The sequence below is a fragment of the Cucurbita moschata genome, unplaced genomic scaffold (assembly GCF_002738365.1).
Source record: "Cucurbita moschata cultivar Rifu unplaced genomic scaffold, Cmos_1.0 Cmo_Scf00005, whole genome shotgun sequence".
NCBI lineage: Eukaryota > Viridiplantae > Streptophyta > Magnoliopsida > Cucurbitales > Cucurbitaceae > Cucurbita > Cucurbita moschata.
The window spans coordinates 2,832,036-2,954,568 of NW_019268521.1; the positions used below are offsets into that span (position 1 = coordinate 2,832,036).

At 35.7% G+C, this 122,533-nt stretch overlaps 16 protein-coding genes and 3 long non-coding RNA genes across 31 annotated transcripts in view; 6 read left to right on the forward strand and 13 right to left on the reverse strand.

The window, feature by feature from the left end:
• The window catches only part of LOC111443191 (phosphoenolpyruvate carboxylase, housekeeping isozyme), a 5,055-nt gene extending 3,228 nt beyond the window's left edge, over nt 1-1,827 (reverse strand). Inside the window, exons 1-4 of the mRNA XM_023080896.1 lie at nt 1,734-1,827; nt 1,251-1,438; nt 425-816; nt 217-301 (exon numbers count right to left, since the gene is read on the reverse strand). Coding sequence (XP_022936664.1) covers nt 217-301; nt 425-816; nt 1,251-1,418 — 645 coding nt within the window. The 5' untranslated portion in view covers nt 1,419-1,438; nt 1,734-1,827. The remainder of the gene's footprint in view (nt 1-216; nt 302-424; nt 817-1,250; nt 1,439-1,733) is intronic.
• A 3,629-nt stretch (nt 1,828-5,456) lies between these two features.
• LOC111443675 lies at nt 5,457-12,371 on the reverse strand. Its single transcript, XR_002710548.1, has 3 exons — nt 12,355-12,371; nt 6,322-6,481; nt 5,457-5,468 (listed from the first exon to the last, which is right to left on the reverse strand). It is a non-coding gene; the product is annotated as an uncharacterized LOC111443675 (long non-coding RNA).
• LOC111443673 (EP1-like glycoprotein 2) lies at nt 7,770-9,274 on the forward strand. Its single transcript, XM_023081598.1, has one exon. The coding sequence runs from the start codon at nt 7,808-7,810 to the stop codon at nt 9,164-9,166; it is 1,359 nt and encodes a 452-aa protein (XP_022937366.1). The 5' UTR covers nt 7,770-7,807; the 3' UTR covers nt 9,167-9,274.
• LOC111443674 (protein LIGHT-DEPENDENT SHORT HYPOCOTYLS 10-like) lies at nt 10,544-12,008 on the reverse strand. The gene is made up of 2 exons (XM_023081599.1): nt 11,298-12,008; nt 10,544-10,601 (listed from the first exon to the last, which is right to left on the reverse strand). The coding sequence occupies exons 1-2, from the start codon at nt 11,935-11,937 to the stop codon at nt 10,594-10,596; spliced, it is 648 nt and encodes a 215-aa protein (XP_022937367.1). The 5' UTR covers nt 11,938-12,008; the 3' UTR covers nt 10,544-10,593.
• Nucleotides 12,372-15,937: 3,566 nt separating the features above from the next.
• LOC111443373 (TPR repeat-containing thioredoxin TTL1) lies at nt 15,938-19,923 on the reverse strand. The gene is made up of 7 exons (XM_023081164.1): nt 18,571-19,923; nt 18,159-18,354; nt 17,894-18,078; nt 17,476-17,809; nt 17,185-17,389; nt 16,990-17,096; nt 15,938-16,899 (listed from the first exon to the last, which is right to left on the reverse strand). The coding sequence occupies exons 1-7, from the start codon at nt 19,485-19,487 to the stop codon at nt 16,747-16,749; spliced, it is 2,097 nt and encodes a 698-aa protein (XP_022936932.1). The 5' UTR covers nt 19,488-19,923; the 3' UTR covers nt 15,938-16,746.
• Nucleotides 19,924-20,467: 544 nt separating this feature from the next.
• On the reverse strand, nt 20,468-30,414 carry LOC111442747. Its single transcript, XR_002710370.1, has 3 exons — nt 30,403-30,414; nt 23,227-23,230; nt 20,468-20,562 (listed from the first exon to the last, which is right to left on the reverse strand). It is a non-coding gene; the product is annotated as an uncharacterized LOC111442747 (long non-coding RNA).
• A 2,840-nt stretch (nt 30,415-33,254) lies between these two features.
• On the reverse strand, nt 33,255-37,539 carry LOC111442746 (probable beta-1,3-galactosyltransferase 13). Its single transcript, XM_023080257.1, has 7 exons — nt 37,018-37,539; nt 36,448-36,600; nt 36,294-36,376; nt 36,109-36,208; nt 34,862-34,975; nt 34,111-34,253; nt 33,255-33,653 (listed from the first exon to the last, which is right to left on the reverse strand). The coding sequence occupies exons 1-7, from the start codon at nt 37,380-37,382 to the stop codon at nt 33,562-33,564; spliced, it is 1,050 nt and encodes a 349-aa protein (XP_022936025.1). The 5' UTR covers nt 37,383-37,539; the 3' UTR covers nt 33,255-33,561.
• Nucleotides 37,540-38,404: 865 nt separating this feature from the next.
• LOC111442744 (increased DNA methylation 1-like) lies at nt 38,405-47,791 on the reverse strand. The gene is given in 10 exon segments (XM_023080255.1): nt 38,405-38,768; nt 38,771-39,087; nt 39,163-39,367; nt 39,543-39,642; nt 40,431-40,517; nt 41,870-42,111; nt 42,208-42,290; nt 43,463-43,586; nt 43,743-46,698; nt 47,249-47,791. Coding segments are annotated over 9 exon segments (4,125 nt in total). The 5' UTR covers nt 46,620-46,698; nt 47,249-47,791; the 3' UTR covers nt 38,405-38,678.
• A 7,074-nt stretch (nt 47,792-54,865) lies between these two features.
• LOC111442745 (phosphatidylinositol 4-phosphate 5-kinase 1-like) lies at nt 54,866-59,518 on the reverse strand. Of its 2 annotated transcripts, XR_002710369.1 has the most exons (9): nt 58,254-59,518; nt 58,012-58,176; nt 57,771-57,936; nt 57,584-57,694; nt 57,298-57,491; nt 57,092-57,222; nt 56,906-56,999; nt 55,325-55,781; nt 54,866-55,294 (listed from the first exon to the last, which is right to left on the reverse strand). XR_002710369.1 is itself a non-coding variant. In XM_023080256.1 (8 exons), exons 1-8 carry the CDS (start codon nt 59,213-59,215, stop codon nt 55,472-55,474), a joined length of 2,133 nt encoding a protein of 710 aa, XP_022936024.1. In that variant the 5' UTR covers nt 59,216-59,518; the 3' UTR covers nt 54,866-55,471. The 2 variants fall into 2 exon arrangements, 1 of the variants encoding a protein (XP_022936024.1); XM_023080256.1 differs by having other exon boundaries at nt 54,866-55,781.
• Nucleotides 59,519-60,853: 1,335 nt separating this feature from the next.
• LOC111442639 (O-fucosyltransferase 10-like) lies at nt 60,854-66,149 on the reverse strand. Its single transcript, XM_023080090.1, has 9 exons — nt 65,538-66,149; nt 65,216-65,383; nt 64,990-65,078; nt 63,630-63,827; nt 63,322-63,526; nt 63,066-63,233; nt 62,799-62,966; nt 61,434-61,627; nt 60,854-61,354 (listed from the first exon to the last, which is right to left on the reverse strand). The coding sequence occupies exons 1-9, from the start codon at nt 65,892-65,894 to the stop codon at nt 61,147-61,149; spliced, it is 1,755 nt and encodes a 584-aa protein (XP_022935858.1). The 5' UTR covers nt 65,895-66,149; the 3' UTR covers nt 60,854-61,146.
• Nucleotides 66,150-73,129: 6,980 nt separating this feature from the next.
• On the reverse strand, nt 73,130-76,462 carry LOC111443644 (G-type lectin S-receptor-like serine/threonine-protein kinase At5g35370). The gene has a single exon (XM_023081550.1). It carries the CDS (start codon nt 75,998-76,000, stop codon nt 73,397-73,399), a length of 2,604 nt encoding a protein of 867 aa, XP_022937318.1. The 5' UTR covers nt 76,001-76,462; the 3' UTR covers nt 73,130-73,396.
• A 1,470-nt stretch (nt 76,463-77,932) lies between these two features.
• On the forward strand, nt 77,933-81,970 carry LOC111443521. 4 transcript variants are annotated; one of them, XM_023081364.1, is made up of 8 exons: nt 77,933-78,116; nt 78,202-78,352; nt 78,472-78,573; nt 79,070-79,194; nt 80,090-80,370; nt 80,462-80,552; nt 80,673-80,752; nt 81,211-81,539. In XM_023081364.1, exons 1-8 carry the CDS (start codon nt 78,006-78,008, stop codon nt 81,452-81,454), a joined length of 1,185 nt encoding a protein of 394 aa, XP_022937132.1. In that variant the 5' UTR covers nt 77,933-78,005; the 3' UTR covers nt 81,455-81,539. The 4 variants fall into 4 exon arrangements, with proteins under 4 accessions (XP_022937132.1, XP_022937130.1, XP_022937131.1 ...); XM_023081362.1 differs by lacking the exon at nt 80,673-80,752 and having other exon boundaries at nt 81,211-81,970; XM_023081363.1 differs by lacking the exon at nt 80,673-80,752 and having other exon boundaries at nt 78,202-78,340; nt 81,211-81,970.
• A 422-nt stretch (nt 81,971-82,392) lies between these two features.
• On the reverse strand, nt 82,393-85,019 carry LOC111443534. Of its 2 annotated transcripts, XR_002710516.1 has the most exons (4): nt 84,918-85,019; nt 83,427-83,492; nt 82,553-82,896; nt 82,393-82,520 (listed from the first exon to the last, which is right to left on the reverse strand). XR_002710516.1 is itself a non-coding variant. In XM_023081382.1 (3 exons), the coding sequence occupies exons 2-3, from the start codon at nt 83,474-83,476 to the stop codon at nt 82,662-82,664; spliced, it is 285 nt and encodes a 94-aa protein (XP_022937150.1). In that variant the 5' UTR covers nt 83,477-83,492; nt 84,918-85,019; the 3' UTR covers nt 82,393-82,661. The 2 variants fall into 2 exon arrangements, 1 of the variants encoding a protein (XP_022937150.1); XM_023081382.1 differs by having other exon boundaries at nt 82,393-82,896.
• A 1,675-nt stretch (nt 85,020-86,694) lies between these two features.
• LOC111443519 (methionine aminotransferase) lies at nt 86,695-90,781 on the forward strand. Of its 2 annotated transcripts, none has more exons than XM_023081358.1 (3): nt 86,695-86,774; nt 86,909-87,111; nt 89,458-90,781. In XM_023081358.1, the coding sequence occupies exons 1-3, from the start codon at nt 86,699-86,701 to the stop codon at nt 90,607-90,609; spliced, it is 1,431 nt and encodes a 476-aa protein (XP_022937126.1). In that variant the 5' UTR covers nt 86,695-86,698; the 3' UTR covers nt 90,610-90,781. The 2 variants fall into 2 exon arrangements, with proteins under 2 accessions (XP_022937126.1, XP_022937127.1); XM_023081359.1 differs by having other exon boundaries at nt 86,724-86,800.
• Nucleotides 90,782-91,979: 1,198 nt separating this feature from the next.
• LOC111443520 lies at nt 91,980-94,508 on the forward strand. The gene is made up of 3 exons (XM_023081360.1): nt 91,980-93,182; nt 93,792-94,020; nt 94,115-94,508. Exons 1-3 carry the CDS (start codon nt 92,287-92,289, stop codon nt 94,277-94,279), a joined length of 1,290 nt encoding a protein of 429 aa, XP_022937128.1. The 5' UTR covers nt 91,980-92,286; the 3' UTR covers nt 94,280-94,508.
• Nucleotides 94,509-98,718: 4,210 nt separating this feature from the next.
• Nucleotides 98,719-99,605, reverse strand: LOC111443536. Its single transcript, XR_002710518.1, has 3 exons — nt 99,507-99,605; nt 99,161-99,289; nt 98,719-99,090 (listed from the first exon to the last, which is right to left on the reverse strand). It is a non-coding gene; the product is annotated as an uncharacterized LOC111443536 (long non-coding RNA).
• Nucleotides 99,559-101,314, forward strand: LOC111443524 (E3 ubiquitin-protein ligase RZF1-like). 2 transcript variants are annotated; one of them, XM_023081369.1, is made up of 2 exons: nt 99,559-100,652; nt 101,209-101,314. In XM_023081369.1, the coding sequence occupies exon 1, from the start codon at nt 99,662-99,664 to the stop codon at nt 100,637-100,639; it is 978 nt and encodes a 325-aa protein (XP_022937137.1). In that variant the 5' UTR covers nt 99,559-99,661; the 3' UTR covers nt 100,640-100,652; nt 101,209-101,314. The 2 variants fall into 2 exon arrangements, with proteins under 2 accessions (XP_022937137.1, XP_022937138.1); XM_023081370.1 differs by having other exon boundaries at nt 101,241-101,307.
• Nucleotides 101,315-105,846: 4,532 nt separating this feature from the next.
• On the reverse strand, nt 105,847-106,726 carry LOC111443526 (ethylene-responsive transcription factor ERF014-like). Its single transcript, XM_023081371.1, has one exon. The coding sequence runs from the start codon at nt 106,718-106,720 to the stop codon at nt 106,079-106,081; it is 642 nt and encodes a 213-aa protein (XP_022937139.1). The 5' UTR covers nt 106,721-106,726; the 3' UTR covers nt 105,847-106,078.
• Nucleotides 106,727-111,594: 4,868 nt separating this feature from the next.
• LOC111443532 lies at nt 111,595-118,584 on the forward strand. 6 transcript variants are annotated; one of them, XR_002710513.1, is made up of 7 exons: nt 111,596-111,732; nt 112,004-112,301; nt 112,398-112,680; nt 112,785-112,874; nt 117,202-117,361; nt 117,443-117,800; nt 117,864-117,927. XR_002710513.1 is itself a non-coding variant. In XM_023081379.1 (5 exons), exons 2-5 carry the CDS (start codon nt 112,831-112,833, stop codon nt 118,446-118,448), a joined length of 351 nt encoding a protein of 116 aa, XP_022937147.1. In that variant the 5' UTR covers nt 112,308-112,692; nt 112,785-112,830; the 3' UTR covers nt 118,449-118,584. The 6 variants fall into 6 exon arrangements, 1 of the variants encoding a protein (XP_022937147.1); XR_002710512.1 differs by lacking the exon at nt 117,864-117,927 and having other exon boundaries at nt 111,595-111,732; nt 117,170-117,361; nt 117,443-117,671; XR_002710514.1 differs by lacking the exon at nt 117,864-117,927 and having other exon boundaries at nt 111,610-111,829; nt 111,915-112,301; nt 117,443-117,671.
• The last annotated feature ends 3,949 nt before the right edge of the window (nt 118,585-122,533 follow it).

Sequence of the window (122,533 nt, forward strand, 5' to 3'; positions counted from 1 at the left end):
AAAAAGTTTCGAATGTGTCGTGTTCAGTTAATTATACCAAGTCACGTTGCAACATCTATCAATTATTGTTTCCAGTGGCATGCATCTATCAAGTATGATTTCCAATAATAATAAATAGATAGCAGTTTGCAAATTCAGACACTCGAGCGTTCTTTATCAGGTTAGAGGAAGAAAATACAAAACAGCAGCGACAGATAATAGGAGTGCGATTTTCACCTCTCTCTGAAGTGCCTCATCAAGTTCTTGCTTGTCATCGGGAGTAATGTCTTTGGCGTACAACTGAACTAAACAGTCCCGTATCCTGCATAGTGAACGAACGAGTTAGTTGGCTTTTCCCAATTAGCTGGAACTGACAATCCGACTAGCTCATAAGTCAACTATAAAAATAAACATAAAAACAATCCAGAGTAGCTCATAAGTCAACCTTGCATGCTTCTGAAGCAAAGATCTACGAACTGATTGAGTCGGATGAGCAGTTAAGACCAAATCTATAGTCTGGTTCTTCAAGGCATCGAAAACTTCTTGAGGGGACTTGTTCAGTTTCCCCACAAGCTTCTTCAGAGTTTCTTCGATGTCAGATTCCGTGGTTGCAGAGTTCTCATCAGCAAAAACTCCCTTCTTCAGTTTGATCCTTCGACGATAAGCAATCTGAACCTCCTCGGCCAAGTTAGCCAAATTAAGCATATGGGAAAAAGATTTGGCAATGACAATAGAGTCCCCTGGATCTAAACTAGTCAGCACATTTCCGAGCTCCTCGAGTTTCTTCGGATCGTGTTTCCCTTCATATTCAGCAGAAAGTTCATAACATTCTTGCACCTATTATGCAAAACATAAGAAGTCAAACAGCTGATCACAATCAATTTCAAACAAGAGTACTCGATGAGCAAGCAATTCGAAACATGTTTCTTTTTTCCTTTCTGATAATGTGCTTGATTCAGGTCAATATCAAACATAAAGAAAAGAAGCTTTAATTGGTAAAAACATCGATACTAAACCGAAATTGCGACATTCGAAATCATTGATCTTCGACGGAGCTCTATCAATATAACAGCAATCAAAATGACATAAAAGTTCTAAGTCATGACAATCATTTGTTATATTAATACACAGATCCATTTCTTTTCTTTTACTTTTCTATTCACATCAAAAGTTCCATAGTGATAGATTCACAATGAGAGTGAAATGAATCAAAACAATTGTTCATCCATCCTTCCATACAAATCAAAGTCAAATTCCCAGTTCTAACTTACAGTTTCCTTCAGATCCTCCCCGTGCAAATCCTGAAGAATATCAAGGAACCGATCCAGCAACAACGCATCATACTCCACCAATTTATCATCATCACTCACTCTAGCTGGTGCTAAAAGCCGAAGCTGCGCATCAATCGATGCCATCTTCTCGACATTCCGGTTCGGCATCTTTCACACCAAATTCCCCTCTGAAATCACCACCCAAAAAACAAAAACCATCATCCACCGGTAAATCCAGAAAACAGGGGAAGGGAACGGGGGAAAAGCCATAAGAATCCATCAATTTCAAGGACAATCCACACAAAAATAGATCCTAAACAAACACGAATTCTGAAACCAAACGCAAAACCCAGTACGAGAAATGAGTAAATACGATTAACCCAACAGTTTCTACATCAAAACAGACACAAATTTCGCCAGAAATCAGAAATGCAATAACCAAAATGTGTAATGGCAGAATGTGATGCGTGGAGAATGGCGTACCTGAAGAACAGAGACGAGAGTAGGAGGAAATGAAATCGGAAGAAAAGGGAGTGAGTGTGTGGGATTCTGAGATCCAAAGTCAGTGGTTCGAGATCATTATATAGAGCTATGAGCCTCGCACTCGATGCCCAATAATGATGAACCCAAATACAAAAAGGAAAAATTAAATTAATTAAATTCATTTTAGTCTACTTTTAATTCTTTTAATTTAATTTACTACTGATAATAAATCTAAATTGTAATTATTTGAATAATAATTATTATTATTATGTAAATATATATATATATATAAATAAATAATAATAATAATAATTTATCATATAAAAAAATAATATGTGAATGTATATTTAGGATTTTAATATATACTATATTAAAATGATAGTTATACTAATCTTTATAAAAAGCTACAAATATTAAATTTAAATATTTAAAGTATAGTACAAAACAAACTCTACCATAACACATTATTATTTTATATTCTTAACTTTTGGGTTCCCTGCTAAATTAAGAATTAGATTCTCCTATTAAATTTGTGATTTTATATATATACACGGTGAGATATCACATTGGTTGGGGAGGAGAACAAAACATTTATAAGGGTGTGGAAACATCCCCTTAGCAGACGCGTTTTAAACCTTGAGGGGAAGCCCGAAAGGGAAAGTCCAAAGAGGACAATATCTGCTAGCGGTGGGCTTGGGTCGTTACAAATGGTATCAAAGCGAGACATCGAACGATGTGTCAGTCTTCTCGTTGTTCCCCAAAGGAGGGTAGACACGAGGTGAGCTTGGGTCGTTACAAATGGTATCAAAGCCAAACATCGGACGATGTGCAACCTTCTCGTTGTTCCCCAAAGGAGGGTAGACACGAGATAATGTGCTAGTAAGAACGCTGGGCTCTGAAATGGGGTGGATTGTGATGTCCCACATTGGTTGGGGAGGAGAACAAAACACCCTTTATGAGGGTGTGAAAACCTTCCACTAGCAGCGTTTTAAACTTTAAGGGGAACTCGAAAAAGAAAGCTCACCCAAATAACCACATTGGATGGGGAGGAAAACAAAACACACTTTATAAGGGTGTGGAAACCTTCTCTAGCAGACATGTTTTAAACCTTGAGGGGAAGCCCACTCAAAGAGGACAATATCTGCTGGCAGTGAATCTGGACTCACTCAAAGAGGACAATACGGTGGCTCTGGGCCGTTACATATATATATAAAAGAATAAAATAAAGTAGTTGATTTTATTTTATTTTTAATTATTTAGAATTTTCTTAATTATAATAATTAATTTATTTTCACAAGGATTGGATATGCTTGAGAAGATGGTGTTAAGAGTCCAAGAATAATGAAATTCTCTTAATTTCATAATATTTATTTATTCTAATTTCAGCATCAAATGGAAAGCTATATGTTCTTATTTGAATTAAGGAATTCCATCAACTTTTTTTATTTATTAAGAAAATAAAATAAATTTGGAAACTTTTCCTTTTTTCTCCTTTTCAAAATTTTTCACTTTATAATTTGAAAAGGACACTTCTGAGTATTGGGTAATAAATAATAATAAATTTAGTTACGAAAATTATTGCCTTTTTAATAAATAAATATTCCAATGCATGGAAATAATAATAATTTAAATTAATTTCTTAAAAATTATATTTAAAAAAATAATAGATTTAAATACTGTCGGTTTATTTTAGTCTATATACTTTTAAAAGCTTTATTTTAATTTATATAATTTTTAAAAAAGTAACTATTTGTTCGGTTATTTCATTACGATTATAGCATCATTAGGGGACGGTTAAAAATATAAGAACTAAAATAAATATTTTAAAATTAAAAAATAAATAAAAAGACAAAAATAATAACATTATTGTTTTATAATTATAAAATAGGTTGAAAAGTCATGGTAGCCCATAATAATTATATTAAAGTCAACTTGAATAATTAAAAAAAAAAAGTATGGATGGTACATGATTGAGGCACTAATTTCGCCTATTTTCCTATGTCAAAATAATAATAATAATAAATAAATAAAACCATTTAGGCATTATAAATAATTTCCATAATATAATTTATGTCTCATTTATTTACTAAAACAGGACGTAAATTCAAGTCTTGTGCTACTATTACATTTCAGTAAATGCAAGATACCCATGTACGTTTGATGCCGACATCGCGCTTTAAAGACCATAAAACCTACATCAACGTAGTTGCATTTTATTTCGTATATCTTAACTTAGTTTAGGACATTATTTTTATTTTTATTTTTATTGTTATTTTATTTTGCATCGTTACATCAAACATATGGTAGTAGCTCTATTTTAGTCGAAATTCAGGAACGTTACACACCTGATATCTTTATTTGGGTTGGAATATTTCATCTCGAGTTTGGTATCAGTCAATCTTTTTTTGTCGGTTTCTTAAAGGTAAATCGAGGAAAAAGGAGTTGGAATCAGATTTTGTAGACCATGTTCAATTAATCCCATTACTTTCCTTTATTTCTTTGCCCCCACATGCTTTTATTTAAAGTTCATTAAACTTTTTTGACCAATAACAACCCTACAAAATTAAATACTTCATCTTTTTTATTATAATTTAATTCAAAAAGATTCGTTTATAGAAAACACCATTTTATTAGGGTGTAAAAACCTTTTCCTAGCAAAAGCGTTTTAAAGCAAGCCCGAAATGGAAACCAAAAAATGATAATATCTATCGGCTGTGGATCTAGGCTGCATTTTTTTTTTAAATTGGTTAATAAATAATAATAATATCGTGAAAAACAACACGGGAATATAATTATTAGATTTATAAACATTGAATATTTATAAATAAAATTAAAAAAAAAAAAAAAAAAAGCATGAAATGGGAGTTGTTGAATTTTATTTAGAAGTAAATAAGAGAGAGTGCTTATAAAAAGCATTTACACGAAACAGAACTTATCATAATTTCGTGGACAATAACGTTAACTTAGGATTAAAGGTTTCTAGAAGAAATGGAATGGAGCCAAAAAGTCAAGGGTTTGTTTTGTCCTATGCAATTAAAAGCGGGGGTAAAACTGTCAATTTCACTTCCAGTCAAACTTCCAGCTGGAGAAAACAAAAGACACGTGGCTTGTACGACATGTTGACTTGACAGCCCATTATTTATGAAAATTATTTAAAAAAACAAAGAAAAGTGTATTGCCAAATTTTCTCACTTAAAAGAATATTCGAATCTCAAATGAAAGATTCCAATCCGCACCGTACTGAGATTCTCGTTTATAGGGGAAATAGAGAGATCCAAAAACATTTTTTTATCGTTAAATAAGTGAGGTCCGAACAAGATTATATTTCTGTAAATGCCCAACTTAATATAAATATATTTTCAATATATATATATACTCGTTTAATTTTATTAAAAAAATAATTAATTAATTTTGAAACTTTAATTATAATATTTGTATTTTTTTAATTGTTGGAAAAACGACGCGTATAATATTAAAATTATATATATATACTTGTTATAGCTTTATTAAGAAAATAATTAATTAGATTTTTTTCACATATAATATTAAAATTATATATATATATATATATATATATACTCGTTTTAGTTTTATTAAGAAAATAATTAATTAATTTTGAAACTTTAATTATAATATTTAGATTTTTTTTAATGGTGGGAAACTACACCTATAATATTAAAATTATATATATACTCGTTTTAGCTTTATTAAGAAAATAATTAGTTAATTTTGTGACTCTAATTATAATATTTAAATTTTTTTAATGGTCGGAAACTACGCCTATAATATTAAAATTATATATATATATATATATATATATTTGTTTATCAAATATTTTTTTAAAATAATAAATGGATAAAATTATTTGCAAAGAATCTCTGCCCCGATTTTCACGAAAATAAATTGAGAATTTCACGAGAATAAGGAATGAAACAGGTGGCAGGGATCCCTATCCCTGCCCCACCCTCGGGACATATGTATCTTAAGACTAATTTTCCGTTCTTTCTCTTTTTTAAATTAAAATTTCAAAATATTGACTTTCAGTTAAATAAAAAAAAAATCTTAATTGTTATTTAAATGTTAATGGACAAACAATTATAGTAATGAATGATTTTGTGGACTTTCAAGTGAAACTAAATGCATACCTAACTCATTATTTAATTGGGTGAAGTTTAAATTAAGTCAAATTATTTTGTGAGAGTGATTTTGTAATAATATTATTAAGTTGACTTTAATATATATAAAAAAAAACATTATTGTAACTAAAAAATTAATATTATTGGTTTGATGATACGTATCATAATATATATTATAAGCTATAGTTCTAGAGGCGTGATAGAGCAGTCAATTTATGTGGACGGTGGCTTTATTAATTCAATTATCACAAGAAAAATACAAATTTGCTTTATCACTAAAATATATATATATATATATATATATATATATATATATTTTATTATAGTTGTATACTTTTTTAATTTTTAATATAAAATTACATGTTGCATGTTGTCAATTGAGTTTTATAATATTTAAATACTATTTTACTATAATTTGGAATAACGATGACACGTGGTGTAATAGACGAGACTATCAAGTTTATGCAAAACTGTGCCTCACACTATTGAGGACATATTCTATTTATATTGGCAAAAGATTAACTAATAGATCCGATTTCATAGGAAACTAACGAAGTAAGCCTATTCTTATGGCATGACTAACTTCAAGCTATTCTAATAGATTGACCAATTCTAACAGAGACAAATATTGATTTTCTCGAGGTTTGAACTATACCCATGTTAAAAATTTTATATTGGGATCGAGAAAGTTTAGAGATGGGAACGACATCTTTCCCTAGTAGACGTGTTTTAAAACCTTAAGAAGAATATATGCTAGTAGTGGATTTAGACGGTTACAAATGGTATCATATCCAAATACAGGGCGGTGTGCTGGTGAAAACGCTAGAGCCTTGAAGGGTGTGGACACTGGTGGTGTGCCAATGAGGACGCTGATTCCGTATAGGGTGAATTGTGAGATCCCACATCGATTGGAGTGGGAAACGAGTGCCAACGAAAACATTATGCCTCAAAGGAGGATAGAGTGTGAAAACCTCTCAGTGTTGTGTTGCTAGGCGAAGCGGTGGAGTGCTACACCCTAGATGGCAAGAGTCCTGTAGCCGAAAACATCACTAGCTTACACTCTGACCCGAGTAGCATGGGGCACGTGAAATCCCGTGTGAACGAAACATTATTTATAAAAGTGTGAAAACCGGTTTAAGAAATGAACGTCGGTCCGTCTTAGGGAACCGTTTGCTATCGTGGGCCTGACTCCTATTTCAGGCCCATGAAATTTCTAAGAACAAGGCCGAATTTTGTCGTTTTCTAGCTATAGATTTCAAAATATTACTCATATTTTTTAAAATTTTATATATAGTTTCAATTTGGTCTATAATTTTACATTTTTACTCGAGTTTCCATCACACCGCCGTTTTAATTTTATATTATTTAAATTAAATTAGTTCCGAATAATTAAATGTATATTTTAGAGGTAAAAAATTAGATTAATTTGACTAGAAATTTTATATTAATGTGTATTTATTATCCTGATAACAAATAAAACCCTAATTAACCCTCAAATAAAAAAAGATTTATTTTTTCATTTTTAGAAAAAAAATCCAACATTTTGAAGACATAGTTTAAATAAGAAAAAAAATTAAATATGTTAGATGAACACGACTCTCCACAATAGTACGATATTATCCACTTAGAACCCAAGTTCTCGTAACTTTGCTTTGTGCTTCACAAAAATACCAATGGAGAGAGTATTATTTAATTATAAATAATGCAAGCGGAGCAGAGCGAATATGATTGAGGGTAATAAAAGAGATTTAAATCCTCGTTGACTAAGACAGTACTGGTCAACCATGATGGCTAAATGGATAAGATGCCAGCTGACTGCACTAGCCTGCCACTGTCAGAAAAAATCTACCTGGCCACAAGATATTTGTTCACCACCATAAATAACGCACGTTGTTGTGCTTACATTATTCAAAAACAAGAGCACGGGTTCGATCCCAAATGGCGACAAGTTTTCATCTTCTTCTTCCCCCTCTCTGTTTCCTGCTCTGCACTGTTCTTCTCGCCGCCATAGCCACAGAAGCTCAAGTTCCTGCAAATGCCACCTTCCATTTCGTAAACCAAGGCGAATTCGGCGACCGAATCATTGAATACGACGCCAGCTACCGCGTAATTCGAAACCACGTGTACACCTTCTACACATTCCCCTTCCGCCTCTGTTTTTACAACACCACCCCTGATTCCTTCATTTTCGCCATTAGAGCTGGAATCCCCAACGACGAGAGCTTAATGCGATGGGTTTGGGACGCCAATCGCAACGACCCAGTTCGTGAAAACGCCACCCTCACCTTTGGCCGCGACGGAAACTTCGTCCTAGCCGACGTCGACGGCCGTGTCGTCTGGCAAACCAACACCAAAAACAGAGGAGTCACCGGCATCAAAATGCTCCCTAATGGAAACTTAATCCTCCATGACAAGAACGGGAAATTCATCTGGCAGAGCTTTGATTACCCTACTGATACTCTGTTAGTCGGTCAATCGATTCGAATCGGCGGCCGGAATAAATTAATTAGCCGGAAATCCGAAATCGACGGCTCTGATGGCCCTTACAGCCTTGTTCTAGATCGAACAGGGCTCACAATGTTTCTTTCCCACGACGGTCAGCTTTTAACCTACGGCGGTTGGCCGGGGACGGATCATGGAAGCAGAGTAACATTCGCCGCCGAACCAGAGAATGACAACGCCACCGCGTACGAGCTTCTTCTTTTAGTAAATCAGGACACCCCACGGCGGCGATTGTTACAAGTCCGACCAATTGGAAGCGGCGGAGCGTTGAATTTGAACAAATTGAACTACAATGCGACGTACTCGTTTCTCCGGCTAAGTCACGACGGGAATTTGAAGGCATTCACGTACTACGATAAAGTGAGTTACTTGAAATGGGAAGAGAGCTTTGCGTTTTTTTCGAGCTATTTCATAAGGGAATGTGCTCTGCCGAGCAAATGTGGAGCTTATGGGTACTGCAACAGGGGAATGTGTGTGGCGTGTCCGAGCCCAAAAGGGCTTTTGGGGTGGAGCGAGAGCTGTGCGCCGCCGAAGACGCCGCCGTGCAGCGGCGGAAAAGGGAAATTTGGGTACTATAAGATAGTGGGGGTGGAGCATTTTTTGAACCCGTACAAGGAGGACGGGGAAGGGCCGATTAAGGTGGGGGATTGCAGAGCCAAATGTGATAGAGATTGTAAGTGTTCAGGGTTTATCTATAAGGAGTATAGCTCAAAATGCTTGAGGGTTCCATTGTTGGGAACTTTGATTAAGGATGTTAATTCGTCCTCGGTGGGTTATATTAAGTATTCGATTTAGGGGACAGACATGGAGCTCGAGTCCCGTTGAACTATGTTTAAGTTTCAATATTGTAAGAATAAAAGAGTTCTTTTTTAATAAAGAATTGCTTGTCTTGTTCAAATTTAATGTTCTTAATGTTATGTTCTACTCCTGAGTCATCGATAACTCATTAATATATGTTCATATATCAAAGTTGAGCGAGTTTGTGAATGAAATTCATTTAGGGAAAAGGGGCTTTTTGGAATAGTCAAGAAAGGAGGCTCAAATTAAATTGAGACGAAAAGAGAGACTAAAAAATAAAAGTGGGAGTGATGTTTGACTTCGGAGTTCATTACATAATTCACAAGAAATCTTCCCATGGTTTTCATTTCCTTGTGCCGACGTTCGGACACGAGCCCTTGCCTTTATTCATAGTGACCTTCTTGTTGGGACTGAGAATTGCAATCACATGCAACATGGTTTTTTATGAGACTTACTTTTCGTGTTATTCCCCGAATTCTAATTTCTTTTCTGGGTAAAGTTGAATGTTTAGTATTTCTCTATACATGGTTCACGCATACATGCATGAACCCACTAAGCAGACTCGTATACGTACCATTAGGCCTGACTATGAGCTAGTGCAAGCTTGCGCTATCGAAAACCAATGAAAAGAAAGGTCCCATATGATATTATGGTGTACGCATTCTCATATAACATATTGAGGAAATAACACGTACTCGTGACACACAATATGCATGAAGTCCCAATATGAGACATACATACATGGACATGACACATCACTCATACTTATAATTCATAGTTCATCTAATGTTTCACCGGGCATAACATGATCATGGTATCATAGCATTCATGAATCATATCTTAAAAGTACATGCAACACAACAACTAAAGTAATACGTCGAGATTCTTGAAATACAACACTCGAAAATTTCAAATAAAAAACACGAGATTTACTTTATATTTTCAATATATTCGAATAAATATTTGATATAATATGAAATGAAAAGCTTTAAAAATGGAATCCTAAGGTGAATGTTATGATGAAAAATCATATCAAATTGCATCATTTTATTTATTTATTTTATTTATTTATTTCATAATTATTGTGGGGGCATTATAGTCTTTTCATTAATTGCTTTTTTGGTGGCACACACCATAGTTTTCTCTTTAATAATACAAATAAATAATATATAATAAAACCTAATTCAAAATTATTATTTCTTCTATTAATTTCTTTAATTGAATATTTATTTTAAATGAAAATTATTATTAAATAAAAGAGGGAAGGACAATATAATATAATAAAATTGACACAAAATCTCTATTAATTAAAAAAAAAAACAATAATAAGAGAGTAATTAATTTAAATGTGCTTAATTTGAGAAGAATATTTCATTTGCAATTCAGTCCTTCCAAAACCACATTCGTTGCTAACTGGTCCTTCTTTAGGCCCCTGAAAATAAATTAATTATTTTTAATACCAACCAAAGTTTATATTCATAGTAATGACCATTTTTGCATTATTCTTATTCTTATTCTTATTATTATTATTATTATTATTATTATTATTATTATTATTATTATTATTATTATTACAAATGGTTTTAGGTTTCTTGAAAAAGAAAAAGGTAAAGTTAAATAATAATAATTGTTATAGGGGTCTAATTATAAATATTCTATAACCCTAGCCCAAATATTATGAAATTTAGGGCTTTCATTTTAGGGTCGTGCTCTAGGGTTTTCTCGAAACATCTCTCGAGAACTTCATTTTAACTGTCTTGAATATGATCGAGGTGATTTTTATCTAAAACGAAAAGCATTTGATACGGACGCGAGAATAGTTTTACAGTTAAAGGCACAGCTCGTTCCTTCTCTAGAGGTGATTTTTAGGGTTTAGGGTTTAGGGTTTTTTTCGGAACATCTCCGGAGAACTTTATTTTAACTGTCTTGAATATGATTGAGGTGATTTTTACCTAAAACGAAAAGTATTTGATACCGACGGGAGAATAGTTTTAGGGTTAAAAGGCACAACTTGTTCCTTTCCTAAAGGTTGAAGGTTTGAATTTTCCTCGAGATTTGTTGATATTCGTTTTATGGACTAATAATAAGAAAAGAAAGGGATTTGGGTACTGCTAATTCAGTGGATTACCTGGTTGATGAGTGTGAGTTGGAATCTTCTTTTTCTTCTTCTTCTTATATGGGATTCCTCTTGCCTTGGACTGAGAGTCTTTGACTTCTCGCAAATAAACCCTAATAGCACCACTAGCAAATGGGTTAGTGTCTGACGAGCCTCCATTTTCTTCGTAAGCAGCTCTAAGGCGACCAATAAGCGCATCGAGGCTGCCCCAAGCTTGTTTAAGAGGGCAAGTACAAGGTCCAGGTGGCTCGGGTTGACCAAAAAAACCACACCCATTTAAGTGCACTTTTGTCTTCCCAAATTGGTCAAGATATCGAAGGAAATCCAAAACATGACTTGAATTGCATTGGGAGATAGCCAATGGAGGTCTTTGGTTCCTCAAATATTGCCCAAACGTGTACCAATCTCTCCTCTTTTGAGACTCGTACCGACTCACAGGAGCTACTGCTGTTGCTGCTGGTTGATTACGATCGTTGATAACAGCAACAAGAGACGAAGACGAAGAGGAATTTGACGACGATCCTTCACCAACATCGTTGCCTTTACTAGTCGACATATTATACGATCTTACACACAAAACAAAGGCCAAGAGAGAAAGAACACAATTTTGGGAAGTGGAGGAGTAATAGGAGGGGGGGAAACTCAAGAACATGAAGGTGGGGGAGACATGATATGGTCCATTCTCAAAATGCTTTATTAAAATTTCTCGTCCCCACACGACTTTGTACGATAAGATAGCATTAACCCATTTATCATTGTGTACCATAACATGATTTCGAGATTTTTTATCGTCCAAACTCGACCATTATCGTGTCTGATGTAATTAATCGTAATATGACGTAAAATTACATCATAAAGTAATTTTGTTCGTTCCAGACAAAATCTATCAATGAAAACCCGACACATGGTACCATGAATAGAAATCGACAATGTCGATTCGTTTACCCTAGTTTCAATATCAATGAAGACTCGACACGTTGCAAAAAAAATGTTGGTAAAACATGATTTTTACGAGAATTCTCTTACACTACTAAACATATGCTTCTAATGATGAACGATTTTCAAGTACCTAACAAATCTCATCTTTATCTACGAAAACTTGAATCACAAGAATTTAAAAAGTAAAATTGTTAATCTACCGAATATTAATTCAAAATTTTCAAATAAACAATATTTTTCGGTATCAAACCTGAACCCGCACGTGAGAAAATCATAATTAAAAAAAAAAAATAATAATTGGTTATTAATTCAAACACAATTTAATAATAAAACTTTTTAATTTTATAAATAATTTAATACAATTTTTTAATAAATAAAATGGTTGAATATTAGCCCTTTTTGTTAGGGCTGCAATGATAGAACAATAGACCAAATCACAACAATTAAGATAATAAATTATAATTAATGGCCGACTAAGCATCTTGATGCGGACACGTGGCACTTTACTATTGGATCCTAGTATTTTTTTTTATTCCTTTAATGGCACTATCGGTAATATCTGCCATAATCTTAATTAGCACTGCTAATAATGCTTTTGGAATAGCTAATTAATTATATCTTTTTGAGTGTTTGCTTTTGTTGTTATCTTAAATATGATTTTTAGAATATTTTCTTTTTCATCTTTATTTCATTTTCCATAACTTTTATTAAATTAAATTAAAATTCGAGAGGAATATTAAAAAATATTATTTTTATTTAATTATCAGAATTCGAACATTTGAATATTTGAATTTTAAGATCGGATAAATTTATATGTTAATTAATTAATTTTTGCGCATTATATTGCTAATTTTTTTTTATAAAGAAAAGGAGAAAAAAAAATATTTAAAAGTATTGACCCATTTAATTTTAATGTTTTTTTTTTTTTTAAATTCAATTTGATTTGATCTATACAACGTTAAAGGCCACAAAAGTTGGATGTTCATGATGGTTTGTCACAATGTGACATGTTCCGTCGAACCTTTGGTCCTCCATCTACTTTAGTCTATCGATTTTTGAATTTATCGAACCACTTTTGAATCATAAATTTCAAAATTTTGAACTACGAACAAAGTTAATCATTTCGGTTATTATTTTTAACTTTTTATCTTTGTTATTAAGCTACGTCGTGTATCAGAAGTATCATACATCGTATGTACGAACTTGTGTAACATATTCGAAAATTAGTAACCGATTTACATTATATGTAACAACTCAAGTTTATCATTAGCTATTATGTATCACCGTCAGTCTCGTGACTTAAAACACATATGTTAGGAAGAAGTTTTCACACATTTATAAGAAATCATTTGTTCCCCTCTCGAACCAATGTGAAATCTTATCACAATTGGTTGGAGTGTGGAAACCTCTCCCTAGTAGACACGTTTTAAAATCGTGAGGCTGATGGTAATACGTAACGGGCCAAAACAGACAATATCTATCAACAGTGAGCTTGAGTTGTTACATATAGCACGACGGTCAAGTTACAAATTTAGTGTTTTTAGTGTTTAAAATGGTATTAAAGGTTGGATTTGAATGAATGGAATTAGAATCTCGAGGAGTCAAAGTTTGTCCAAGATTTTAAAGACAACAATTCCATTTGCACATCAAAATCATACATTTACACATCAAACACATCACATTTTGTCAATCTTTCCATATTTACTTTTAATGTGTCTATACGAATGAATAAATAATCCCATCGACTTATCATTGTAACGTTGAAAATAAGTGTCCTTATGACTAGATGGTATTGGAAAATCCACGTCTTGGCCTTATCCTTCCTGCTTTTTGCTCGATCCTGTCCAATAGTTTTGTACGAGCCAACATCAGCTACATTACTACAATTCAATGATCACGACATCTACTCGTTTGTATGAAGTCAGAGGTTCAAATCTTCATCTCGTACTAAAAATAATTACGGGTCAACTTTATAATTATCTTAAAGTTTAAGTTCTAAAATGAAGGGATGATTCGAAGCGATCACCAGCCTTCCTTTGACATGCCCTGAAAATTGGTTAGACCCATTTTCATTAGCTCCACGTACTTTTAAGTAGTGTTGTAAACGTCCATTCAAACTTATATTAGAACATAAAGTTCATATTCCTTGGCTTAACTAATCTAGGTGTGCAACAAGCTGACTCTTTACCTAACCAACTAAGATACCTATGTAGGTCAACCATAATAGACTCGAGATTAATTTGTGACCCTCTAGTAATCTCTATCATAGTTAGCTGATAACACTTATACATGACAGGAGCGATCTCGTGCCTAAACCAACTAAGATAAATACGTGAGCTAGCCATAATAAACTCCTCGCTATTAAAATAGCTGATAACCCTCTAAAGTCTCGTCATAATACCCTAATTACGTGACGAGACACGTGCATAATCATAAATATTAGAGGTTAACTAAAATACAAAAAAATAAAAATAAAAAAACTAAAACTAAGTCGAAATAAAATTTTAAAAAATAAAAAGGTGATGTGGCATGGGAGTATCCGCACTATTTTCACCACGATCAGGGCGCGGCGCGTAGATATCACATCACTATTTCTTTAACACTTCTGACTCTTTTTAAGCATCCTCCTATCACGCACCCTTCTCCCGCGTACGACTAATTGTTTGTCTCATTATTTAAAAGTTTTTGCCACATCACTATTTATTTTTTTTTTTTTTTTACGTAACTTAATATATATTTTATGATTATAGGTAAGACGAACGAAACATTCTTTATAAGATCGTAAAAACATATCTTTGGCATATACATTTAAAAATTATAAGGCTTAGTAAATTTTATAAATTTAAAAATATAATTACCAAATTATTGTTTATTTATAATTTTTTTTTATTAGGAATTAAAAAAATAAAAAATAAAAAAATAATATATAGATCAATCAAATCAACCAATTCAGAGCCGGCAAGGCAATGAGCCATTGAAAGGCTTTAGATTCATCAAAAGGCAAGGGCTCCACTTTTCCCCCACATTTTTAATAAGTTAGGTGAATGGTCACCCCACATGTGACCCCCTTCCCTCCAATTCCCTAACCTTAATGTTACTAGTTTTAATCATCCTTACCGATCGGGACGTTAGAGGGGCCTACCCTTGCTAATCGTCGTGCCTGTCCCAACCCTACTGTTTGTAGGCATCGAGAGTCATTCTACCCCTACTAATCGTCATGCCTATCTCAACCCTATCACTAGTAGGCATCGACAGTCATTCTACTCCTACTCATCATCATGCCCATCTCAACCTAATTGCTAATATGCATCGAGAGTCGTTCTACCCCTCCTACTCATCGTCATGCCCATCTTAACCCAACTGCTAGTAGGCATCGAGAGTCGTTCTACCCCTACTAATCGTCATGTCTATCTCAACCCCACCGCTAGTAGGCATTGGCAATCATTCTACCCCTACTTACATCATATGCCTATCTCAACCCCACCACTGTAAGCATCGAGACTCATTCTACCCCTACTAATCGTCATGTCTATCTCAACCCTAGCACTAGTAGACATCGAGAGTTCAAACGACCGACCCTTTTGTAGAAGCCATATGTATAGTCAATATTGTCAACAAAATTAACATATACAAAGTGAGAACACTAAGTGAGATTAAGCCTTCAAATAATGGCAGGTTGACATAAAGTGTTAAGAACAAAACAAAACTAATAATAAATCAATAAAGTTTTTGGTTGGGAAAGTGGCCCCAACACCTTTATAAACCAGTAGTAGTTAGCTTTGAAGGACAATCTACTTTTAAAACAGCAATGAATAGAACCAACTACCCCCAACCCACTCCACTCCTTATCAGCTCAAAATCACAATCTTTGGCATACCCATTTCCAACAAAAGCATTCAATGAGATACCCATCACCCCAAGAACAGATACCCATCTATCAACATGAAATATCAGGTTTTGATGAGGTAAATGAAGAACAGCAGCAGTGGAAAATCATGATTTGTTGTTGTTATTATTAAATGAGAAAATGTTTCAAAGAACAGATGAAGAACTAACAATGTACTCCCCCTCCCCTCCCCTCCCCTCTCTTCCTGTTTTCTTTGTATATATCATATATACATGTACACATCCTTGTTTACCTACACCCATTGCTGAGTTCGAGTCCGTTCTAATGAGTTTCGATGCAACGGGGAGTAGACCGATATCGCTACCGAGCCTTATGGGAAAATGGATATGGAGGGAAAAGAGATGGAACAACCAGAGAGCAATGAATGAATATAATGACAACTCCAAAAATGAACTACTATACTATCTCTCTCTGGATTCCATTCGCGTTTTTCGGTTGGCTGCTAATGGGGATTATTTCGACCCGTTTAGTTGTCATGGTTATCGGGTAATTCCTACGCAGGAAGGAGGTTTGAGCAGGTATTTCTTTCGAATGGTCGGGATTCAGGTTCCGTGTAGGATGAGGAGGAGGATTGCTAAAGGAGACGAGCATGGACAGCAGCAGTAGATTTGAATTCTATAAGCTATAATACCTTACCGAATGCTCCAACACGTCTCGAGTTGGAGATATGATCTCTTTAACTCGATTCCCGCTTTTGTAAATCTTGAATGTTGGTACGATCCTTACGTTTTCGGTATCTGCAATTGCTGGACTTTCTTCCAGATTCACCTGTTATGACAAATACGAAGAGATTAACTCGTTAAGAACGTAAAACCGACGTCGTTGAGGTGATGTGAAGCGAAGAAGACAAACGTCTACCTTGAGGAAATTAATGGAAGGGTGTCGACGACAAAGGACGTCGACGAATGGTGATATTTGCTTGCATTGTAGATCAGATGCTGCTTTGAAATGAACCACGGTGACCCCTGCAATTTGAAGTTTAATGGAACGTTTACGTCTGTTTGAAGAGTCTATGAGATCTATAGCTCGACGTTTAATCGTGTTTAACCAGACCTGGGAACGATATGGCAGCTCTGAACTGATCTAGGCTCGATACTTCCTCGACTTCGCCACCGAATTTCAGATTATGAACTTCTTCCCCACGAGATTTCTTTAACGCAACTTGAGCATGAAATAGAGATTCAGCAACTTCATTGTCATCTGGAAGCTCCCTTCTCAAAACTTCATAATCTCGAACAGCCTCCTCCCACCTTTCGAGCTGCAGTCAATCAAAAACCGAGTTAGCAAGACGAAACCTGCAAATAGGACGATAGCAGCAGAGCATTGTAAGTCGAGGCAATTCACCTTACTATTCGAGGCAGCCCTTCGAAGGAGAGCTTTCATGTAAGTTGGTTGAATAAGTAACGCATGATTACAGTCTTCAATAGACCGTTCCCACATCCCGAGTTTAAACCAACAGGCTGCTCGGTTGCAGTAAAGAATCGAGTTTGAAGGATCGAGCTTAAGACCGTCCCCATATGCTGAGCAAGCTTCAGTATACCTTTCTGATTTAAACAGATCATTGCCTCGAGTACGAGCTCTTGCAACCAAACGCACGTTATTAAGCAGCATCGCCACTTCGACATTCCGTGGATCGATCTGCCCAGCTTTCTCAGCAGCTGTAACTGCATTCTCAAACCTGCAACATATCCATTATCCAATTCCCACGCTCTCAAAACCGTGTCGACATGGTACTTAAGAAGCTAAAATTCTAAGAACACACCTTCCTAACGCCATCGAAATTTGGGCATGAATGAAATGCGAGTACGCTTCCGAAAGCATTCCGAAGAACTTCATTTGTAAACACGAGTTGTTCGATGGATGTAACTTCGGAACGTTAAGTAGGCTAGATTCAGCATCTTCAATCTGATGAAGCTTTAAAAGAGCTTCTACTCTACACATGAACAGCTGCAGATTGATAAACAACCAAACAAATTCAGTTCTTTCAATTCAAAATCACAAGAACATTAAAAATTTGTCACTCTGACCTGAGGTGAAGAATCAGCTCCACCAGAAATTGCAGCATCTGCCTCCTTCAATACACTTCTCCAGTCTCGAACTCGACGGGCATCCCCACATCGACTTATATGCCTCTCGACTACCTGCAATCTCTGCAGCTCACTGGGATCGGGCTGAACGCCCGGAAAACAAAGGTGTTTCCTAGAATTCTCTACCTGTCCTAACCTGAAAGATCACGTCGAGATATAACAAATAAGCCGAAAGTTACAACGATCGAGCAGTCGATAGATCCATCAGACATCAGCAAGAACAAAACAAGAACATTAAAACAACACAGACAGGACAGGTCAACCAACTCTATAGAGCTATATAGTTTCAAATCGAAAAAAGTCCGCTCAATGCAGATCACAAACAGATGAGTTTCAAGCAACACTGACCCACCTACGATACAGAGATGCCAAACGTTGATGAGCTCGAGTATAATTGGGATCCAATCTCACTGCCTCCTCACACTCCGATACCGCCTCGCCGAGCCGCTGGAGACTGGTTAAGGCAGCGGCTCGGTTGCTCCGGTAAGCTGGATTGGCCGGAGATATTGCAATGGCTCGATCATAAAGACTCAAAGCCTCAGCAAAATGACCCTTTTTGTATTGCTCATTTCCAGCTCTTTTCAACTCCTCCGGATCCCCACTCTGTTTCGCCCTCTTCAACGAGTCTCCACCACCAACACCGCCGCCTCTCGAACTGACATTACTAACCGATTCAACGGCGACGGGTTTAGCACCGCCGAGGCCCCGCATTATGCTTCCATGGCCGTAATTTCCCGACCCAGAACCCAAAACGTCGGTTCTCGAGCTCCGATTTGTCGTCGGCATACTCGGCTTCAAGATCCTTCCAGAAGGGCAAATATTGCCAGTGGGTAGAACATTGGAGGGCGAAGTAACAGAGCTTTGAGACTGACCCGAATAGATTAAAGGATGATTCGAAGCGGAATCGGATCTATTATGACCCGACTTGAAATTTCTAGGGGTTCCAATAGATCGGAGACTCTCCGCGGCGGTCGGACTGCTCTCGCTAGACCCAGAGAGTTCACCGGAGTGATTGTTAGGACCCGAATCGGATCTTTTCGCAACTGGGTTCTGTCCATTCCGACCAGAAACCGATCCCGACGAACTGGAACTGCTACTCACGGCAGGACCGCCGCCAATCTGGTGACGAGTACGCAATGGCGAAACAGGGGAACCCAGATCTAGCTCACGAAAATCCGGTTTGTTTACTTCACAAGTAACCGAATCTCGAAACCGATCGGAAAGATCATGAAACCGAACATCCGAAATGGGATTCCCAGAATGCGACATTTTGAGCCTCGGAAAATCGAAATCCACTTTTCCCGTTGACCAAACAATGAGATTAAGAGAAAACCCCTAAAAAACAGAGCACAATCCCCAATGGGTATGGCCCAAAAGTTGAACAAAATCCGTCAAGAACTAGACGAAGAACACATTAAGAGAGAGATGAAGAAAGGGATCCCGTGAAATTAAAGAAGGAATGTGAGTGATGAAAAACCCCAAATCTTGAAAAAACATCAGAACCCCATAAAAATGAAGGAAAAATGAAAGGATTTTACAGAGTTTTTGAGGGATTGAAGAAGAAAGAAAGAAGAAAAAGAAAGAACTTTTACATTTATTTTGCTCTTTTATACACACACACACACACACCACCTCCACCTGCTGCTTCACGAGACAAGTTTTCAGTTTTTTTTTCACACACACACTTTTTTTTTTTTTTTTTAAATAAAAATCTCTTTTTTTTCTTTTTTTTTTTTGAATAAAAATCTCTCTTTTTTTAATCTTATCTTTCTTTCAACTCTCTCCTTCTTCTTCCTGCAAACTTCGCTTTATAATTTGTTTCTTTACAGATTTGAGCTTCCTCCACTCTCTTCCGGTAGCGCGTGTTTCTCACGCTCTCTATATTTTGATTTTCCCTTTAATTTTTTCGGATAAATATTATGAATTGTTTTTTTTTTTCGTTCCAATAATTTAAAAAAAACGACATAATATTGAATTGATGTGAAATCGACCTAACAATGGGACACCAAATGTATAAGATTAAATAATAAAACCCCTAAAAAATAATTATCATTTTTTTTCGAGACTAGTCAAGATTAATATTATTCGTGATATATTCTTATTTTTAATTTAAAAAATTCTTATTTCTTAAAATTAGCGGTTACAAATCACATACCTCTACAATGGTATGATATTGTTTCCACAAAATGTCTCGTACCAACGAATATGTATTTCTTATTTATAAACCCATAATCATTCCCTAATGAGATCTATGGAGCCCTCGAACAGCCTCCCATTAATCGAGTCTCGACTCATTCTCTAGAGTATTCGAACAAAGTACACCATTTATACAACACTTGAGTCGCTTTTAATTCAACCTTCAAGGTTGTTCGACATTCGAAAAAAAAAGTTATTGATAATTTCATGTTTTTTTTAAGAAATGAAATTATTAATTACTTAAAGATAATAATTAATATTTATAAACCAAACAAATTTGGACATTCTTGTCCTTCTTTTTTTAACCCATTCTGACAATTATTTTTATCTACCTTTATTCCTTATTCTCAAAAATATTTTTATCATAAATTCCATTGAAAATAATTTATTTGGTTTAAAAATAAAAAATTTACAAAAAAAAATTCCAATTTTTTAATTTTCAATTATGATATAATGTCTTTAATATCAAATTAAAAAATAAATTCATAATTAAGAAAAATAAAATAAAAATAAAATATTAAAATCCACGTGGATTATTCCGGAAGAATCCGACCCCACATTTCTGGTTGATTCTGGCCGTCTGTTAAAGCAATAAATCAATATAAAATGGAATTTTTATTTTGTGAAACAAAGAATTGGATTCTCTCCTTCTTACCCTAATTTTTTAAAATTATTTTTAAATAAATTGAATTTTGTATGTGAAAATTAGTATAAATAAATCAAATTGCCTTAAACTATAAATAAAATAAAATAATGCATAGTTAAATTTATTTATTGCCACTAATATTTGACTTTTTTATAATAATAATAAATAAAATAATTGATTTAAATTTGTTGGGTTAAATTTTTTTTTTTTACTTCAAATATTTTTGTTTTAGTTTTTCTAAGTCGTTATCATTATTATTTTTCTATTAATTACTTAATCTAATTAATTGATTAAATAATTTCTTTAAACTCAACCATTCTATAAAGTATGTAATAGTTTAATTATAATTAATTTTTTTCTTCCGTTCATAATTTGAATAGTTAATTTTATTTTGTTTTATTTTATTTTATTTTTATGTCTATATATATATATATACTAAAAATAAAACTTCTAAAATAAAAAAAGAATAAAGTAATTTACAATACAACATGAATATATAAAAACAAACTTAATTTGATTTTTTATAATATCATATTCATTTTTTTATTAAAAAAAAAATCCTTTCCTTTCTACCATCCAAAATTAGATTCTTTTTGTTTATGTATATAAAAATTTGTAAAATTATTAATATATATATATATATATATATATTCAATTATTAGGTAAAAAAATATAATGTTTCATTTGATAATAATTTAATTTTTTTTTTTTTTACTTTCCTTTGAAAATTTAATATTCATATAAAATTTTTAACTTTTAAAAATATTAAATTCTTTTTTTTTACTTTTATATTTATCTCTATTTAGATATGACAACTAAAATTATAAAAAATAAGCTAGCTGGAGAAGGTGTTTATTGCTCGGCTCATCGTATTGTCATTTCTCTTCTTGTGTTACATCGCTAGTAAGTCCAAGCTTTTTGACCATTCTCCCTCGCTCACCTTTCTCTCCACACATCTTGTCTCACAATTACGAGATGACTCATTTGTTGCTTGTTTCTTGTTTCTTGTTATGGACGTTGATCAGAGAACCAACACACTCAGTGGCTGAACATTGTCGTCATCACCATGAATCGAAAATCATGTGTCGTGCCAAGGAGTGTACCACGATTGACGAGGTGAGACAAGTCAGCCGGTTCAATCGGTTCGTGGTAGGCAGCGGTCGATGTTCATTAAAATAATAATTTGGAGGGAAAGCCTAAAGTTTGAAACGGGATAATTTAAATTAAGTACGTAACCACAAAACGCCGTAATTAAATTTCATTAAAATAAATAAATAAATAAATAATTTTAAAATTTTACTCCCTTACTCCTCGTTGCTACCTATTTATCCTAGATTCCTGTACTTTCCAGATTTTCACTTTCTTACGCAAGCCAGAAACTGACACAAAAATTTAATGATTTCCCCCAAATTACAACAATGCCATCCGCCATAAATACCCCTCAAACTCCATTTAATTACACAAAATAGCCTCCCCGACACGTGGCGGATATTCGAGGAGCTCATTTGCACTGTTGAAGGGAGTGGTAGTTTCGTAAATTGAGATAGAAAAAAGGAGCATTTTGGAGAGATGAGAGGACAGAAGTAGCTGGCCATGTGCTGGAGAAAGTGGCGTGCCAGCTGGCCCATTCAGGTTGGAGGCTGAGGGATGAGAGTGGCGTCCAGCTAAGCACTTGACGGCGTCTACGGAATTTTGGTAACGGACGTTAGATGGTGACAGAAGAGAAGGGGCGGAGGAATGATGAGGAGGCCATCCAAGTCATTGCCAGGTAGATAAATGCCCCCATAACTTCTCACATCCACAAAGAAAATCATGTGCTTTATTTATTTATTTATATAAAGTATATACCTTCACGATTCCTATTTATGATCCCATAATCGAACGTTACGTAATCCATATACAGTATTAATATAAATTGTTAAGAAGTTTTTATGATTGAACTATCGAAAACAAAAGTGTACTTAGTTGGTGTAATAATCCAAGCTCATCGCTAATAGATATAATTCGTTTTAACCCGTTACATATCGTTGTCAGCCTCGCAGTTTTAAAACGAGTCTATCAGGGAGAGGTTTCCATACCCTTACAAGTAATGCTTTGTTCCCCTTTTCTAACCAATGTGAGATCTCACAATCCACCCCCTTGGTGGTCCAGCGTCATTGCTGGCACATCTCTCGGTGTCTGACTCTAATACCATTTCTAACATCCCAAACTCACTATTAGCACTCTCTAACCAATGTGGGATCTCACAATCCACCTCTCTTAGGAGTCCAAGCTCTAATACCATTTGTAACAATCGAAATTCATGCAGATGGTCCGTTTTGGCCCGTTACATATCACTGTTAGCCTTGCGATTAAAAAAAACGTATACTATGGAGAGGGTCTAGCCCTATTCCCACCAGTGCCTCGCACCGTCTGTGACTGGTTCTCATACCAATTGTAACAACCAAGCCTACCGCTAGCTGATATAGTCTGTTTTGGCTCGTTATGTATCGACATCAGTCTCGCAATTTTAAAACGCGTCTACTAAAAAGAAGTTTTCACATCCTTATAAAAAAGGCTCGTTGCAACGTAAAGAAAGACCAAATGGAAAAGGCAAAAGAGTAATTAAATAGGAGTGGAGGAGGCTTTGATTTTTTGACATCCAATTCTGACACCACAATAAATAGGAGAACCAAATTGTTTATATATATATATATTTATATATAATATAATGTATATAATTTAATTTTCCATTTTAGTATATAGTTTTGTAATTCACAACGGTAACGTGAATGGAATAATGTGGAAAAAATTAAATTAAATTAAATTAAATAATCAAATTTGGCATCCAACAGTGCACCCTATGCATGAAGGAGAGGGACATTCAACATTTATGGCCCTTGTTCCCTTCTCCCCATACTCCAATATTCTATTTTTCTTATATTTTATATTAAAATCGTAGGATTGATAGCGATACATAACGAGTCGAAGTAGACAATATCTACTAACGGTGGACTTAGATTGTTAGTTTAAGTTGTACTGAGATTAATATTGTCTTAAAATAACTAATAGAATGTTGCTTGTCAGTAATGTTCAAACTAAACCATAAAATTAAAACATGCTTGAACTCGAGAACAAAATGTCAATCTTTATTACCATAAAATGATGCCGTTCATGAAAAATATTAGAAGTGATGATCGGCGTAGTCATTTGTTATGATTTGGCTATGAATTATTCACAAATAATTAGGGTTTTGTATCATATTTTCATGATGTCTATCATGTATATCATTTTGCCCCACTTTTTAATAGACTCGATCAAGAACTTTAGGGCTACTCAAAATAAAAGTATAATAGACACGATCGGTATAATATCATTTTGCCCCACTTTTTAATAGTTTGTTACGTGTCGTTGCCAATCTCACGATTTTAAGACGTGTCTATTGTGGAGAGGCTTCCACTTGTTCCCCTCTTTAACAAATGTGAGATCTCACAATCCACCCTCATTGAAAGCCAATGTACTCGCTGACGCACCATCAAGTGTTTGACTCTGATACCATTTGTAATAGTCAAAACCCACCGTTAACAGATATTATCAACTTTGACCCATTACGTATCGCTGTCAGCCTCACAATTTTAAAACACGTTTGCTAGAGAGAGGTTCCTACTCGTTTCCCTCTCCAACTGATGTGAAATCTCAAAATCCACCCCATTTGGGAGCCCAACGTTCTCGCTAGCGCACCACCCAGTGTTTGACTCTAATACCATTTGTAATAATCAAAACCCACCGCTAACAAATATGATCCACTTTGACCCATTACGTATCGCTGCAGCCTCACAATTTTAAAACACGTTTGCTAGAGAGAGGTTCCTACTCGTTTCCCTCTCCAACTGATGTGAAATCTCAAAATCCACCCCATTTGGGAGCCCAACGTTCTCGCTAGCGCACCACCCAGTGTTTGACTCTAATACCATTTGTAATAATCAAAACCCACCGCTAACAAATATGATCCACTTTGACCCATTACGTATCGCTGCAGCCTCACAATTTTAAAACCCCACCGCTAACAAATATGATCCACTTTGACCCATTACGTATCGCTGCAGCCTCACAATTTTAAAACACGTTTGCTAGAGAGAGGTTCCTACTCGTTTCCCTCTCCAACTGATGTGAAATCTCAAAATCCACCCCATTTGGGAGCCCAACGTTCTCGCTAGCGCACCACCCAGTGTTTGACTCTAATACCATTTGTAATAATCAAAACCCACCGCTAACAAATATGATCCACTTTGACCCATTACGTATCGCTGCAGCCTCACAATTTTAAAACTCGTCTACTATAGAGAGGTTTCTACTCGTTCCCTCTCCAACAGATTAAATTATTAAATTTTACTTATCAATTTAATTCAACACTAACATATTCAAAACATTTATATTTGTTTTGGAATATTGAAAGAAAAAATAAAAATTAGGATATTGATGGAGTTCCTAGAACATAGCAAAAGGACAGTTTTTGGCTTTCGATTTTGTCTTCAATTAATGTCTGGTCTTAACGCTTCTACTTTACGCTAATCTTAATTAACCACTTTAATTTACTTAATTAAACAATTCGGTTTCCCTGATTTTCATGAACAAATCCAATAAATTTAACTTTTTCTTTCACCAAAAAAGTGATTACCCCACTAATTATGCTATTCTTTACCTTTCTCAATTAAATTATTAACTTTAAAAAAAAAAAAAAAAAATTAACCATCTTTTGATCGCAATTTTAAAATTCAAGATTAAACTTACAATTTAATCAGATTTATAATTAGGGTACGGTTTATATATTTACAATATTTAAGAATTTACCTACTAATAATTGATGACGTCATGAGCACGTCGTTTATCGTCGAGGGCATTTTTGTAATTTTTTTCCCTTTGACATAACCCAATGACTTGTAATCAATCATATTATTGTTTTATAAGTGATCTAAGTCAAAGTTTGATTGAATAATGTTCAAAATACTTAGGATAATCTGTCCAATTTTCAATCATTTTTATAAGCTTTGACCTCAATTTTCATTAAAGCTCTCAACTTTATTTCCTTTCGTTAGCTTCAACAAAATTTTAAAAACATCGTCCTTTTTTGAAGAGATCAACAACATGTGAAGGTGATAACGACCCAAACCCAGGATTTAAAATCTAGATTCAACATTTGATAATCTCGACATTCTCCTATATCTCTTGTGAAATGACAATGTTACCTAGTTGTCTTGAACTGTTTTCTAAGAGTGAAGATGTGAGATCCTACATCGGTTGGAGAGGGGAACGAAACATTCCTTATAAGGGTGTAAAAATCTCTCCCGAGTAGACATGTTTTAAAAACCATGAAGTTGACAATAATACGTAACGGGTCAAAGCGGACAATATCTATTAGCGGTGGAATTGAATTATTACAAATGGTATCAGAGCTAGGTACCGGGCTGTAGGCCAGCGTGGACACTAGGTCCCACAGGGGTGGATTCTGAGAACTCACATTCAATTGGGGAGAGGAACAAAACATTCATTACAAGGGTGTGGACACGTTTTAAAAATCATGAATCTGACAGCGATACGCAATGGGATAAAGTAGACAATATCTATTATCGGTGGGTGCTAGAAGACTACTATTTACTGTATATCGCAACCAGTTGACTTATATGCTCAGTTTAAATGAAAAATAGTTAATTTTAAAAAGATTAAAATATTAATATGATGAAATAATAATAAGCATGTTGAAAATAACATTTCATTTATATTGATTGACTTATCTTTTCATACTTTCTTAAATATATGCGAATAAAATATTCCAAAATTAAAAGTCAAAGTCAAAGTCAAACAAATTAATTTCTTTTGACAAATCAAAAAATAAATTACATGAACCTTCAACATGCCTATAAGTCAATTGTTCTACACAATACGAAACTCTTCACACGCTCAATCTTATGATAATTATCTATGATCTATTACTATCCACAAAAGAATTCAACCTCGACTCTCCTCTACCAGAGAATCCATGAACTCCGGGCACCTTTAGTAGCAGCAGGAATGGGAAAGACAAACAACCAGCCAAAGGAAAAATTCTTTCCCTTAACTGGGCTTGGGGCATCGACGAAAAAGGAGGACTCGATGGAAAGCACAGTCAAACTAGTGTCACGCACAAAGTTTACACAGACGTACACGTCAATGATGACTATAATGATGGATGTAAAAAGTAACCTACTCGAACATATCGAACGGTCGAATACACTAAACTTAGGGTTTTAGATTTTGGGTTACAATAATGGAAGGCCACATGTAGTTGACAAGGTTTGTTATGAGTAGTGATAGGCCACAAGGGGGGTTAGGGAACACATTGCATGTGGTTTATGACATGAATTTAGGAACCAAGGACCCTCCTTAGATAAAAGCTCTTTTGGCATATGTTATGAATTAACAACCACTTATATATTTGCTAAAAAACCCTTCAATTCTCTCATAATTATAGAGAGAGACATTAAGAACATGTTTATCGAGTGTCACAAAAAAAGAACAACTTTTTACAACACTTGCATGTGGGTGACAAACCCCTCAAATTGTTTAAGGTTTTGAATGGTGAGCCTTCAATCATGAGATGATGTTATTATTAATCTCACCCATCGGTGATTTTATCATAGAAAAAGCTAACAATTTGAAAATGAAAGAACGAGAACAATTGGAGCTGAAAGGGAAGAGTGTGACCCCATTATCTTATTTGATGGGTTTCTATGAACATCATGCAATTTTTTTTAGTTTTTCTTTGATCTTCTTATCCATTTTTGGGTCATGAAGGTAAGGATTGTGTTGTTGTTCTATGTTTTTATGCCAATATTCATGCAAGTCGAGCCAATTTCATACTTCTAGATTGATAAGACATATCTCTAATCATATCTATTTATTTTTATTATTCTCTTTTCGGGTTTTTCTTTTTTGTTAAACCCTAATGTGAGATCCCGCAATGGTTGGAGAGGAGAACGTGGAAACATTTCCCTAGTAGATGTATTTTAAAATCTTGAGGGGAGATCGGCTAGCAGTGGGCTTGGACTGTTACAAATGGTATAAGAGCTAGACACTGGGTGGTGTGCTAACGAGGACATCGGGCCCTCAAAAGAGGTGAATTGTGAGATCTCACGTTGGTTGGAGAAGAGAACGAATAAAAAATCAGGATAAGATTGTAAGTTTAGTTTTAGAACCCGTGTCGAAAAGATCTCAAACTTCAACATGTCTAATAAATTTATGGACTTTTGATTTTGAGTTTAACATAATTATGATGTTTTGAAAGTGTTGACACGTTCGTAATTCTATTTGATCTAATTAATCCTTGAAAAGTGTAGGATCATATCAACATAAAATTCAATTTTATGTCTAAAACTTTTGATTGAATATACATATTTAAATCAGTTAAACTATGCTCAGATTGGTACGAACATAAAAAGTAAATAACTTCCCCTCAACGTTTTAAAACGTGTCTACTAGACAGAGGTTTCTACTATCTTATAAGAATGTTTCATTTCCTGCTCCAGATCGATTTGGAATCTCACACTTTTATCTCTCAATCTTTTGAAATAAGAAAAATTTTATTTTGAATTCTCCTAAGCATTTGCATGTGAGTGACATCAAACATGGTGCAATTTAGAATGTTTTCCATGTGAGGATTCCCAACTAATAATAATAATAATTAAAAGAAACAACAAAGTTGAATGGATTGCTATGCTTCATTAAAAAGGCAACATTACAAGACCACCAATGTTACAACTTTGGATGTCCATGTCAATGCACATGTATTAAAGATAACCCCTATCCTTTTTGTTTCTAATTTAAACTTGAGGACCCTATACAACACAACCGAAAAATGTAACAATTCATACCCAGAATTTAGATTTGACATTTGATGGTCCCGACATCCCCTGCAACATGTACACGTTACTTGCTCGACCATCCTTATAAACCAACACAAGTCCTTCCAGCATATTTTGTCCTCACTCACGTGCATCCTTAGAAAAATTTACGGTCACTCAACATAAAATTGCTCCAAGTAAACCACGTTTTAACTATGAGTTTCTATGACTAAGCCACCAAAAAGGAAAGTGCACCTGATATGGGTAACGACTTTCAAGTATTTTAAGTTTTTCTTAGTCATCCAATCTTCAAGATCACTTACCTAGGATTCGATTTGAAAATGGACCCATTTTCAAGTGAAAAAAAGTGGTCTTTTAGGCTGAGAAATGAGATCCATTCATTCAACCACCAATTACACTAAAGTTTTTCAATATCTAAAGCATAATGTCAGAAGAATTCAGTCATTAAAACAAAACCCACATCGAAAAATTTTTAATTTACAGACCCCACTTTCTCTCTCTCTCTCTCTCTCTAATTATTGTAATTATTGAGAAAACTGAGCTGCAAAGGCATGTGATGCCCACTTAGGTGGGAGAAGCTATGGCATTGGTCATTTTATTGAGTAAAGATTTAGTTTTGATCATAATTTACTTACAATTATCATTCTAATTCGGTCTTTTTTTTGAAATTTTTCTTTTGAGCTTCTCAAAGTTTTTAAAATGTATTTGTTGGGGAGAAATTTTCATGTCTCCTAAAAAATAAGTCTATCCAATCGATGTGGGATCTCACAATCCACCCCCTTTTAGGTCCAGTGTCCTCGATTGACACTCGTTTCTCTTTTCAATCGATGTGGAATCTCATAGAAAAAGTTTGTGTCTACTTATACGTTGTTCGTATGAATAAATCTAAATACACTTGAAAAGTAAATTTTGATGTTAAGGTTAGAAAAAACGTAAACGATTGGGTGTGAAGTTAAAAGAAGGAAGACTGGATCATAAATGGTTGTCATGTGTTTTACGCAGGAATATGTTGAAATTTATTTACGTGAACGGTATAAATTTTTCGAGAATTATTAATGTTCAATCGAAAACTTTTCAAAGTTTAGAAACATAATTAAAAGCATTTGGAGAGTTATATTTCTTTTATTTTCTTTTTTGGTAATATTGGGAAACCAACCACCGACCATGTCTTGTTTGATTAATTTAAGGTATTCATGAAAATGTCGGTTTTTTTCCTTCTTTTCACACTATCTTTGACCCTTTCCACTATTAGGTTTTTCCTTCCCTTTATGTTTAACGTTATAAATAATTTATGATAAAAATCTACACATATTTAATACATATTTAACATTATTATTAACTATGGTTAACTTTTGAATTTGGTTTGGTGGTGTATTGCTTTCAAAGATTATCGCTTTTGCTTTCTTTTCCTTTCGGTATTAAGATGTTTAAGTAAGTCGAATTGTCTCTTGCCTGTCCCTACCACTGACTTTTGACTTTGTTCGATTCAAAAGGTCATGACGAACCGAGATTACATCGTATTAGATACAACAATTGGAAGCAAACCTCTCAGTAAGCTTTAAATAGCGAATTGTCTTAGCCTGACCGTTTATCAAATATCAAAAAGTTCTGTAGATATGAAACCCTACATCAGTTGGAGAGGGGAACAAATCATTTCTTATAAGGATATGGAAACCTCTCCCGAGTAAATCCTACATTGGTTGGAGAGAAGAACAAAACATTCCTTATAAGGGTGTGAAAATCTCTCCCGAACAGACGAGAGAAGTTTTAAAAACTTTGAGAGGAAACCCAAAAGGAAAAGTCGACAATATCTACTATTGGTGGGCTTAGGCTATTACAGACGGTATCACTTCCCTTCCTTAGCGTGCCCCGCCAATTCATCCTTTGCCTTCACTCACATGCATCCCACGAAAAGTTTTGGAGGTCACCTAATATAGAATTGCTTCAAGTGAAACACGCTTAACCATGAAGTTTTTATGATTGAACTACATAAAAGGAAGATGTGCCCTATTAGGACGGACAGTCACTTTCATTTCTTTTAAACTTTTTTGAAAATAACTTTGCGTTCCAACAAACAAAACATAACTTGGGTTGATAGGCAAGAAAGCTTTGACAAATAAGAATCATAAACATCTCAAATCTTATCCAATTATATACCTAATTATCCATAAAATAATTGCTAATAATTGAACAACAAACAATGGGATCATTTCATTTCATCTCATTAGGTACATAATCAAGATAATGGTGGGATTAGATGATAATTAATTCTCTTAATTTTATATAATTTTTGGAAGTGGGCATTGCTTGTAAGGTGTAGTCATCATGCCTTAGTTGTAGCTAACATTGACATGATTCAACTTCAAACTCTTGTTTTCAATCATGTGTCATTACTTGATTAATTAGGAACATATTACATAAGGTTAACCATATAATAGCTCAAAAAATGCACGTTTATAAGATTAATCTTCTGGGTTCTCTCGAGCTCAGTTGATTGAACCTATTTTGTAACGTCCCAAGTTCACCGCTAGGAAATATTGTTCTCTTTGGGCTTTTCCTTTCAGGTTTTCCCTCAAAGTTTTTAAAATGCGTATGTTAGGGAGAGGTTTTCACACCCTCATAAAGAATGTTTCGTTCTCCAACTGACGTGGGATCTCACAATCTATTCCTCTTTGGGGCCAGCGTTCTCGCGAGCACTCGTTCCTCTCTCCAATTGATGGGGGATCTCACAATCTACCCCATTTCGAGCCCAATATCCTCTCTAGCATACTGCCCGGTGTTTGGCTCTATACCATTTGTAACAGCCCTAACCCACCACTAATAAATATTGTCTGCTTTAACCTATTACGTATTGTTGTCAGTCTCACGATTTTAAAACGCATATACTAGGGAGAGGTTTTCACACCCTTATAAGGATTGTTTCGTTCCCCTATTCAACCGACGTGGAATCTCACATATTTACTTTCAACTAAGAGATCAGATATTCGAATCTCTCATTAACGTTGCGTTGAATTAAACTAATAGGCAACAAAATTTGAAAAAGTTGTAGACAATTCCTTTAAATGTAGCCTTTTTCTTGAAGGAAAAGAAATGAAAAGATTGAATGAAATGTTGTTGATCTTGTAGAGTAGATGTTCCCCTAGCTAGCTACTTCCTAACTCTTTTGACCAATCTTTGATGGGTCCAATTCACTTGATTTTCCAAAATTATTGCCAAAATCTTCCTTCAATGAGTTTGATGTTTTCATAAATGCCACGAGCAAACCTGTGCCTCATTAAACACACATAACAATCTCCACTTTACATTATTACAATTATATTTCGGAATTGAGTTAAAAGATTTATTTACTCCATTATTACCGTCGATAAAGTGCGGCTTTCTTGTTGTCGCTTTATCTATTCTACTCACCAAGTCGCTAGCTTCAAGCAAACAAGAAAGATTGATCACTAAGATAAGATTCGAGTATACAAAGATCTATATATGAGTACAATAAGTCAAGTATGAGAATTTGAGTAAGATAGGATTCGTGGGATGTCGTAGCTTCAAGCAAACAAGAAGTATGAAAAATCAAGTTGCTAGCTTTTACTTTGTCGTATTGTCCATTCGACTTCTACAAGTAGTACATGGCAATTACCGCTAAGTTATGCTTACTTTGACGAGATTAAAAAAAAAATGAAAATTTTCAACTCGAGATTAAAAAAAAAAAACCTTTTTTTTTTTTTTTTGTTTTCAAAAACTTAAAAGAGCAAAATGATGGTTACAACTGAACCACTTTTCATATCATAGGAATTAAAGTATTGAATATTTAAATTTAAAAATCAAATACAATTCCTACTCCAATTTAATATAAATGACCCTAAAAAAGGGGCAATGGGGGCATAATTTGTATATAGAATGAGCAAATGATTGATCTCATCATTAAGCAGACCTCTTATTTCCACTTGGTTGCCTTGAGTTGCACTCTCCATTCAACTTCGACATTAATGATTTCCAAATCCATTAAGATATTGGTTGCTTTCTACATTTTCTAATAATTCACAAATAATAACAATAATCAGAAAAGATTACCCTTTGGTTGCCCTATTGTATCCACCGCTAACAGATATTATCTTCTCTTTGAGCTTTCCCTTTTGGGCTTCCTCTCAAGGTTCTTAAAACGTGTCTGCTAGGAAGAGGTTTACACACCCTTGTAAAGAATGTTTCGTTCCCTTCCCCAATCGATGTGAGATCCCACAGTAGCCTTGTTCCTAAGCCACAAGTCATCACCTAGACCTGAACCTCGAACAATTTTGTTCATTCTCTTTGTAACTCTATAAAGAAATGCAATGGTAAAGTTCCATCTACTTCACAGAAAGTAAGTTACAAAATGGGTTTCAGAAGGTGGGCAAAGTGAATGAAAGAATGAAATGATGCCTAAAGAACTAATCTGTTCATATACTATAGCTTTCTTTCTAAACCCACCCCCTGGAACCAGGAAGAATATGCAATCAAATCAGATAGATATCTTTTCTAAAAATACATGTTCAGAAGATTAAAGGGGGTGAAACTGACGTTATATGGTCGGGAGACTAAACAGAAAGCTCCCAGGCGGGCGCTGCTCGACGCCCCTGAGAAACGGGGATTCTCATGAATCATCATCAGACGCTAAGGTAGGGCTCTTTGTACAGCTTTCTTGATTGTGAAGTTCCAACAATTTCTTTTCTGGATTACAAAGTCCTGAAGAATAAAACATTGATTTTACAGGACAATCTTTTCAGAAACCAGCTCAAACTTCTCATCCAATGGTGTAATGATTGATATTCCATTGCAAATAAGCCAATGTTAAATGTCACAGTATAAATTATCTTTCAAGTTTCACTTGAAAAGTTAGCATTTGATTTGAAAATGTAAAGATCTATCGAATCGATATCCAAGATACTGTTCAAGTTAGCGTACAAGCACCTCAATTATTCTCACCAGACAACTTTTGTATTCCTACTGTATTTGGTTGCTAGAAAAACTTGTAGGATATATCCTAGGTAGGTCATCACCGAGGCTTATACTCATTTCCTCTAAGCCATTAATTATTACGTTAGTTCTTATCGACAACTAAAACGACTTATAGTGGTTAGCACAAGTTGCTAGATGATGACAGTAAGGTGTTTGATATAGTGGTTAGCACTACAATACCAACCTGAACACTTGGGAATATCCCATACTGCAATAGATGTTGGCGTACAGTCCGGTTCACAGAGTGCTTTTTCGTTCTCGTGATTAACATTCATAGCGAGCATCCAAGCGCCTATTGTTACATCCTCATTGCTGAACATCCGGAAACTACAATTTTCATGAAATTGGACACATTATATGCAACACAGAGATTGAAACAGACAACAACAAACCAAAATATCAAACTACTCTCTTTTCAATATCATGACTTGCTTTCTCGGCGACAACGACACAAATGAGAAATTCCATGCTCGGAGAAATGTAGAAATCTTAAGTTACCATTGCACGTTTTACTCAAAAATTGCAGACGAATGGGAAAAGAAGAGACCAATGCAAGAAGATCAATATCGACACTAGTATGGTTGATAAAACTTGGAAAGCAATCAACTCATGTGACAAGTACAGGCTCCACAAATACTACAAATACTACAGACTAGTCAACTTTGTATTTAGATGTTAGGAATCACGACTCTCCACAATGGTATGATATTGTCCACTTTGAGAATAAGCTCTCGTGGTTATGCTTTGGGCTTCCCCAAAATGCCTCATACCAATGGAGATAATATTCCTCACTTATTAACCCATGATTTTCCACTAAATTAACCAACGTGAGACTCACTTTCAATAACCTCAACAGACGCTGGAGATAGGTTTAAAGAACGAAATGAACACTTGAAGTCCACAAAAGGTTGGAAGCTTTAGAGAAAAAAACTTGCCTATTATTTTTAAGAGCAACCAAGCTTGCAACAACATCCGCAGAAAGGATATATATTGGACCATATGCATGAAAAAAATACTCATTCCCAAGCAAAGGAGACAGTGGCTCGTACCTGCAAAAATTAATCAGTATGGACATGTTACTAATCAAACAAAATGGAAGTAATCAATAGGAATCATCAAAACTCAAATGAAATCTGGAATCCATAGGATAAAAGATGATACGATACCTCTTGCAGTGTTATAAACTATATTAATTTTGGTACATATGCACCATTTTCTCTTGGCTATTGAATGTTATATGTTACTATTACCAACTTACCATTAACACTAGCATACACATCAAGAAATTTAATCAGTAAATTTTTAGTCTACAGCAAAAAGATTCTGATCTATTGTTCTCAAATGGAAGTTATGATCAATCGGAATATTGTTTCCCTCCTATTTTAGCACTTCAGTCCTAGTTTACAGAACAAGTTCCTCCGAATCAAATGGCTTAGGGGCTTCCTTCCTGTTGAACAAGATAAATTGTGGCATCACATTCTTGCTAGTACAATTGCTCAGACGTGGTTGAAGTACGGTAATTATAGTTAAAAAGGTTGGCAAGTGCTTGGGGTCTTCCACAGTTCCACTTCCTCTATCAAAACCAAAAATCCATACTGGTGTTGTACTAGTCTTTAAGCTGAAAAATCGAAGAAGGATCAGATTTTGGATCTCCACACAGTCTCTGTGTGAACCTTCTCCAGCATTATTAAGTTTTAGCACAAAAACATGCTTGATTTCAAATTCCTGAGGCAGTGCTCTTATGGGATGGTCCCTTTCATTTAGATATCAGGATAAAATTTAGGCTCTTGCTAGTTCATAATTTTTTGTTTGCCTCCCCTCTCCCACCTACCTATTCCATTAGGAGTTTTGTGACCCCAACACCAGTGAATTCCATCCCGAGGTTGAAGGCTCGAAACTTGAACCTCAGCTATAATCACACCGAAAGTCTTGAATCTAACCAACAACACTATGGTGCATGCTTCCCTCTCTTAAACCTTAAGATTTTTAAGTTAACCTAAAATCAAACCAAAGAGTATATTTGAACTTCCATTATTAGCTTCATACTCATTTCATTGGATGCAGCAGCAATATGTTAACAAATAACACATGGGAAAGAAGAGCTGATCCGTTCAGACAAAGAAGTATAGAACACAACAAAATTAGTAAGGTTACATAGAAAAGACCAACGAAAAGAACAGACCATTTCAACTTAGGATCTGTGAAAACTGGGCCTTTTTTCATGCAGCCAATGTAAGTTTGAGGGTGCGAGCGTTCTTTAGCCAGTAGAAGTGAAAGGCGATCTAGCAAGATGAACCAACTGTATCAAATTCTAAAGATATCATGGAGATCTGCAAATAAAGAATCCATTTCAAAAAATGAAGTTACCTGGCCTTAAATATATATCATCATCAGCTTTGACGTAAAACTCAGAATCATATAGTGCATATGCAGCTTTAAAGAATGCTAACCTATAATTTAAGAATAAAAGATCAGTCATGCCAAGGTAAAGGGAATCAAATTTTCGTTCGTTCATACTAACGTTTTGTAAGGTAGCTTACTATACTCTTCTTCAATATCCAATAGCACAAAATCGTCGTACTCTGCTACCTCCTTTTTGAGTTCCAACATTTTCGCCTTGTCACTTGTCTTTCCAATTATAAACCTGAAAGCTAAGCCAGTGGCTTCTTCCAAACTGGGAGCCACCACTGATGTCAGTGCATAAATTACTACTAGCACAACTATGAATCCAATGAAATACCATATCATTCCCAGAAAGTTGCATCCTGCTAAGTGCATGAATATCCAGAGTTACAAGAAAATCTTGAGCACAAAAGCAAATAGGATCGTTTCTCATCAATAGAACACGGAAAATTTCGATAATGCTGAACTGAGTTTGAAACAGCGTGTGGTGTGTATCAACTTAATGCTATTGCCCAAATCAAGCAAATACAAATACAAGCATAAAGAATTATACAACAACATTCATCTAGATTCAATTCCCAGGATCCAGATCAGCGCAAGCCTACGAATTCTAGTTCAAAATGCCAACCAAGATTCACAAAACATCCATACTTAACAATTTGAATCACGAACAAGATAGAAACGATACCGTTGAAGCCCTTCCCGATCAGAAGGCAACCATGTCTTCCTCAAAGATCGCCGCCGACCAGCAGATGCAAACCCAGTTTGGATCCCCACAAACCCCATCACTTTATAGCGCTTCACATCGCTACCAGTTCCTCCAGCACCACCACCAGAACCGGCCGCTCTGTCCCAAACAACTTTGACAGTCGTTGGCACACGGTTGGAACAGCTATATCCGAGGTGAGGAGTGAAAAAAGAGGTCAGTCCGAAGATGAAACCGGAAATGCCGAAAAGGAGACAAGAGCAGAGAAGGAGCACCGATGATCTGCAAGAGTAGAATGGAGAAGAGGACGAGTGGCGCGCGTGAAAGAGCTTAGGCGAGGAAGGCATGGCGTGAAGCTAAGCGTTGAAGAAAGCCCGAATTGAGCTTCGGATTACATCGAATCGAAAGAAAAACGAAGAAGATGAATCATTTTTCTGTGACAGGTTCAGTTTCAGAGACAGACTCCGACTCGGTGAAACTCGAAAGGGGTCCCTCTGGATTTTGGTTGCGGGCGGGGGAAGTGACCTCAGATGAAGTGACCTCAGATTTTCCTTAAAAAAAAAAAAAGATAATTGATGTAATACTAATTAACCAATATTTTTTTTATTTATTTCATAAATTTTATTCCATAAAATTAATGAGTTAAATGAATGGTGCATTTATTAAATATAAAAATTAAATTTGGTTCTTAATAAATTTAAACTTACCCTAAACTAAATTTTAATTTTTATAATAGGATTATAAATAAGTTTGTTAACTCGAATTAATCTTTTTTATTTCATTTTATTATTTCACATTTTATAATTTCTTAAAGTAAATCACTTCATCGAGCATCAAGCATATGTTATGTCTTGACATGAAGAAAAGAGCAACATGTAACAGCCAAAGTCTATCGCTAGCAAAGGGTCGGGTAGGGCCCCAAGCCTTAACCTCAAAAGTCGGGGTTTCGAAAGAAATTTGGGAGGACGATCTTGCTACAAGCAAAGAGGCAGCCAAGTTCGAGTGGGGGAGAGCCGAATCAATAGGTCTCTCACCCCATAAAGGTGCTCCAACATGTGAGCACTCGTGTATTCCTTGAGTCATCACTTTGTGCCCCTCCTCTCCAACTGATGTAGGATCTCACAATCCCCCTCCAACGTCCGTTAGGGAGAGGTTCCACGCCCTCGTAAGGAATGTTTGCTAGGGAGAGGTTCCACACCCTCATAAGGAATGTTTCATTCCCTCTCCAATCGATATGAGATCTCACAACCCACCTTCTTGAGGGTCCAACTTCTCATTGGCACACCGCCCAGTGTCTGGCTTTGATTCCATTTGTAACGGTCCAATCCCAGCACCGCTAGCAGATATTGTCCGTCCGTACTCAAAAAAGAAAGGAAAACAGTTTTGTTTATATAGGATGATCAGATTTGATCTCTCTTAATGATGATGCTGTTTTCAAGCTACAAAAAGATATGCTTCATCATACATACATACATACATACATAACCTGATGATCCTATCCTACATTCAAAAGAACCAAACTTGGTCATTCACTCCCTATATCCTAGAAAATTCATGTTCACTGGACAGCTTTCAAAAATGGTCCTGCAAACTCCCTTCCTCTTTTAACTCTACTCCTCTCTCTCTCTCTCTAAACCTTGTTTTTACCTAAAAGTTAGAACACCAGCTTCTACAAATCCCGTCATACCGACTGCACGAACCCCATCCCAGCTCTTTCCTTCTGTAAGCTGAACGTGTCACGTTCCGTGCCAACGACTTCTACTTCTAACGACTCGTTCCCCTCGTGGATGTGTGTTTCACTTGCAGCACCAACTTCGTCAGTGCAACACTTTCCATCAGGTTCTTGTTCTTGTACAGACTGAATAGCTTTCTGTCCTGAACAAGTATCCATTCCATTTGTTGTTGTCGCTGGACTCATCGGAGCTGGATTCCCTTCGCGATCGTCCATCGTCTTTTCACCATCATGTTCTTGCAATTCTTCAAACGTTAAACGTTTCATTTCCGTTCTGGAACATGCTTTTTCAGAATCACATTCTTGTTTCGAACGAATTCCTGGTTTAGTTGATTCGTTCGAGTTAAATTAATATAGCAGATGAGAGTCTAATATGGGGAACAAATGACACTTGCCTTGTGTTGTCTCTGTATTTTGGCCACTTACATATAAGGCCTTTTTTAGTAGTAATGTTCCAGGGAACACCATCAAATTGAACCTGTGAAGACTTTGTTTCTCATCATCTTCCACAGGTATGAACCCAAAACCTTCAGTCCATGTCTCTACTAGACTAGGAATTGCAGCTATCACAAGCTTTTTCACCTTAAAAGACAATAGCATCTGGAACGCCCACGAAAACAATGACGTAAGGAGACTTCGACAGAAAAAGCTACATTTGTTACCATATAGCAAACAAAAATCGAAGTGTTACAACTAGCATGAATATGAACTTTCAAACAACTAAGTGACCAGAGAAGACCCGAGAAGCATCGCAATAGCGGACCAGGAAAAATACCTCTTCTATAGCATTCAGTAGGCGCCTACACATTCCCTGGCGACGATATTTACTACACGTTGCAATCAGGGGCATCTCGGCCAGTTCTGATCCATGTACCCTGCAACAAGAAAGTCCAAATAAAAGTGGAGAATATCACCGTGTATAATTGTAATAGATCACAAACAGTTAGAACCGTCTAATCCAATACCGAAAATACTCTTCGGAAAGCAATAACAAGTACAAGCTCAAAAGTTACTAGTTACTACTAAGCCAACAAGAATCACACAACAAAATCGACCCCATTTTGTCTTTTTTTTAATATCCCCGAATGTTCGGAAAGCTTGAAAAGCTTGAGCACACCTCAAATATTCTCATAGGGCTGTTTGTAGTTCCTACTAGTATCTATTAATAAGCTATTCAAGGCAGACAATCCATTCAAGCTAATTATAGCCCATCTAATAGGGCTGTTTGTAGTTCCTACTAGTATCTATTAGTAAGCTATTCAAGGCAGACAATCCATTCAAGCTAATTATAGCCCATCTAATATGCCAACAATCGTAGGCTAATGGTACAAGTAATAACCTCTTCAAGCCCGTATAAGCTAAGGCAAGGAACGGATTAGATGGTTGCTCTCTTCTCTTTGTCAGTCAGATATATGGGAAGAAAGGTCTCTAAAGTCTCTCGGCTTTCCAAGTCTTTTTGCTTTTTCTCCCCCTTTTTTAAGATGTAGTAAGAACAAAATAGCTCTAAGAGATCGTAGCCTTTTATAATCTTAGGCAGGTGACCACCATGACTTGAAATCATTCTCACAAAACCGTTCATTATTGACATGGACGCTTGCTTATTGAACCATTAGACTAATGCATGGTGGTTAATATTGTTATAGAAAGGAATAATTTAGGGTACCTGATAGAAGCTACACATAGCAGCACATCATCTTTCTCTAGTATTACGGTGTAAAATCCATGAAAGTTGAGTCGAGGAAAACTAGACCTGCACATCACATCAGACAACAGAACGAATTTGAGTATAGATATTTCAGTGAATGATTTAGCAGATGATGAAGCAGAAAACTGCCAACCAAAACAGGTACTTGGCTAGGCAATAGCAACTTAAATGAAAGTATTGAATTATAAAAACATTCATTGTCTTAAACACTTGCCACAAAATTTAACAAATTAAATAATAAAGAAAGAAAGGGTGCTCAAGGCTTCGCCCACTTTCTGGCCAAGAGTGCACCCGTGAAAGGTTTATTAGGTTGAGCTCGCCATTGAGGGTTGGCCTTACAGGAGATCGAGCAGTCTTTCTTTCCCAGCCTGGTATGCTTTCCCACTTAAATCCGAGAGGCCTCGAAAGCGATTCTTGTAAATTATGGCCAATACTAGGTACATAAGCAGTAATTTCAAATCTCGAGGTTAAGCGTACTCTACTAACTTTACGTAAGGTAACCACTTGGAGAACGTGGAGACTTTCTTTCTTGGTCGAAAATGAACGAATACACAAGGATCCAAAAAGTCAAGCCTTCAAAAGGGAGCCAAGTAAAGAAAGGGGCTCCAATTGTGCAAGATCCTAACAAACCAACTAAGGAAGGCAACTTTCTCTAAAGCCGATCAATAGTGTTAACTCGTCCCGTGTAAAGCCTATCAGATAAAGAACTTAACCTTTGTTGGAACCTTAATCTTCTACAGAGCGGAAAGACAAAACTCCTAACAGGAGAAGGGACCATCAAACGACGAAAGAATGAACTGCAGAGAAGCCCCATAAGGGTTAAGGCACATACCTTCTCCAAAGCCTAAACTCGAGGCCAAAATGGCAAAATAAAGAAACATATTCCCATTTCTAAAGGAGACAGGCTCACTTTGGGTCAATTAGTTCTTCCTTACTGTTTCTCTCTTTTCAAAGTCCCTACAAAATTCCTTGGACCCATGGATTGTATTTGTGAGATCCCACATCGGTTAGAGAGGAGGACGAAGCATTCTTTATAAGGGTGTGAAAACCTCTCCCTAGCAGACGCGTTTTAGAAAACCTTGAGGGGAGGTCCAAAAGAAAAACCCTAAACAAGACAATATCTGCTAGCGGTGGGCTTGGGCTGTTACAGTATTAGAACTCCATTTGGAATGGTGCTTGAGCTGTTAAAGGTGGGCCTTGTTGGTTTCCTATAGTTTCAGGCAGTCTTTTAGTAGAATCTTTGAAAGAGGGGAATAATCCGTGGCGTTGGGAGGTTTACTCACAATGAAAATGTTCTTTGTACAAAGGTAACCATAAATAAAAATGGTGTTTCCCACGGTGCTCCATTCAATATAAAAAGTAAGTTTCTTATCAAGAAAGAAAAAGAAGGTACTGACTTCCAGCTGTACACCAGATGTGGTATCATATCAATTCCTGTTCTTGGATCTACCATGGATAAAAAGCATTCCTCCATGATGGTAAGAGCCACTACTAATCTGGAGTTGCACTCTGCCATCATAGCTAAGCGTGAGGTAGACAGAATTTTCTGTTCATTATGAATGCATCTAAGAAGCATCCATGAAAACCCGTTTGCACACTGATTAATCAATCCAAGTCGTGATTGAAGACCAGCGTAAATCTGCGCACATCAGTGAACGACATTATGTACATATCGACAATAGATGCTCACAACCAGGAAAAACTATGTAAATAAAGAAGAGTAATGCAAAAATACCGTCTGGCAACTCGCGCTACAGAACCAAATATGAGATCCTACTCCCGGATTGATGTCTTTTTGTTTCAGGCATTGCCCATGATCTGTTTAAACAATTATTTGTTAGAAGGATGAGATACCCCATGTTTAGGAGTTCCCTCATAAGAAGAACTCAAAGCTCAAACAGCCAACGATTAGATACTAAGATTATCATTAAATGAAGTGTTTAGCCTATAAGAAAGATAGGATTTCACTGCTCTAAAAAATAACCTTAATAAAATTTATATGAAACAAGGAACATAGGGACCCCTATACAAAATAAATGAACTACAGGGTGAATTCATGCAGCAATTAAATACTTCTTGCAGTTCTTTTGAGATATATGATTAACTACAGATATGAGGATTTTGAAGACAGGGCTCTATAATGGAGAGTCTATGATTCTTCTGCCAAGTTATGGTCTTAGGAGCAGACGCAACGAGAAGTTCTCAAAGCATCTGTTCACCACTTGCATGCACCCTGCTAGACGTTGTTAGGAACAAGAGAACTCCACAATGATATGATATGATCCACTTTGAGCATAAGCTCTCTTGGGTTTGCTTTTGATTTCTCCAAAGGCCTCGGAGATAGTGTTCCTTATATACCCATTATTTTTCCCTTAACCAATGTGGGACTTCAACAATCCTCCCCTCGAACAAAGTATGATTGACTCCCCCCTTAAATAGTCATCTATCCATCTGGCACTATCCATACGTCCTTTTCTCTGGAGCACATTGCTAGTTCAATAGAGTTCTACCATGGATCTTAACAATGACTACACCTTCGAGGTTCACAACTTCTTTGTTTAACAAATGAGGATTCTATTGACATGGCTAAGGGCATAGACCTCCACAATAGTATGATATTGTCCACTTTAAAACACTTTGTGCAAGAAACATGACAGTTTTCTGATAGGATAAAGGCCGTAAACTTCGAGATCCAAAAAGAGTAATTTATGTAATTAGGACCTAACTATGGTACTTGCAGCTCCTCTGCTTTTTGTTTGCCTCCTTTTAGCAGAAGATAATATGTATACTGCCCTACAATAAACAAATTACATCTCTAAAAAATTCAACAATCTACCGTCTTAGGAACGTTTTGTCGATTTCTCAAGGAAATCCAGTAACGGATTATCCCTGCAGAAATCGGCATGCAAGATCAAAAAATATAAAGAAAAAAAATTAATCAAATGCAATAAAAATAAACACAAACAATTCTAGGTAGGCATAGGAATTACACTTTTGCTCGCACTGGGAACATTTTAGTGCATCAGAAGAACTTGAAGTCTCTTCATAATTCACCAGACCACCACATGTCCGGCAAGTACAGTTTAAACAATACCAGTTGCCTTCAGGGAGTTCCTAAAGTTCAAGAGTTATAGACTTTTTATTGATTATAGAAACTATAGAAAACTGAAAATTAACCGATAACAAAAACCAGCAATCTCGAACTCGGTCGCTTAAGAAGAAAAAAGTTACAATGAGATTCTTACACGTCGAAGGAATGTAGAGACAAACCTGAATTGACAAACAAGAATGATGGAATGTAGAGGGGCAATTATCACAGCATATTAGCTCTCCACCATCGCCACAAATCCCACATGAGTCATCATTTCGATCATCTTCATCGACTTGAACTGTTCGGGTCTTACTTGTCCTTGTCTTATACTCAGTTGACCAGGCCTGAAGCTGGCACAACATGAAAGGCCTCCCAGAGTCCAAGAAAAGATTCAAACACGGGCGATTAAATTTGAAACCAGCGTGATGTTTAAATTCAGATATTGTGAGTAGCTCACTGCAGCAATTGCAGACGATGCCGTCTCCGGTGATTCTACCATATTTAACCACACTGTCATCCTTGGGGCTTTGGTATTGGATTATATCATTTGAGGATATAACCCCAGCATCTAGCAACCATGACAATACTGTTCTAGCCCCGATTGCATACCACTTGCCATCTTTATAATTCTTTTCCCCATTACCCAAGCTTCTTAGGAGTAACTTACAACTCCTCTTTTGACTTTTGCAGTTCATGTTTGCTCTAGATTTTAAGTATTTTCTTATATGGGAAAATCCGATAGCGCTTGAGTTGACATCTTTGTTTCTAATTATGGCCGAAACTAATAGGTCGTCATCTTCAATTTGACATTCATTCAATTTCTTCTTTCTGGTTTTTGAACCTCTAAGACTGTCAAATTTCTTTTTGAACTTTGAACCTTTCCTCTCAGAATGGCATGAAATAGGACTGAGAAACGAGCTCTTCTCGTGACTGTCCACGTTTTTAGTATCAGCTATATGGCACTTTTGGTCTTCTATCATGTCCAACTGAGAGCAATCAGTTTTCTTTCCTGGAGTCGCACTCACAATATCGATCTGCGATGGCAAGGTAGGGTTAATTTCAGATATCTTTTTACACTTTCGACGCCCTTTCTTCTTCGAAGTAGAATGTATGGCAGAAACTTTATTCTCGGTTTTGAACTTTGAAGCTGAAAAGTGCAGCCCACCTTCTTCATTTTGTGTCGACTTCTCTACAACCCCCGAGGCACAAGAATGGGATAGGTCATCACTTGTATAGTTCGAATAGTCATTCAGAGATTCTTCCAAACTATTTTCCGCCTTATCATCGAGTGGGACTTCGACTTTTTTTTCTTCTCCTAGGGAACATGTTAGTACATTTTTCACCAATTCATTAGGCTTTTCAACTTGATTTTCAGAGCTGTGTTCATCCAAACAATGCAATGTACTATCCTCATCAGGAGATGTAGTGCCAGAAATTCTGACAACGTTGTCTGAATTTCCAGATGGAACAGGACAGTCCGCCAGACATCTAGGTTTGCAAGTTATATCCTCACTGTCTATCTTGCATCCAGGTTCATTGCAATGACTGCCCGTGCAATTCGGACCATTCACCAACCTAGGGACATAATTAGACACCCTTGTCGAAAGCTTCATTGTTGCATCTTCTGTTTGCGCATAGTAATTGGAGAAAATTGTATCACAGGCTTGTTCATCAAAAGCACAATTGCCTCCATCGAAATCTTTTAACACGACTTCTGTCAATGCACTCTTGGCAGATGGTGATTGTTCACGTAGCGGGGATGCATTTTTGTCAGCAGATAGACTACAAATACTACTATCTTCATTTGTTAATGTCACAAAAGTATCGGTCTTATTGTTCCCATTAACCCCAATACTACAGGTAGCTCTAACTAAATCTCCCTTCCTAAGTGTACCGATCTTTCGGTAAATGAACACAACTACCACATAGGGATCGAGAATAACCCAGCAATGAGCCAATGAAGTTGTGCCTCCTAATTGATTCATTTCCTTCCTGACCTGTAACAACGTGTCAGAAAGATCAAACAAGAATTGATGAATGCCAGTCCATTCCTTGCTGCCAACTTCCTTCACGAAACTACATCTATCAGCAAAGAGGAGTTCACCACAAACCCTCCAAGCCTTGGAAAATTCACGAATCGTCTTTCCCTGGGGTGATCTATAAACTGTTTCCATATAACGCCTGCAAGGTCTTTTGACCCTTTCGATAGACCATCCAGCTGCAATAAATAGGTGAACGACATGATAGTGGAGAAGAGGACGGGGATCTCTTTTCAAATCTGTCATCAACGAAGTGTCCAGTTCTGGACATTGAAGTTTCATTTGTCCTACCACCAGTTGTAGTGGAGATCCGAACTGCTCGTTGAGTGTATCAGAAGGACTTGCAACCAACAGCCTGGTCATGGAGCTCTCTTGGGAAACAGGCGAAGCACCAACTTTATCCACCATACTCGGTTCATCATTACCTTCTAAATTTAACGATGTTCGTTTGGAGGCATCAGGTTCACCCCGGTTACTATCTCTTTCTACAAAGTGCTTTAGCAGATAGCAACTTGAAATAATACCCCGTCTAGACGATTCTACAATGTGAAACGTAAATGATTCAGAATCACAAACCTCAGCTGGACAGCAACTAGTGGAAACAGGTTCTCCGATAATATCTGATGATTTCATAACCATAACTAGATCAGGTACAGAATCAGAACGTTCATCAGTTGAACGTTTCATTCGTTTGGCACAAGCATTCTCATCATTTCCTTCCACTGGAGTCAATTTGCATGGAAAGCTATTCGCAGCAGAACTGGTCCTAACATTCTCAGTAGCATTGTAACATTCATCAAGCTTTATATTCCTCGAGTATAAATGACTGGACACCGTCGAGAGTTCACTACTTGAACATAAAGATGCATCATTAATCTTACAAAGCCCATGTTCATAACCAAATGCCTCACGAGGACACCTCTCATTGGAACGACTAGCACCGTTCCCAAAGAAAATTTCCTTAAAGATAATGTCTTCGTTCGGCGATCCCTCAAAGCCATCATCCTGGAAATCCATAAGGATGGATCAGAAGCCTTCTTAAGCTACCAACCCTCACTTATCCACTTTATGTAAACACTACTTCAAAAGACACGACCTGTAACATAAGAAATCAAAAAGAGCATTTAGATAAACAAGAATTGCTGCTTAAATCAGCTCGAAAAGAAAGAATGAAAGTCACGTAACATCAAACATTGAATGTGGATACTGTTAGACGAACACGACTCTCTACAATGGTATGATATTGTCCACTTTGAGCATAAGCTCTCATGGCTTTGCTTTGGGCTTCCCCAAAAGGCCTCACACCAATGGAGAGAGTATTCTTTGTTTATAAATCCATGATCATTCCCTAAATTAGCCGACGTGGGACTTTCATCATCCAACAGATACAAGATAGTGAAAGCAATTGGAATGATATCAGTTTCTGTGTATAGGCCTACGTTCTTTGACACTCGGCGTTTCAAATAGAATAGAATATAGAACGAAACGAACATGCATGAGCTACCCATTTCCAACAGGTACTAATGTCAAATTCTCTATTCTAAATCAAAGCAATTAACTCATAAATCATTCAACTACGTTACCAGATTCCAGAAATCCGACAAACGAGAAGAACAGAACAAAAAATTTAAAAAACCCGTTCATACCCATTTGCAGAAATCTCATACGGCCAATTGTCAAGAACCGCATGAATCTCATCTCTCCCCACATTCATCCATTTCTAGCTAAATCGAAAATGCATACAGCATCAACACAAATGGAATCAAGAATCGAATTAGGGTTAAGAGATTTCAAAATGGAAATGGGTATGGCACCGATTTGAGGGAAGTCGAAGGGAGAATCGGAGCAGCGATTTCCCTGCACATCATCATCATCATCATCATCTGAAGTAGCTTCTTCAGGGTTGGTCACCGAGCCATGAAAGCAAGAAAGGTTTGAGAAAGGCAACAGTTCCCCCAAGCACAACAAATGGCAAATCGCATCCCTTTTCTCTCACCAAGACCGTTTCTCCTCGCCCCTTTTTCTCTCTCTTCCGCCACTCGGGTTTTCCCCCATTTTTGGGGATTATTTTATAAACCCCAAAGCTTTTGATTTCATTTTCATTCGCACTGAAACTCATTGGAATGAAATGGAGGGAGAATCCATTATCAAAACCCACCTCCTTATATTGTGAAATTGTAATGATTTTGGGTTTGATCGAATGATTTTGGGTTTCCTTTTTGGGTTTTTGATTATGATTATTATATCCAATCGGGAGTTCATCAAAATTATTGGAGATAATTGGATTCAATTATTTCATTTCCACCAAAATGCTTGACTTTCAAGGTTGAATATTTCTTCTTCAAAATTGTCTCTAATTATTGGAAAAGGAAGAGAAAAAAAGCTGATTCTTTTCGAGAGATAGTAAAAGTTCTTGGTCGTTGATGTTAAAATAATATCACTGCACTTTATATTATTCAAACTTTGAAGCTTTTTCACAACTCCTAAAGTACGAGTGACCGATCGAAAATCAGTTATTTGTTTAGTTAAAAAACCCATAAGAGGCGATAAATTTGAAATTCTAATTTTTTTCATAGTCTTTGAACTATAATCATGTCGTGTTGATATTTTGAATCGGCTTGAAACGTAACATTAATATATAAATTGGTAACATTTTTAGCCGTTAAATATTCAAATATTCAAATATTCAAATCGCTTCATGTTGATATTTTGTACCTATTTTTTAATTATTGGATGCTTATAAAAGCAATTAAGGACAAAACTAAGTAAATTTGTTAATCAACGGTCAATTTAAGAATAATTCCGACAAATAAGATATTTATTATCATTTAAGTCAGCTAGGTACTTTACTTCCTATATTTGAATAAAAAATAAATAATTAATTTTTTTTTGGAAAGTCAAATATTTCAATCCTAATTATTTAAATTGTAATATTCTAAAAATATATATATTGAGAATTGCACTTAGTACTTATGAACGGAATAACATTAATAAATTGGAATTTTTTCGATGTTTAAAAGAATATTTATTGCTCTTTTCATTTTCTCTGTAATTTATTTAATTACTAAAATGATTATAAATGAATAATTTTTACCACCATGTGCGGTGGTTTTAGCAAATATTTTCATCGTATCAGAGCAAAATATCGGGTGGTGTGGGAGCAAGAATGTTGGGCTCCCATGAGAGTCGATTGTGAGATTTCACACCGGTTATAGATGGAAATGAAACATTTATAAGTGTGTGGAAACCTGTCCCTAAAAGACGCATTTTAAAAGTCTGTGTAACGACCTAGGCCCACCACTAGCAAATATTGTTCTCGAGGGCCGAAGGTTTTCACACCTTTATAAAGGGTGTTTTTTTCTCCTCCCAACTAACGTGGGACATCACAATCCACCCCCTTTTCGGGCCCAGCGTCCTCGCTGGCACTTGTTCCTTTCTCCAATCGATGTGGGATTGCCACCAAATCCACTCTCTTTGGGGCCAGCATCCTTACTGGCACACCGCCTCGTGTCTACCCCTTTCAGGGAACAACGAGAAGGCTAGCACATCATCCAGTGTTTGGTTTTGATACCATTTGTAACGACCCAGGTCCGCCACTACCAGATATTGTCCTCTTTGGGCTTTCGCTTTCGAGCTTCCCCTCAACACTTTAAAACGCTTCTGCTAGGAGAAAGTTTCCACACTTTATCAAAGGTGTTTTGTTCTCCTCCCCAACCAATGTGGGACATCACAGCCTGCCACTGAAAACACAAATTGTGAGATCCCACATTGGTTAGAGAGGAGAACAAATCAGTAAACGTTTTTTAAAATCGTAAGGCTGACTACGATACGTATGGAGCTAAGTTTTAGCTTCGACGGTGATATGAACGGCACCGTATAGAGAAAAGGATCGGCATCGGGGTTTAGCTCATGGCTGGTTCACTCAGAAGAGAAGGAGCGTGGGCCGAAGCCTTGCACAGTTCAGATGGCACGAACGTCATCCTCGTACCCTCTATTGGATATTGGGCCCAAGACCTATTGGGCCTGCTGCAACTAATTCAAGTCCGGCCCAATTTGTAAAGTTTGTTGGGCTAACGGTTTGAATGTCTTTACTAATTTAATATTAATATTTTATTGTTATGAATTTATATTAATTTGATAGAACTAAACTTATTTTAAAAGGAGATAATTATATAGTTAATAATATTTATTTTAGAAGATTATATTTATAAATTATTACAATATAAAAAAATAAATTATTTTATTTATATTTATATTTAAAAAAATGAACAATTATTAAAAAAAAATCCAATCCCATTAATCATTCATTTGGATAAGTTAAAAAAAAAACAATAATGTATTGAAAAATATTAGTCCACAAGCAAATGAAAGCCTCTCACTTTCATTACATTATAACCATACATAGTGATGAAACAAAAATTAAGAGTAATTCTCCATCTCTCTATTTCTTCTATTCATTTGCACGTTTTCGACACAAATTCCTCGACCACAAATGTTTTCAAAAAAGTCGTCGTGTTGTGGGGCTCCCTCGTCTTCTCTCGTCAATTGGGCTTGGGCCTACAACAATTGGGTCGAGAATGATATAGGCCCAAATAAAGCTCGTTGTCGTTAGTTGCTTGTATTGGATAAAATTTCTAGTACTACAGTACTATCAGAACTCTTCTATACTACCTACTCTTTGCCGTAAGAGAAGATTTTAAGAACGAAATGATATGTACTACTTAGGGTTGGGATGAACTTTTGGAATCCCGACCAACCCAGATCATCTAACCTAACTATAAAAACTGGGTTGGGTTGAATTTTTGAAAAAATATAAAATTTGAATTGGTTTGGACCGTCGACATTTTTTTTGTTGGGTCAACTCAAAAATAGAGTTGCAACCCAATCCAACTCTACCCTATTTTTAAGATTATTAGGAAGATTACGAATATTTGACATTTGTCACTGATGTTAGTAATGAGTTATGACTTTATGTGATTTAAGTATTAATGTAACATGTACGGTGAAGAAATATGATTTTTTTTTTAAGTAATTAAAAAAAAAAAAACAACCCGACAATCCAACCCGAAAAATAGAAGGGCAAGTAGGGTTGGAGTGTGAACTCTGTTCGGATTGCTCGAGTCACCAATCTAACCAACTCGAAATCTGGGTTAGTCTAAAAGATTTATATAATCGAACTGTGTACACCCACGACTAACTTTCTCTCCTTTCTATGAACGATATCCACACATGTCCCATCTTTTTTTACCCATAATCTCACAAAACATGATTTGAGTACAAATGTCAACCAATGGTTATGATGTTCTCAAACCAACACAATGAACCCTAAAAAGGAAGTATCAAATGGATTCATTTTGGGTGTCTCAAGAAAACAATAATAACAGCAAATTAAAGCAATTTATAATAATGCAACTTTGAGGCCAACCCTTTTGGGTAAATGTGTTGTAGCTAAATAAATAAGCTTATTGGATATCAATTGTAGCTGAAATCAGACAAAATCATTAATGCTATGTTCATTAGTCCAACATAGTTGTCGGGTGGCTGTAATGCCCTTGAGTTTCAGAATTAATTAAAAGTTTCAAATTTAGACGTCCTAGCTAACAAGGCATTGTAGTATGGTCAAGTCGACTTCGAAATTCCGGACTGAAAGTGATAAGAAACTACTGTAACAGGAGTAAGATTCAAATTACCTTGTTGATCGAACATTTCAAGATAAGAACATTTATTTGAAATTCAAATACCTCCACAACTAAGATCAATCATGTCTAACTTGAATGATTTTAAACTACATAGAATTGTAAGGAAAAGCACACATGCTCATTTTACTATATTTTTTAGGTCTTCTTGCATGCAAAGACAACGTACATGATTTTATATAGCTTCAAAATAGAAATCCTTAACCTTACTCGAGGCATTCCAAAAGTTGTAATTTTTATATTTTACGATCATAGTTAGTCACTATGTAGATGTAATCTTAAAGTACGTATAGAATTTTATGGGTAAAATCCTTAAACAATAATAACAATAACAACGATAAGAGAGAAAGAAATGGTCGTTAACTGAACTGTGAAAAAACGTCAACTAACGAGAAACTTATTGTAACCCACTGCTAGCAGATATTGTCCTCTTTGGGTTTTCCCTCTACTTTCGTTCTCCTCCCCATCCAATGTGAGATTGTGGGATCTCACAATCTAGCCCCTTCGGAGTCCAGCGTTCTCGCTGACACTCATTTCTTTCTCCAATCAATGTGAGACCACCACCAAATCCATCATCTTTTGAGGCCCAACGTCCTTGCTGGCACACCACCTCGTGTCTACCCCTGTTCGAGGCTTAACGTCCTAGCTGGCACACCGCCTCATGTCTACCCCCTTCGGGGCTCAGTCTCCTCGCTAGCACATCACTCGGTATCTGACTCTGATACTATTTGTAACGGCCTAAGCCCTCTTTGGGCCTTCCCTTTCAAGCTTCCCCTCAATGCTTTGAAACATGTCCCTAGGGAAAGATTTCCACACCGGAGTTTCGTTCGCCTCCCTAACGAATGTGAGATCGTGGTATCTCACACTTATTAAACTACGTGCTTAAATATATATTAGAAAGATTTAATTAATTATTAGTATGAATAATAATAATGGAAAAAATGGGTAATTAATAAATACGAAAGAAAATGTCCCCAAAACAGGCAACCCTCGTGTAGGGCATGAAAGCACCTTCTCCCCCGACATATGTCCGCCGCAATTAATCCCTTTTGCTCCACAAATTAATTTTTTTAATTATTATTTTTAAATAAAAAATACATTATTGAAATTTAATAATATTTCTTATATATTGATTATGGACGGCGAATGATCTCAACATACACGGGGTGTGGGCATGCGGGCGAGCCGACATAGTGATGTGTGCAGAGGTAGTTTCTGGACGACATGTCGGTTCAAATTAATTCAAATAAAAATAATTATAATTAAAAATCTTTAGATTTACGTTAACTTAAGACATATATATTTTATTTTAATCTGTTTTTTTTTCATAATTTAATTAATTTTAAAATTTTTGGAAGTTTTTATATAAATTCAAAATGAATAATATTAGAAATTGGTTATTATTATAATTTAAAAATAAATGTATTAATTTGAGTAAAAAACAAAGACATGATGGCGCTGAGTTGGGCAGAGCATTGAGTGTGGCAAACGGCATTATCAGGCTGCTTCCCTTTGGTCGCTTCATTGCTTCTCAAAAATATATTTTTTCTTATAAATAAATTATGAAAATTGACGTCATAATTATATAAATTTATAATTTTTTTCTTTAATTAATGAATGTGGGACTAATTCTCGAAAAAAAAAATTCATGTTTTAAAACACTGGAAGTGTACATAAACATTTATTTGATAAGAAAGTATTGTATTTGTGAGATCCCACGTTGGTTGGAGAGGGAAACAATGCATTTTGTAAATTTATAAGGGTGTGGAAACTTGACATTGAACAGTGTGCCAGTGAGAACGTTGGGTCCGAAAGAGGGGTGGATTATGAGATCTCACGTTAATTGGAGAGGGGAACAAGTATCAACCAGGATGTTGGGCCCTAAACGGGGGTAGATTGTGAGATTACACATCGATTGGAGAGGGGAACAAATATTAGCGAGGACGTTGGGCTCCGGATGGTGGTGGATTGTTTGATCCCGCATCAGTGGAAACCTCTCCCTAACATACACGTTTTAAATTTTTTTAGGGAAAGCAAGCTGGGCTCCAGATATTGTGGATTATGAGATCCCACATCAGTGCCTCTCCCTAGCATACCCACATTCGTGTCTCTCCTTAGCATATATGTTTTAAAAACTCTAAGGGAAAAGTACTCTGGGTTCTAGACAGGGTGGATTATGAGATTCCACATAAGTGGAAATCTCTCCCTAGCAGACGTGTTTTAAAAACCTTTAGGGAAAGCACGTTGGGCTCCAGACGGGGTGGATTATGAGATCCCACATCAGTAGAAATCTCTCCCTAGTAGACACGTTTTACAAACTTTGAGAGAAAGCACGCTGGGCTCCAGACGAGGGTGGATTATGAGACCCCACATAAGTGGAAACCTCTCCCGAGCAGACGTGTTTTAAAAACTCCGAGGGAAAGCTCACTAGGCTCCACACGGGGGTGGATTATAAGATCCCACGTCAGTGGAAACCTCTCCCTAACAAACCCGTTTTAAAAACTTTGAGAGAAAACCTGAAAGAGGATGAATAAAGTAAATAAATATTAAAGAATTATTTGAAATATTAGGCATGAAAACATGGAAACTTGAAAGGGAAGACACATTTTTTTGTCATCATCTCATTAATTGTAATAATGCTTGCTAACCAAGCTAACCCAAACAATTACTTTTTTTTTCCTTTTTTCTTTAAATAAAAATATGCCTATATTATTCTAATATTATTTTTAATTTTATTATTAATTTGTCCATCCCATCATAAAGAAAACCAAATATAGAAATCCTAAGGGCCACAGATTTTCCTTTTTAATTAAGATGGGATATCATTTTCTTTTATTTTTTTCAATAATAATAATAATAATTATTATTATTTAATATTTATGCCAACGGAAATATGGTAATAAGACAAACAAAAATTGGAAGGCATTCAAATAAATTAAATAATTTAGCAATTATAGAGGAAGGTGTAAATCAATAAATCAATAAACAAATAATAAATAAAACTATTAATTGAAAATAATGTAAAATACCCTTCTCATCATTAATTATTGAAACCCTTGCATTAATTTATCATACTTTTCGATTAATGCCACGTGGCCCCACCAAGCACAACCCAAAAATGAAACTCTGTGAGCGGCCGCACCCTAGACTACCTCTTTCATCTCCGTACTAGCTCGACTCCTAATTTTTTCTGAAATGACATAATTACCCTTCCAATTTCCCCGGAATAACGTAACTACCCTTTCGTCAATCTTATCTAATCCCTGTTCTTTTTCCTTCCTTTTTTTTCTTTATCTCATTATTTATTATTTCTTAAAATAATAATAATATTATTATTATTTCTGGATCAGAGAGAATTATGAAATTTAATTTAAAATATAAAGATTTTTATTTCGTTCTATCTCTCCAACTAAAGTGAAATTTCACAATCCACTCCTTTCGAGTCCGTGTCCTCGTTGCCACATCAACTAGTGTCTGGCTATGATACATTTTGTAAGATCCCGAATTAGTTGGTAGCTGTTTGTGACATCCTAAGTTAGTTGGTAGCTTATATTCGAAGATTTGCACTTTCCATACCACCACGTTTCTCATTCATGGCTTAAACCAATGCTCAAAAAGCAGCTTAGTTCTTTCTTCTCTCTCCTCAGTTCTCATTTAAAATTTAATTTAAAGGAGGAGAGAGAGAGAGAGGGAGAAGAAAGAATTTGATTAAAAATTTACAGTCCATACAGTACAAGAACAGTGAGAGAAGGAAAGATCCAAAGAAGGAAGGAAAGGACAAGTAAACGAAGTGGGCAAGAAACAAGAACCAGGATGGGAATTGGGTCACCAACGCCATCTTTTCTGCACCTTTCTCTGCTTTCCATGGCGTCCAAAACCTGAAAAAGCCAATACCCACATGGAAAAAAGAGCATTTTGAAAGGGAAGGGGCAGGAGAATTGAGCCACAGCCCATTGACTCTGCTTGTGATTCAAACCGCCCCGCCCCGCCTTGCCCCTCGACGTCGACATCGACATCGACATCGACATCGACATCGACATCGACATCGAAGTTCCGGGCCTGATCAAAGCGTTTGCTACACCCATCCGTGTGCAGCAGCAGCAGCAGCTAGCAGGGTCTGGTCCCTAATTCAACCAGACAGCATTAATCTTGATATTGAACTAATCCCTTTCACTACCTGTCTTCAATAAATATTCTGCCAATGAAGTCTCTGAAGCGTTTGGAGTAGAGTTTAGGATCAACAGCTGAGATTGAAGTGGGGTCAGCTTGCAAGGACTTGTATGCGTGTTCCAGTTTCTTGGTTATGTCGTAATCTTGTAAGATGTCAATGATCCCAAAGTAGAGGACTACTTCATAGATCTCTCCACTGCGAGATGGGGTTAGATGGTTCATTCCACCTGGGGTGTACTGATCAAAGTCGCTACGTCGAGCTAATCGCTCGGCTCTTGCTGGCATGTTAGCTCCTAATCTGATCAATGACTTCCTGATAACAGCAAATGATAAACTATATCAGTGTGTATGAATGTGGTTTGTGGTTTACTACTACATGGCATGGTTTGTACTGATCTACAACAAGTTCTTGCCTCGGTGGTGAAGAAAATAATAGACAAAAGGTTAATATAATGGAGAATCATTGATTACAATGTGTCATAATTATCCTCAACTGCCAAAACCCAATTGGATTGAGCAAAAAAGAGCTCGTAATTATGGGGAATACTAGGACCATAACGTGTTTATGTCCTACTGTAACGACCCACGCCCACTGCTTGCAGATATCGTCCTCTTTAGGCATTCAAAACGCGTCTGCTAGGGAGAGGTTTCTACACCCTCATAAAGAATGCTTCTGTGAGATCTCACGTCAGTTGGAGGAGAACGAAATATTCTTTATAAGAATGTGGAAACCTCTCCCTAGTAGACACGTTTTAAAAACCTTGAGGGAAACCATGAAAGAGGAAGCTCAAAAAGGACAATATCTGCTAGTGGTGGGTTAGACTGTTACAAATGGTATCAGAGCCAAGCACCGAGTGATGTGTCAACGAGGAGGTTGAGCCCAAAAGGGGGTGGACACGAGGCGGTGTGCCTGCAAGGACACTGGCCCCACCACATCGATTGGAGAAGGGAAGGAGTGTCAGCGTGGGCTTGGAGAGTAACTTCGAAAGGGAAAGCCCAAAGAGGACAATATTTGTTAGCGGGACAATATCTGTTAGCGGAGGGCTTGGGTTGTTATAGCTTCTTCTCCTCTCCAACCGATGTGGAATCTCACAATCCATCCCCCTTTGGGGCCCAGCGTCCTCGCTGGCACTCGTTCCTCTCTCCAATCAACGTGGGATCTCACAATCCACCCCCCTTCGAGGCTTAGTGTCCTCACTAGCACACCGCTCGATGTCTGGCTCTGATACCATGTGTAACCTACTAAAAACTATTACCTACTAAATAGCCCCATAACGTGGTATAGACGACCCATGTCACCCATTTATCAGAGAAAAACAATACAATTCATTGCAGACATAATTGATACCCCAATAGTCCCAAATTTATGGCCAACATTAATCATCACATGCTCTTCAATATTCACTCTTAGATGAGTTCATAGGAGTAGAAACGCACCGTCCAGATAAGACTCGGTCCATATCTCGTAACTCCGCTTCAAGGAAACGATGGCCAAGCATAAACTTCTCATTCTGGTATGAATCTTTATTGCCTGCAAACACCACAAGTCTTCTAAATCAGTATTCTAATACGTCTTGGATGACCCCCTCCAAGGTTCATAATGAAAGAACAAGGATATCATACCAGTTCGCAATAGAAATGGAGATAGCCCCATTTTGTTGTATGTATTATCATCACGAAAGTGAAGACCAACCAAAAGACTGTAATCCATGATGCCTTCAGATTCCAAGAACTTGCAGTCTCGATCGATTTGTCTGACCAAAAGTTCGATAATAATAAGGTTTCCATAAGCATAGCGTAACGAAAACGAAAGAGCTTATAACACTTACTTCATAAAGTCACTAAACCAGTTGGATTGAAGGCGAAACACGAAATTTAGATCAAGATCCTTCAAAGTTGTGGTTTCGTCGATCTCTCCCTCAGGAGTACCCGTTGTCCGGCCATGGGATGATCCTTTCAAGTCGAATCGCCGATGGATTCGATATTCCGAGCAGAATAAGTTGCCCATCACAACGAACCGAGTCTAGTTCCCACAAGAACAGATTAGATATCATTGTGAATTCTTGAAGAACATGTAATGAATCTAAATAACATAACACTCTTGATGATGTTTACCTTTTGCCCACCTGTTGGCTTGATGCAATGTATACCAAAAAACTTTGTCACAAGTGAATCTTGATAGCGGGAGACATGCTGATAATAGCTTGCAAGCATCCTGATAAGCACCTGAGTATGCCAGAAGTGTATAGCATTATGCAAGTGGCACTTGTAACAAGATGAACAATTCAAGGAAGCAACTAACCTTTGCTTCAGATTTCTTCACTGTTTTTATCATGAATCTATCATCCTGTGTGAGATAAAAGAAGCTCCCACTCTTTCCTGGCGATGAAAACTCCCTGAGGGCATCATTCCCACAAATTGCTAGCATATAATCAGCAGGATCGACATCGAACAGCTCCCGCAAGCATCTGTGAAGATCAATTAGAAACATGGATCACAAGAACTCATAGCAGAATATCAGGATTCAGAGAAGTAATGGTTACCTGAACACCACAGGGCAGTAGTCCTTCCAACGAAACTCGACTGACGTGTGGGGTGGTGTCGTTTTCGACCCTTCGGTTGGGAACCTCGTCCAGAATTTCTCCCTTGGATCAAAGTCACTGGACTTCAGCTCACGCACCACTGAAGAATGCTTTCCAACGGAATGTCTAAAGAACATAACAACATGGTGATATCAGAATCCACAGTAAATGTCTAAAGAACACGACCTGTTTCATGAACCTACCTGATACCCAACTGGAGATTAAGCATCAGTTCATAATTCTTGTGTCCTTTAGAAATGGTCTGGCCTGGTTTCTTGGCCTCGCCGGAGAAGCAGCAGGGGCTCCTCCTAAACTGCCTGAAAAGATCACGATCCCTGTACAACATCGACGCCTCTACATGATCAATGATTTCACAGGTGATATCTCCGGCTTCACCATCGGATTCCCATATGCAAATTCTAGGGAAATTCCTCTCTGTTACACTCCCTCTTGCTATATCCACCGATGATCTCTTCCGTAATGTGATGGTCAAGTTCTTATTCCAGCTACTGTCGGCACAAATGAAACTCCCGTTCCCTTTAGAAACTCCGTTGTCCCATTGTCCATCGTAGCGATTCCCGTTCGCCCATGTTAAAACACCCCGACCAGAAATCACGCCGTTCTTCCACTCGCCGACATACTCGTTTCCGTTCTTCCAAACGTATCGGCCATGGCCGTCTTGGAGATTTTTCCTCCAACTCCCTTCGTAGAAATCGCCGTTCGTATACCGTTTCTTCCCTAATCCATGTTTCCGATCTGAACTCCACGATCCACGATACGAATCTCCGTCAGATCCAATAAAAGTACCGATTCCCTCCATCAAACCCGATTTGAATTCGCCGTCGTAGGTAGCTCCAGAAGGCCAAGAAAATTTCCCTTTCCCCGACGCCTTTCCTCTCCGCCACTCACCCTCGTACATACACCCGTCCGCCCACAAATACTTCCCCAATCCGTGCGGAACTCCCCCCGAGAAACTCCCCGTGTAACGATCTCCGTTCGGCAGATGCTTCTCCACGACGGTCGCCGACCTAGTAGTCGTCGCTGTAGATTGCGTTGTTATAATGGTGGTCGGAGTAACCCTTCTATTCCCAACTTGAGAACGATTCCGACCAACGATTACAACAGGCGGAGCAACAATCAACTTCCGGGTGTCGTTGTCTCGCATTTTCCCTCCTCCCCTTCACTCTCTCCAGCAATCAGCGCTGCATTTCATCACCTGAGTAACCAGTTTTGAATCTACCTGGCCGTATTTCAGTCGCTTCAAGAGCATCTCCGGCGAATATATCTGAAAATCTGACGGAATCCAACACGCTCTCATTCAAGCTTCGTCTCCATCTTCATACCCAAAATAGAAAGCGCAGAAACTGTAGAAATTTTCAATTCGACGGCTCTGCCTAGGGAACATTGTTAACGATCCAATCCCGAGTTATGAACTCATTTAATTAAATTCTTTAAAAAAAAAAAAAAAAATTAATGACATTTATTATTATTTTTCATTAATTTCTCAAATTTCCAACCATACTGTCTCTATTTTTATTCCCTTCTTCCTAAGCTCCCATCGTGACGTGACGGAATCGCCTAGGATCGGCTTCAGCGCCGCGCCATCAGATTTCTTATGTCTAATTACATCTTTAACCTCCTTTCCTTCTTTATTTACCTAAATGCCATTTCCCATTCTTTCTCTATTTAACCCCATTTTTTTAAATTATAAATTAATTTTTAAAGTGGGAAATTGGATTAAAAGTTTATTTTTTTTTCTAACTTTATTCTCTGGACGGTGTTGAATATAGAGATTCCCTTTAAGAAAATATGGTTTTTTTATTTTATTTTTCCAAAAAATAATTAATTAAATTCACTTAGAGCGTGAAGCTTGAACTTGACATTGACTTAAGCATCGAAACGCCGACGGTCGAGTACCACGTTGGTGGAAGATTCTTTTAATATATCATCGTCTCTCGTGGATTGAAATTTGCTTTGAATCTGTTATCAACGAGCTACCTCAATTGAAACCGTGCAATTACACTTATGGTCGTAACCATTAAACCTCTAATTTTTTTTTTTAATTTTGTTGATGTGGGTTTGTGTGGGAATATTTTGGTGCCATGGATTGTGCAAGATGAATCATCAAAGGCAAAGAACATGAGCAAATGTGGTGTTGGCCCACTTTCACTTTGTGGCCCATTTGAAGTAGTGGATGGCCCTATTGCACTTCTTTCTTGGTTTTCGCACTTGCCCCGACGACCGGTCGGGTATAAGTCTCGCTCTTCCGTACATCCATTTTTGGGGTTAGTTGCTTCGGCAGGTTAGTACATTTCCACTTTTATGACTACCGTTCGGCTGTCTTAATCGACTAATACCTTTTGTGGGATCTAGGTTAACACGTAGTTACTCACGGTAACCCTGCTTCCGGTTCATCCTGCATTGCCGATTCTACTTACCAAAAATGACCCACTTAGCATATTCGTCCAAAACCCTTTTACTTCATGTCAAAGGATGCGACTAACCGTCAATTCTTCCTATTCGAGTTATATTTTGTCAATGTCGTTTCTCAAAACCTTCTCTAACCTATTTTCTACGAACAGGGTTAGAAGCTTTTGGCTAACTTAATCAAGTTACGAGTCTCAAATGAGTACGATTGTTAGAGCTGATGGGTGTGACGTGATTTGGTATCAATAACCAACCATTGCCTAATCTACTACTTGCGTCATCCTATCAAAACCCAGACATTGACGTTCGAGAATGTAGGTCGGTCAGTCAAAGTCAACAACTTTATCCAAATACGACTTTGATAGCATACATACCATTACAAGGATTCAATCGCATTATTTCAAGCTTCAAGCTTCCAAGCTTTGTGAAATGTTTTAGCTTTAAAATGTACATATTTCCAGACATGCCTCTGGCTATATACAGTTATCATCAAGAACACTTCAACAAAGAAAGGGGGAGGTTTAGTTTCAAGCTCACTCAAGAACAAACTAAGAAATCATTACCTTTCATTTTCGACGTTAACTTGCTTCTTCATCCGACCTACCAAGATAGCAACGACGTCTATCTACACCGAGCAAAATTTAGAGCAATGGAGGGGTAATCCTATCGCTATCTCACGGATTCGAAGAGCTGATCGAGCATATACTTGTTATCTGTGGTGTTTGTGTTGTGGGGTTTTTGCAGACATCTGCATTCGGGTAAAGGGTACGTATAGACAGACGTTTTTCGGTTGAATCGTCTGATTCGAGGTACCATCAGCCCCTTTCGATCGCTCTCCGCAAGCATTACCCCCATGTGTTCCTTGAATTCTCTCCAGCTGTAAGATCAACATGATATGAAGTCATCTTTTCAGTGATCAGTGTCAATACACAGTCATAAAGCTCATGGATGAGTACCTCAATTTTATTCTATCATCCATTAAAATGGCTAGCTTTCGTTTATCGGGTTTGATCGTCTTGGCGTGCCCGTCGTAAAGGAACCGCCTGTTCCCCATTAGAAAGTGTGGGAAGTTACCTCCTTGAGTCGTTACGAAGACCTCGCTTAACAAGCATACCATGTAATCCAGAGCAGCCATTCTTGAAGAATATTCCTGTCAATGAAAATTATGCTAACTATTAGTACTTTGCACGGATGAATTATCGAATAAAAGTAATTTGTTGCGATGTTCGTATAAATTATGGCCTCGCTTCCTAACACGTTTGAGGATTTTAGTTTCGAACTTATAAGAGCTTTTGAGCTGAATTGAGGAAGATGGCGAAGTAAGCAAACATAGTAGACATTGTCCGCTTTGGTCCGTTACGTATAGCCATCAACCTCACGGTTTTAAAAAGCGTCTACTAAGGAGAGGCTTCCACACCCTTATAAGGAATGCTTCGTTCCCCTCTCCGACCCATGTGGGATCTCACAATCCTCCCCCCCCTTGAGGGCCCAACGTCCTCGCTGGCACACCTCTCGGTGTCTGGCTCTTATACCATTTGTAACAACTCAAACCCACCACTAGTAGATATTGTCCACTTTTGCTCATTACGTATTGTCATCAGCCTAACGGTTTTAAAACGTGTCTACTAGGGAGAGGTTACTACACTCTTATAAGGAATGCTTCCTTTCCCTCTCCAACCAACGTGGGATTTCACAATCCTCCCCCTTGGGGGCCCAGTGTCCTCACTGGCACACCGCCCAGTGTCTGGCTCTGATAACATTTGTAAAAGCTCAAGCCGATGTGGGATCTCACAATCCTCCCCCCCCCCCTCGGGGCCTAGTGTCCTCGCTGGCACACCGCCCAGTGTCTGGCTCTGATAACATTTGTAAAAGCTCAAGCTCACGGCTAGTAGATATTGTCCACTTTGGCCCATTAAGATTCATCGTGAGCCTCAAGGTTTTAAAACGCGTCTACTAGGGAGAGGTTTCCACACCCTTATAAAAAAAATGTTTCTTTCTCCTCTCCAACCAATGTGGGGATCTCACAATCCTTCCTCCTTGAGGACCCAGCATCCTTGCCGGTACTGATACCATTTGTAATAGCCCGAACCCACCGCTAGTAGATATTGTCCGCTTTGGCCCGATACGTAGCATCGTCAACCTCACGGTTTTAAAATGCATCTACTATGGAGAGGTTTCCACACCCTTATAAGGAATGCTTCGTTCCTTCCCCAACCAATGTGAGATCTCACAATCTTACAGAAATAGATAAACGGTTTATCAGGCAGTCACGGATTTACTAAAATCTTATAGAGCCACAAGGATTGAAACAATAAACTTACCATAAAAGGAGCAAGTTCATCTGGGGTTGTAAGTGATTCCTTTGTATGCAAGAGAGGAAACATCTCCTGTAATGGAGCTAAATATCTCTCTGGTTTGTATAACTTACCCGAAGCCAAATAAATCGACGTGTTATTATCGAATCCCATACCGCGCAACATCATTCCAACCTAACACAAAGAACAACGTTCAAAAAGTAAAACATGCGGAAATTGGTTTAAAGGATACAACTTTTGCACAAAGAGAACAAAACGAATCATTCTAGGTACCTCCAACGGGGTTAACGGGCACTTTCCATTAACTCGGTTAAGACTAGGCGAAATAAGATGTTCTTTGAGTTTGAACTTTTTCCTCCATCCTCTCTCTCGAATCGAATCCATATCGACTTTTTCAGCTTCACCTCCATCATATACACAACACGAGAAAGCTACCATGTCCTAAAGTTCAGATGCGAGATATGAAATCGTTATCAAATGGGGTATGAATAAATAACTCGTCTAGAAGATTATGAAAAAGCATTAGTACCTCCTCGAACCGTAGATGGACCGAAACATACTTCCCATTATCCCTTGAGCTCTTTTCGATCATTCGGCTAACTAGTGAACGTGCAAAAGTCAGAATGGGAGACGAGAACCTTAGTGCTTCGTAATTTGCCAAGCATCTTAAGAATTGGATTTCGGGTGGAACGTTCATGGCCAATCTGTTGGCGAAAGGGGACAATCTTAATACCCTGCAGCAGAGTTTCCCTTAGTTCTCAGTCACAAGTAGAGAATAAAAGGCTTGAGGGGTAGCAAAATGATATTGATGAGTACCAAAATGATAATGATGAGTACCTTTCCCTTTGCAAAACAGGTAGAACTTCTCCCAAGTAATAGTTAGCAGTGGACAAAGCTTGTACATGAAAGTTAGGTATGTTAGAAATGTTGTAATCATATCCTTGCATTAAAGCCTCTGGTAGCTCTTTGACAACTTTCACATGACCGTCAAGGGCAGCTATGAAATGATCTTCATCATAAATATCACCGAACTTACTGAAAATATTTGAAAAAGAAGAAGAAAAATGAGGGAGGAGTTCAATATGTTCTAAGAACGTAGGTAGAACAAATTCATCACACTTGTAATGATTTCGAGTTATAAAACGTTTAACATAGCATTGTTACTTCTATTCTAGAATTTCGGGGGTGTTCTTCGAATTCAAACTTTGAATATTCAACGAGAACTTCAGGAATATACATGTAAATAACCATATAACTAGTTATTGTAGTGCACTAAAAGTTTGTGTTGTTTGTTCGGGCAAAACTTTACGTTCTAAGTTTACGTCTATAATCTTTCAGTTCTAAAAAATCCTGGGGGTGGAGTTCTGTAGCAGCCCAAGCCCACCATTGGCAAATATTGTCTTCTTTGGGCTTTCCCTTTCGAGCTTCCTCTCAAGGGTTTTAAAACGCGTATGCTAGGAAGAGGTTTCCACACCCTTATAAAGAATGTTTCGTTCTCTTCCCCAACCAATGGGGGATCTCACAATCCACCCCCTTCAGAGCCCAACATCCTTGTTGGCACTCGTTCCCTTCACCGAATAATGTGGGACCCCCCCAATGCACCCCCATTCGAGGCCCAGTGTCCTTGCTGGCACACCGCCTCGTGTCCACCCTCCTCTGGGGCTCAGCCTCCTTGCTGGCATATCACCCAGTGTTTGGCTCTGATACCATTTGTAACAGCTCAAGCCCACCACTAATAAATATTGTCTTCTTTGGGCTTTCCGTTTCGGACTTCCCCTCAAAGTTCTCCTCCCAACCGATGTGGGATCTCACAATCCACCCCCCTTCGAGGCCTAGCGTCCTCGCTAGCACTCATTCCCTTCTCCAATTGATGTGGGACCCCCCAATCCACCCCCTTTCAAGGCCCAGTGTCCTTACTAGCACACCGCCTCATATCCACCCCCTTTGGGGCTCAGCCTCCTTACTAGCACACCACCCGGTGCCTGGCTCTAATACCATTTATAATAGTCCAAGCCCACCGCTAGTAAATATTATCCTCTTTAAGCTTTCCCTTTCAAGCTTCCCCTCAAGGTTTTTAAAACGCGTAAGTTAGGAAAAGGTTTCCACACCCTTAAAAAGAATGCTCGGTTCTCCTCCCCAACCAACGTGGGATCACACAAGCTCTTAGTACTATGCAACAAAAACTCCATAACCATACCTTGAATCCTTCCAAACATTATGGAACTCAAACCGGGGAATAACTAGAATAGCATTTAGAAGCCCTGCAACAGCCACCGCATTGCAGATCTGCCAAACCAAGAACAAACATGAACATACAAACATGCCAATCAAATAATCGAAACTAAATACTTCGATGCAAGAATCATCAAGAACAAGTTAACAAAACAGTAAGCCATTCATTAGAAATATGAAAAAACACATACAGCAGAGCGTTGCTGGTTGAGTCCACCATTAGCATCAACAATCAAGTAAGTAGTAGCATCCTTATTGATCAACTCAGCAGCTTGCATACCCACATGCAGCTGAGAAGCTGTAGAATTCGAACATGGCTTCCTCTCTTTCAGCCTTTTATACTTCCAAACCGATGCCATCTGCAAGCAAAATCATACACATTTCAACAGAGTTACAGCAACACAGCACATGAACAAATCATTAAAAGTACAGCTCCAAATCCCCCAAGTTCTAAACGATTCCAGCATTTCAGTAAAAACCCAGAAAAAAAAATGGAGAAGAAGAGGATCGAACCTGAATCGCAGAGGAATTATCAGATTGAATATGACGCCGGAGCAAGTGATACATACGATGGCTACGATAGAGCGAGCCAGGCGGCGAGGGTTGACCGCCAAAAGAAGAGAAAGGGCCAACGCACATAATCAAACCAGAGATATAAAGCAGAGGAAGAAGCACCATATGTCTAAAACTAAACCTGAAATTGAACCCACCGACAAACAGTTCCCGGAACGGCTGATAATAATGGGGTTTCGACCGTAACTTCCGGCGACCCTTTGAAGCATAACGCGGCGGCGAATGAGGAGGACTCGGAGAGCTACTACCACTACTCTGTCCACCATCGCACGGGTAGTGAAGGGTTTTGGGTTTCATTTCAATGCGATTAAGAAAATGCTGCAACAGATTCACACACTCCTTCGAATCAGTGTCGGTTAAAGAAACAGAAAATGAAACAAACCCAAAACAGACAGATGAAATGGGCAATGTGGGGTAGTGGAGTGAGGCTGAACTGCATCAATGGTGGGCTAATGGGCGTCCCTGATTTCGGGAAAGTCCATTAGATAGAGAGAGAAATAAGAGAGAGAAACAAGAGAGAGAAAGTAGAGAGAGAAAGTGAGATTTGCAGAGAGAATTGCAGAGAAAAAAAGTGAGATTAGTGGAGACAGAGCAATAAGTAAGAGATACATTTTATATGATATCCAGTGGGCACTGAGTTTGACTGATTATTTTATTTATTTATTTATTTTAATATAAAGGGCATTTCCGTAATTTCCTCTTTTGTTTTTCCCAATTCCGTTACCCTTAACATATTCTTTAAATAACAAAGGGCATTTTTGGTAATTACGTACGTTTCTTTTCTTTTCCTCTCAAAAGCATCAATTTTCCCTATTTTTTTTCTCTTTTTTTTTTCTTTTTCCAATTCCAATAATTTTCCGTTTTTTTATATTTCCAACATCTCTCCCTTTCCCCCAAAATATTAATGTAATTATCATTTATTTCTAAATATTAATCTAACGGTCGAGATCCACCGTTAGTAGATATTGTCCTCGTCCACCATTAACAGATATTATCCTCTTTGGATTTTCCCTTTCAGGCTTACCCTCGCTTTAAAACGCGTCTACTAGAAGAAAGTTTCCACACCCTTCTAAACGGTAATTTGTTCTCCCGAACATCACAATTAATTAACCATTTAATATATAATAACTATAACATCAGAGGGAGAATGAACAAGATTTCTACTGGTTTATTATATTTTGTCCCAATTTATAGAAATTATATTAAAAAATAAAAATATATTCCCATGAAAATAAATAAGAAATTTTACGAGAATATGGAATGAAATAGAAGGTGGACGACCGGACAGGCGAGGCTTCCTTATTTTGGCTTGTCTCGTGAATATATCTAATTATGTCTTTAATTTTTAATTTTTTTTTTTTGCCTATAATGTTTTAATCAACCTTACTTTTAAATAAAATATATGTAAAAAAATCAATGTAAATTAAATATTATTTTGGGAAATGAATTTGTGGTAATTGGAACAAATTATAAAACTAATTTATGAATTTATTATAAAATTTTTTTATTTCAAATTTGAAATTTTAAAAGTTTATTCCGTTAATTGTCTTTTTCTTTATTTTCTAAAAAAGAAAAGGAAAAAAATTGATGTCGCTTTATCAGAAAAGTCAGATGGGTATTTCCATTTTTATCCTTTACGAAATTTTCTCTTTGTAAAGTATTTATTTAATTGTAATTAATAATTTTTAATTCATTTTTAATGCATTGACTAATGACATTCCCCCAATTGTCTATATTAGCTTAATTATTTATTTATTAGCTGAAATTAGTAATTTTTTAAATACCAATAATCGAATAAACGTGTTAGTCATAAAGTACTTTCTCTCTTTTATTACCCTTTATTCCATTTTTTAAGAAATTAAATTTTTTAATTTTAACTTTAAATTTAAAATTTCATACATTTGACTAACTGGCATTGTCAAACACAAACTATAAACGTTGGGTTTGGTTGACATTTGACATTTGTAACCGACTCATATAAATTTTATAATATTTTAATTACTGACAATTAATTAGTTTATTGGAAATGGATAAATATAAACTTTATTTATATAAACCATGTTATAACTCAATTATTACTCTAATGGTAAAAAAGGAAAGTATATTACCTATAGACACCGTTAACTCATATTACCATTTATAAAATTCACCCTCTTATTAACTTACTTTAAATGGGTAATATTTTGAGTTAATTTGTTTCGAGTTGGTTAGAGAATAAGAATATTCTAAAAAATGACAATAACACAATCATTGATAATAGTGCGATAAAAAATGTAATTATCCGAACACTTTCTATATTACTATATATATATTTAATTAGGTTGTAATTTAGTCGAAAAAATTGATGATTTAAATTTTATTTTGGAATTCAAATATTTAATTTATTAACTTTTAAACTTATTATATTAAATTAAAAAATAATAATAATTTGGTTAAAAATGAAAATTAGTATAAATGTAACATAAAAGTTATAAAAAAAATATATATATTTTTAAAGATATTAAGAAATTAAATATAAAATTTCAAATTTTAAATTTAGAAATCATGAGACATTTGAGCGATTTAAATAAAAATAAAATAAAATAAAAAGAAAATTGTGTATTAAATAAATAAATAAAAAAGGTGAAAAATAATTCAGTTAAATTATATGGAGGGAATTTAATTTGATAGTGGGACCGAAATAAAATTTCCAACACAATTATTAAATGATAATATGCCAAAGCCATCTGACAACTTCTGACATTTATTTTGCCACGTGTCCTCCCCTAACCATTTATAATATATATTTTAATAATTATTATATTTTGTATATTTAATAAAGTTGAGTTTTAAAACAAATGCAAATTAAGTAAATAAATAAAGGGTTGAAAAAGGTTAAAATTTAGTTTAAATTACAACATTTACAAGTACACTTGGATATAAATGAGAGGAATCTTTTACTATTTACCAATTATAATATAATAAAGAGAATACGGTAAAAAAATAAAAATTTAATTGATATAAATTCTAATGATTCGTAGACTATATTATTTACATTATTAATGTTAAAACCTAGATGTAGCATTATATATGGCTATCAATTATAATGTCCCTAGAGGGAGCACATGGTCAAATATGAATAAAATAATACTCCAATCTTAATGAAATATGCGGTTGAACCGAGTTCAAAATATATAATTGATAATTACTGTATATATTAATAAGGTGTACCGTTCTTTTTAATTTTTTAATCATGTGAGCTCAAAAGTTAAACGGGTTTTAGCTCGAAGCAATCTTATGTTAGATGACCCACTGATGATTTGTTTAGAAAAAATGTGAGCGGGGACAAAACGTTCTTAGTGAGATTTTTTTTAAGGAAAAATACGAAGAGCACTCATCTTGGGGTGGGCTTACTGCTTAGAGGCTTTCAGCAGTTATCCGCTCTGCACTTGGCTACCCAGTGTTTACTGTGGGTACGATAACTGGTACACTAGAGGTGCGTCATTTGCTGTCCTCTCATACTAGGAAAAGGTCCTCTCAATGCTCTAACGCCCACACCAGATATGGACTGAACTGTCTCATGATGTTTTGAACCCAGCTCACGTGTTGCTTTAATGGGTGAACAGCCCAATCCTTAGAACATACTACAGCCCCAGGTGGCGAAGAGCCGACATCGAGGTGCCAAACCTTCTCGTTGATGTAAGCTCTTGGGGAAGATCAGCCTATTATCCGTAAAGAAACTTTTATCCGTTGAGCGACGGCCCTTCCACTCGGCACTGTCAGATCACTAAGGTCGACTTTCGTCCTTGCTCGACGGGTGGGTCTTGCACTCAAACTCCCTTCTGCCTTTGCACTCGAGGGTCAATCTCCGTCTGGCCCGAGTAATAACAATCAATTTTGTAACAACTCAAGCTCACCGCTAGCGGATATTATCTTCTTTGGGCTTAATATCTGCTAGTAGTGCTTTTGAGCTGTTACAAAAGGTATCAGAGCCAGACATCAGGCACTGTACCATCAAGGACAATGGGCACCCAAAGGGGTGAATTGTGAAATCACATGTCGGTTGGAAAGGGAAACGAAACATTTGTTATAAGGACATGAAAATATCTCTCTAACAGATAGGTAATAGGTCAAAACCGACAATATATTACATAAATTTCTATTTTTGTTTTTTAATATTTTAAATGTTTCCGAAAAACAGGGAAAGAGGTGGGATTAAATTAGTGACTAAACATTCCGTATTAGGGAGGTTAATCATAAAAATTGAGTGAGTCCAAAGATAAAAGGAGAAACGGCGTGTGGTGCGTGACTGCCAGCTGTCCAAAAGGGTGTCAAGTAGCGTGACGTGTCGTGGAGGGGTATATTGGTCAAGTCGAGTAAAAATCGATCTGGATCTGGATCCAACGGCTATCACATGATCCAGGGATCCACCGTAACATGCTCATTTATAAGTCAACTTTCTCGTGGATCGCACTTCGGAAATGCTTCATTTACTCCTAAAATTTTTAATCAATCAATTTTATATTAAATTAAATTATTTTTTAATTATTCTATTATTACGATGTGATCTCAGTTTATTCATGTATTCTTTATTTCCTGTCGATGATTAAACTATAAATTAAATTTTTTTAATTTTCATGTAATTTATAAATTTTAAAAATACGAACTTTTAATTTTACGTGTAATAACACGTTTTCTTAAAATTATCGAATTTACTAAATAATATAATTCACGAGACATAAAATTAAACCGCTACATCCAATAGTTATTAAGAATGATTCTTTTAGCGATCTCATCGAGTAATTTTTCTATATAGAACACAACACTACGTGAAAAATAACTGAATTAAATAGAAATATTTTTATTAATAAGGAATTGACATAATATTTGTATAACATTGAATGATATATATATATATATATATATATGTTAAGATCACTATCCAACGACATGTAAACGCAATGGAAAACACAACTTGTCTAAAAAAACATTAAGTCAATAGTTTGAAAGGGATTGAGGGTTGTTGGAGTGGGGTGTAAACGAATTAAATAACGGGAAAAAACCCGATCCTTCTAAACCGTGCCCCGTACGATTTGGATTGGATTGAATTAGGTTCAAATAAATGAAAACTTTATGGTTAGATTGGTTCGTGTGTTACTCTTAAACTAGATTAGATTAGATTAAACAGAACAGTTTAGTTATAAATAAATATTTTACGAACTAACAATTTACTTTTATTAAAAATAAAATATTTTTAATAAAGAACGGGAACAACCCCATCTTGAAAAATCTATGGTTGGGTTGGGTTGAGTTGGGTTCATTATTTAATAAAAATTATTTATATTGAAAAAATTTAGAACCGAGCAATTGGGTTTGATCTAAAAAATGTCATAACCCGATTCAATTGAACCAACCCAATTCATCCTACAAACATCTGTAATGACGGGAGAAAAATTCTTAATTATTCGAGTTTATTTAAATAGAAATTGAATGTGTGTAAATTATAGAAAAGTCTAAAAGGCAATGCCATTGAAATTGGAAAGATACAAAAAAAAACAAAAAACACATAGATTCCCCATCTTAATTACATTCTTCAACGAAGTAAAATTAAAGTAATATATGTTTTATTTTTCTAATCCCTACTTGACAGATTAATTAGAATTTAAGCACGTTCATAATCAACCTAACTTCAACTTCATGTATTTAGCTCTTAAATTAACAACAATGTGCACGTCTTAATCAAACTCCAACTTTGTTTGATCGCCAATTTGAACATAATTAAATTAGTTTAAATGTATATTTTCGATTAAGATGTGGATCAATTTTTTGATGCATTTATTGGTAAGGGAACTATAGTGTTAGATGTTTTAAGAAGCTGTACGATATAATTGTTGAGAATTGTTTGAGTTTCATTGTGAGATCCCACATCAATTAGAGAGGGGAACGAGTGCCAGCAAGAATCTTGGATCCCGAGGAGTGTGGATTGCAAGATCTCATATTGGTTGGAGAAGAGAACGAAGCATTCTTTATATGGGTGTGGAAACCTCTCCCTAGCAAACACATCGGTTGGAGAGGGAAAACCCAAAGAGGATAATATCTGCTAGCGGTAGGTTTTGGCTGTTACACTCATGTTGGCTCTTTAAGGAAAAGATCGTGGGTATATAAGTGATGAATATTGTCTCTATTGGTACGAGTCATTTTGTGGTGGGGAACCAAAAGTGAAGCCACGAGAGTTTCATTTATTCTTAACTTGGTATTAAAGCTATGCTTTTTTCTTAAGTTAATCACGTCAAAACAATAGTCGAATATATATATTTTTTTGACATTTTAAAGAGATCATTTATGACTTAGAAGGTGGTGGGGCACGTAAGAGGGTAAAAAGGAGGTCGGACCACGGAGAGGTAATCACAAGGGGAGGCAAACCAATAAATAAGATGGGGTCGCCAAAGATAGCAAATCTAAGATCATTGCCACAAAATGCAAACGATTTTAGAGTTTGTTAGAGAGCGGTTTTAAAATTATTAGAATCACTTTGATCATATTTAAAAATTCAAAATTATTATCGAATACACTTTTAATCACTTAATCTTACAAATAATAAATAATTTTTAAGTAATGTTTTAATTAACATTTCTATAAACATGGGGTAAAACGCGTATTTTCATTTGTAAACACCTGTATCTACGACGAAGTTGAAAGTAATTTTACTTCTAAAAAAATGCATTATTATCTACCTAAACATGTTTTTTTCTTGCAACATTTAAGAGATATGTTGCAGTTGTAGGTGGACCAATCCCCTTCTCTGTTTTGTGATGCATCAAGACATATCCTTCTTACATTATTTAAACCAAGTGGTCTTTTACCTATGATCAGGGTAGGCAAAGCAAAAATGGACAGTTAATGACTATTGGAGGCCCAGCATTTCTACCCGTTTTCGAGTTTAGGCCATAGCCTTATGTGGATAAAGGTGTTTGGTGTCACAATCGCACTTTTTCGACATGTTTGTAAGTGATTGTGTGACACTCACTCTCACCGTTGAGTAAGTCAGCCAACTTGAATTCATGTTGTCGTTGGCCGGACGGATGACGTATACCCAATCCTTGGCCCTGCTATGAGAAAAAAGGTTAGCAGAGAGATTGAAAGCAATGTTATACAGCCCAGCAAGGAAGAAATGCAACACAATGACTTAAATAACATATAACTTCGAATATTAAGAATTCACGACTAGCCGCACCCCTATAGTTAATTTTGAAGCATTTCAAGTTTAGCCGGTGAAGACATGATTTTAACAAAACGTCGTACTTCTAGAAAATACAAGAAACAATACATTATGAACGCAATAAATGAAAGCGAAAAAGTAATACAACATGAAGGATATGGCATGGAACCTGGAGAGCTTTTATGGTGACATTGTCACTCCTCTGCTGGTGGCATCAAAGCGGTCTTCTTGACTGCATTATTAAAGTCATCCCACTTTTTAACTCAAAGGTTGTACCTGCCATTCTAAATAGTTGCCAAGTTAATCAAAATATTGAAACAATATGAGCAGCCAATTCAAACAATGTCAATTTCACAAACGCCTTTACCAATGGAGACAACAGCTAAACAATATAATCCTGTTTAACGAGTAACATAAGAGGCTCAATGAACAGCAACTCAAGTTATGCAAATTACAGGGATCACATGTGAAGAAGCTCAATGTGTTGTATTTACTTAAGAAAGACTACAAGCCTTTACACGAGCTGTTGAGTGACTCGCAAGATGTAAAATTACACAGCATTAGCCAGAGCAGATGGAAGTCTTGATTATGAGACAAGCTATCATCTCGGGCCTGAGACCTGCTGCGAAGACATGTAAGAGAAGAAGTAGTTTGAACCACTCATACAACTAGGGAGCGCATTTGTTGGTGAATATATTACAGACCCATTTTGGTTCCTCTCCTCCTCTATTGTTGAAGCCTCAGTGAACCTACGCCCATAAAAGCGCAAGAAATTCAATGACTCATTTCTGGGCTGACTTAAAGGAATCCCACCTTCCAACATGCTGACTACTGTATCCATACTAGGCCTTAGTGCAGGTTCCTCTTGAACACAACACAAAGCAATGCAAACTAATTTCTTCACCTCTTCATACGTCACACGCCCCTCTAGCCGTGGATCGGCAAGCTCCAAGTACTTTCCTTGCTCGTGCATCTCCAATGCGAATAAAGGAAAATAAACCAGTCCTAATCCTGTTGAAGATGATGATTGGCAGCCTGAACTATCACTGCCATCCAAGCTATGGTCATGGGATCGTGTTGTGCAATTCTTCCTCCCACTTACAACTTCTAATAGCACCATGCCATAGCTATAGACATCGGTTTTTTCTGAAATGGCTGAATTAGTGAGCCATTCTGGTGCAAGATAACCACGAGTGCCTCTCATTGTTGTAAATAGACCTGATTGTTCAGGTGCAAGAAGCTTTGAAAGACCAAAATCAGATATTTTTGCCTGAGAGGAGTCGTGCAATAAAATATTTTCTGGTTTGACATCACAATGGATGATTTTGTGCTCACAACCTCTATGCAAATACGAAAGCCCACGCGCAGTCCCAACTGCTATATCGTATCTCTCTTGCCATTCTAGAGCTGGTCCATTGCCAAAAAGGGTACGGTCTAATGAACCACGATTCATATACTCGTAAACAAGAAGGCGTTCTCTTCCTTGGGCACAAAACCCTTTCAACTTGACCAAATTTGTATGATGTATGTTCCCAATGACTGCAATCTCAGTGCAGAATTCTTTTTTCCCTTCAATGCCTAAATTTGTAATTTTTTTCACAGCCACAACAGTTTTGTCAGGAAGTATACCTTTGAATACTGAACCAAAACCCCCAGAACCTATCTGGACTTTAAAATTATCCGTTGCAGCCGCCAGTTCTTCCAAAGAAAACCTTCTAGGCAAACCTGGGATGAAAAAGGCATCCAAATCTACCGAAGCACGTGAGCTAACATCGCCTAATTTTATCTGTATCCTCTTTGAGATTAACCGTCTCCTCCACCAAAGGAAATATAGAGTTAACAATATGAGAAACCCAGAAATTGGCAAGAGAATAAGAGCGGCTAGTGGAAAATTATGTTTTTCTTCACCGTTGAACTTTGGTGGAGTAGATCCAACTTGAACTTTAACATAGCCCAGCAGATCATTCACAAATGAACTACTCTGTCTGATTGACCCAAACCTGTCTTTGATCATGTAGCAAGAACCTGATGTATTTCCATAGAATATGCCCAAACACGAGCATTCCTTTGAACAGAGAGCTTGACAGGATGGGATATTCTCTCCATATCTAGCCGGCTCAGAGAAATCAATTGCAAAATATTCTATACCATATCCCAAGCTCAAATACGAAAAGGCTGCTGATTTTATCTCTTCTCCACCTCTAGAGGAGTTGCAAGGAGAAGCCAAAACAATGGAATGATCAATTGGTTTACAGCCCCAACCACCCGCGCTTGGTGGAACTGTGTGAAAACTTGATGGACAGGAACAACTAGGGCTGTTGGTTGCACTGTCCTCATTGCAAAGACCAACTTGACCACAAAAGAAAGGAATTTGACAACTGTCAACTGGCCCTATGAATTCTTGTGTCCAACCAGCACTGGAAAAGCTCTTGATAGTAAACTGGCCTGTCGACTCCAATTTGGCTATTCGAAAGTCAGAATGGGGCAAGACAACTTCAATTACGACAACGGAATTGTTACGAGCCAACAGGTAGAGACCAGTTGCATTTAGTATCATATGTTCCACTGCAGCATTTGAGTTTATAAAAGCATTTGGATCCATGGATAATTTCCAGTAGATTTGTCCATACCATTGCAGCATAGCATCGGATGCAGCAACCGAAAAACTATAATTACTGCTTGACAAGTCTGAACTTGAGATTGAGCTGAGCATCACAGTACCAACAGGAAAAGATTGCCCAACTACAATGGTGTCTGTTGGATAATGGAAACTCTCCCAAAGAGAAACATTTGATCGATCAAGTAAGACAAGATTACCGATTTCGGTTAGCCTCAACGCATATACTGCTGATTGTAATTGTGGAGTTGACCATCTCAGATTACCATCCCGATCAGTTATGGAAATTCCCTTACTACTAATATTAACATTACCAGTGCTTGATACCGGATCATTACGGTTAGCAGACCAGATGATTGTGTTGGAGGGCACATGAGTAACACAAAAGTAGAAGCTGCCTTCTTTAGCCAGAGGGTTGACAATAGCCGCCTTGTAAGTTTTATTGCGAGAGAACAAGAAGGCACCACCATTGTCAGCAAAGTTGATGTTGGAAGCTACAAAATTCGGGTATACGAATTCGGTATAGGATATACTGGAGGCCAGAGGCAGAAAAAAGAATATTACAGGGATGAACAACAGGGATCCCATCAAGAAAATTAGAGAAGACAGACACAGAACAGGAGATTCTTCAATGGTCTAAATGAAACTAAGAAGCATTGTTTGTCTCCATTGCAAACTTGTTTTTCAGCTAGTTGACTTCTGAAACTCAATCTCTATGTCTCTAAATTGATGGGCTAAGGGTAGGCAATCATTTAGTAATTGCCTCCATCAGTTGAGGTGCAAGATTAAAATATCCATGAAAGGTCACAACTCACATCAGACAAATATTTAATTAATTTAGATAAATTTGACCAAACATCTCTTCTCTAAGATGAACAAAGCTTTGAGGCCGACAGACACAACGACCTTTTCTTCTAATAAAATATGCAAAACTTGCTATATAAAATTCTACTTACTTCAATCAGAGTGATATAAATTCCAGCGTACATAAACAAACACGCTATCAAATTTCGACAAAGAACATTTTACAAATCTGATCACAAGTGTAAGTCATACCGTCATTCAATTGGAAAACATAATGAAATTTCGCTGCCGCCACCGCCCGTAGCCGAAAATGACAGTATGTCTGGGCCACATTCCACTGAGTCGATCCGATTGGTACAGAAAGAACGAGTTATCCCCGACAGCATCAATTACATCTAGGGAACCAAATGATCGGTTTTGAGAGAAATCTGGACGGTAGAAATTAGACAGAAATCCAAAGCAATTCATGGAACAAATTCCCAATGAGAGCGGTGGCTGCAGCCTGCAGAGTTCCGGCGCGGGAGGAGCTTGGCGGGAGACGCTGCAGAGAGTTCGAAACCCCGCAGAGTTCCAGATATCGGAATTCATGTTTACTTTATTTTAGTTTTACAATTTTTTTTTTCTTTTTTCTTTTTCCAACGCTTGTGGAAATATTAAAAATCATTTATTAAATATAAATTAAGAAAATGTTAATTAAAATAAGAAATATTCAACAAAATATTACTAATTAATAATAAATGCCTCGGATTTCGCAAATAATAGAAAAAAAAATTATATCAATTAATATTAACAAACTTATTATTAATGTAAAATACACCTTAAATATTATCCGTTTTTCTGTTAATTATTATATTTATAAACTTTAATATAATTCAAATTAAAACAAAAAACTAATACCAAATATTTAGTTTTTTTTTATTATTTATTTAAATAGTTGTCATTTTATTATTGCGACGTGCAATAAATAATTATTAATACCAATAATTATTTTAATAATTTTCTTTTAATTTTTTTTAGACCAACGACGCTTAAAAATCAAAGATAACATAAATAATTTTATTGAACATCGTGTTTGCATTATCGTGACCCCGACATATTGACCTAAATATGGTTGTGATGTTCGGTATCCTTTCAGTCCCACCAAACCTTAATTCATCCAAAACTTCCATACATCTGTTGAAAGATAAATTATCTGAAGAGATTTGTACCCTACGATTAATAATTTTGATAATTAGATGTAATTATGTATAGCTATTAAAAATACGTGCAAATTTTGTATTCTCGTGACGATTCCAATGCCTAAAGTCAATGGCTTCCACATAAACAAGAAAGCGACACTCGAACCCATTGCATCACGACATTTATTTAATTTTTAAATTTGCAGCTATTAATTTATTGTTAAATAAATTATGATTATTTAATGGGTCTGCAACATTTATTTTTAATTATTTTTATTTTCCACTAATAATAATAGTTATTTATTAACACGTGATATTTATTTTTTGTTGCAAAAAATATATTTTGTTATTTTTATTTGTTTATGTTTTTGAGTTCTTACAAGACACTGATATGGGCCGTTGGAGGACAAGCCCAATATTGATACTGGTTGGGCCGACATTTGAGCGAATAGGCCCAATATTGATGCTTGTTGGGCCCGGGCCGCTAATGCATGGGAGCAAATACGTCGTCGTTTTTATGAATACGCGAAAAATAGGACGCGCGAAAATAAGCTGTTTTTTTTGCTCGGGGCGTCAAGAGTACAGAGCGACTGTAGCGGTAACCGCTGGGAATGTCTGTAATCGGATGGTATGGACCTCTGATTGATCTCTCTGAAGCTGCTCTTCATGTTGGCGATTTTGTTCAACTCGTCGTCTTCATTCATCGATCCACTCCTGTTGAGGTTCGTCTCCGTCTATTTCTGTTTACAATCTTTCTCATTGAACTTTGGATCAGTGTCGGAGCAATTGTTATTTCCTTGTGTATAGTACAAATTGTCTAATGGTGGAGAGGTCATAAGGACGGACATCAAAGTAGCTGATGATACACGGTCGTTTTTCTCTGTATCACTATGGCAGAAGAAAATGGCAGCCACAGCAATTCCTGGCGATGTTGTATTGTTGCAGAGTAAGCTCCGATGTATAATTTATAGTCGATTTATTGCTAGTAATAAGTTTCATCTCCAGTTTTAGGTAATGATTTCCAAGGCTATATTTATCTTTATTTTATTATTTGGTTCTTCGTTCGGGACGTTTCAGATGTGAAACTAAGGAAATTCGGAGATTCAGTTGAGGCAACAACTGTCCAGTGTTCTTCCCTAGTGTGTATAATCCACCCTTACGAAACACTTTTCTCTGAAGGTATAAGTCACCATTAATTTTTGCCTCACTCCTGCTCTTATTTTTGAGGTCATTGCTGCAATTTGTTGCATATTTCTCTAATAGCAGAAGAACCGGTGCACGTTTCTATCTTTTGGCTCTTTGAGTTTATGATTTTCAGCTTTGCAGTGTATTGTTACATCTGGTTGGATTGTTATTGATAGTATACTGGGTTTAGGCCTTATGGATTAGTTAAATTGAATTTGTTTTAGACGATCCAAGCAGAATAATTATAGGAACTAGATTATCGAGGTTCTTGGTAGCATCATCTGTTAGAAATGAGTTTTCTAGGATCAGACTCCATACCACGGAAGGATTAAAAGCACTGTCTATCAATATTCAATTGTTAACGCATTGCTTTAACGAAATTCACTTGGCCCTATATCAGTTGTAGAAAGCTTTCTTCTTAAAATTCTTATTGATCGACTATTTTTTAGAGTCTGTGGAAATAAAACCTAACCAGTCTTTGTGTATGTAGGTGTAGACGAATTAACGGCCAATTGTCGAGTTGGTTTAGTAGCTAAAGAAAAGCTCAGGAAGGTAGTAGAATGGGTGAAGGGGGCTCGATCTACCTTCCGCAACATAAAATGGCATAGTGACCAAGTATTTAATTTTTGACCCACCATTATATTTTCTATCATTTTCATATTTATGCAATGTCTCCATTCTTTTTTACCTGTGTGCTATATTGAACATTAAAGCATGACATCTATCTATTTCCATTGTCTGAGTGGTTTAATTTGTAGAGAAGTAGTCTGTGTCTAATTTAAACATTTGTGCGATGTGACATGGCTGGAAAATAACATTTGTGGTCGTTTTTTTTTTCCTGATTTTTGAAGTCACTCGTTTTCAAGTTATTTTATGATCAAGTATTTTTCTGATGCCTTGTGCATATGCAGACGTTTTGTTGATCTTCTCTTTTCGTATATTCCTTTTAGATGCTCTCGTTGGCTTCTTGTACGATAATCAAAATTTTCTGGTAGTTGGGAAACGGGATTCATTTCACTTGTGAGGTTGATTTGGATTATGAACCCTAAGGATGAAACACTCGAAGGAATTCTACCTTCATAGGGTGGAGGCATGGCAGATAGAGAGGTGGAGAACTTACAATTGAAATCACAACAGAAAAACCTTATTAAAACTATTGAATGTAATTTTGTAAATATCATAGGATTATGTTCATTCCAAATCACATTTTTCATGGTCGACTTAGCTACAAATTGTTTGAACATAAGTGAATTATCTGAAGATTCTGAACTGCTTCCTAAAAGATAGTAGTTTTATCACAAATTTATATATATAAATTTTGCATTTTAATGTTGATTATTATGAAGCTTATGGATGTAGTAGATTAAGCTTTTTGAATGAACAATCGATTGGAGTTGAAATTTCCACGTGCAAGGCATGTCAATTTTAACTGATTGCCTAACTCCATATTAGACCCAAGTCCTGAATCTTTTGTTGTATTCATCATGTTGGACCACCTGGTCGGAAAAAGAACCATTTCTTCCGCAACTGGAAATTGCCTGAGAAAAGGATGTCCAGAGACTGTTTCTCGCTATCCGAAGTATTATGTCTAACTGAATCATGCAAGGTCATATTTGATGCATCAATTGGTGAAATGTTTTCGTTACCCCCCTTGATTGAGCTTGATGAACCTCGAAAAGAAAAGTTGTTTGTTAGCAGGCGATTGTACGATGAAGAAGATTTTGATCTAGCAGAAGATCTCATTTGCACCGGCTGTCAGTTATGTGGTACACCTTTAGGTCTGGAAAGTGGGTACGAAAGTTTGCAGCATTTTTTATTTATATCACTGGAGATGGTTTTAATTCTGATTTCTGAACACTGCTCGTCCTTCTATTGCCTGCAGATCCGTGGTTGATCAGCTTTCTGCTCCACTTTATTGCTCAAAAAGCTTGAACCGCCTCCATGTAGTAAGCATGATATATAGGCCTTTCATGGTATGAACTATTCTTGCACTTTCTTCATGTTCTAAACTCTTCCACATTCAATATTAGTTTTCATCCCCGAAATTGGCTATATTATTTGTATCACTCAATTTGTCGTTGTCTTTTTAGTAGCACTTTAGGAGTTCACGGCTTTCCTTTATGATGTCCTTGGAGCTTCTAGTGCTGATGAATCTTCCATGTAGTGTTCAAATGTTAGTTTACCATATATATTATATTTGATTTTTATTATATGCAAATATCTAGATATTTTGCCTACCATTATGGCTTATCATAGGTATCATATTTGTCCTTTTTATTATAGGCAAATGTCTTGTATCCATTTATTGTTCTTTTCATTTCCTCTAAGGTTTATTTGATGATTATAAATAGAGAATTTCGCCACCATTTAGGTGGAGTAGTTTTAGCAAATATTCTCAACAAGTATATTATCTTACACATTTTTTACTAACGATTGTATCCAAAATAACTTAGCCAAATATTGCCCGACACGTGTGCTAGACTCGCTGTTCAGGTTCTGCAATTATTCCAATCATCATTTTGCTTCATCACGCTAACTAGTAATATCATATATATATATATGTCTTCTCTCGCCCTATTTAGACAGTTTGTATTCGTTGCATTCTGAATCTAATATTTTGTTTTACTGCAGCTATACGTGTGGGATGAATCAGAATGCATTCCTCTGCTTGTTAAGAATCAAGCAGCAGAAATCTTGTTTGGTAACATCAAAGCTGACAAGATTTACTCCCATTACAGTTGCCATAAGTCCTATTCCCATCCTAATTCAGAAGCTATTGTTGAATCAAGCCACTCAGGTGCTCCGGTTGCTAATTCTCCTCGAGCTATTGAGAAAGGACAGAGGCCCTCTAAAAATTTATATTTCATCTGGTTGATCCTTCTGAAAATGTTGCTGCATCAAGGAAAAAATAGCCCTCTTAAATTTGAAGTTACAGTAAATACCAGCTTGGACAGGGAGAATGGGAGATTTGAGATGGTTTCTTCCACATTCCCATGCTCCTCAACCAATCGATCTTTGGACTCGGCACATTTGTGATCTGGGGAAAGAACAGCAGCCAAAGCGTAAGATTCATAACAGAAAATTATGGATGGACATCTGAAATTCATGAAGCAGATGGAGATTGGTAGTTTTTCTTGCGGGGGAGATATTAAAGTGTGGAAGAGCATGGGGAAAACTTCGTGCATAAAGGTTTGTTTGATTTTTCAAACCTATTTAATTCTGAAACTGAGTTCTTCAAACTAAGGTATAAATTTTTAACATCACTCTTGTATCGATAAGGAATCAACCCAATGGAAGCTCTGATACCAAATGATAAGGAATCACTACCAGAAAAGTAAGATTCAAATTATCTTATTGATTGAATATCTCAAGGCAGAAATATTTGTTTGAATTTCGAATCACTCTACGAGCAAAATTATGATCAGTTCTTGAATGATTTTAAACATACAACTTAAACTATATAATTTTGCAAAGAAACTTAGCTTCTGGCTAAATGAAAGTTAAGAACTTAGCTTGTTAATTAAATGTGTCGTCAAGTCAAGAACATTTATTTAAGATTTGAATCACTTAGTAAGTTAGATTCATCGTGTCAAGATGATTTTAAACATGAATGACAAAAAAAAAAACTTCGCATTGGTTAAAAGGGAAATCACAAATTCTCCTTTTACTACTTTATATAGCCTCAAAATGCACTCCATCTACTACCGTAAGTCATTTCAAGAATTTGTATCTTGAAGTGTTTGTTGCAAAAATAAGACTTGATTCGATTACAACTTGAGTTTAACTTTAATAGAACTTGACTTGATCTTGAGCTAATTTGAATAACATTCTTCACAGCTTCCTTCAAGTTCAGTTCATATTGTATTATTGAGATGTCTTGATTCATATCATATATGATGAATATATGATCAACAACAAAGTCAAGACAGTTCTCGTGAAACCATAACTCATTCAGTGTCACTGTGGGAGAAACCATAACTCATTCAGTGTCACTGTGGGTTTGAAGAAAGAAGGCTGTAACAAATCAGCCAAGGGCCATGCCACAAAGATATTCATCAGATACAACCGTGTAAGCAATGATATCAAGAAAGGGACTCAGATTCGTTAACAGAAGCTTCGGCTGCAGAGTTTTGGGCTTCTAATAGCTTCATTTGACGCTCAGCATGTTCTCTTTCACAGGCACTGATTCCCATTATAATATCAAGCATTGTACCAGTTGTGCCAAAAAACACAAGGGGTGCCAGTGACTTCCTCTTTATTCCCACTGGAATTGCTAGCAACGCTCCTGCTACTGAGAATACCCAAGTGCCCAGCGCACTGTGGAATGCACAATAATCAATCAAATCTCAAGAGAAAATCCAGTTGAAAGAACAAAAAAAAGAAAAAAAAAAAAACGGAACATGGTGTATTATAGCCCAAGTTCACCGCTAGCAGATATTGTCCGCTTTGGCCCATTACGTATCGCCATCAATCTCACGGTTTTAAAATGCGTTTGCTAGGGAGATGTGTCCACACCCTTATAGAGTATGTTTTGTTCCCCTCTCTCACCGATGTGGGATCTCACACGGTGCTCGAATGGTCATGCTCACCAAAATTTAAACCGTGACTACCAAAAAGTTAAAACATTTGACACAACGTTTCGAACAAAGTTTCTGCTTCCATTTGATCCAGAAACACAAACAATGGGATTCTCCCTGGGTTTAGGAAAATTTTGCTCAAATTTTATGATAAGCAATTTGGGATTTATTTGCACAACAAGATGATGCTAATAATATAAGATTCAAGAGAAATTCTTCATTTTCAAGTCTAAAGCCGTGTAAGAGAAAAGGTAGGAGGAGAGAGCTTACTTTGAAACTGAGCACTCCTCAAGATGCTTCACTTGTTCTTGGCTTCCCATAGCTCTTCCTCAATTACTAATGAAAAACAGCAACAAAATTAAACTCCAAAATTAGCTCTCAACCATATGGATATCAAAAGTCAAGCACCAAAAAATCTCATAATTAGAACGATTGAAAGGATCATCATCCGAGGAAATTCTACTCGGATTTACATATATGGTTGTCCAAAATAATCCATATTGATTGGTCGTGGAATTTGGACAACTTGACCCTGAAATTTATATACACAAAAACAGCAAATAGTTAAGATCCCGCATCGGATGGAGAGGGGAGCGAAACATTCCTTATAAGGATGTGGAAACCTCTCTTTAGTAGACGCGTTTTAAAACTATGAAGCTGATGATGATATGTAATGGGTCAAATTGGACAATATCTACTAGCGGTGAGCTGTGTGCCAGCGATGACGCTGGCTCCAAGGGAGTGGATTGTGAGATCCTACATCGGTTAGAGAGGCATTCCTTGTAAGGGCTTTGCTAGCGGTGGATGGTGTGTTAGCAAGGACACTAGGCCCCCAAGGAGGGTGGATTGTGAGATCCCATATCGATTGGAGAGACATTTTTATAAGGGTTCTGCTAGCGGTGGGCAGTGTGTCAGCGAGGACGCTGACCTCCAAAGGGTGGATTGTGAGATCCCACATCGGTTGGAAAGACATTCCTTATAAGGGTTTTACTAGCAGTGGGCAGTGTGACAATGAGGATGCTGGCCCCAAGAGAGATGAACTGTGAGATCCCATATCAGCTGGAGAGACATTCCTTATAAGGGTTCTGCTAGCAGTGGGGAGTGTGCCAGCGACAACGCTGGCCCCTAAGAGGGTGGATTGTGAAATCCCACATTAGTTGGAGAGACATTCCTTATAAAGGTTTTGCTAGCGGTGAGCAGTGTACCAGCAACAACGCTGGCCCCCAAGAGGGTGGATTGTGAAATCCCACCTCGGTTGGAGAGACATTACTTATAAATAAGAATGTAAAAGTGTGTACTTCTAAAACCATTCTAACTTCGAAATAATTCATAGGTTTTCAAGAAAAAATGGATATCCAGAACAGTTTGCAGTCGGGAATTCATCAATGGTACACATACAGTAAAACACCAGTTCCATCTTTTCATACAAAATGGATAAAAATCGACGAAGAATTAGTAGTTCTAGGTCAAACTTCCGTCCTCAACAAATTATCAATAGCGAAGGCTCTAAAAGCCCAAACCATAAACCTACATTTCGATTTGCAGTCATTCCTCAACTAGCATCACCTTAATTGACATCGAAGCCACAACGATCAAATTTTATGAGTAACGATGATTAAGAACACAGTGCGAGATAATCACTCCTATTTGCTGAAAAATCGAAGGCAGATAGATGATTGAAGAAAACAAAATCAAATTGATCGCAGACAGAGAGGAAGTGAAGCTAGAAGGAGAAGAGATGAAAAGGAGATTTTCACGCACCTGAACACTGGTTGACGGCGAGGATGACGCTTCTCCGGCGAGGAACTTTACAGACTTTCGATCTGGGGATGTTGAAATTAGTATTATTGCGAGGGTAAACTAAAAAATAATTTTAACTTCTTTTAAATTTTATATTTATTCTTATAAAAATGTAATTTTAAAAATTTTTAATGGATTTTTTTTAAATATAATTTCTATTAAAGAATTTAAATTATTCAAACAAATTAAATAATATTTCATAAAAAAATAAATATAATTTTTAAAGTATAATGTTCCGCACTTAAATAATAATAATTATATAACAAATTAGTTTTTGTGTTTTATAACTGGATAGGAATTTGGGTGGGGTCGGGGTGGTGACGAGATAGAAATATAATCCCTATCTTCAGCTCCGCTCCGTTGAGCTAATAGAGAAGTCTCTCTCCACCCCATCTCATTTCACTGTTTGAATAAAGATTCCCTGACTGTTCGAGATGGGTTCCAGTTGAACGAGTTAAACAAACTTTTTTTTTTGAATCGTACCCCTAAATTAGTCTTGTTGGTAGAATCTTCGAGTGTCAAACAGATAGATTCTTAGTCAAACTAACTCTAACGATCTAGCTATATGTTTTAAAGAAAACAAGTTAACTCTCGTAGGAGCGCTATAATAATAGATGACTATTCGAGGGAGGCTCTATGGAACGTTATTCGAAGTTGAGATTAGTGTTAGGATGCAACCAAATTCCTAGAAAAAGATCACGGGTGCAGCTAAAAAATAAAAACTATGAGATTAGTGTTAGGATGAAACGTAGACGATCGTTGTCCCAAAAATATAAATTCTACTAGAATCTCTTCGATTAGTTTGTATGTAAAAGTCGAGATTTATATGACGTGGTTGAATTTATCGAAAAATTTTAGCATTTTTTTTATTCGGTATACCCGTGCTTTTGACAAATATCACAAATTTTAAATATATAATAAAATGGATAGAAGAGAATTTTAATTTTTTTTTCCTTTTCTCCCTTCTTTTTCATTCTTTATTGTAAGTAATATAATTTTTTATTTTAATTTATTATTTATGAATTTTAAGATATATAAAAAATTATGAATTTTACTTTTAAGTTCTAGAAATTTATTTTAATTTTAACTATTTAATGATATTATATATTTACATAATAAATTATTGAAGAAAATAATATATATTGGTAACACTTCTATATTCCTTCTTGTATTATCTCACTTTTCTTAAAATATTATTATTTTTTTATTCAACAAAATATTTTCAATACTAATATTCTTCAATAATAAAATATTAAAATTTGTTAAATTAAAAAATTAAATATTTAAGTAATTCCAAAATTATATTTACTTTTTTTACTAGAATATATTCTTACCTTTTTTTTTAAAAAAAAAAATTATCCTTATCTTAAAAAATAATACTCAAATTCGCTAATTAATAAATTATCCTTAATTTTTGTATGTTGTTTAAAAAATATTTATGAAATTAAAAAATATATTAAAAAATACAATTTTTTTTTTTAAAAAAAAAAGGATATTAATGTTTTTCTTTAAAGTTAATACTTTTAATTTTTTCAAAAAAATTTAATAAAAAAGTTTAAAAATATTAAGGTTATTCCGGTAATTTTCAATTTTTATTTTAGAAAAATTTGTAAGAAAAAAATATTTTTCAGACAAATTGAGTTTTTTTTTTAATAAATTCAAGCTATTAAAATTAAAAAAATAAAAGCGCGTGCAGTGCACGAAGTAGAGAATTAATGGCAATATAACGGAACGGCAGTCGAATGCAGCATGTAGTCCCGCATGTGAGCCCAAATCAAGGGAGGCCATTTTCTTGGCAGGCGCTTGACGCAGCCCCCGGCTAGCGTTGAACTCGATCCAAATTAGTAACTCTTGCGGAAGAAAAATCGAAATTAAATTCTCCATTTTCCTTTGATGCTCTTACTTTCCGCTTTTGTGCAGCTTAAATCATAATTGTTTTTACCAACGCGCAGAATTTATAATGGGGATCCAATGCACTTGGACACTCCAGCGGGTTCAATTTAGGCCTTCCGTTTTGTTCCGGTGTATTAATACTAATCCAAGACCAAATTCTCTTCGCTCATCTGTTTTCGCCACCATGTCCTCCGTTTCCACTGAAAAGAGCGTCGATTCTGACCAGAAAGGATCGAACAACGACACTCAGAAGCCATTGCAGGTAAATCCTGGCTTCCTAATCTCTTATTCCGTTCTGTTTGATTGCGATGGGGGATTTGATTTTTCATCGCCCGCGGATTCTGTCGCCTCTCGGTGGAAATGGGTTTGGTATTGTCATGTTTTTGTTCTTTGGGTAATGCTTAGATTGTGGATTTTGTTTTCGTTTCTTGCACTACCTTATGCTTGATTATCGAGCTTAATTTACTGTGATTTCATTAGCGAGTGCAAATTTAGGGTTTGTGATTTGTTGGGGGAGCTTGGAAAGGGATTTTGCGATTCTTAATGCAGGAAGAGGTGGGTTTTGATTGGTTTCTGTCTTTTGTGGTCTGTAATCTTTGGGGGCGTTTAGAATTGGATAACTATCTGGTTATTGTGAAAGGTTTTGTTATGTGGCTTGTGTTACTGCTCCAAGTTCTTTTATGTTCATGGACCCACTTATCAATGAACATGTTGTTAGGAACACGACTCTCCACAATGGTACGATATTATCCACTTTGAACATAAGCTCTCGTAGCTTTTCTTTTGGTTTCTCAAAATGGCCTCATACCAATGGAGATATATTTCTTACTTATAAACCCATGATCAACTCCTTAATTAGCTGATGTAGGACTCTCCTGAGGTCTATGGAGCCCTCGAATAACCTCACCTTAATTGAGGCTCGACTCCTTCTCTAGAGGCTAGAAGCTTCGAAAAAAGTACGGAAATACTTGAGTGTGTGTTTGGAATGGCTTATTAAAAAAACACTGAGTGTTTTTAGAACTTTCAATATTAATCCTCACCCTGTACAAAATACACCATAGAGCCTCCCCTGAGGTCTATGGAGCCCTCGAATAACCTCACCTTAATTGAGGCTCGACTCCTTCTCTAGAGGCTAGAAGCTTCGAAGAAAGTACGGAAATACTTGAGTGTGTGTTTGGAATGGCTTATTAAAAAAACACCTGAGTCTTTTTAGAACTTTCAATATTACTATCTACTCAAAAACTAATCTCAAACTCACCTTTACACTTTTGTTGTCAGCATCACAGGAATCTGAACTTTCAGATTCCTTTTTACGAACTATAAGCTTTTGTATTGCTCTTACAACTTACCAACCAACTCTCCACTTACCCAAAAAATTTGTAACTATGATGGTTTATGAAGTACTCCAACTCTGCTTCCTTTTTTGGGAAATTCCATCGGGTTTTGGGGGATTCCTTACTGTCGTCTTCTGTGAGATCCCACGTCGGTTGGGGAGGAGAACGGAACATTCTTTATAAGGGTGTGGAAACCTCTCCCTAGAAGATGCGTTTTAAAACCTTGAGGGGAAGCTCGGAAGAAAAAACCCAAAGAGGACAATATCTGCTAGTGGTGGGTTTGAGCAGTTACGTCTTCTATTCTTTGGTGCTCAAAAGAAGTTCCATTTCTTATCAAACTAAAAAAGTTATGGGTTTATTTTCTACCTCTGGTTGTTCAGTCATACCATTGGATTTGTTTGTATGTCACAGAATGGTCCTCTAGTATTTAGTAACCAGTTGATATTACTGATATTTAGACAAGCAAATCGGAAGCTCGAGTTGAATTTTCTGGTGAAGCAATGGCACCTAGTGAAAGCTGTACTATTGCATATATACTGATGTGGCTTTATGTTTTCAATGGAGCATGCTTCACTTCAATCATTTGCGCACTTTTTGTGAGATCCCACGTCCTTTAGAGAGGGAAACAAGGCATTCCTTATAAGGGTGTGGAAACCTCTCCCTACCAGACGCGTTTTAAAACCTTGAGGGGAAGTCCAGAAGGAAAAGCTCAAAGAGGACAATATCTACTAGCGGGGGGTCTAGGCTGTTACAAATGGTATCAAAGTTAGACAATGAGTGGTGTGCCAGCAAGGATTTTGGGCCCCCTAGGGGTGGATTGTGAGATCCCACATCGTTTAGAGAGGGAAACGAAACATTCCTTATAAGGTTGTAGAAACCTCTCCCTACCATACGCGTTTTAAAACCTGAAGGGGAAACCCAGAAGGGAAAGCCCTAAGAGGACAATATTAGCCAGCGGTGGGCTTGAGCAGTACTTTCCTTCTCTAATTACCAATCCTATCTTTTGTACTAAATGACTGCTGTTATGTTGCTCGTTCAGTATTTGTTTCTTCTTATCCTTCGACAATGTCGAGTGAATATCGATGATGATTGTAATGCTTGGATGCTCATATGTTCTGGTGCCTAAATTTTGATTCCTATTTGGCTGAAGAAGCTTTAGATATTTCAAATATGTATATTAGATAACTGGAACTTACATGTTCTCTTTTAGTAAGGAAGAGATTAGTAAGGACTATATGCTTGAATGTAAGGATCGTTCTTGTTCTGTTTGGTAGGTTTCGAATCGGCTTGAAAAGTTCAAAACAACCATTTTCACTAGAATGAGTAACTTAGCGATCCAATATGGCGGAATAAACCTCGGCCAAGGCTTCCCGAACTTTGACGGTCCCGAATTTGTAAAGGAAGCAGCAATTCAAGCCATCAAGGACGGGAAAAATCAATACGCTCGTGGATATGGAGTGCCAGATTTGAACTTGGCCATTGCTGAGCGATTCAAGAAAGATACTGGACTTGTGGTCGACCCCGAGAAGGAAGTTACCGTTACCTCCGGGTGCACCGAGGCAATTGCTGCAACCATGCTTGGCTTAATAAATCCTGGTGATGAGGTGATCCTTTTTGCTCCTTTTTATGACTCTTATGAAGCCACTCTATCAATGGCTGGTGCCAAAATCAAATGCATCACGTTACGCCCTCCAGATTTTTCGATCCCTATAAATGAGCTCAGGTCTGCAATCTCAAAGGATACTCGAGCAATCCTTATGAACACGCCCCACAACCCAACGGGAAAAATGTTCACGAAGGATGAATTGAACGAGATTGCTTCTCTCTGCATCGAGAACGATGTGTTAGTTTTCTCTGATGAAGTTTATGACAAGTTATCTTTCGAAATGGACCACATCTCCATAGCCTCTCTTCCAGGAATGTACGAGCGCACCGTTACGATGAATTCATTAGGAAAAACATTCTCCCTCACCGGTTGGAAGATCGGGTGGGCGATCGCTCCACCTCACTTGACATGGGGCGTTCGACAGGCACACGCTTACCTTACTTTCGCTACCTCCACTCCAATGCAGTCAGCTGCTGCTACAGCTCTCCGAGCACCCGATTCTTACTACGAGGAGCTGAAGAAGGACTACATGGCAAAGAAAGCCATTTTAGTAGAGGGACTGAATGCAGTTGGGTTCAAGGTGTTTCCATCAAGCGGAACCTACTTTATCATCGTCGATCACACCCCTTTCGGGCTGAAGAACGACGTCGAGTTTTGCGAGTATCTGATCAAAGAAGTCGGCATTGTTGCTATTCCGACGAGCGTGTTCTACCTAAACCCAGAAGATGGGAAGAATCTAGTGAGATTTACATTCTGCAAAGATGAGAACACACTCAGGGCGGCGGTGGAGAAGATGAAGGAGAAGCTAGTTGGGAAGTAAGTCCTGATTGATCAGAGCAACCTTAGTTTCGTCGAACAATAAAATTTTCACTCACAAATGCTTCCATTGGTGTCGCTTTTAAGTTAGCTGTTTTCCCAGCTGCTTTGCTCTTCAATTTATTGCATCAATCAATGGATAAATCTAATCGAATAACGATTTCAGTTGTTTTTTTTTTATTTTTTATGGGTCAAAATAAAATATAATTGGCAAGTAAAAATAATAATTGATTTGAAAATTGAATAAAAAAAATATAACTATCTTAAATAATAATAACAAAACATAATTTAAAAAAGCTAAATTAGAAAAATATATATTTATGAATTTTGTATCATGTCTTGAAAGTACTCGTTAATTTTTGTTTTAAAAATATAATTAATTTTTAAATAATTTCAAAAATACCTTAAACTTTTAAAAATGTTTCAAAAAAATTTATTAATATAAATTAAAAATATATATATTTATGAATTTTCTATCATGTCTTAAAAAGTACTCAGTTAATATTTGTTTCAAAAATATAATTAACTTCGTTAATATTTGTTTCAAAAATATAATTAACTTCGTTAATATTTGTTTTAAAAATATAATTAATTTTTAAAATCAGTTCAAATATACCAACTTTTAAAAATGTTTCAAAATTTTTTATTAATATCAATTTAAAAAAAAAAATTAAAATCCATTCTAAAAAAATAGTCATTATTAAAATATTTATAGATAATGAGGTGTTATTTTTGAAGTAACATTAAAATATTTATAGATTATTAGGTGCCCATAGATGGTAAGAATTTTTTTTAACATTTTTTTATAAAAATAAATGTGTTAATGCTATTTTAAAAATTTTATAGGTATTTTTTTAAACATATTACTATTTTTTTCGAAGGATATTATTTTTTTTGTTATTTTTATTAATTTATTGAGTACCACAAACAAATTTAAGAATAAAAAAGAACATTAAAAAAACGCATTTAAAATTTTAAAAATCCTTAAAAAAAATTATTTATGTGTATGAAATCTACCAAAATATTTAGGCTTACCTATTCAACAAACAAAGAGAGCGTAGTCCCCAAAAAATCCGCCCAACTATGGTTAGAGTGGTCCCGATCGTCCGATCAGATTATGATTACCAATTCAACGGTGATTAGACCACGACGCAACTGACTTAACCCAATATCACCAACATGGAATCATTATCATCGCCCATATGTCAAAGGCGGGACTAATCCGACGACCCTAAACTTCCCGCCCAGACCAGATAGACGCACAATTCAATCCGACCGTCCAAATAATCAACGGCCCACATGACACGCTAGTCTTCACTGGGCCCCACCCAAGGATTCTCGGTATAAATATATAAACCTGGTCCATCTTTTCCGATTCGCACCATTTTTTATCCTTTTTTTTTCAATCAAAACCGAGGGAAACCGAAAGAAACTCCACTCCCTTCTTCGTCTTCTTCAATCTTCTCCTTCGCTTTATCTCCTTTTTTCTTTGTTTGTTTGCTAAATTTCGCCCTGTGTGTACTGCTAATCCGGCGCCGTCGCTCTGGAATGTTGCCGGCGGAGGGTAGAACTACTTTTCTCTCAACTATTTCGAGGTATAGGAGTGGTTTTTGAAGGAGGAAAGTCGAAATTGAAGATACTCGGAGATTCGGATTCTGATTCGGTCTTCATCGGCCTCGTAATGGATGGTTCGAAAAGTCAGTTGAAGCTTACAAGGACTCAGTCGTCGTTACTTCGTTCGTCGCCCACTTTCCGAACGTCTGTTCATAGTTTATCGTCCGTCACCGAGGAGGATCTCATCGCCATCCATCAAGAGGATGATGATGAAGAGAAGCAGAGGCCTAAGAAGCCTCGTAGGTCCAGTTCGTCATCGAGAGCCGGATTGAATCGATTTGCGAACCGTGTTGTTGCTATGGCTTTGCTTGTTTGCTTTACCTTCTTCTCTTTGCTCATTGCGTTCTTCTTTCTGAAGAAGGATGGGATACTCCCGTCGGCTTGCTTGTTGGCTCTGATTTTTGTTGCTATTATGCTTGTATTTGTGAGCAAGAATAAGGGATTAATTTTACATGTTCTTTCGTTTATAAAGCATTCTTGGCAAGAAAATGCCAAGAGATTCTGTTTCTCCAGGACGGATTCGACTCCTATTCAGTGGTACATTGGTGATTCGAACGGAGCCGAAGACGACAACCAAAATCAGAGAAAAATTAGCAGAGAGGGGGTAGAGTTCTATAGCAATGGTGATTTCTACGAGGGAGAGTTTCACAACGGGAGTTGTAATGGAAGTGGGGTTTATAACTATTTCCTAAGTGGGAGATACGAGGGAGATTGGGTCGATGGGAGGTACGATGGCCATGGGGTTGAGACCTGGGCGAAGGGGAGTCGTTACAGGGGTCAGTATCGACAGGGTCTTAGACATGGATTTGGAGTCTACAAGTTCTTCACGGGGGATTACTATGCTGGTGAGTGGTCTAATGGCCAAAGCCATGGCGTTGGGCTTCAGACTTGCGCTGATGGTAGCTGCTATGTTGGCCAGTTCCACCGCGGCGTTAAGCATGGTCTTGGATCTTACTATTTCAGGTATGTCTCTTGATTTTTTAGCTCTAAATGGTTTCCCTGAAGCTTTCGCGTGCTTGAATTTCATCTGTTTGCTCTTTTTGGATCTTGATTGCTTGCAGTTAATACAACAGTGAAATATCTGAGCCCAAAAATTTGGTTGTAAGGTGTCTTGGGCGTTGGATCTAAGCTCAATTTGGTTGCATTTATGGAAGGAATCTGGTTGATTATCTTTGTATAAACGTAATCTTGCTAGAATTGGTAACTATGGTCATCTTGTTCCAGGGTGTTTCTTCATTTGTTTTAGTTTTATGAACATCTGGGTTCTGAAGCGATTTGGTTATCTTATTACTTAAATCAAAGAAACGTCTCTGTTTGGAGTTTGCTTCCTCTTTGACTGTGCATAATATTTTCAAATCTGCATATGGAATGTGTAATAGAAGATTGTGAGCTCAATTTGACTTTAAGCTGCATAATGGGCTGCTCCTTTATGACCCATGTCATTAATTATCTTATTCATTACGCATTTAGCGCTGAAATGTCGTTGGTTTACTGATAAACTAGCTGGCTGGTTTTCTGTTGGGGGTACATAAATTTAATTACAATCCCAAAATGCATTTGCCTGTGCTGTAGAAATGGAGATAGATATGCTGGAGAGTACTTTGGGGACAAAGTTCATGGTTTCGGAATCTACCATTTCGCGAATGGCCATTGTTACGAAGGATCATGGCATGAAGGCCAAAGGCAAGGATATGGCACGTATACGTTCCGAAACAGCGAAGCCAAATGCGGTGGATGGGATGCTGGTAGCCTCAAGCAGCCTCTCTCGCCGCTGAGCGAGGCCGTTGTTGAAGCTGTTCAGGTATACCTAATTGATCACTAGTCACCATTGTTGTGAGAAATGTAGCTCTTACTGAGAATTGAGGTGATTGTAATCATGTTTATACAAACTGCAGGCATCTAGAAAGGCAGCAAGGAATGCTATAAACCTTCCCCGATGGGATGAACAAGTGAATAAAGCTGTGGTTGCTGCTAATAGATCGGCCACCGCGGCCCGAGTCGCAGCCATCAAAGCCGTTCAAAATCGAATGGACGGTAAGTTCTGCGATTCGGATGTGTAAGTCTCTGCTTGTTGCTAATTTTACAAGGCAGGCAAAAACAAAAACCCTGGTGGCTGCAAACTCACCGGAGGTGTTTTCAAGTATGTATCAGCATCACTCTTCAACTTGTACATTCCATGTATATTAATGAATTAGAGCACTTTTTGGTCTCTGTTTCTGTAGATTTCAACTCTATTGCCCACACTCAATGGTCCCTAAGCTATATACCTTGATATCTATTTCTGTATCATCAAGCCAAGCCATCTCTATCCGTAGAATTCCTTATTATTTCATTTAAATGATTCCATGGTCTCAAATTCAAACCCAAACACCATAATACCATTATTTTTTAGGGTAGGTGGACGCAAAAAGGGGAAATTTGTAGCCCATATAGCTTAAACCTTTTGACTTTAGAAATAATTCCAACTTCATTCAAATCTCGTGGTTAAATCTCATGCTCGTACTTGTTGAAAAAAAGAAGGTTTTTATATTCCAAGTATGAACAAAACTCAGATGAATTGATATGCTCTATTAAGAACCACGAACCTTTTAATTAGCCAATGTGTGACTACTACTCTCAATAATCCTCCATTCGAATAGAGTACACCATAGAGCTTCCTCTGAGACCTTATTCTCTGGAACTCTCGAACAACGTACATCATAACTAATGTGGGATTACTACTCTCAATAATCTTCGGGATGTGAATTAAAATTTGGATTTTTTATGATGCCAATGAGAGGAAGGCATGTGCCATGATTCTGTCCCATGGGATAATATGGTTGCTTTTGGTCATAATTTTTACACATAGCCATTGGCTCCATCATGTGTCTGATGGTGCAGATTACTTCTTTTCTACCAATAAAACTCTCTCTCTCTCTCTCTTCAAACTCATCATGAGTTAAATCTTTTTCTTTCTTACTTTTGCTTTCAATTTGACTTTTTAATAAACTTATTTTACTTTCCAACTGCTTTTGCTTACTATTCTCATTAGTTTAAATGCTTACCTCCCATTCAAATCTTACTAATATCCATGGAATCCATTTCCAAAAAGAAAAAGTTAAAAACTTTTATAAAGAGTTCTCGAACTCTTGATTCAACAGATTCATCCCCTCATCGTTAAGTCGAATGATAAGTAATTACAAGTCTAAAGACCCTTTAGGCGTTTTTGAAATTCAAAGATCGAATCAAACACAAACGTCAAAGTTGGAGGCTAAACAAGAGTTGATTACAAATTCAAAAGTTCAAAGACGAGAAGGTGAATTTGAATGAAGATGAAGAGGCAAAGAAAAGGATGTCCAACAAAAACAAAAAGGATAAAGGAAAGAGGAAGGAAAAGGTGGGGAATGAAGAAGACAACTCCAAAAACATGTTACAATGAGAAGCTTAAGAATTGGATTTTCGTGGTTACGACCTTTTTTTAATGCTCAATGACAACCTCTCGATAGTCATTGTTCGGCCTCTCTTACTACCATAGTAGCTCCTAATGTGATCAGCACCAATCGTATTCAGGTCACAAAGCTTACACATTCACAATGATTCATTAATTCCGCTTTTTTTTTATAGAGAAAAAAACATAAGTGTTGCAAAGCTTAAATCTCTCTATCAACACTCTGTCTACTCAAAACATGCAAACATGGAGGAAGACAGGCACTGTCTGCGAGTGTTCTTTGTGTTTTTGCATTATTTTTTGCTGTCTCTTTCTCCAACTTCTTCTTCCACTTTCCCCATTTTTCTTATTATTCTATGATTCTTTTTTTTCTTTTTCTTTTTCTTTTTTTTTTACATTTTTGTTGGGTTTTATTTTTTTCATAATCAACTTTATCCCTTGGGATATGTAATTCAAAATAAATTATTTTAAATATCAAAACATATTTTTTACTCGATATAAATAATACACTAATTATCATTTCAAAATATTTTAAAATTAAACTTGACAAATTTAGTGCATAATTTCAAATCGATCTCATTTAAGACATGAAAAACGAGATAATCATTCCGAATAACCTTTCTATGAACTATTAACAACTATAGAATAAGCAACCAATTTAAATTATCTAAGAAAACGACCCTTTCATCCTTACCTTCGCAATTATTGAGCTAATATATAAACAATTAATAGGGCTATATGGGTTTTGTTGTATGCATTTGACCATGAACAATATTGGTTAAAAATGCAAGACATTGCACATATGACTGTTACCCACCAAATAAAAAGAAATAATTTTGATAGCAATTAAAAAAAGAAAAATCCCACAATGATTCTTTACAAAATCCACTTTCTTTGTCATTTTCTCTACTTACAGATTCCAATAACACTCAATAATGCAACCATTTTTCATTTATGGATAAATATTTATAAAAATAAAAAAAAATTAAATAAAAAAGGGGTAAAATTGCAAAGTGGTGTATGAAAGGTTCTTTAATTTGAGAATTTTCTAGTTTTTGGGGTTTTTTTTTGTATTATTTTTACCCTTCCTTTTTTGATGATAGAAGAAATTAGCATCACAGGTGGGATTGAAAGCAACTTGGGGTATATTTCAAAAGCAAATACCCCAACTTTACTGTTTTTTTTTTCTTTGTTCTTTTAGCGTTTGTGTTAATGTTCGTAATTTTATGGTAAAATTGCAAGTTTCCGTATAATCCAAAAAAAAATCTATTTATTGTTAAATGAACACGACTCTCGACAATGGTAACATCTTGTCTATTTTGAGTATAAGCTCTCGTGCCTTTGTTTTGGGCTTCCCAGAACGCTTCAGACCAATGAAGATTGTATTTTTTTTTATTATAAACTCATGATTATTCTCTAAATGGGTCGAGGTGGGACTTTCATCATCGAACACTTGTCCCTAAAATAAGTTTCTAGCCATTTCAATTTTTTAACCGAAATTATCAATCTATTAGATATAAATGTAAATTTTATGTCTGAAGGAAACTCTAAAATTTTAATTGTGTCTGATAGGTCTATAAATTTAAAAAGTTTGAAAATTAATGGATTAAATTTATAATTTTAGAAGTTTATATTACACAAGCTTATAAGTCATTTTCAACACACACGAGATCGTGTCATTAATAATATACATACAAAAAGGAAAGATTCCAAATTTAATTTTATATCTTTAAAAGAAAATCAAGGGTTTTTTCCTTTTAATTAAATTAAATGATGAATAAGACTTATATTTTGACTTTGTAACCTTTGAAAGCCGACCATACACAAACTTCAAATTGCATTCATAATCATTCATTTATATCATTCTTCACACAAAATCTATGAATATATATATATATAAAACACTGTTTTCTTAAAAGCGATTTTAAACGTGTTTTTTTTAAAAAAAAATTGTCCCTATTTTCTATAATATTTTATGAGGAACGAGCTGGAGACTTACTTACTCGAAGGTAAGAGTAAGTGTCACACAATTGCACTGTAAGTCTTTAAAGAACGAGATTGTGACCGTTAGTGTGTATGTGTATGAGAGAGGGTTTTAAAAAAAAAAGTGTTTTTCTATATTTATTCACTTTGTTTTTAACTAAAAATTAAGTAACGTAGATAATTCAAACCTTTGACGTTTTGGTTGAAGGCATATCTTATTCAGTCGTGTATTTCATAGCATGACAAATCAACGACCCGATAAACACTCCATCTCTTAATTAGTATTTGTTGGTTGAACAACACAAAGTGTAGTTTTAACTTCTACACAATGGCATTTTGGGAATGCAATCAAAATGTTACAAAGTCATGTCTTCAACCAAATCAAACCATACAAACAAAAATGTCAAATGAGTGAATTCAAATAAAATAATTGGAAGGTGAACCACCAAAAACCATTATTATGTGTCATTTTAGTCCCCAACATCATGTCACGGAGTTGGTGAAGAAACCTCATATATATATATATATATGTATACACACACACATACACGGACATAGACATGTCCACGGAGCGGGCGGAGATGGGAAAGCCTTCTCCGCCACCTAATTCATTGGAATGAGGAACTCAATACAAGAGATTTGCAGAAAATGGGTTTAGGAAATATATATTGTAAGGTGTTGAAAATATATTTATATTAAGATAGGCAGGGACGGAGAATATAATCCCGTTCCCGACCCCATTTATCAAACAAGAAAAAATATTCTCCACTCCGTCCCCCATTCCCGTCTAATTTCCCGCAAGGCCCGCTGTCTCGTACGTAAATTGACATCTCTATACACGTGTGTATCCTAATTTAGTTTTTATTCTTTTTAAATTTTAAAATTATATTATCTAAGTTGTTATATGCCAAAGTCTCACCAATTAAAATTCAGAAATGTGTTTATTTTTAATTTAAATAAATAGTCATGGGAACGTATTAGAACAATTGGGCCGGATTATAACAACTTTGAGCCCAAAAAGTTGCCATCCTGAGAAAGATTCGGCCCAATAAGCCTCCACGGGGTGGCCATCCTTTTTTTTTTTTTTTTTTTAATTTGGTGAATTTTTGAACTTATAGCCACACTAACCATGTTCTTCATTCAAATTATTAGGGTATTAATACTCAATACCACCATCCTATTATTTTAATTTTGTTAATTAATCTATAAAATATATATAATATGATTAATTCATTTCAAATCATTATCCTATCCTATTATACTTTCGACGTTAATTTATAATAATTTATAAGAGAATGAATATCATATTCAATAAAGAATAATTATTTTTACCTGTTACAATCACACTCTTACAATAGCAGGATAGCGATTGTGTGGCACTCGTTCTAACCAAGCGAAGAAGTCAGTCACGAGAAATTCGGACATCGAGACAACGTCAGCATATGTTTGGGTCTTGAGTCACTGTGCAAGAAAAGGTTCAAAAAACGTGAGTGAAGAAATACATTCGAAAACAAAGAATAATCATCTTTACCTGTTACGATCGCACTCTTACAATAAGAGGATAGCGATTGTGCGACATTTGTTCTAACCGAGTGAACAAGTTAGTCACGAGAAATTCAGACGTCGAGACAACGTTAGCATATGTTCGAGTCTCGAGTCACTGTGCAAGAAAAGGTTCAGAAAACGTGGGTGAAGACATACATTTGAAAACAATTTAAAGAATCGAATAAAGCAATGCTATAGGACTGTAAGCAAATAAAGAAATACCAAGTCACTCCAAATAAATTAAATTAATAAAAGAGAGAAGGAGACGAAGCGAAGCTCGTAACACTCATCCTTGTCTTCATCTCCACGAAACAATCTGAAACTAAACAAACCTCAGAATACAGAAATGGCGGCTGTCGGAATTGCTTCTGCAAAACCAGGAAGCCATTCCTTTCTCCCGTCCTCTCCCATCGTTTTCCGATATATATAATCTTCCCATATTCCGATTCCCTTTCCCAAATCCTTTCATAATATAACAAAACTACCCATGGCTTTGAGCCCACCTCCCCGCACAACCAACGACCGCCGCCATGCCAGAACCTTCCACCTCTACTGGTGCCACCAATGCCATCGGACCGTCACCCTCGCCTCCGCAGAACCGTCGGACCTCACATGCCCACGCTGTTTCGGCCACTTCGTTGAAGAGGTCCACCTCCCCCTCCCCGAACTCGATCCTTCACCGGAGACTCGTTTACTCGAAGCTCTCTCACTAATGCTAGACCCACCGGTTCGTCTCTTCAATTACCGACACCCAGACCCGGACCGCCGCCGTCCACCGCTGCATAGGTTCGACGATTTCGACCGGAGATCATTTAGCGATCCGGAAGGGGACGAATGGCTGCACTGGCGAACACGACGGCGCAGTCGAAGCCTGGATGAGAGGGACAATTCCGGCCGACAACCCCCAAATCCGAACCAGTCTCGAACTGTCATAGTTCTCGGTCCCCCCGACCAGTTTCAGCCGATTCAGCCCATAATACCTCGGAGAGCCAATCCAAGAGACTACTTTACCGGGCCAAGACTCGACGAATTAATTGAAGACCTGACACAGAACGATCGGCCAGGGCCACCGCCGGCAGGGGAGGAGGCGATCGAGAGGATACCGACGGTGAAGATAGCGGCGGAGCATCTGAAGAACGACTCGCAGTGTCCAGTTTGTAAGGAGGAGTTTGAGGTGGGGGGAGAAGCAAGGGAATTGAGTTGTAAGCATTTATACCATTCGGAGTGTATAGTTCCGTGGCTTCGGCTTCACAACTCTTGCCCAGTTTGTAGGCAAGAGATACCGCCATTGCCGCCGGAGAATGGAGCGGCGGGAAATTCTGAAAATGGAGTACGGATAGGGAGAGCATGTACCAGGTGGTGGAATCGGTTGGCGTCTTGGCTATTTCGGAATAGGTATAGGCAGATTAGTCCTTCAAGTCCACCGAACCGCTTCAATGCTTCTTCTTATCCAGGTGATGTCTAATTTATTTTGTGGGATAAAAATTAATAAAACATCTATTAATTTTCCCATTTGTCTAAAAAAAAATATCTTAAAATTTCTCTTAAATTATTTGAAAATACCCTTTAATTTCTTCAAATTTTTATTAATACCCTCTTAAAAACTTAAAAAACAGTATTTTAAAACTTTTTTTTAAAAAAATTGTGACAAATATAAAGTTTGCGAGTATTTTTTATTTTTATTTATTTTATTTTTGTCGTTACTATGTCTTCAAAATATTGGATCCTCACAAGGGAAATTGACATTTGATTAAAAAAGATTTGTACGAACATAAATGAAAGATGCACATGCAATAATTTGAGACCTATCGATGATGGTGGTGAACTCTTATGTTTCTAATGGGAGACAAAATCATGTCCGGGAAAGAAATCAATCCACTCTTCCTAAGGAAAAAAAAAACATTTTTACAATAAAAATTAGCAAGAAAAATTAAAAATGGGTTGTTGAATTTTTCTAAATTGAAAATAAAATAATAAAAAGTGACGAGAACATAGCTGAAGTATTTCTATTCTTCCCAATTTTAATCCATTTACCAGAAATTAATTCATGGGGTGGTTCATCGTACCTCTCTTCCTTAGCCCTTCGAATGACGATATTTTTGCTGCAAATAACTTGGATTTTACTTCATTAGGAATGTAAATACGTGAGCTCATATACTGGAAAAGACGAACATAATCATTAGATTCGTTACCAGGATGAATTTGGTATGATGCCACTCCACTGCCTGCTTTCAAATAGCTTCTCATTATCTACAGTTTCAGCCAAGCACCGATAAGATGATTCAAGTCTTTGATCTGCAGAAATGAGATTGTCTTCAAAGATCATAGTTTCCAAAATGTACAATTTCTTATACCTGATTGTGTTAACTCAAAGCATAAACTAAAACGTTTTTCTTAAGCCATTGCAAGATTTCTCCCCCAATTTATACCATCTCATGCAATAAATATTCAACAATGAGCATAAAAACATGTAAATGCATGAAGAACAATGATAATACCACACTTACTAAAGAATTTCTATGTAAATGATTCGAGGTTACTAAGTCTTTACCTTGTTGGTAGATTGAAGGTTGGCGTTAGGATGCTAATTTCTCCACATTTGAGTGGCTCGAACTTTGGGTACAGGTTTGATGTTGTTGGGAACAATGACCCTCCACATTGGTACAATATTATCCACTTTGAGCATAAGTTCTCGTGGTTTTACTTTTGGTTTTTCCAAAAAGTCTCATGCCAATGGAGTTAATCTCCCTCCCTTATATACCCATGATCTTCCAATTAGCCAATGTGGGACTCCAATAATTCTCAAGAATCTTCCCCTCGAACAAAGTACACCACAAAGCCTCCTCTAAGATCTCATTCTCTTGAGCCCTTGAATAGCCTCCCCTTAATTGAGACTCGACTCCTTCTCATAAACCCTTAAACAAAGTACATCATTCGCAACACTTGAGTCACTGTGACTACACTTTCGAGACTCACAATTTCTTTATTCGACGCTTAAGGATTCTATTGACATAGTTAAGTTAAGGTGAGAGCATGACTCTGATACCATATTAGGAACATCCCCATTAGTATAACATTGTCTACTTTGAACATAAGCTCTAATGTCCTTACTTTTAGTTTTTCCAAAAGGCCTCGCGCCAACGGAGTTAGTGTCCCTCACTTATATATCACTTAGTCAATATGGCAAAACTAGACATCAATTATGATCAGGCTATACAGCAGTTATGCAAAGAGTTGAACATCAATTATTATTTAGCAACAGAAGTGGTTGGCAAAATCCTAGAAAGCGGTGGGGAAAAAAATTCGCCTGTGTAAGTATAAAACGAACTTAAAGGCAAAACTAGATATCCTAACCAAACCTATCATTTAGTTACCCCAATTCTTCAGTCCTGAAGCAACAAAACCTACATATATTACTTTGTCTCCCCTATCTTTTTGTGCTATATAGCTTATAAGCATAAGCTTCATATACTACCTGCAACTGCCTTAGGCTTCTTGTCCGTAACACCATGATTTTCAAGAAATGAACCCCTGCAAGATCTAACAAAATAAAGTGAAAGAATTATCACACAGCCAGAATTTCCCTGAAAATGCTAGTTCTAACCTTAAGTTTCTTGTCCAATGTTTCCTCGGAAGCCATTCTCAGACCTCCTTTACCCAAACCAAGCCTTGCAGATAGAACTTCATGACTAAAATGCACCATGAATCACATCGCACTATAAATATATGATCATAGACTTTTTCTCTTCAGACCTAAAAAAAAACTTAGTAGGAATCACAGGCACTAGTAAAGTGTACAGACCTTTTAGGAATATTTTGGTGTCTGCTGATGCAGAATCAATATAGTATCTGTTCTTTTTGTCCTGCCAATTAGTGGAAAGTATCGCAGATGTTATAAACCTACGCTGTAATATAGAACGCATTTAGAAACAGTTTGTTCAGATGTCTACCTTCAAGAACAGATTCTTACTGAGTCCACCGCCCAAATTCTCAACATATTTTGCTTGATGTTGATTCGGTAGAAAATACTCTTCCGTTAGCTTGCAAGGAAATTAACATTAGAATTACCTGTGCTTCAACCGCCAATACAGCAGGATGTTCGTATCTGGAAAAATCAATTTGAAGCTCCTACAGAGATTTATTGACTACATTAGCGAGAGACAATAAGAAACAAAACGGAAAATCAAATAAACATAATCTAGTCATCAGATATCAATCTGGAAACGATGAACAATGAAGAAAACAAGTTCACTCCCTAATCTAGAGGAAATCACTGAGGCATCGTACAAACTAATCTACCGCTCTGTTCCAGAGCTAATCCAAGCAAGTGATTATAACGCCAATACCAAAGAAATGAGAATGATCGGAGTTCTACAAAAGCTCTACAACAGGCCTCTAACGTTCGATCGGGAGAAAAGACCTACGCTCTCGAGTACAGCACGAGGCATAAACTTAAGCCATGGAAATTGATAAACGAGAACGAAAAGGAGCGAAAAATCCAAGTACCTGCAACAGCGAAAGCAACTCTTCCCTGGTGACAACCTCCTCCGCCATACTGAAGGAGAAAGCACAAATTCAGAGCAAAGAAGTACGCCGGAGAGATTAGGCCTTGAGGACGAAAGTTTACACCAAGATGAAACACCTTTGGAAATCCAAACTCAACAACCAGACTGGTATAAATCCATGTCGCAATCGCTGATTTAGCTCCCCTTGCTTTCTTGGACCAACGGTCCAAATCGATCCACAGCCGAAACCCAAATTTAGCCCGACCGAGTCAAACCCGGCCCATCACAATTTTCAGATAATTCTAAATTTAATCCCTAATCTTTTAAAATTCTTAATTTTATCCTTATATTCCCAAAATTTTCAATTAATCCCCATATTTAAAAAAAAAATTAAAATTTTTAAATGGTAATTATAGTCTAAATACTCATACGTTTAAATATATTAATAAAACAATAATTTAATGATAATAAAAATAAAATCGAAATATATAAAAGAATTGAATGGTGGTTGAAATTTGCATAGAGCCAATGGGGTCCTAAAAGATCTTATAAATTAGTTTGTTTCGTTGAGCACCATGGTCCGTGATGGTCCGTGAGGCTACCCAACACGGTCCAAATGCAATGTAGCACAAACGGTCCAAGATGGGGGTCACCCATTTATTTAATTTACATCGGTTTGTTTCTTTTTTTATAAATATTTTTTAATTCTAGGGAAGTTTAATAATATAATAATTATTATTAAATTAATAAAACTACATTTTAACTTTGCATTTTTGTAAAGGCATTTTTTACCTTTTTTTTTTTATAATTATATTTAAAAAATTAGTGTATTATTTGACAAAATATAAGTTTTTTTTTTTTATTAATTTAGTTTATTATTATTCATGGGTTGGAAAATGACATAGATATTAAACACACACAGTGAGGGAATATAACAAAATGGAATTTAAGCCACAGCTTGCAACAAATCGGCACTGAACCTAATTAATACCCAGAGAGTGACCGTTGATGGTAGGCGACCACACCCATACCTATCCATCTACTATTTTATGTAACACGGAAGATTCGGATTCAACATCTGATGATCGTGAACTATCCGCAACTGCAAAATGTTACTTTATTGTCAAGACCATCCTTACAATGACGACACGGTCACGTGAAGACTATTTCAATAGACCAACACATATTTGATATTTCGACTTCACTCACAAGCATCCTGTAAAAAAAATTAAGACGTCGTTGAACATAAAAGTGTTCTAAGCAAAGCATGTTTAACCATAATTTTACAAGAACTTTCTGGTCCCCTTCTCGACCCTCCATAAACACTCTCCGAAAATCAGCATCGTCGTTGTTTAGGTGTATTTGATTTTACTTCAAACTTCCGTTCATGAATAAATTTTATTATTTAAAAATAATAATTAAATGCATTGAAACATATTTAAAAATTCATAATTTTATTATTTTACAAGTATAGACTTAAATGAATTTAATCACTAAATTTGTAATTTAATCTATATTTTTTTAATAAAGAAAATTATTATTTTTTGGATTGCAAGTGGAAAAATGTCCGGTAGTCAGCAAATTATATAAAATTATATAATTCAAATAAATAAGAAGGAAATAATTAAAATTTATAAATATATTTATCTATTTATAAAAAAAAAAACCATGAATAAATTTTCATCCAAGGGAAATTTATTCATGATTTTTTATTTATATAAAACCTCGTAAAAAGAAAAAAAAAACATGACGTCATTATAAAGGTAGCGTTACTTATAAAATAATTTTGAAAATTATTATTAATTTTCCGAAATTAAGGAGACAGGTTTAGTAAACGATAAGAAACCTTTCAATCAATCATATATATTATTATTTATGACATCACCATCTACTCCTAACAAGATTTGACGTCAAAAAAACTGGAAAAATAATAAAGCTGTAATCAACATAGTTAGCTACGAAAAGAAAGCCGCAACCACACTATAACTACCCTACCCCATATAACACCCAATCAAAATTCCTTTTTTGACAATAAATAAATAAAAAAAATTAACTCTTTTAATATTTCCGCCTATTTTCCTGATTTCTCATGATCTTTGCTAATAATATAATTAAATTTTTAATTCATATTAATTATATTATATAATCAACAATTAATAATAAAAATTACATAATAAAACCAACTACCACAGAGATTACATTGGAAAAAAAAAAGTCCAATCTCATGTGAGCTCGTCGGTTAATCACACTAATTAAAAAAAAAAAGAAAAATATATATTTTTGTCACTGTCAGTAATATCTTCACGTAAATTACGAAGATATTAAAATTAAAAAAAGAAAAAGAAATATAATATTTTGTAAAATTAATTATCGATTTTAATTTTAATTTTTTTTTTTTTTTAGCAGAAGCTCCACAAGCTGATGTCGCATTCCTCTTCGTAAAAACCGTCAATTTCACCCTCCGGCATTGAATCGAAACCGAACCAATCTCCGGTGATCATTTCGGTAACGTACTTCGGCGACTGAAGCGCGTCAAAATAATGGCACCAAGATTCCATCTCCGCCGTTGGATTCTCAAATATAACCGACACGTCATCATCCGCTTGATCGGAAGGTGACGAAACGTTGGAGGATAGTGGAGTAACAACGGCAGAGACATTTTCCGGGAAGCCATTAGCGGCAGCAGCCGCCACACGTTGGATGGATTTAGGAGACATAATATCATCGGAGGAATCAATGTGATGATGTAAACGACGGAAGTGACAGTAATTGGAAACGGGAACGGAGTTAGCAACTTCCGGGAAGTTAAGACTGGCGGAGGCGGAGGTGCCTTTGAGACATAAAAGTGCGGCGTCGTAGGCACGCGCCGCGGCTTCCGCTGTCGAATAAGACCCTAACCAAATTCTTGTCTTTTGATTTGGCGCTCGAATTTCGGAGACCCATGAGCCCCAGCTTCGCATTCTGACACCCTTGTACTTTTTCTTCGACGGCGGTAACGCCGGAGAGGATCCCACCGCCGTGTTCTCAGCCTTCTTCACCATTGACTATGGATTGATTGTGAATTGGAAAGGAGGCGGAGATTTATATATAGAAGAAGTGTGGATCTAATAGGCTTATCTGATCTGTTAGTCTACACATGCAAGAATGGGGGACAGATGTTTTTTTTTTTTTTTTTAATAGTATTTAATATTAATGTACATGTGATGAAATTACCATTTTGTCCTTATAGTGTATTGAATTGAATTGGTCAAAAATGTGATTTTATTATTTTCGGATGTATATTGTCTGTCTATCATTTTCATTTCCCAAACATTACATCCCTTCTTTCCTAATATATAAATATTTCATTTAAATCATATTTTTGGTCTTTTATTTATTTTTGGATAAATATTAATTATCTCCCATATTCTTTCAATTAAAACCCTAAATTACCCCTAAATTTTATGAATTATATCAATTAAAACCATATATTTTCATAAATTAATTTATTTAATCCTTTATTAAATTGTCATTTTAAAACTACCACTAAATAACAATTAAAATTCTAAAATTTCATAAATTAATTAATATTTTATAATTACTCCTAATTTTTTTTAGAGATATATTAATTTAAACCCTAAATTTTTGTGAATTTGCCAATTTACCCCTCCGTTTTGAAAACTACCTCTAAACTTTATTAAAAACCTAAACTACCCCTAAAACTAACTCTTTTACTTATTATTTGTTATTTAACACTAACACATAAGCCTCCCCAAGCAAACCAACTCCCAATTAATTAACCAAGTTTAAATTTTAGGGGGCACAATGGTAATTTCAAGCTACATTGAATAACGTACATTATATTTAATAAAAAATGATGCTGTACGAACATGAGAAATAAAGATAAAAGAGAGACAAAATCGTATGATAATAATAGTACCAAATAGGCAGCTTCCGAGATTTTGCACTCCCAGATCTTCATTAATGCAAAATCTTCCTAACCTAACTTTTTTTTTTTTTTATATCTTTCTTTCTTTTAAATTAATTTTTTATTTATTTTGAAGTCGGAAAATGACCGAGATTTAAATTTAATTTCTAATTAGTCCTAGTGTCCATTTTAAAATACGAATGAAGATCGTTTGTTCGTCGTATTTAAACTATAATCATCCTAATTGTCAATTGTATTATCACATTATTTAATGACTAAATTCGAACATAAAAAAAAAATCATTTTAAAAATTTTTAAGTATTAAACAAATTAAATAATAATAATAAAAAACAGAGGTTAAAAGAGGAATTACGATCATACCCTTGAAACTTTTCATTTTGTCTTCTCATTTTGAGAAAATAAGGTAGCAATCATGGTTGTACTTCAACCGTGTAACGTTGTGATCTTGACAAGCTCACGACAAGCTTTTAAGAAGAAACTCAAGCCCTATTCACATTTTTCACCCGACGTTGTGGCTTCGTCGAACTTTCGATGAGGTTTGCGTTCATCTACCAAACATTGCTTGTACTGAATCCAAACTTGTTTAGCTACACGTCATTCGTGCGTGCATGTGTCAATCGTTGCAACACAATATGTTGCATCTCATTGTCATCTCGATTCCCAACAACACGATCCACGCACTGTAATGTCATCCATGTCTCGAGACACATCAAGCATCTAAATTTGCTCGAACACATTCATTGGGAACTAACCCATGTGTTAAAGGTTGGATTATACACCCGCTATCCATGCTGTATATAATTTCACGGTTAGTTTTGAATAAAAACGGTTAATAATTTATTTTAAAAATATTTGTTAGAAATTTTTTTAAAAAGTTTTATTAATATTGTTGAAAATTTGAAAGCTATAGCGTGTTTTTTTTTAATATTAATTTAGCTAAATTTTAAATTATAGCTAAATAGGTAGTTTATTCCCATATAAATTATAATTGGATAAGGAAAAGAAAAATATAATTATTTATTAAAGCGGAAAAAAATAAATAAAAAGATCAATGAAATAGAAAGACGCGGAGTCTGATGAAGCTATACAGCTGGTGCTCCACTGTCAGCTGAAAACGCGTTTTACACTATCACTTATCTACTAGTAATTTTATTTTATTTTATTAAATTTGAAATTGATTTTATAAATATTAAAATAAAAATACAGAAAAATGACGTCTCAACTGTTTTTTTAAACGGTTTAGGTTGGAATGACTTGACTTTATTACCCCCATACATATTTCATAATAAATGGTGTGTGGCCAATTTGTAAATTTCCGATTCTGATGGGTACGTACGGCCAATAAAATAAATAAATAACCTCTTTATTTATTGTTATTATATTATTTTCCAGGGGTTTTTTTACAAAATATATATAAATTCGAGGACCAGAAAGCAAAAAAAAAAAAAAAAAAGGCTTTCCAAGCTGGGCCAGTGGGACGGAAATTTGCCATACACTTTCTACTTTTCACTCCCAGATATTCGAACCTAATTTAATAAATAAAATATTTAATTTTTAATTATATTTATTTAAAAATATGATTATTGGATTATTCGACCCTAGTTATTACGTTCCTATGTTGCTTAAATAAAGAAATTTAATTTCGAATCGATGACTTAGTCGACTAAAATAAAGCTCAAAATTTAGCCCTGTCTAACTCTCTATTCTCGAGTTGAATTTAGTTGAACCGTATAATTATTATTTTTAATTATTTAAAAAAATCGTACCCATTAACATTATATATCATATTAACTATTAAAATCTCATCAAATTCATATATAAATTTTTATAAATAATAATGAATCACTATTCATTACAAATATTAAATATTTTTAATATTGGTATGATTTAAAAAAATATATTTTTTAATAATCTTAAAATTTTAATATAATTATTTTTTTAATAATCTTAATTTTAATATAATTATTTTTTTAATTATTTAGAAAAATCGTACTCATTAACTTTATATATCATATTAACTATATATAAATATTTATTAATAATGAATTCATTGATATTAGTTATGAATATTAAATATGACTCAAATTTTTTATTTTTAAAAATTTTGTTTACAAAAAAAATTAGATTTTTTAAAATTGAGTTATGGACATTTTTAATAAAAATCTAAATTATAAACGTTTTATTTACCCTTAAAAAAGGTTATATTATATTAAAAAAAATACTGCCGACTTTTTTTTTTACTAGAAATATGGAGGTCACTCAGTGTACCCTCAAGTTACGATATGAAATCCAAGCCAGCTGTCATATCTTTATAAAAGAATATTCCATTAAATAAATAAATAAAATATATTTATCCGAAAATAAATGTTTTTGTTTTCCCCAAAACAGTACACATTGAAACAAATAGTATCTTATGTCCGTACAAATTACCTCAAAATTAAACAAATTTACATTAAATAATAAACTGAATTTTAATTCCCAAACCCCAATTATAATATTTTCCAAATATGATTATAACTTAATTATTTGATGTTCGAGTTCCAATAAATGTCGTCGCACCCACCAAGGTTTCTAGTTTCGTACCATCAAAATTAATTTTTTTGTTCGTGCGAAATTATAAAAAAAAAAATAATTAATTTAATATTGAAAATTAACTTTTATTCGATTTTGCATGTGGTGTTTTTTGGTATGCGACGATTCAAAATAGGATTTTTTTGTTGTGTCGAGTTTGGAGTTCGGTGGAAGTTTCCTTTTTCATAATGTTAATAAATTTAATATTTGTTTCTTTTTTAATCTCTTCCCTTAAAAATTTAAAAATAATCATAATTTTAATCCATCACTACACAGCTAATTGCACGACTATAATATTGTAACGACTAAATCCATTACTGTTAGATATTGTTCTCTGTGTTTATTAGGCAGATGTTTGTGTTAGATGAACACATACTCTCCATAATGATATGATATTGTCGCATAATCTCTCAATTAGTATGACTTTCATCATTCAACACCTCCCCTTAATCGAGACTTGACTAGACTCCTTTTTCTTTTGGAGTCCTTTGTTCGACACTTGAGGATTCTATTGGCATGACTCTAATACCATGTTAGACGAACACAACTCCCCATAATGATATAATATTATCCACCTTGAGCATAAGTTGTCGTGGCTTTGCTTTGGGGTTCGCCAAAATGCCTCATACCAATGGAGGTAGTATTTATTGATTATAAACCTATGATCATTCCCAAAGTTAGCCGACGTGGGACTTCCATAATTATTCCCTAAATTAGCCGATGTAGGACTTTTATCATCCAACAGTTTGCGTATCATGTGTTTTGTTCTCCTCTTCAACCAACGTACGAACTCAAGAATATTATTAAAAATATGATAATAAAATAGGCAATAAATTGGAGGGTTGGAGGGTTTGTGTAAACCTCTTAACTGGCACTCTGCCACCGTACCTGCCCTCCGTACTCTTCATTCATTGATATCACTATTCACATGACCCTTTCTACATTCCCTGGACCCTCTTTTCATTTTTATTTTTTTATTTTTATTTTTAAATAAAAGGTTTAATTATATATTTTTATTCTTATTTATTTAGTTTTAAAAAATAAAAAATTATATAGTATTTTTATTTATTTATTATTTTACGAAATTTCTAGGAAGTAGAGAAATAAGCAATTAAATAACCGTTACTGAGCAAGATCCACTTGCTTTTATGGCGGATAGCTGTTTCTGTTGCCCGGTCTACGTTGTGATGACGTAATTAAAGCGATTTATTATTTTTATTATTTAATTGCAAATAAAAATTTAATTGGGCTTTATGGTACTAGAAAGCCCAATCTTGACAAAGCGAAGCCCAATACGAAGATACTGTTCAAGATGGGCCTAAGCCCACGTTACGGCCCAAAGACAGCTGGCAGCTTTATTCGCCCTCGTAGCCGGAAAATGGACTAAGATTAAAAATTGTTCTCAAGCAGACCTTTCTGATTGGGCTATTTTTCACCATCCATCGAGAGCCAGAGGGCGAAGAACAAAACATGGCAACGCTTTACCAAGATGCCGAAGCTTGGAACGTAGTAAGCCGTTTCCGGAGGCTATCAAATGTCCAATCCATGGCGTCGGTAAGAAACTCCTTATTGTTGATTTCGGATTGAATTGCATGAGAGCCACGATTCATTGTAGAGACAGCTATGGAATTGTTTACGAGCATGAACTTAGGTGATTTCTCAGAAATCTGTTCAGGTGTAATCGTATTGTGTGCTTTGAATTTGTGGTGGTCGTTCGTATTGTTTTACTTTGTTAGTCGTAAGCTGCCGCTCTCGGAGGCGCTGTGGCTAACCATTTCGAGATTTGGAACTGTCTGTCTGATGATCTTCGCCTTGGTTCTGGCAGAGTACTGTTCTTGACTACGACGAAGATGATAATGCCACTTCGCCTACCATCTCTGTGATGGCAAGTTGTTGCGTGTGATTGATCATTTGCCTATCTATAATTTTTGTGATTTTTCCGTTTTGATGTTCGGCGGACAAATGTGAGGTCTACTTGCGGCAAGAATCTTCCCGCGAGAAAAATGCGAGTGGTGGATTCGGATTTTCGACCGAAGAACCTGGAATCTACACGGCCTGTTTCGCGGAAGATGGCGGCAACCGCGACGGAGAGGAGAGCAGCTCCCATGATTTAAATAGCCTCGGTATTCTCGTTTATATTAAAACTAATAATAATAAGAATAAAGAACAATAATAAGTCTAAAAATGGAAATTACATTTTGGAAAGCCATTTTTCTCAGCAGCTGGGGGATTCAAAATCGAAAGAATCCAATTCCAATTTCCAATCTCCGGCAACGCGAGATTCACCTGTAAGAATGATATCTATAGCCGCTATGATAGTCCCTCGACCTTCTTCTTCATAATTACTGCTCAAAGCGCAAACAGCCCGTCGGATTTTGACTCCTTCGGCTTCATCATCGCAAACTGATTCTTTACTTGAAGCCCGGATGCTGTTTGTGCGATGATCTCAAAGAAAAACTGCAAGCCGCCTATCTGATCGCCGGCTCCGATTCTCTCCACGATGTTGGTTTGCAGGCACTCACTTCACAGCCCCCTTTCATTGTATTTGTCGTTCCTTTACTGTTGTAAGCGCTTTAATTTGATATGTGATGTTTATTTTCAAGTAGGTGAGGGATATCACTACTAACCCAGAATGGGAGAGAGCTGACCAGTATGGGATTCCCGTGCTCGCGAAAGTGCTCTCCAATGGCTCGGAGGTTGGTTGTATTCATTCATTCTTGTGATTCTGATAAGTAAGAACATGTATTTTGGTTGTTTTAGCTTATTTGGAAGGAGTGTATCGATTTCAGATTTGCGGAGCTCTTCCTGGGGCTTCTAATCTAGAATTGTGCTTATGGATTTATAAAATGATCAAATGTTTGTGCACTGCTTGTTTCCGTCCCCTGCTTGTTTTTAAATCCTTGGCTGGTGTTGTACTGAAATTCTATTTTCCAGGCACTAGATTAGTAACCCCTTGTTCTTGCATTTAACGTTGGAGTTTGAGGTTCCAATGAGTTGGTCACCTCGTCTTCTGTCCTCATTTAAGTTATTGATGACTATAATTATGAATCCTGTTGGGTCTGTGATTAATCCAACAAGGAAGGCTTTTATCAATGTACTGATAACTGTGTTCCATCTGCTTGATTCAAGTACTTTCGTCCTATTTTTTGTAATTTGTTTATTGACTGTTATAAGTATTTTGTTTCCTTGGTTTGTCTCTTCCTATTCTTTCTTGCCATAGCATACAGTATAATGTGGAAATAAGCCAGTAATAGAGTGTCTAAAGTCATATTAAGTGAAGGAAGATCAAAAAAAAAATAATAAAAATAAAAAGGAAATAGAAAACCTTGCAATCTAGGATTCTGAACCACTGAATAGTTCATTTCTTCAATTAAGATTTGATATGCTATGTATCCTGACCTTATCTACATAGAAGGCTTCCTCTAAAAATACGTTTCTTTGGTGTCTGAAACTGAGACAGTCCGCGTTGGTTGTCTTACTGCATTTTAGGAATCAGTATGGGATACAATAGCGTTTAAATCTTAATATACTTGTCCTGTTTTATCAAAGAAACCTACTGATTCAATATGACATGCAACAAAAGAAGTCTTCTGGGGATGGCTTTCAGCTCACTTGGATCTATCCATAATAACATCCCTGATAAACATTTATTGAATGCCAGTGAATCAAAAGGGCTTTACCGATGATGGCTTGTTGAAAGGATGATAACGTTTAAATGAACTCGATAGATTTGCACGTTTTTGTAGATCTTATGAATATTCTAAATTACCTGACATCTTGAACTAAGGGATTGGGTTGTTAATATTAATACTATATTGTTAAACATGGAGAGGCCTATTCCAATTGAAACTCCTGTGTGGAAAAGATAGACCTGAAGCAGAATCCTCTTATACTATCAAGGTTGCACATGGTTACTTCTACTTCCATTTCCCGTGCTTAAATATTCTGTACTAGACCTACACCTTCCTGGAACTCTTTGTATGAACGAATGGGATATGGGTTTCTTTCTTAGAGAGGAAAATATGAAACAAATAAGCTATTGGGAGGGTTTTACTGTGAACTGTCAAAATCAAAATGACGAACAAGGTGGCTATATGGCAAAGAAAAACACAATTAATATGAAGATGCAAGTAACATAGAGATCCATACATTCTAAATATTCTCTCATATTAGTTTCATCACTCTGTTAGTAGCAAGTTAGCATTTGGAAAGCTCTAAGTAGTGAATTTATCTCTCTCCTTAATCACCCCTCAACCTACGGAGGAGTGTGGGTGAAATTGAGTTTGTCGCCTAAGTGGCATCTATAAAGAAAATAAAGCAAAGATAATTTGACACAAACTGTTGAACTATTCTTTTTTGTTTTTGCTGGGATGCGAAATCTTAAAAACCCTCCTTTCGAGCATGGGGCGTACCCGACTGAGGAGGTGCATTACCCATGTTCAATTATTCTCGTACAACTCTTTTCTAGTTTGACTGAGAGGAAATTGTTGCAAAATAGGTGTCACTTAGAGGTTTTGCCTTTTGATTGAAAAGAATAAGAGGAAAGGGCTATTATCACAAAAATCAGTTACCAAAGAAGATGAGAGATCTCCCTATAAATCAAGTAACTTACAAATATGCATCTCGATTGGCATGAATCAAAGGAAAGGCTATAATCACAAAGGCTATAACTCTGCAATTTTTGAAAGTATTTCAGCAGTCCATTTACACTATGCCATCATGAGGATACTTCAATGGTTAAGACATTTCTACTTCCTTGAAGAAGTTATAGGTTCAAATCTCCACCTCCAGCTGCGTTGTAATATCGCCAATACAGTTATTAAAAGTGGGAAATATTAGTGTACTTATTTAAAGAACACTATCACTTTTTAAGACCTTTTAAGTTCAAAATTCTTCAAGCCAGATGGAGTATGCCTTTTGTTTTTCCTGCCGAGGTAGCTTGATATGGGGTGTTGGTACATTTATAACCTTATTCTTTCTTCTCCCAAATTGTATGACGAATATCTCACTTACTTTACTATGTTCACTTTATCTTTCCTTTTCCTTTTACTAAGGGGGGAGTTGAAAAGTAGTTTTTATTTTACTTTATTTACAGTAATAATTTTTCATCTGATATTTTTTTATAATATACTGACTTGGATAGTTATTGTTTATTCTGATACTTGTTCCTGGTCAGATTTTGAGAAAATAAATTAAACAATCTTGCAATCCCAGAAAATAAATAACTATGCAGTGTGGTTCTTGAAATTATATATTCTATAATTGAATTTGACTACTGCACGTTCTTGTGGGATATTTTTGATTATAAGATGTTGTATCTGGACAAATGTTCATTTTTTCTTTTAGTTTTTGTGTATTCCTGCAGACTTACATATGCCGTGCTTCTGTTTACTTAGGTTCAATGTCTTCATCTTTTTCTGCCTTCTTTTGGACTCTCTTTATATGATGCCTTACACGATTTGAGTTTGTGTTGATAGTTTAGTTTAATTTTCTTTCTCCATCTTAACGTCATTCCAAACTTTATGAACATTTTCCATCATTAAGATTATTCAGTGGATACATTGTCTTTTCTTGAAGTTCCTGTAAAATTTGTTTCAATTACTTTATGGATGTTATGTAGCCTGAAAATTTTCATAGTTAAGACAACCTACCTACTTAAAGTAATCATGTGATTAGCTTCACACATGCTTATCTACAAAAGCTTCTCTTTTAAATGATAGCATTCGAGATTACCATTCCTTTGATGTTTGACCTCTAACCCTCAAAAGTAGTTAGATTTCTTGTACTTGCTAATATCCCACGTGTGATAGCTGCAGATTTATAGATCTAGGTCATCTGTTTTTCTGTAATTTACTAAACCAGTCGCGTATCGTGTATTTCTAGTATCTCGTAAGAGATAGCAGCAGAGTTAGAAATCTAGGTCAGGTGTATTAATTGTACTATACACCTTTATGTATGTTGTGTTATACACTGGTTTTATTATTTAATAGAGCTCAGGATAAACAAATGTTTATATTTTATATGTAGAAAACTGTTCTCCTTTTTACTAGATACCGAGTAATATTCTCAATTATTCCATTTGGGTTACTTGGCATTAGAGATATCCAGATGTATGTAGAGTTTATCTATCTTTATTTGCTTTTTTTTTTCTTTTTGTCTTCCATTTCTATCTCAAGTAGTCCTTTTCAGATATACTTAGTTACGCAGACGGCAAGTTAGCTTATTGATCTGGTTTCTATGATTTTTGTTCATTGCTCTCTTATATTTTGGGGTCAGGAGATTTCCTTATGTTGTGTACTGTTTCCTGATGTCATGAACTAATATGCACTAGAAACACAAAAGCAATTGCAGACAATTGCTGATCCTGACTCATTGCTCACTGATGGATGTGGATTCCATTTTTTGTATTATTGTTCATCTTTTGGCCCAATTTTCATTCAAGGAAGCTTGCTTTCAATTGATGGTACTCTCTTTAACACCAGTGCGACGTGTCAATTGAAGAAAATTGATGCAATATTTGTGTTCGAAAGTTCTTCTTAGACTCTGGAGATATACTGTCCTTTCATCTTTCCTTTTCCTCTCTTTTGGGTGCTTTTGCTTGGCTGAACATTTTTTAGTAATGCTACACACATTGCTTCCCTTTTTCATGTGCAATTCAATTATTCTTGAATCTGAAATTCATAGAGAAACTTTATACACTTGTTATTAAAATTCTGATCTCCACAGGCTGTAATGTAATAGAAAAAAAAGAGTTAAATAAATACTTTATTCCATCAACTTGAGATTAAAAAAAAAAAAAACAAGGACCATTGATGCATCGTGTGGCTTCTTTTCTTCACCAAAAGAAATTTATGTCGCTTTCACTTTCTAATATACCATGTTTGACCTGTTTCTCTTTGCATGAAATTATTGACCATCATTATCATAATGTGTTCAAATACGCCATCGATTCCCACTCTTTCTTTCTTTCTTTCATTTATTTTTCTTTTAGTGAAAGTGAAAAGTCGTCCATTTATGCTTCAGAAAGGGTTTGCAAAAGAAGGTAGAAGGCCGTGGAGGGGAAAAAGGGCAGAAAAGTAGAGATTTTGACCTGGTCAAAAGTTGCAAACATGAACAAACACAACATTCATTTGAAGGTTTTGTAGGTTTCTTATCTCCACATGATTACCAGAGTTCCAAACTTGTAAGTTAACTCAATCTCTTCTGGGTTCATTGCAAAAACCTCTCTTTTTGTTATAATTGATCTGTTCTTATATTGTGACAGCTCAAAAAAGAAAAGGCCATGATAGTTCTGTTCATGAAGGGGAGGATCATTCATTTACCCGACTTCCCCGGCCGACCACGCCATCCGTTTTGGTAAACCTCAAATTTAACTGTTAGATTCTGTTTGTTCTTTATGATTGCTTGATTGATGATTCTGAATCTCCCAATGGCAAATGAATCTCCTGTACTCTTTTTGAAATCTGATTCAAGATTTACCTTGCCACACTCAAGCTAGGCTGTTTTGCTTTCCTCAATTGCTCCTCTGACTGGCTTTACCGTGTCAATCAATCACCAAACACTTGCTGCCAAAACAAAGGCGCTTTTTGCTTTCTTTCTTTTGGGTGTATTGCAATGACAAGGTTTGGTTTGATTTCTTTGGCTAGTAGATATTATCCTCAAGGTTTTTAAAATGCGTCGGTTAGGGGAGGTTTCCATACCTTTATAAAGAATGCTTTGTTCTCCTCTTCAATTGTTGTGTGATCTCACAATCGACCTACTTAAAGAGCCCAGCATCCTCACTCGCACTCGTTCCTCTCTCAAATCGATGTGAGATCTCACAATCCACCTCACTTTAAGGTCCAATGTCCTTGCTGACACTCGTTCCTCTCTCCAATCGATGTGGGATCTCACATCTTTGATCCCTACCCCAAACAAACTCCAATTCTTTTTCCATTTCCTTTTGAGAAAAGGATGAACAAACTTTATATGAATGGGGTCTCTTGCTTTGGAGTTGTTATTTCTTGTTTTACACAATCAAAGTGCCCAATAATTAGATTAGATTCCTTTAGTAGCACTTGGGATTTGTAATTTAATGGCAAACTTATTTTCATACAACTTTTAATAACTCTCACTTTATAACAATTTCTTTCTTTCTTGATCATGTAGTGTATGTATATCTTGTTTGCCAGATCCTTCTTCAAGCTTTTCCCTTTTTATTTTCAATTTTTTTTAGGGTTTTTGGTGTGTTCTTACAAAGACATCTACTTAAATTATTCATTCATGCATGACAACTGGGTCAATTTATGAATGATTTAAAGTTAGTGAATCATCTTGTTGGAATTTGGAAGTGTGAGGGGGCATTTTGAAATTGTACTTTTTTTAGGGTGGAATTGTACTTAAATAATAATCTTCTGATTTTCAAGACATGTCTCCTAGGAGAATCTCTAGATTTCTATGATTATTATTATTATTATTATTTTAACCATGCTTTTCTTTGATCTAGGGAATAAATGTGTAATTTAACTTAAAAATAAATTATTTGGCAAAATTTTAATTTTCTTCGAACTATAGAGGTCAAATATGTAATTTAACTTGAAAAAGTAAACTATTTACCGAGTCGGTGATTGGAACAATAATTAAGTCGATCGATTGATTGGTATGAATATTTTTATTAAAATTAGGTAACAGTTGTATAATTACTTTATATTTATATATATAATATGTGCAAATCTTTTGGAAATTGACTCTATAATTCAAACTTTTTAATTCACTCTTTTGTCTTTATGTATTTTTGTATATTAAACTTTAAAATAATGTTTGATAATTATTTGGAAAGCTTCTAAACACGTTTTATTCTTATGAATTGTTATATACTTTTTAATAAATACTTTTAAAATTCAAATAAACTTTTGAAAACTAAAAAGTCCTTTAAAAAGTAATGTTTATTTTTAAAATTTAACCAATAATACTGAGAAGTTGTGAGGAAAAGCTTAATTTTGAAAAATTATTTTTAAAAATTAAGTAAATAATTTATTTTAAAGCTTAAGAAAGTGCTTTCTAGAAATTGTTTTTCTCCGGTAAATAATTTACTTACTAATACACAAATTATTAATTTAATAATTTACCAAAATTCATTGATTTCAACCGTGAATATCTAGCCTTTTCTAAAATTTTATTAATTTATTTCATATTGTACATATATATAATTCTATTTATAATAAATATTAATTATATGGTTAAAACGACATCTCTTTACTACGACAATTTTAAAGTTTTAAGGTAAAGATTGATATGATATGACAAGTTTATTTGATTTTCTCCTATTTTTAATAAAAATATACTCGAAATATCTTAAAAAGTGGAAACTTTTCTTTATGGAATTTAATATGAATGTAAATGGGTTGTATTATTCCGTCCTATTTAATTATAGATTGAACCTCACCTACAGATCATTAGATGCATGAGCTTGTTTCAATTATTGTACTTTCCGTGGTTAAATATTAGTTCTTAAACATCTACTTGCTTATTAAGGTTTAAATTTCTTAGTTTAGTGTGTCAGGGTTAAAATATACGTATATATTAAACATGTTCTTAATAATGGATGAATCTTCAATTCGAGCATAGTTCAGTGAATAAAATATTATAGACAATGAATGTATTTTTTTAGGGTAATACCATGAGCTAGGTTTTAATTACTTCATTAAATTTTAATTTTTTTAAAGCCTTTTCAAAAATACCCTTGATATTAAAATAAATAAAAATAAATCTATATCGTCTGTTGATATAAAATACGATATCCGATGTGTAAAAGTTAGAAGACATCCACGACATTATTCAACACTATATATAAAATTAAGATTATTGTTACCATTTATGACCTTTAAATCTTCTACCTACTCAATGTTTACGAATAAATAAGAAAATATTTTATATAATTTTATGATATGACATGAAAAAAAAATGATACTTGATTTGATATAACTATATCCGACATATTAATCAACCAAGATTTGAATAATTTCTAGAATATTGTTTTTAAATATCCTTTATTTATTATTTTTATTTTTTAATCCTTTATTTTATTTTATTTATATTGCTTGTATAGATAATAAAGACTCACCCCACTTATTTTCTATAAAAAAAATCCAACCACAAATAATTTTTTTTTCAAATGATTTAGTGACGTGGCCTCCAATTAGCCGTCTATGTGGAAAAATATGCGCCACGTCGACATAATTTCAATCCTAAAATCAAACCACACATTTGTTTCACTTTTCCAAACCATAATTTATTGTGATTAATAACATTATATTTCTCCAAATTTTTATTATTAATTGTTAAATTATAACGATAAATAAAATGCGACTAAGAACTGGTCCAAGCGAAAATCATCAATCGAGAATTGTCTAGCTCAACTTTATGCAACGTGGCTCAATTTTTAAAAGAAGAACGATGTCTCGAGATCATTGAATTCGTTCGATCAAATTGATTTTGACTTCAATCATTAGATCAGTTGTCTCAATTTTCGTGAAAAGCCGTGTTCAAAATCAAGACGAATTCCTTTTTTTTTTTTTTTAATAAAATAAAGATTAAAAAAAAAGATAAAATCATTGGTAATAAATATCTTATTTATTTAGTTAATGGGTTTCAACCAAATTTTTTAATAATAATAATAAAAAAAGTCATTAATTATATATTTATAATAAATAAATAATCTCCCAACAAAATCTCTAACTACTCTTTAACCTGATTTGTTTTTATTTAATAAAATATATTAATCATTGAAATTAGTCAAATATAAACTAATAAAAATTTAATCTCTTAATAAAGTAACCATAAATATTCTAATATATATATATATATATATATATATATATATATATATATATTTTAACTATAATTGGAATGGCTTTTTTTTGGACGGAATTGCCCTCGGGCAATAATTTTGTTTATATTCGAGAGTGAATTTTGTATGACGAGGATTTCACCAACAAAAGTCGGCCACTAATTATCTAATTATTTCAAGTGTTTTTTTTAATTATTTGATTTTAAGTCCATTAATTAATTCTTCCATAATTAATATTTATTTCCGTTAATGATTGGTGATTCGGATGCTACAAAAATTTAATATTATTTAATTTGTTGCTGATGTCAATATTATCTTTTGCACTTAGGAATTTTTAATTTAATAAAATATTATAAGAATACATTAAAATAATCAAACATATTAAAATTTTAAATCTTATTTATATTTAAAAGTTAATTTAAATATGGTATATAAAGAATATAATACGGAAAAAAAATGAGGATAGGTACTAGGATATTCAAATGACCTGAGAACTCGACCAACCCAACTACTTAAATCAAACCATAAAAAATTGGGTTAAGTTAATTTTTTTTAGTATTCAAAAAATTTGTGTCGGTTTGTAGATTGACACTTTTTGGTCAGGTTAACGTGTCCAACCTGAAATTAGGGTTACAAATTAATTGAAGCGTATCCTACTTTTAAGATTATTATGAAAATTAAAAATATTTGACGTTTGTAACCGATGTTAGTGATGACTTATGAATGTTTGATATTTGAGATTTATGAGATTCTAGTTACGGAACATGTAAGTTAGGTAAATAAAATTTGTTAAATAACTAAAAAAACCAACAACCTGAGTTGGGTTTTTAACTGTTGCTCGGGTCATCAAACCAACGATTTAAAATTTTGGGTTGGTCCAAAAAAATTTCTCAACCCAACCCGTATACGCCCCTATTCTTTACACTTACTATACACAACGAGTTAGCATGACGTTTAAAACCATACAAAACGATTATAGTACATAATTAACGAAACACGATCGATCATCACTATCTACCTTCTAAAGAATAGCATTAAATTCCAAACATCACTTCCGGTTCGTTATCAAATATATTCGAGATTCATTAACTAAGCAAAACACGTTTAAGAATAAAAGGACACAAATATTCGATTTATTCAACCGAATCGGAATATTTTGTATAAATTATCGAATTATATACCTTCATCGCCTATTTGTATTGAATCTTTATAACAATAGTGCTGTCCACTCTTCAAACACATATGAACAATTAAATACCCAAAAAATAAAATAAATAAATAAATAAATAAATTCCACACAAACCAATTAATGGGTCATTTGCTAGAGAGCACTAACCCAACCCAGTTGATATCCTTTATTACATGAATCAATTTTCCACTTCACAAAATAAAATAATAATTATTTTTTTTCTTCATATAAATCCAAATATTAGCTCAGCTTTTTACATTCCCACTCAAAAAAAAAAAAAAAAAAAAAAAAAAAAAAAAAAAAAAAAAAAAAAAAAAAAAAAAAAAAAAAAAAAAAAA

Coding starts and splice junctions, on each gene's coding strand:
- LOC111443534 (XM_023081382.1), bottom strand. CDS start 83,476: ATGGGAAGCCAAGAACAAGTGAAGCATCTTGAGGAGTGCTCAGTTTCA. Junction 82,897..83,426: donor GAGGAGTGCTCAGTTTCAAA/GTAAGCTCTCTC, acceptor TGCATTCCACAG/TGCGCTGGGCACTTGGGTAT.
- LOC111443526 (XM_023081371.1), bottom strand. CDS start 106,720: ATGGTGAAGAAGGCTGAGAACACGGCGGTGGGATCCTCTCCGGCGTTA.
- LOC111442745 (XM_023080256.1), bottom strand. CDS start 59,215: ATGCGAGACAACGACACCCGGAAGTTGATTGTTGCTCCGCCTGTTGTA. Junction 57,937..58,011: donor TACTGCCCTGTGGTGTTCAG/GTAACCATTACT, acceptor TGATCTTCACAG/ATGCTTGCGGGAGCTGTTCG. Junction 57,223..57,297: donor TGGTTTAGTGACTTTATGAA/GTAAGTGTTATA, acceptor ACTTTTGGTCAG/ACAAATCGATCGAGACTGCA.
- LOC111443674 (XM_023081599.1), bottom strand. CDS start 11,937: ATGTTCTTGAGTTTCCCCCCCTCCTATTACTCCTCCACTTCCCAAAAT.
- LOC111443532 (XM_023081379.1), top strand. CDS start 112,831: ATGGGATTCCCGTGCTCGCGAAAGTGCTCTCCAATGGCTCGGAG. Junction 112,875..117,201: donor TGCTCTCCAATGGCTCGGAG/GTTGGTTGTATT, acceptor TTTATGCTTCAG/AAAGGGTTTGCAAAAGAAGG. Junction 117,362..117,442: donor ATTACCAGAGTTCCAAACTT/GTAAGTTAACTC, acceptor ATATTGTGACAG/CTCAAAAAAGAAAAGGCCAT.
- LOC111443519 (XM_023081358.1), top strand. CDS start 86,699: ATGCAGCATGTAGTCCCGCATGTGAGCCCAAATCAAGGGAGGCCATTT. Junction 86,775..86,908: donor GGCGCTTGACGCAGCCCCCG/GCTAGCGTTGAA, acceptor ACCAACGCGCAG/AATTTATAATGGGGATCCAA. Junction 87,112..89,457: donor ACACTCAGAAGCCATTGCAG/GTAAATCCTGGC, acceptor TCTGTTTGGTAG/GTTTCGAATCGGCTTGAAAA.
- LOC111443673 (XM_023081598.1), top strand. CDS start 7,808: ATGGCGACAAGTTTTCATCTTCTTCTTCCCCCTCTCTGTTTCCTGCTC.
- LOC111443524 (XM_023081369.1), top strand. CDS start 99,662: ATGGCTTTGAGCCCACCTCCCCGCACAACCAACGACCGCCGCCATGCC.
- LOC111443520 (XM_023081360.1), top strand. CDS start 92,287: ATGGATGGTTCGAAAAGTCAGTTGAAGCTTACAAGGACTCAGTCGTCG. Junction 93,183..93,791: donor CTTGGATCTTACTATTTCAG/GTATGTCTCTTG, acceptor CCTGTGCTGTAG/AAATGGAGATAGATATGCTG. Junction 94,021..94,114: donor CCGTTGTTGAAGCTGTTCAG/GTATACCTAATT, acceptor TACAAACTGCAG/GCATCTAGAAAGGCAGCAAG.
- LOC111443521 (XM_023081362.1), top strand. CDS start 78,006: ATGTCTGTAATCGGATGGTATGGACCTCTGATTGATCTCTCTGAAGCT. Junction 79,195..80,089: donor TAAAATGGCATAGTGACCAA/GTATTTAATTTT, acceptor GGTCGGAAAAAG/AACCATTTCTTCCGCAACTG. Junction 80,371..80,461: donor CCTTTAGGTCTGGAAAGTGG/GTACGAAAGTTT, acceptor TATTGCCTGCAG/ATCCGTGGTTGATCAGCTTT.
- LOC111442746 (XM_023080257.1), bottom strand. CDS start 37,382: ATGCCTTCCTCGCCTAAGCTCTTTCACGCGCGCCACTCGTCCTCTTCT. Junction 36,209..36,293: donor TGATATATATTTAAGGCCAG/GTAACTTCATTT, acceptor TCATCTTGCTAG/ATCGCCTTTCACTTCTACTG. Junction 34,254..34,861: donor GTTGCTCTTAAAAATAATAG/GCAAGTTTTTTT, acceptor TGAAAATTGTAG/TTTCCGGATGTTCAGCAATG.
- LOC111443373 (XM_023081164.1), bottom strand. CDS start 19,487: ATGTCGCATTCTGGGAATCCCATTTCGGATGTTCGGTTTCATGATCTT. Junction 18,355..18,570: donor TTGGCATCTCTGTATCGTAG/GTGGGTCAGTGT, acceptor GTGATCTTTCAG/GTTAGGACAGGTAGAGAATT. Junction 17,390..17,475: donor GGGCTGCCTCGAATAGTAAG/GTGAATTGCCTC, acceptor GATTGACTGCAG/CTCGAAAGGTGGGAGGAGGC.
- LOC111443644 (XM_023081550.1), bottom strand. CDS start 76,000: ATGGGATCCCTGTTGTTCATCCCTGTAATATTCTTTTTTCTGCCTCTG.
- LOC111442639 (XM_023080090.1), bottom strand. CDS start 65,894: ATGAAACCCAAAACCCTTCACTACCCGTGCGATGGTGGACAGAGTAGT. Junction 65,384..65,537: donor ATAATTCCTCTGCGATTCAG/GTTCGATCCTCT, acceptor TTTTGCTTGCAG/ATGGCATCGGTTTGGAAGTA. Junction 65,079..65,215: donor TCAACCAGCAACGCTCTGCT/GTATGTGTTTTT, acceptor TTGGTTTGGCAG/ATCTGCAATGCGGTGGCTGT.